The sequence below is a fragment of the Siniperca chuatsi genome, linkage group LG21, assembly GCF_020085105.1.
Source record: "Siniperca chuatsi isolate FFG_IHB_CAS linkage group LG21, ASM2008510v1, whole genome shotgun sequence".
Taxonomy (NCBI): Eukaryota; Metazoa; Chordata; class Actinopteri; order Centrarchiformes; family Sinipercidae; genus Siniperca; species Siniperca chuatsi.
In genome coordinates this window covers 12,216,866-12,339,638 of record NC_058062.1, presented here as the reverse complement: position 1 = coordinate 12,339,638, position 122,773 = coordinate 12,216,866, and the positions used below count along the sequence as shown (strand labels likewise).

General features: G+C 39.4%; 6 protein-coding genes, 1 long non-coding RNA gene and 1 pseudogene across 11 annotated transcripts; 5 read left to right on the top strand and 3 right to left on the bottom strand.

The window, feature by feature from the left end:
* The first annotated feature begins 1,812 nt into the window (after nt 1-1,812).
* Nucleotides 1,813-5,661, top strand: LOC122868388 (cytochrome P450 2K1-like). Its single transcript, XM_044180258.1, has 9 exons — nt 1,813-2,111; nt 2,255-2,417; nt 2,664-2,813; nt 3,133-3,293; nt 3,399-3,578; nt 3,681-3,822; nt 4,453-4,637; nt 4,723-4,864; nt 4,961-5,661. The coding sequence occupies exons 1-9, from the start codon at nt 1,902-1,904 to the stop codon at nt 5,143-5,145; spliced, it is 1,518 nt and encodes a 505-aa protein (XP_044036193.1). The 5' UTR covers nt 1,813-1,901; the 3' UTR covers nt 5,146-5,661.
* A 3,163-nt stretch (nt 5,662-8,824) lies between these two features.
* LOC122868688 (cytochrome P450 2K1-like) lies at nt 8,825-12,619 on the top strand. 3 transcript variants are annotated; one of them, XM_044180891.1, is made up of 9 exons: nt 8,825-9,129; nt 9,533-9,695; nt 9,776-9,925; nt 10,006-10,166; nt 10,832-11,011; nt 11,107-11,248; nt 11,351-11,535; nt 11,755-11,896; nt 12,006-12,619. In XM_044180891.1, the coding sequence occupies exons 1-9, from the start codon at nt 8,968-8,970 to the stop codon at nt 12,191-12,193; spliced, it is 1,473 nt and encodes a 490-aa protein (XP_044036826.1). In that variant the 5' UTR covers nt 8,825-8,967; the 3' UTR covers nt 12,194-12,619. The 3 variants fall into 3 exon arrangements, with proteins under 3 accessions (XP_044036826.1, XP_044036825.1, XP_044036828.1); XM_044180890.1 differs by having other exon boundaries at nt 8,825-9,165; XM_044180893.1 differs by having other exon boundaries at nt 8,924-9,115.
* LOC122868693 lies at nt 12,152-17,157 on the bottom strand. The gene is made up of 2 exons (XR_006376159.1): nt 15,123-17,157; nt 12,152-14,185 (listed from the first exon to the last, which is right to left on the bottom strand). It is a non-coding gene; the product is annotated as an uncharacterized LOC122868693 (long non-coding RNA).
* On the top strand, nt 14,104-26,801 carry LOC122868692 (annotated as a pseudogene).
* Nucleotides 26,802-26,944: 143 nt separating this feature from the next.
* On the bottom strand, nt 26,945-30,086 carry LOC122868687. The gene is made up of 4 exons (XM_044180889.1): nt 29,945-30,086; nt 28,689-29,356; nt 28,462-28,563; nt 26,945-28,138 (listed from the first exon to the last, which is right to left on the bottom strand). The coding sequence occupies exons 2-4, from the start codon at nt 29,310-29,312 to the stop codon at nt 27,182-27,184; spliced, it is 1,683 nt and encodes a 560-aa protein (XP_044036824.1). The 5' UTR covers nt 29,313-29,356; nt 29,945-30,086; the 3' UTR covers nt 26,945-27,181.
* Nucleotides 30,087-30,095: 9 nt separating this feature from the next.
* LOC122868690 (RNA-binding protein with serine-rich domain 1-like) lies at nt 30,096-34,000 on the top strand. Its single transcript, XM_044180896.1, has 7 exons — nt 30,096-30,219; nt 31,170-31,316; nt 31,416-31,601; nt 32,535-32,640; nt 32,991-33,144; nt 33,231-33,372; nt 33,547-34,000. Coding segments are annotated over exons 1-7 (843 nt in total). The 5' UTR covers nt 30,096-30,217; the 3' UTR covers nt 33,653-34,000.
* Nucleotides 34,001-35,130: 1,130 nt separating this feature from the next.
* On the top strand, nt 35,131-48,303 carry LOC122868689 (arf-GAP with dual PH domain-containing protein 1-like). 2 transcript variants are annotated; one of them, XM_044180894.1, is made up of 11 exons: nt 35,132-35,825; nt 38,602-38,732; nt 39,533-39,624; nt 40,680-40,762; nt 44,933-45,045; nt 45,321-45,467; nt 45,836-45,919; nt 46,432-46,494; nt 46,648-46,719; nt 47,110-47,338; nt 47,437-48,303. In XM_044180894.1, the coding sequence occupies exons 1-11, from the start codon at nt 35,735-35,737 to the stop codon at nt 47,463-47,465; spliced, it is 1,134 nt and encodes a 377-aa protein (XP_044036829.1). In that variant the 5' UTR covers nt 35,132-35,734; the 3' UTR covers nt 47,466-48,303. The 2 variants fall into 2 exon arrangements, with proteins under 2 accessions (XP_044036830.1, XP_044036829.1); XM_044180895.1 differs by lacking the exon at nt 45,836-45,919 and having other exon boundaries at nt 35,131-35,825.
* A 451-nt stretch (nt 48,304-48,754) lies between these two features.
* LOC122868691 (ras-related protein Rab-26-like) lies at nt 48,755-108,184 on the bottom strand. 2 transcript variants are annotated; one of them, XM_044180897.1, is made up of 9 exons: nt 107,504-108,184; nt 105,432-105,542; nt 83,670-83,711; nt 81,378-81,444; nt 74,203-74,255; nt 53,992-54,057; nt 52,467-52,523; nt 51,391-51,467; nt 48,755-50,514 (listed from the first exon to the last, which is right to left on the bottom strand). In XM_044180897.1, exons 1-9 carry the CDS (start codon nt 107,687-107,689, stop codon nt 50,415-50,417), a joined length of 759 nt encoding a protein of 252 aa, XP_044036832.1. In that variant the 5' UTR covers nt 107,690-108,184; the 3' UTR covers nt 48,755-50,414. The 2 variants fall into 2 exon arrangements, with proteins under 2 accessions (XP_044036832.1, XP_044036833.1); XM_044180898.1 differs by lacking the exon at nt 107,504-108,184 and adding an exon at nt 106,936-107,118.
* Nucleotides 108,185-122,773: the final 14,589 nt, after the last annotated feature.

The following is a 122,773-nucleotide window of genomic DNA, read 5'->3' as shown; positions in this document are numbered from 1 at the left end:
ATAAGGGATTGACAAAATTTAGTATATAAAAAAAATAGATTTAAAGACTAATGCACACTAAAACAATAAAAAACTAAAAGCTAAATTAATAAGACAACAATAAAAGATGTATAGTATAGTATAGTAGATGTATAGTAAGAAAATAAAACACAGCATCTCCAGATGTTTTTGTTCTGTTTTGTGGAACAGCTAAAAGAGAAGAACTGGAGGATCTGAGGGGCCTTTCTGGTTCATAAACTAAAAGCATTTCTGAGAGGTACTCTTGTGCAAGGCCATGTAGTGCCTCATAAATTAATAACAAATTTTAAAATCAATACGAAAACTAACAGGTAACCAGTGTAAAGACTTTAAAATAGGTGCTCTCCTTTTGGTCTTAGTCAGCACTTTTGTTCAGCAGAATTTTGAATTAATTGTAGCTGATTTATTGTATTCTTTGGTAGACCAGAAAGGAGAGTGTTACAATATCAGTCTCTCTGTGTTGCTCAGAGAGAGAAATGGCCTCACTTTGGAGATGTTCTTCAAATGCTAGGTTTCTAGCTTCATGGCTTGGGTTGAGTCCTATAGTTTGGAGGCCAATTTCTCTCTCTGAGCATTTGAACCATTGATCAGTACTTCTGTTTTTATCCTGGTTAAGCTGTAAAAAATTCTGTGACATCCAGGCCTTTATATCTAAAATACAGTTAAAAAGTGAGTCAATCATCCCAGTGTCATCAGGAGACAAGGCCACATAGAGCTGAGTGTCATCAGCATAGCTGTGGAAAGCGATGCCGTGCGTCCTGATGACGCTGCCCAGGGGTAGCATGTACAAATTCAAAAGTAACGGTCCTAAAATTGATCCTTGTGGTACCCCACAGGTAACTTCATAGTGTTTGGAGGAATGGTCATCTATCTATACAAAAATAAATTCTTCTGTAAAGATATGAGGTAAACCAGTTAAAACAATTCCAGACAGGCCAATATGTTTACTTAATCTATTTAAAAGAATCTGGTGGTCCACAGTATCAAAGACAACACTCAGGTCAAGTAGCACCAGAACTATCATTTACTCCTTTTAAAAAGGCTGTCTCTGTGCTGTGATGTGTCCTAAGACTTGATTGAAACATTTACAATTTAGTGTTTGAGTTTAAAAAAGGTACTTCTAAAAAAAACCTTCTAAAATTTAGCTTAAAAAAGTGAGATTTTAAATTGGTCTAAAGTTGCTGGATGTTAAAATATCCAGGTTCTCTTTCTTTAAAAGAGGTTTTACTAAAGCGGTTTTAAAAGACGCCAAGCTGTAGGGAGTGATTTATTATGGCAAGGATGTCTTCAGATACAGAATTAAAAATAGTTTTAAAAAGGGAGGCATGAATCGGGTCACAGGAACATGTGGAGGGCTTCAGTTCTGTTACTATTTTCCTGAGAGCTTCAGCATCAACCAGGCCAAAACGTTCCAACTTCACTCTGTACACAGGATATAGGTATAAGCTAAAGCTTGACACCAGATCTAATGTTAAGTACACCGAAAAGGCTCTGCAATATAACTTTGAACTGACATCTGTTAGGAATTTCTAACCCACAATACAGGTGACCTGAATTTACAATTACAATCTACAATTACATGTACCTGGAATGAGAGATGCTATGACGTAAATATCCTGTTATTCTATGAACCTGGTTATTTGAGAGTTTAGGTCTACCTGCCAAAATGTAGGATTAAACACTGGAAAAACAAGTCCTGTTTTAATTGTCTCACCTTTGAGATTTGTCACTCTCCTGTGCCAGCAGAGCCCTTAAGGGCGAGGAGATGATTAGTAACCCTACCCAATTACTTCAGGCACATTCCAGATACTGTTCATTTGTACATAAACAGCACTGTGTTTTAGCTGCAAGGCTTGGTCAGAGGAGTACTGTCAACAGCAGAAATGTCTCTTGTTGAAGATTTAGTTTTCTACCTCGTCTCTGGTCCCACCACTCTGCTGGGGGCTGTTGCTCTCCTGCTCGTCCTGTGTCTTGTCTTCGGTAGCTTCACTTTGCAGGAAATGGGGAAGGAGCCTCCAGGACCGAGACCGCTTCCCCTGCTTGGCAACCTGTTGCAGCTTGATCTCAAGAGACCCTACAGAACCCTGTGTGAGGTGAGTTTAGCACTCTTCTACCAAAACAAATCCATTTTGTAACACGTTGCAATTTATTTGAATGGCCTTTCATTTGCAATAATAAATGTCCTTACACTATCTCTGACACATTCAGCTAGGCCCTACATTATTTTTTTTTCCAGCTTTCAAAGAAATATGGGTCTGTATTTACGGTGTACTTAGGAACCAATAAAGTAGTGGTCCTGGCTGGATACAAGACAGTCAAAGAGGCTCTGGTCAGCTACGCAGAAGAGTTTGGAGACCGAGACATCTCCCCTATATTTTATGAAATGAATCAAGGTCATGGTATGTCCTTCCTTTACCACATCTTTAATATACAGTATGTTTACATATTAGCACAAAACCAAATAATATAAACAGTTATAGTAAAAGCAAAATAACAAATAAGTCATTTGTTTGAAAGAACACTGTTTTTATTATCTGTTGCAATGTTCAGTCTCTTTATTTCTAGTTTGTTTTATTTAGGCAAATCCCTGATGAGTATGCATGACTGGTACAGATTAATTTTAACTTGCAAGTCATGTTTAATAGGGATTCTGTTTGCAAATGGAGAATCATGGAAAGAATTGAGACGTTTTGCCCTCACCACCCTGAGAGACTTTGGGATGGGCAAGAGAGTAGCTGAGGATAAAATCTTGGAGGAATGCTGCCATCTGACCCAAATGTTTGAAGAGCATAAAGGTATGGAGTAAATATGTGTACGCAATAATACATGACAAGGTGTCCTGATGTACTAAAATAACAGATGATGTCAAGAAGGACTCATGTTAATGCTGAGGGACATTTCCTCCACATGGTGTTATTTTCCACATAAGGGCACCTCTAAGGGCATTATTATGCTTGCCACAGAAAATGATAAGCTGTCAAATCATCACCCATTTTAAGGTTTTTTGTGGCCAATTTAAGTCCGGGTGAGGTTTGTTTTAATAGTATAAGACTGCACTTTTTATGTTGTACTTCCGTCTTAATAATTCCATTCTTTCTGGCTACCATTTTACAGGGAAACCATTTGATACAACATGTCCGGTGAATTATGCAACATCAAATATTATCTCCTCTATTGTGTATGGAAGCAGGTTTGAATACAATGACCCCCTATTCAAAAACTTGGTGAGAAGAGCCAACGAGAACATACGCCTTACAGGCTCTGCATCAATCCACGTAAGTTTCATATTTATTTTTAAAATTAGAATAGAAACTGCAGCTATTTGATCATGGAAAATACATATTAATATAATCTCTTTTATTTTTGCTGTTATGTCACAGCTTTACAACATGTTTCCCAGGCTGGTCGGATGGATAAAAAACCGGCAGGTGATATCAGAAAATACTGAGATGACCATCAGAGATGTCAAAGATTTAATCAAACGTCTGAAAGAGACGCTGAACCCTCACATATGCAGGGGGCTTGTGGACTGTTTTCTGCTTCGGAAGCAGAAAGAAGACGTAAGACAACATCTCTGTGCTTTTCATGTAACAAAAAGAACAGCAATGTTGCACTTCTCTATTTTATAATATATGTAGGTATGTGGGTGTTCTTTCTCTTAGGACTCGTGTGTTATGGACACTCACTACAATGAGAAGAACTTGATATTTACAGTGACCAACCTGTTTGCAGCTGGTACTGATACCACGGCATCTACACTGAGATGGAGTCTGCTGCTTATGGCCAAATATCCACATATACAAGGTAAGGAGAGAGATGAGGCTTGTGAATCGTTCCTCCTAATGTGTGCATTTATATTTTTACCAGTGGGTGCCCTTAAATACTTGACAAAGACAAAAGGACCATATGTGCTAAGACAGTGCTAAAACAGTGTTGCCATAGGCTCTGAATAGCCGAAACATGTCAGCAATAATATTTTAAGAAAACATGAAGCTGTACTGTGGACTGCTTTGATGGTGTGCCACCTCTTTTTTACTTATACTTTTGTTTACAGATAGTGTTTTATAGTGGCTTGATTTTTATGCTAGTTTCAGGAAATATCCGTCTCAATTTCTTTTTTTTTATAGAAGAAAGAAATGTACAGCGGGTTAATAGTCATAATCATCAGTTTATTTTTATATGAATATTATAGACATGATTAATGATCTTTCTCAAAAACAAAAAAAACCCAACATTTAATGATTAAACTGTACTTTGTTAAACACTACACCTAGCCTTGTCATTGTGAACATGCTAGCATGCTAACGTTAGCATTTAACTCAAAGCACAACTACGCCAAAGTACAGCGTCACAGAGCCGCTAGCCTGGCTGTAGATTCTTTGTCTTGTTAAAATGAATGCAGGCAAAAAATATTAATTTATTTTGTGTGTTTAGAACAGGTCCAGGAGGAGCTGAACAGGGTGGTTGGAAGCCGTCAGGTCCGGGTAGATGACCGGAAAAACCTGCCGTACACTGACGCTGTCCTCCATGAGACACAGAGACTGGCCAACATTGTCCCCATGGCTATTCCTCACAAAACCAGCCAAGATGTCACCTTCCAGGGCTACTTTATCAAAGAGGTCAGTTGCTCACATCTGTTTCAGTACTTATCCACAAAAAAGTACTTTCTTCTGGATATGTGAAAACTTGCTTTCATTCCTACAGGGGACTATTGTGTTTCCTCTGCTTACTTCTGTTCTGTATGATGAGAGCGAATGGGAGAGCCCACACACTTTCAACCCTTCCCACTTCCTGGATGAGGAGGGTAAATTTATCAGGAGAGACGCCTTCATGCCCTTTTCTGCAGGTAAAACAACTTTGTGACTTTGGCTTTTGTATGGCTTTTGGCAGTTGCACAGACACGGCCCAGTTCAACTCTTTGCAAATCTCTTTGTTCTTCCAGGTCGCAGGATGTGTCTCGGAGAGAGTCTGGCTAAGATGGAGCTATTCCTCTTCTTCACCTCCCTACTCCTGCGCTTTCGTTTCACCCCTCCACCTGGAGTCACAGAGGATGAACTGGATCTGACACCAGCTGTGGGCTTTACGCTCACCCCTTCAGCTCATGAGCTGTGTGCCATCAGTCGCTAATGAGAGAGAGCATGGCATTATAACTGCCTGTGCCAATGGCATGAATATTACTCTCACACAGGGCCGTTTACCACTTTGATTTACATGCTGAGCAGCCAGCAGATGTCTCCACCCCTCAAGACCAGGAGAGAGACACAGTTAATTTCAGTCACTTAAGACAGCAAGTTACCTGAGATGGTATTGGGGAAAAATGAATGGTATCTTACACGGGCGGGGACACTGACGAGCCTAAATGTTTTTCTACACATTTGTTTAAATAATTTGTAGGGAATTAGGGTTTATAAGCATTTTTTAGAATGAGACTCCTACATTAACTACAGTATATATTCCTGTTAATCGGCCGCTGTGGATTGTTTGTAGGCCTACTTGGTTTTGTAGATTGTAATTTAATTTCTTATATTGCAGCCAACGGCAGAAATCACGTCAGTTAGTACTATAAATAAATTTGGACCTGCCTCTTCAAATAGCTGATTGCATGAATGTCTAAAATTAAACTACATTTATATACCAATCTTTTATTCTGGTCCCTGTGTTTTGTTTCCTTCTGGAGAAATATTTAATAAATGACAAACTCGACACACTCTTTTCTTCGACATTTTCTGATGGAAAAAGACGAAAAGTAAAAGTAGGCTAATACAACAGATTTAATAAAAGGAAAAAATATACTTAAACTGCTTTTTAATTCTGATTTGGTCAGTTCATGGGATTTTTTCTCATCAGTTGATTGTCAACCCTAATGCTTCTTCATGGTGCTTAGCTTCTTAACAACGGAGTCACATTGAACCTGCTCCTGACCAGGTTTGGCTGAAAACATCAGTCATGCAGCCTGGGCTGCGGTCGAAAAGTGTCTCCTATGTCTTTTCCTAAACATTTTTCCTTGACTTCAACGGAAAATATCATGAGGTCAAGGAAAGATGTCAATGAGAATTCATAGGGACTTAGGAATAGACAACCGCGGTGCTAAGAGACTAGGCTCGTTCGAAATGAGCCAGGCCTGCGCAGAATCGATCACCGTCGCAAAATGCATGCCAGTCAGATCTGTGTCCGACTTGATCCAAGTTTGTATCTCTGCAGACCGGAGACTTTGAGAGGGCATGGCAACTGTCAATCATTTTTTAATTTGGCTAATCAGTGGCTTACAATCCACTGCCAGTCAAAAACTAATTTCACCCAGCAAGTTGTAATTCCACGGTTTGATATGGTATGTAAAATTGGCTTCAAAGCGCACTTCCTGGGTGCTTGGCAGAGATAACTTCTGCCTGATCTTGTTCACTTTCTGGGCGAGGTGCAGTTCATCTCAAAGGAGCCTAATTTAAATGTGTGACGGCATTATCTCCTTCCCGTTTGTAAACGATGGTCCAGTGTATCCTTTGCTAAAGGAGATATGAAAGGAAGCATTGAAGCACCTTTCCTTATCATTTAGAAAATTTGACCAGCTCTTGTCATGGCTGCCACTTAAATACTTCCAGGTCATTTCACTCAGTTAGGAACCTTCCTAAGCAAAAAATATATTATTATTATTATTAGAATATTCGACTGCAACCCTGAACTACGAACGAGTTTAACCTACTCAGATTTAACTCAGGCTTATCAAGGGAAGCCATGGTTGAGAAACTCTGACTGCCTAGATTGGTGTTAAACGGTACTAAACGACACTGAATAAGATGTTTGGTTAGTTGAGTTGGTGTCAGCTTTATTGGAGTTTGTGCGGGTTTGCATAAAAGGGGCGTGTTTGGCAACACAGGCAGAGATTTTTCAATGGCACCCAGAAAAATGCACATTGATAATGTCAGGATATGAAGAGTTTAAAGAAACGTTAACAGCCAAATCTAACAAAATGGCGGCCAGAAAAGCCAGGGAGGCTTGTTGGCAGCGCAATGTCGACAGACTGAATTCTTAAGTAACATTACAGTATGGGAGATGGGTAAAAATCAGACACAAAACTCCCAATTTAATCTTTCCAAGATTAAAGTGGTACATTTACGAGAAAAAAAGCCACAAATATTCTCTGACATTATAGTCATAAATTTACTAGAGAGACACCCTGATAAATAGCGTTTTTTTTGTGAAGGAACCACATCACTTCACTACGTACACCTACTGATTGGGATGTTTTCAGGACTGCTACCAACAGTCTGGATGAATTCACAGAGGCTGTGACGGCCTACATTAGCTTCTGTGAAGACTGCTGTGTACCATCACGCACCAGGCTGAGTTACAACAACGACAAACCCTGGTTCACAGCTAAACTCAGTGAGCTAAGGTTGGAAAAGGAAGAGGCGTTCAGGAGTGCTGACAGGGACAGATTTAGGGAGTCAAAGTACAGTTTTAGCAAGGCAGTGAGAGAAGCTCAGCGACTGAACTCAGAGAGACTACAACACCAGTTCTCAGCCAACGACTCTACTTCTGTCTAGAGGGGGCTCAGTGCCAGCCTGCTTCAAATCCTCCACCATCATCCCAGTCCCCAAAAAACCAAGGACCATAGGACTTAACGACGGGTGGGCTCATCTCTGACGGGGATGAATCCGCCTACAGGTGGGAGATTGACCACTTGGTGACCTGGTGCAGCCAGGTCAATGTTCTTAAGACAGTGGAGATGGTTGTGGATTACAGAAAGATCCCAGCCCCACCAGCCTCCGGGACCCTGAGGCGTGGAGGAAAGATGGTGGCTGACCTCTTCCATCCCAGACAGAAACTGTTTCAGACACTCCCGTCCAGCAGGAGGCTGTGCTTCATCATGACCAAAACCTCACGCCACAGAACAGCTTCTTTCCGTCTGCAGCTGGCCTCATCAACAAGGCCCGGGACCCCCACTGACTCTCATAATATAAAAATATTCTCAATTGGTGTGTATTGATAGTGCTTATCATTAACACTGAGTACAGATGTGGTGTATAGCCTACACTTATAATGTCCTATTCATGTAGGCTATATAGGGTGACATAGAGTTAACCATGAAGAGATGCAGCAAAAATTGCCATGACAGGATACCTCGGGTAAATTTGTCCACCTTTCGTAGTTACTTGGATAATCCATTTACCTCGCTTCACAGTACAGGCCTTTGGACCTTGTCAAGAAACAAAGTAACGTCTATTCTGTGCGTATTAACAAAAGTTGTGTCGGTGCTTGCCAATGCACATTGGGATAGAATATGGAATTTAAATTGGCTGGGGTGATGTACAAAAGCTGCTAAACCAGTTTCTTTGATATCTCTTTTCACCTAAATGCACGCAAGGCAGAGATTAAATTTCTGTTATTGTTGTGCTGTTGAGAGGGTGGTGAAAAGGGGAGTGGCTGCTTAATCGAGGTCAGCAGTGCTTCTACTGCCACACAGGCCCCCGGCACAGATCCAGTTAGTCTGGTTCGAGCTGGGGTAAAATCTGAAAAAGCGTGAGATTGAATTTAGCCCTTCAGTTTTACATTGTCATAAATAGTGAACCTTTTGCATACCCCTGTTTTTCTCACTCCCTACTTGTAATGTCATGCCAGTATTTTCCAGGTTTTGCATTTGAATTGCTTAATCATGACTGACAGTATGATTAGATCTGTGACTGGCTGGCCCGACCTACTCATTCATGCCTACTGAATAGGCGAGATTGGTGCGGACTCTCTAAAAGAAGGTGGGGACTCTTGGTCTACAGCCCCACCCAGAGAGGTGGCTAGGGCAACATCTCTGTTGGAAGGACAAAACAGGAAGAAGGAAGAAGCTATAAGCCCTGGTTGTGACAACCCAACCTTTATCCCCTCATTTTTCTTTGAACAGCTGTTTAGAAAAAAGGTTTGTGTTCCTAAAAGGAGTCAGGTTCAGGAGACTGCAAAATCATGTTGGAAGATCTTTTCCAGTCCTTTACTTCAGTGTCCGTGTTGGGGACCATTGTGGGACTGCTGGTCCTCCACCTTTTTTACTCCAGCTTCAGCTCCCAAGATGGGAAGAAGGAGCCTCCAGGACCTAAACCTCTTCCCCTGCTTGGTAACTTACTTCAGGTGGATCTTAAGAGACTCGACAGCTCTCTTTTTGATGTGAGAAATGTGTTGTTTGTCTGAAACAATGTAATTCTTTCAATTGCTTTGATATAAGACAGTTTATTTTTATTTATATTACTTGCATATGCAAATATGTGTTCAGTATAAATCAGTAAATTACATTTCGTAGTTACTTGGATAAGCCAGTTACCTCTCCTCACAGTACAGGCCTTTGGACCTTGTCAAGGAACAAAGTAACATCTATTCCGTGTGTATTAACAAGAGTTGTGTTGGTGCTTGCCAATGCACATTGGGATAGAATATGGAATTTTAATTGGCTGGGGTGATGTACAAAAGCTGCTTAGCCAGTTTCTTTGATATCTAAATGCATGGACTCACTTTTACCTTCCTCTACCTTTTTTAGCTGTCCAAAAAATATGGACCAGTGTTCACAGTCCACTTTGGTTTTAAGAAGGTGGTAGTCCTGGCAGGATACAGGACAGTCAAACAGGCTCTAGTCAACCATGCTGAAGAGTTTGGAGACAGAGAGGTCACTCCCATATTCTATGATTTCAACAAAGGACATGGTAAGAGAATGTTTTGAGTTTTTCTTTTTAGTAAATTGCTTTTGTCCTTGTCTCAACAAGCCAACCACTTTTGTTTCTAGGCATACTATTTTCCAATGGCGACTCATGGAAAGAAATGAGGCGTTTTGCTTTAACTACACTGAAAGATTTTGGGATGGGCAAGAGGCTTAGTGAAGGGAAAATCATTGAGGAATGTCACTACCTGATTGAAGAATTCGAACAATATAAAGGTAACATCTCCTCTAAAAGCACTGCCCAGGTTTACACAGCAGTACCTCAAATACCTCACACTTTCTATCTGGTCTCTCAGGTAAAGCCTTCGACAACACCCAGGCAATTTGTTATGCGGCTTCAAATATCATCTCAGCTATCATGTTTGGAAAGAGGTTTGAATACAAAGACGCTGTCTTCCAAGCTATGGTGGAAAAAGACCACAAGTCCATCGTTCTGACAGGATCAGCTCCCATCCTGGTACTACAGAGAGACTTAATGATTACAAGAACATTTTACATTTTTATGCATATTAAAGACTTGTTGACCTAAGGCATAGAAGATCAATTATATTGCTGTAGTAATCCATAATGCGTAGTCCATGAAATATCTGGTAACACTTTGTTTTGCAGGTCTGTAATTTCCTAATAGTTTTCTAGGAATTTTGCTGGACTATAAGGGAAATATGAATTTCTTTGAAAGAATTGCTCATTTAAATCCAAGTAAAATGTGTTCATTATTTTTTGGAAACTTTATTCTGGTATATTATTATTCTTGTTCATTATTTATATTTGCCTGTAGACATATTTTACATTTTTGCATGCACAGCTGTGCTTTGACTAAAAGACTCTCTTGGTCACATTAGCAATCAGGAAGAATACATTTATTCAAAGGATACCAACTGAACACTACCCATCTTTTGTTACATTTTAATTTTACCTATATGTGCAATTAGTAACCTTCCTAGGATATTATCACAAAATTATTTGGAATTTACAACCATAAAATAAAGTGTCACCAAAGATTTTTCTAATTTACAACCAAATGAAAAATGAAAACATGGATAAAATAAAATCAGCTGGGACTTAACATACTTATCATCTCATGGCTTTCAATGAAATTGTTTGTATTGTGCTCCATTACAGATTTACAACATGTTTCCTTGGCTGGGCCCTTTTCTTAAAAGCTGGAGGGATTTGATGAAGAATGTGGAGGAAAACAAGGTGGAGACAAAAAGCATAATAGCGGATCTGAAGGAGACTCTGAACCCTGATATGTGCAGATGCTTTGTTGATGCATTCCTGACCCGTAAGCTAAATCTGGAGGTGAGGTGTCCAACTCCAGTGAATCCACTACTAGACTGATAAGATGGATCAATCAATCATCGAGTATAATCCCTCTTTTCTGTATGTTATATTAGGAGTCTGAAATCAAGGATTCACACTACCATGATGACAACCTGGTCTACAGTGTGATAAATTTGTTTGCAGCTGGAACTGATACCACAGGAAATACACTTCAGTGGTGTCTGCTTTTTATGGCCAAGTACCCTCGTATTCAAGGTGCAAAAACGCATCCACATGCTCATCTCAGGTAACACTGCTCGCATGAAATTTGGGCATCACATATTCATCAGATTAAATTCTTCTTTCACGTGCATCCAGGCCAGGTCCAGGAGGAGCTGAGCAGGGTGGTTGGAAGCCGTCAGGTCCGGGTAGATGACAGGAAGAGCCTGCCGTACACTGACGCTGTCCTCCATGAGACACAGAGACTGGCCAATATTGTCCCCATGGCTATTCCTCACAAAACCAGCCGAGACGTCACCTTCCAGGGCTACTTTATCAAAGAGGTCAGTTGCCCACATCAATCCAAATCCACACACACGTTTTTATTTAATTATTTTTTCAGGCTTTTGCCTTTATTAGACTAGCTGAAGAGAGACAGGCATGCAGCAAAGGGCCCGGCTGGAATCAAAAATCAGCACTTTTTTAATGTGTTCTTCTCTCAAAACAGTGTTTTGGTTCCAAGATTTTAAATGACACACCCCACTTTATTTCTTTGCCTACAGGGGACTATTGTGTTTCCTCTGCTTACTTCTGTTCTGTATGATGAGAGCGAATGGGAGAGCCCACACACTTTCAACCCTTCCCACTTCCTGGATGAGGAGGGTAAATTTATCAGGAGAGACGCCTTCATGCCCTTTTCTGCAGGTAAAACAACTTTGTGACTTTGGCTTTTGTATTTTAGCGAAGACAGATTTTTCACAGTTGTACAGACACGGTCCAGTTCAACTCTTTGCAAATCTCTTTGTTCTTCCAGGTCGCAGGATGTGTCTCGGAGAGAGTCTGGCCAGAATGGAGCTATTCCTCTTCTTCACCTCCCTCCTCCAGCGCTTTCGTTTCACTCCTCCACCTGGAATCACAGAGGATGAACTGGATCTCACACCAACTGTGGGCTTCATCCTCACCCCTTCAGCTCATGAGCTGTGTGCCGTCAGTCGCCAATGAGGAGGAGAGCTGGAACGTCTTGATTAATGTTTTTTTATGCCAAGGTGGGAGCGGGAACCGCCACTGTGCATGGACACTTGTCATTTTCTCATCCATGGTGTGGAAGGCATAGTGTCAGATTGCAACATTTACCAATTGGCAGCAATATATCTGTGTCTGACAATGACATTTTGAGAGGCTTTCCTCCTTTTAACAACTGAATATCATTACTGATTATGATAGATTTACTCACCTTTCTGTTTAATCATCTTGCTTTTGAATTGCTTAATCATGATTGACAGTTTGATTAGATCTGTTCCATCTCACCTCCTGAAGAGGTGAGATTGGTGAAATAGGTGTGATTCATTGTTTATTCAGTGTAAAAAAAGAATGCCAAATAAACAACAAATATTGTTTATCAATAAATAGCTGCTATTTGTAACTCCACCAAGCCTACAGCATGGACAGATTATGAGACAACAGGCCCCTGGGCAGTGACACAGACATGTAAAGGGCCCCTTCCTACATAGGAGCAAGACAAACGGACTGAAAGAGACACGTTGTTTTGCGTCTCTTTGGCCATTATTCAAATATGCCCTAACTCCTCCAAGTACACAGCTTATGCTAGGAAATTCCTGTGCTTTGTGTTTCATGAAAATTGAGCCCTTGTTCTAAGATAATCCCTTTTGATGGATGTAACAGTGCCCTGCCCTTTTGGACTCATGACAAACAGTGCACCACACATCTCTTATGCAATGCAGTGTTATCAGTTTTTTGGTTTTTACTTTTGTGCTACATTTGTGTGCATTTACAATTCCTCCATGTCAACATTAGTCTAACTTTGATCTCACATTGCCTGTAACTCTTAAATCTGTTCACATTTGTGTATTTATTTAATAGATAATTTCTATGAATTAACATAAAAATGCAATTAAATAAATACAAAGTGAACAAATAAAAATAAAGAAAGACAACTTACAGACACATAGGATACCGTAACAAATTAGAAAACTTGAAACCATAATCAACCATAGATTAAATTCCAGGTTAAATTCTCAGTAGCCATGGTATAATTCTCATTTAAATGTAAATACACCTGGAAAAGAACCCCATTGAAACTTTATGCTCCAAGAGTACATTAGATATAAATGAGAAAAACTGTACTTAGTTTCCTTAGTTTTGACCTATATGGGCATTGTTCTTCAGCTGGTCTGACATTTTTTTGTGTCCCCAAAGGCATTGAGATGAATCGGTGTTCAGTAATATGAATTTGGTGAGGTGCAATCATGTTTAGTGTTTCTGCAGAAATGGCAAGCTGAGCAGGGTGGTTGGAATCTTCACCTTTTATTAGAAAGGCGAAGATCTGACTGATTAAAACAAGTCTTCAAGTTCATGAACAATTATGAAACAAGATGCAACTGCATGCTTGATTCTAGAAAGCTGTTTAAAGATAGTAGTTTGTACTGCTCTTTAAAACATTTAGTATTAATAATCACACACCTTTAATCCTGCCCATTTGTTGTACAAGAATGGGAAGTTTGTCACGACTGTCCCGGCTTCCCTGCCGTGCCCCGGGCTGTGTACTCACACTTGCAGGGGTCATGGTTACCTGTGCAGGGGACAGCCAGGGAATATTGGATCTGAGCACATGCCAAAATGCCTCGACCTTCACTCAGTATTGTGCCTGAACCCATCCTGTGTGTAGAAAATGGACTGTATTAAAAGCTGCTTCTGTCAGTGTGCTGCTTTCGCTACGCAGACTGTGTAGACACTGTAGGCTCAGTCAAAGGAGTACCATCAAGAGCAGAAGAAATGTGTCTTATTGAAGATTTAGTTTTCTTGCTCTTTTTTAGTCCCACCACTCTGCTGGGGGCTGTTGCTCTCCTGCTCGTCCTCTATCTTGTCTCTCGTAGCTTCACTTCGAAGGAAATGGGGAAGGAGCCTCCAGGACCAAGACCGCTTCCACTGCTTGGCAACTTGTTGCAGCTTGATCTCAAGAGACACCACAAAACCCTGTTTGAGGTGAATTTAATACCAACAAGAGCATATGCCATCAGAAGAAGCAAGCAGTCCTTAACAAGAGACTGTCACCTCCGATTTCATTTACAATAGTCCTAATACCAGTGGTGGAAAGTACATTTAAGTAGGCTACATTTACGCCTACTCAAGTACTGTACTTAAGTACAATTTTGAGGTAGGCTACTACTTGAGTAATTACATTTCATGCTACTTTATTATTTTAATTCACTACATTTCAGAGGGAAATATTGTATTTTTTATTTCACCACCAACAGATAGCCTATAAGCCTAGTTACTTTTCAGATTAAGATTTTTAAAACATATGATACACTTATAAAATACAACACATTGTTAAAGTTTTTTTCATCGATTGTTTTGGCCTTTGACCCCTAACAAAAAGCAGTGTCTATTTGAGGCCCCTTGTCATGTTTCAGATGTTTCTGATTAGAGAAAAGGTCCAGAAAAGTCCCAAAAATTCATACAAATTTGGGTTGCAGAACAGTTTTTTCTTTTTTAACATCTCACAACCCCTCAGATTTATCTGGTGATCCTTTGGAAATGGCCTGACCACAAATTGGGAGCCAATGGATTAAAGTACTTTACTGTATATAATATGTAGTAGTTAAAACAGTGACACAGACATGTAAAGGGCCCCTTCCTACATAGGAGCAAGACAAATGGACGGAAAGAGACACGTCGTTTGAAGTTGTTTTGCATCTCTTTGTAGTTGTCTAATTGACTTTCCAACAAAAAATGGTAACAGTAACTTCATACGGAGGTTCTGAACTAAGGGCTCTGGGCCTGTACCTGCTGACCCTGTGTAGTAATCCATCCATGATACTAACAAGCCGACTACCTATCACCCTCTGACTTTGGTAAGGGGGGGCACCAGGGGTGGCCAATCAAATTTCATATTTAATATGGAGCGTACCTGGTTCTCTCCTATATGTCTCCAGCCGGGCAGGTCAAGAGAGGCTCCATTGCTCCCATTTAAATTTTTGAAGTAAATTCCTCATGTCATCAAGAACATTTAAACAGTAACAAGCAGGGAAGCAAAACAGCAAGTGACAAGACCAGGATCCTTGCACAATGTTGCTGAGTTATTACAGCATATTGCAAAGTATTCTAACAAGTAAATACAGCATAGTTCAACACATCATAAAATGTCAAGACAGAGTACTATCCTCCACACTGCAGCAAATTGCTGAATTTGACTGGCCATTATTCAAATATGCCCTAACTCCTCCAAGTACACAGCTTATGCTAGGAAATTTCAGTGCTTTGGGTTTCATGAAAATTGAGCCCTTGTTCTAAGATAATCCCTTTTGATGGATGTAACAGTGCCCTGCCCTTTTGGACTCATGACAAACAGTGCACCACACATCTCTTATGCAATGCAGTGTTATCAGTTTTTTGGTTTTTACTTTTGCGCTGCGTTTGTGTGCATTTACAATTCCTCTATGTCACCATTAGTCTAACTTTGATCTCACATTGCCTGTAATTCTTAAATCTGTTCACATTTGTGTATTTATTTAATAGATGATTCATATGAATTAGCATAAAAATGCAATTAAATAAATACAAAGTGAACAAATAAAGATAAAGAAAGACAACTTACAGACACATAGGATACCGTAACAAATTAGAAAACTTGAAACCATAATCAACCATAGATTAAATTCCAGGTTAAATTCTCAGTAGCCATGGTATAATTCTCATTTAAATGTAAATACACCTGGAAAAGAACCCCATTGAAACTTTATGCTCCAAGAGTACATTAGATATAAATGAGAAAAACTGTACTTAGTTTCCTTAGTTTTGACCTATATGGGCATTGTTCTTCAGCTGGTCTGACATTTTTTCTATCCCTAAAGGTATTATTCAGTAGTATGAATTTGGTGAGGTGCAATCATGTTTAGTGTTTCTGCAGAAATGGCAAGCTGAGCAGGTTGGTTGGAAGCCATCAGGTCCAGGTAGAGGACAGGAAGAACCTGCCGTACACTGACGCTGTCGTCCATGAGACACAGAGACTGGCCAGTATCTCTCCCAACGCTCTTCCACACATCACAAGCACAGATATGACTTTCCAGGGCTATTTTATTAGAAAGGTCTGATTAAAACAAGTCTTCAAGTAACGTACAGTAGTAGTAATGAACAATTATGAAACAAGAGGCAACTGCATGCTTGATTCTAGAAAGCTGTTTAAAGATAGTAGTTTGTACTGCTCTTTAAAGCATTTAGTATTAATAATCACACACCTTTAATCCTGCCCATTTGTTGTACAAGAATGGGAAGTTTGTCACGACTGTCCTGGCTGACCCCAAGTTGGGAGCCAATGGATTAAAGTACTTTACTGGATATAATATATAGTAGTTAAAACAGTAACATTCTGCTTACGCATTGATGCATCAATATTAATCTAATAAAGTCATATGCAATAATATATCACTGATGGGGATAATTTTTTGTGAAATAAGTACTTTTACTTTTGATACTTTAAGTACATTTCGCTGATAGTACTTCTGTACTTTTACACAAGTAAAATTTTGAATGCAGCACTTTTACTTGTAATTGAGTATTTTTAGATTGTTGTATTAGTATTTTTACTTAAATAAAGAATCAGAATGCTTCTTCCACCACTGCTTAATACTTTGTTTTATATTAACACAATTAAACACCACTTATGTGTATCTGGATACAGTATGTGTGATGTCAGAATTTTTGCATGGTTTGTACTACGAAATGTTCTGAGCTTCTTTCTCACATATTTATCTGTATAAATAACTTTTCCAGCTGTCAAAGGAACCAATAAAGTGGTGGTTCTGGCTGGATACAAGACAGTCAAAGAGGCTCTGGTCAGCTACGCAGAAGAGTTTGGAGACAGATATATCTCCCCTACTTCTTATGATGTCAATCAAGGACATGGTTTTATGTTCTTTCAAAAAGCCTTTTGCATATTTTTGGTGACACTTTAGATTAGAGCTTGCAAATTACAGAGTAATTATTTAGTACATAATAAAATACTTGGGTACCTAAATGTTAATACAAGGGGAGAAGACAAGAAGTTAGGTAATAAAGGATGAACAACTTTGTGTTTAAGAGGGACTTACAGTAATATTATTAGTTAGTTAAAATTATTAGTAATATTATTAGTTAAAAAGTGTTGAAGGAAATTGTGTTTAGTGCATAATCAATTTAAAACCTAGATGTGTTTCATTTTAATCAAAGAAAGTATTTAATTTATGATCAGAAAGCAACACATTGGTGGGAACCAAGGTCGTTTTGCTGGGTAGAGCCTGGGAAGTTCACAGGAGAGAGAGAGTAAAAATCCTTTTGCCAGGAATCATATCTATGTTGTGTCCCGGATCCTCCTGTTCCACAAGAGTCAAGGATAAAGTTCAGGCAGACAGGTGTGTCGCTTAGCAACGGCACATGAACCGTGCCTCTAAAATCTTACCCATCAGAAAGTTTCCTTGTGTAATAGCACCTTCTCGTGGGTAAAAGTGTAATGGTATACAATCCCGTTTTTAATTCAGACTTTCAGTGTTTTGATCATTGACCGACCAGAAACACCCCATCCCATCGGGAGGATATCGTCGTTGTTCTGCATTCTGAATCTACACCCTTCATAGTCCAGATTTGTATTGAACTTTACTATATAGAGAATACTGTGGCAAACTATTCATAAATAATCACATGTTAATTTTCTTCTTGCATCAGGAATTACAGCTGAGGTAATGGCCTGAAATTATGTAGTATTTACAGGGTAATTAAAAAAGTACTTCTAGGTCCCCCCTAAATGCACATTTGTTACCTACCTTATTTCCTGTACTCCTTTCCTTGTACCTATAGGTACCCAGTAAGTATTTAATTTCTACTTATGTACAACATATTAACACTGTAATTTGCAGGCTGTAATCTAAAGTGTTACCATTTCTTAAAAACATTTGTTATTACAAAAAGAAATAAAAGCAATGAACAATAACAGCAGCAAAATCATTAACAACACATTTCCTTTTCCGTTTGTTTGACATTCACTGATTTCATCAACATTTAGCTTGTTTCATTTCTGATGCATTTGATATGTAATCACACTAGCAGAGATCTCTATAATTGTAAGCTTGTAATATTTAATAGGAATTCTGTTTGCAAATGGAGAATCATGGAAAGAGATGAGGCGTTTTACCCTCAGAACCCTGAAAGAGTTTGGGATGGGCAAACGAGTAGCTGAGGAGAAAATCATTGAGGAATGCCATCATCTGATCAAAGTGTTTGAAGAGCACGAAGGTATGTATGTTAATATATATCAATATAACATACCCTTTATGTTTCTTTATTGGACTCTTTCAGTGTTTCTCGCTGCCTTTTTACAGGGAAACTATTTGATACAACATCTGAAGTGCATTACGCAGCATCCGATATTCTCTCCTCTATCATGTACGGTAAAAGATTTAAATACAGTGACCCCCGATTTATAAACATGGTGAGAAGAGCCAACAAGATGATACGCATTTCAGGTTCTGCATCAATCCAGGTAAAATCTGTGTTTTTTTGTTGACATGAAGCTGGTTTAAGGGGATGGTAACAAACTAATTTCAGCAGGCAGAGGTAATGGTATTGTCCTAAATTATCACTGTTGTTTTCACTGTTGTGTTACAGCTTTATAACACATTCCCCTGGCTGGGCAGATGGATAAAGAACCAGAGACTGATATTAAAAGATGCTGAGAATAATGTTAGAGATGTCAGAGATTAAATCAAGCATCTGAAAGCAACTCTGGATCCTCAGATATGCAGGGGACTTGTGGACTGTTTTCTGATCCATCAGAAGAATGAGGAGGTATGACAATAACTTTGGTGTTTTTCATCAACAAAAGGTACAACAATGGTGCACACTGGTCTGTGTGTTTTATAATAATATGTGGGTGTGCTTCCTCTTAGGACTCTCACTACAATGAGAAGAACTTGATATCTACAGTGACCAACCTCTCTGCTGCTGGTACTGATACCACAGCAAGTACACTGAGATGGAGTTTGCAGCTTATGGCTAAATATCCACAAATACAGGGTAAAGATAATAAAATAAAATAAAATAAAGGGTAGAGTTGAGGCAATTGTTGTTTGCTCTGTTATTTGTGGAGTGTTGACTGGCAGTAGAAGTGGTGAAATTGATGTTATGTCTAGGGTAATTGATTAACACTAAGCCTTATAGCCATACCTGCTACTTACAAGGCACAACATATACAGAGTGCCGTCAGTTGCTGAAGCCAAAGAAAGAATGCAGGCCATACCCGAACCCCTGGTTAGTCTGACTTGCTGCCCTGCAGTGTTTCTTCACTTGAGCTGGGTCCTTGAGCAAGACACTGAACTCATTCACTGTGTGTGAATGAGTGAATGAGAGGCAAATTGTAAAGGGCTTCGTCATTTAAGGTAGAAAAGCACTATATACTGTAAGCATATACAAGTACAATCTGCGATTGTGTTTCCTTCCTTCCTTCTCCCTGCACCTGTGCCTGACAGGCTTATATTAAATAAGAACTTCTCGACGTCCAGCAATGAATCAATAGGACAATGACAACCATGTGAACGTGATATGTCTAAACACATTTAACATTTATGAAATACAATTTACCTATTAGGTCCATGACCATAAAGCTAAAAAACTTCAAATGGAGTGGAACATATAAGAAACTTAAATCTGTAAATGAATCTGGTTAGAATGTAAAACATATTGATAAACACATTCAGATACTAGTTCTTAAGGAAACACATCATCATAGCAGGTATTTGAAGCTTTCATGCACCAGCAAAAAAGAGGCATAGAAGAGAAATAAGAGAGTAGTAGTAGTTTGCTCTTCATTTCAGTTGTTAGATCCTTAATCATTTCATACCCCACTTGTGATACACAATAGAATGCAATGTAATTCACTGTATGATGATGATGTTCTGGTTTATATGGAGGAGGGTCATTTGTTCCATCAGTATTTGAAGCAATATTGTAGACAGACATGAGAAGCAAAAGAAGTAAAATCTCAAATGGATGAACAACAAGTACAGACAAAGAACATTAATTCCTTATTTTGTTATCTCCAGACCAGGTACAGGAGGAGCTGAACAGGGTGATAGGAAGTCGTCAGGTCTGGATCGAGGACAGGAAGGACCTGCCGCACACTGATGCTGTTATCCATGAGACACAGAGACTGGCCAATGTTGTCCCACTTTCAGTTCCACACGCAACTAGCCAAGATGTCACCTTACAGGGTTTCTTCATCAGGAAGGTCAGATATGGTGAAACAGGATGATTGGCTAAAAAATACAGTACAAACATATTAATAACTAATCATAACTGAGACTTCAAATGAAAATATTTTTTTTTATATCTATACTGTTTTGAAATGTTTACATTTTTACACATATTTTTCTTTAATGTCCTAATGTGTAGATTTACCTCATATTATTCCCAAATTTGATGGCATGTATAGACAGCCGATTCTGAAGCATCGCCACAACTATTGCGGTGGCAGAGTTGAACTGAACACATTACAATGAAAGAACAGATGTTTGGGTTGTTTATTTGAATGGCATTCAAAGACTATTTTCAACATGTAAAAGGTTCAACAGGACAGATGGGACAGATTTCTTCTTTCTTCTTGATTTCTTCTTCTTTAGAAGTGCAATCCTCCACACACATTACATTATTACACTGTTAAGTCAAGTCAAGTCAGTTTTATTTATATAGCCCAATCTCACAAATCACAAACTCACCTCAAGGGGCACAGCATATGACACCCTCTATCCTTAGACCCTTGATTCGGATAAGGAAAAACTCCCCCCAAAAAACCCTTTTAACAGGGATAAAATGTTAATTTCTTGCCATAGTTTGAGATCTATATATTTTGACTGGTGTGACATCTGTATGCCTATATCTGTGTTGTCTCTCACAGGTCGCAGGGTGTGTCTGGGAGAGAGTCTGGCCAAGATGGAGCTCTTCCTCTTCTTCACTTCCCTCCTCCAGCGCATTCGTTTCACTCCTCCACCTGGGGTTGCAGAGGACGAACTGGATCTGACACCAGCTGTGGGCTCACCCTCAACCCTTCAGCTCATGAGCTGTGTGCCATCAGTTGAGCAGAATTTTAAAACTGTTGCTCTAGCCATCGTCACACATGCACAGCAGAATGGTTTAGCGATTGCAACACAATTGAAAAAGTAACGCAACTGTCCTCTTTTAAACTACTTTGTTCTAAAGTAAGGGTTTTGGCATGGTTTGTCACAGAGGGCTAACTTACAGCTGCACCAATCAAACTACTAGAAAAGCTGAATTTGACATTTTGACAATCTAACCAAAACATTAAAAGTATAGAAACACTGTAATCATAATTGACACATCTGACCAAGGTATTACTCACTGTTAATACAATACTGTGCAGTATTCCTTCTACCATCTACTTAAAGTGGGATCTGCTTGTATCCCATGTGGTACACTTTAATGTGTACCACATGGGATAAGAGTATTTAGCCAGTTTGATCAGTAATTATTGCGGAGGTAACACTTCCACTCTAAATTCTGCTGATTGAGGCGGCCAATAGGGACACTGACTCTGGTTAAAGAATCATCAGGCTAGAGGGAAAGGATATCATTTAAATGGTTTATTTCAATTTATGCCTAGCTCAGTCTGGTAGGTGTAGCCCGTGTGGGGCTTGCGTTGTAATTTAAGCCAAAACTATAATTTCTATAGAGAACTGTCACAGCCTGTCATGTCCTCACCAGCCGGTAATCACTCACACCTGTCATTAATCACACACCTGCATTTCATCAGCACTCCACTCCACTATAAAAACCTCAACCCACACCTCAGTCAGTGTCCGGTCTCATTGGAAATAGGACAGATCTTTGCATCCACCTTATTCAACGTCACAAGACTCCTACCTCGCTTCATCGAAACGTCCTCCCGGCCTCCGAGCTCCAGTCCCGAGTCCCGTGCTTCTCCAACCTCCAGATTTTTTTTTCTTTCAGCCTCAGATCTCCGGTTCAGTTACCCAAAGGACGGTATCAGTACCTATCCTACACTGTCAGTTTGCTTCGTGAATAATAAAACCTCCTGTCTCATCTTGGTGTCTCCGGTCTCCTCTGTCCGTAACAAGAACATAAGAATAACTAAGAAGTTACAGATTTGTATGATGCATAGTAGTAACAATTAGCAATGCAAAAACACTAATTAACTTTTGCATCTTGCCAATTTACACCACAAATGGCTAAAACTCAACAATGAGCTTACAGAAATTCAAACAGGAGATGTCTTTAACAGGTAAATAATCAATACTTACATAGTTTTATCAACACACAACAGTTAATCCGCAATTAATACTTATGGCACAATGGTATTTTTAATTCCTGTATCTACTGATACAACAGAGATGCATGTGAAAGTAATGGAATGTGTGAGTGTAAACCATATTGTTGCAATAAATAGATTGATTGTGGGTCTTGACCTTGCTGTGTTTACTTAAAGATGTTTTCCTTTAAAGGTGTTGAGTAGCTACCTGTATGATGTTATGGGGTTTCATGAGTTAATGTCACATTAAAGTCGTTAAGGTCATGGTAGCCATGAGAGTTGCATGAATGGAGTTTTGAAATGCTATAAAAACTATCAGAGAACCAATGTTAAATGATAAATACAGTATGTCCCTGCACAAATGTAGACATCTGTGTTGATTGTATTGTAAGAGTCCCTTAAAAGTCGTAAGAGTTTTAGTGATGCAGAAACTGTTGTACAAGCTTTTATCTCTTCACGCCTTGATTATTGTAACAGCCTGTTCACTTGTCTTTGACACGACTGCAGACTGTACAGAACTCAGCTGCTAGGCTGTTAACCAGGACCAAGAAGTGCGACCACATAACACCTGTTTCAGCCTCTTTACATTGGCTCCCTGTTTGTTTTAGGATTGATTTTAAGATCTTGTTGATTACTTTTAAGGCTCTTTATGGCCTGGCTCCAGACTATATTTTAGACCTTGTAATCCCTTATGAACCTTCACGTAGTTTGAGATCTTCAGGCAGGGGTCTCCTGTCTGTTCCTGAGTCCAGGATGAAAACTAAGGGGGACAGAGCTTTTGCGATCAGGGCCCCTAGGATCTGGAACAACTTGCCCGAAGAAATTAGGTTGCCTGAGTCAGTGTCTTCGTTTAAGTCTCTTCTCAAAACACATTTTTATCTGAAAGCATATCCTGATTTTACCTGAATTGGCTGTTTATTTTATTGCTTTTGTGTATTTTATGTATTTTATTTCTTTATATTTCGTCATTCACTGTGGCATTTTATTTCTCTTGTTGTGAAGCACTTTGTACTTTGTTTTGATAAGTGCTCTACAAATAAAGTTTGATTATTATTATTATTAAAAGAAACAGACACTTCAAAAGCAGAAAAAATGTCTCTTATTGAACATTTAATTGAATTCCTCTTCTGTAGTACTTCTGATACTCTTATACAACATGTCCAGTGAATTATGCAACATCCAACTTTTACTTTGGTCAACATCTTACTATCACTTCAATGAAGTTCATCAGCAGCAATTGCATAATGTGTACTTTTGTATGGGGTTGCTTAAAAGGAATAATCTGTTTCTGTGTAGAGGTTGGATTTTGTAAACTTAAAATTTGTTATGAAGTGGGTTTAGACATTTTACTGTGTGAGACCATATGTACTATACAGTTGTCAATGATAAACTAACACATTTATAAAAGTTGTGATCCACTAACAGGAACAATGTAACAGCAATTATGTTAAAAAATAATTACAATTAATTTTTGTACATTTAGAATCAAGTTGCGTAAATACTGCAGCACATTTGTATGGTCTAGTTTCTTTTTATTTTATTTGTGCAAATAAAAATGTATCTGTACATCAGATATCTTTGTGTGCCTGTCAACTATTTCACAGAATGTACAATTATGTGTAGCTGACCTGCTGTTTACTTTACAGTTAACAGTGTACTTTTGAAAAGTAAGTTTCAACCCAAATTTGCAAATATTTATAATAAGGAACACCCCATCCCAACTAAGATGTCCTTGCTCTGCAAAACAATCATAATCATAGAGGAAAGTCAACACCTGATTGATGTATTTAAAGACTGTATTTAAATTACTGTAAATTACTGTATCTATGGCAACACAGTTGAATATGATGATTCATATGATGATCCAAAGTTTTTAACTGTTACACCACTGAAACCACTAAACTTTTTCTCTTTTAGGTAAAGCCTTAGACGCCGCCCAGCCAGTAAACTATGCTGTCTCCAACATCATGTGTTATATTGTATATGGCAACAGATTTGATGACCCAGAGTTCAGATCTATGGTGGATCGAGCTAGTAAGAACACTCAACTCCTGGGCTCTGCTTCAATACAGGAATTATATTTGCCAATGGAGACTCGTGGAAAGAAATGGACTGGCTAACCTGAAATACTTTGGAATGGGGAAAAAAGCATACAAAGAGAAAATCATAGAGGACAATCAATGCCTTATTGATGTCTTTAAAGAAAAAGATGGTAACCAGATTTTGGCACATTAGGTTTGTTTGTCTCTGAAAAGTGCTTCATATTGTCATGATCTACTGACACAAACTATTGCTAACTCAGTTAACCTCGTATTATGACGTTCAAACAACAAACAAAAAACTAACACTTTAACTTAGGTTAATGTTGTTCTGTTCTGGGTGACCAGAGTGTACATGAGGACAGGGTAAACTGTGTCATAACAAGCTACAGTGCATTGAATGGGCATTGTGGTGGCTCAGTGGTTAGCACGTTCACCTCATAGCAGGACAGTTTCCTACAGTCCAATGACATTCAGGTTAGGTAAATTGGAAAGATGTAGATATGAGGGAATGTGTTTGTCTGCCAATATCTGTTAAAGCAGAAGTGTAGGTAGGGGGAAGAAACACTGATATGGATGACTATAATGTCATATAAATGATCGTTTATATTATCATTCAGATTAATGGACCAGGATGCAAGGAAAAGTGTCCCTTTGTGTGAACTTCATCAGCCACGTTGTCGACCACCAGTTCTGGCCAGCCAACATACAAGACCATCATTGGATCTGGACCTGCAGACTAAATGAGATGCCATTGGATCCTCAAGCTCAACGCCCCCCTGCTGGAGGGTCACCCACAACGCTGCCATCCAGAGGGTCCTCTGTGTTGCAACCACCACCAGCCAAAGGGTACTTGTTGTTGCCTAGGGTGTATCTATGGTATCACCACATCAGGCCTCAGCTCCAGTTTCGGTTTTACTGGCTGGGGTCTCGCCAGGATGTGGAGCTTTACGTCCATCAGTATGAGTTCTGCACTGTTGACCAAGGACCTCACAATAGAGCTGATGTTTAAGGTGAAATCTTCACTGTCTCCATTGAGTGCTTCCTACCTGAAACGCCTTACGCTTCAACAAAATCTGAGTTTTCATTTTCTCTTCAATGAATTGACTATAGCAGATGGCTCAAAATAAGAGGGTACGCAGTTGATAGGAAGCTCATGTCACAGCACCCCCTTATATGGCTGTATGCTAATCAGCTTTTTTCTCATTTTTAATCTCCCAGACCAGGTCCAGGAGGTGTTGAGCAGGGTTTCGGTTGAGCAAGACGTTTCGGCTCCCATCCCATGATTCTGAAAACAGTGTCCAGATGACTACGACTGAAACCTTTTCTACGATAGAACACTCCTGGACGAATGAGGGACCACACCGTCTTTATTTGGAGTGTTTTGGGGTGTAAAATGTCATTCACCAAATTCAAAAAGTTTAGCTATTAATATATTAGCTATTAATGTACAGTCTTCAGTGTTGCCTCACAGTAGTGACTGATATTTTTCAGAGGATGATGCTGGATTTGTTTTCTGGTGAAGCTGTGGTGTTAAAAATGAGCTGCATTATCATTTGCATTGCCATAAATTATATTTCCAGCCATCATAATACTGATAAAAAACATATACAACCTTAAAACGTGTTATCATCTCCAACCTGTTTTAGGGGACTCCTGTGCTGTCATCTGCTCTTCAAGATGAAGATGAATGGGAAAAGCCTTAAACTTTTAACCCAGCCTATTTCCTAGATAAGGAAGGGAATTTTAGAAAGAGAGATGCTTTTCTACCATTTTCTGTAGGTAACTGTGATTTTGTTGATTACCACCAAGAAATTTGAGGGAAAAAAATTACTTGAAGATATGACATTCCTTGATTTGTTTCAGGCTCAAGGGTTTGTGTAGGAGAGAGTTTGGCCAAGATGGAGCTGTTCCTCTTCTTGACCTCCCTCCTGTAGCACAGGAGTTACAGAGGATGAACTGGATTTGACACCAGCTTTGGGCTTCACCCTCACCCCTTCACCTCATGAGCTGTGTGCTATCAGAAGGGTCTGACAAACATTAACAACTGAACTGACACTGCTATCTTCCACTGAGAAATTTTACAATTAATCATTAAATATGAAGCTTAGAAATAATCGTAATATTCAGTTTATCTTGTTTAGTTTAGTTGTAGTAGTTCTGCTTATTGATTAAACTACAGCTCTTACATTTCATTCCTCCAGTGCAGGTCATGAGATGAACTGCACCTTTAGTAAGCTTCAGCTGTACACTGTCAACATGCTAATCTCACTGTTTAAGTTGTATACACAACTTTGTAGCACTAACTAAAACTTTTTATGATAAAGTATCATGGAACATGTTCATTTCTCACACGCTGGCTTACACATTGAAATGGGAATGTTCTTTGAACCATCTCTTTATTTTGTTAAGCAGCTAGCATAGTGGTATGAAAACTAACAGTTTGTAACACCAGTCCTAGTTATATGTACTTTGGAAATAAAATAAATCAATTTAAGAAATGCTACAGCATAGGTTCATTGTAAAAAAATGTGTGGCTTACATAAGTATTCTAAAGTGATTCTAAAAAAGCATATCCAAGCCCTTATAGTCCAAAAACACTGTGGCATCTGAAGCCCTCTAAGGTCCTTCCACTTTGATAATATTGATCTGTTGATCCTGTGAAGAGTGGTTAGAGTTCATCACCGTCTGGGTGGACACACCGCAGTCCTGGAGAGTCCTTGCTGGAAAGCTGCTTGGGAAATCAGATGTTTTATTCTCTGATCCTCTGAAATTCTGAGAATGTGAATGGCTGTAAGTAGGGACATAAGACTGTGTGTAGGGTGGCATGAGTGTTTGACTGTTTTGCTGTGGGTATGCAGCTGCATACGATTGTGTTTGAGGGGGAGTGTGAGTAAGTGGGAAGTTCTCAGCATTGCTACATGGTGGAAACCCATTCATGCTTGAAGGACTCAGTCCTGGCAGTTTAAAGGCCTCTACATTTTCTAAACTCTCTAAAGAGTTATAGCTTGGCTGGGTTTGGCTGCACTGAGTGTACGTGCCTTGACTGAAGTTGAAGGTGTCTTGGCTGAAGGAGGTAGATGCAGAAGGTGTTGGCAAATCAGAGGGTGATGGAGTTTTGTTGTGTTGCTGTTGAACACTGCGACAACATCGCAGTCTGGAGGCAAAACTCTGGAGAGTGCTGAGGATCTGCTTCTGAATGTGTGTCTGCTGCGCCTGCTCCCTTTCCAGGCGGCACTGCTGCTCCACCAGCATCTTCACTGCCAGACCCAAGCTGCGCACCTCAGAGCCCAGGGTCTGAATCTGATCCTGCAGACCACCTCTCCCTCCGGTGTCCTGGACTGCCTGCTGGGGGCTCGGGTTCCTGTCACTACGAGTGGTGCCCTGGCCTCCAGGAGTCTGTAGACGGATGGCGGCAACACCAGGAGCCGAGGATGTTAAAGGTGATGATGACCGGTTAGGAAGACGAATGCCAACCCGAGGGAGAGGGTGAAGGGAACGAACAGACAGACCTGGTCTCTGTGTAAGAAAATGCCTGGGGGCACCGCCTCCTCCAGGCTGACCTTCCATAACAGTCTGTGCAAAATAAAAAAAAATTGTGAAATAGTGAAAATCTATGAAAAAGTATAATAAAATCTTATTAACATAAAACTTAGAATAAATCTTAAATTGGTCAGACTCCCAGAATCAGGTGTAGACATATACTGGAATACTACCTGGTACCAGCTACTGGTGCAAAAGATGCATTATACAAACATAACCTTGGACTTAACAGGTATTGTGGCCCAGTCATAAGAGGTGACAGTCAGTCATTGATTGATAAAGTGCTGCACACACTTTCATTATGGTGAATAAAGGCGGAGATAATTTATGGCATTTGAGGTTTGCTCTTTTCTCACCTTTTCAGTGGTCAGATCATACGTTTCAGGTGGTTGTGGCATTGTACTTCTCAAATCAGCACCTTGGACACTCAAGTGATCTTTCCTCAACAATGATGCCACCTGGTGGAATGTGGAAAAGCAATGTATGCAAGTTAGACTGAAAAATTTGATTCTTATGGTATTTTTACACTGTTTTTGTGCTATTGTACACAATAATTACAAAGAATTTATGTATAAGTACGTGCCTTCATCCTGTGTGACAGTGCTTTATCCAAAAGCCTCTTTCGAGCAGCCAGCATTGAATTGGTGGCTGGAGAAGGTGTGACCCTCCTCCTCATGAATGCTCCAGAAGCTGTTAGTGTGGAAGACACAGTGCCTGTCTCTGCTCTTGTTACAGCTGACTGGGGACTTCTTTGTTGGATGTTCTGTGCGAGGGAGGTGACACTAACAATCTGGATGTCATTTTCTTCCTTATCTCCATCATGTTGCTGTTCTGGCCTGCTGCCTCCACTGGTCTCCCCAGACCCAGATGGCTTTGCACCAGTATCCCGATTTGTGGAAGTCTGTTTGGCAAAGTCGGCATGGTGAGATGCCTTCCGCAGAAGGTTTTGGAGATGAATGTTACTCCAGCTCTCTTGTATTGCCCCGGCTCGAGGCTGCACCTGTGCTGGTGATGTGCTGCTTCCAGCCTCCACAGGTCTGACCCTCCCTGGCGGCCTCCCTTGAAACTCCCTCAGGAACAGGTAGATAGCCTGGGCAGACACCTTGATGTTTTCCAGCTCCAGCACAGCTTTGATCTTACGGAAACTCAGACCAGCCTTCCGCAGCTCCACTACTTTGTGTTTGGCAGCATCATCCAGCCGGCCCATGGTCTTTCACTCCAGAGGAACTCTGTGAGTTTGGCTATTAATCTCTAGAAGATTTATACAATTAAAAAAACTGTAACTAACACTTGGTGTGTGTTTAATACTGAGAAATAAATGTAAACCATGTGAATCGTGCGTGACTATAGGTGCTGCCCCTGTGGACGTCTTCTAGTATGTGTAAACACCAGTAATGCAGCAGTGTATTGTTGCCACCATTACAAAAAGCAGCAGCAAATCAGCTCAATTTCTCAGGGGATACTTATTAGGTTATAACAATTTCTTTCATATTTTCCCGTTATAACATGAAACATTTCTCGTTATAACAACATATTACTTTATCATGTTATATCAAGAAGCAGAAGAATCTTATTGTTATTACACAGTAACAATGTATCTCAGTGGAACAAACCAATTATAAAATATATCTGATCCACACATCAAAAAACTAGATCTTAATAAATATTCTTTTGTTCAGATTAAAAAACAGTTATACAGGATTGATCGTCGTGGAGGGAGGAATACGCTGCAGTAACCTGGTATTAAGTTAACCTGTAACTACCAGATGTTAGCAGAGCTAGTTAGCTAACGACAACAGCTATAGCTAGCACAGCACCGCTATAAAGTGAAGCGCTCACCTTGCGAAACCTCTTCGACAAGAAGGAAGATCGATTGGTGTTTCCTATTCAGTTAAATCATTTCACGTACCATCACAATTATGAAACATTTCGTCATTGCATAGCTACAATGTAGTCATACACACATACACTCACATTTTATTGACTCAATAAATAAACAAATGAGTTGTAAGTGGCGCTCAGGTGGATACGTAACTTCCGCTTTGTCGTCATCATCGAGCGACGTTTTCTCAGGCCGCAAGTGGTGGAAACGAAATCACCTCGTTTGAAAATATGTGAGTTTAGACTTTTATTGGATTGCAATCAAGCTAGTACAGTTTCAAGTGTATATTTAATAATGTACAAACAATTGTGTCAAATTTTATAACCGTTTGTGAACATGAATAGAGTAGTGAGCGATAAAAAGCAGCCCCGGTCGCTACCTCCTCCTTGTTTTGAGTAACGTTAGTCGGTTGAAAATCAATGGCGGCGGATTTCTGTCCGAGAGCACAGTTGCTGGCAGTAAAATTTACTAGTCTGAGATGTTTCAGTGATAACGGTAGTAATATTAAATTATACATGCACTCCTGGTACAATAACATTAAAACCACCGAAATTTTTTAAAATGCAAATAACGTTAATCATGTAATCATGCATTCGTGGTTTGCCTCCGATTTGCTCAGTATGTGTTGCGGTCTGTGTTTAACGTTACTCTCAGCAAGAAGTTCACATAACTTAGTTTCTTCGATCACTTACTCCCTTTTGGTTGCAAGTGATACTTATTGCCACAAGCACATTGCTGGATCATGTTCATGTGTTGAAGAAACAACAGTTAACTACACTGGTTTTGTAACAATATTTGATTAACGTTAGTCAACAGAAAATTGGTGGCCAACAATTTTAAAAACTGAGTAATCGTTTTAATCACTTATCTGTTGTTGGTACCAACTTCTCAAAGGTTTTGCTTTTGTTTTCTGAAGCAAAGCCTCTTTTGTATCACAGTAGTTTGAAGATCTTTCCGTTTTGACCGTTGATTGGACACAAAAGCAATTTGAAGACATTATCTTGGGCTCTGGTGAATTGTGACATGCAATTTTATCTATTTTCTGATATGTTATAGACTAAATAATTAATCAGAAAAGTTATTGACAGATTGATTGACACTGAAAATAATTGTTAGTTGCAGCCCTACGCCATTCACAACATATATGATCTCAAAGTAACAGCAGCTTGCCTCTGGCTTTAGGGCACCATCACCCACAAAGCGGAAGGAGGAGGAAAAAACAAAAGACAGAGGGAAAGAAAAGACTGGTACCAAGGACGGAGACAAGGAGAGAGCACGGGATAAAGTAAGAAAACGCCGCAGTGCTTCTACTGGCAGCAGCAGCAGCAGGTTTGTTTTCTAAGTTACATCTTTATGTTATTATTTGTGTTCATTTTAGTGACAAAATCACTAAATGTCTTAAACATGTTTTTTCTTTGCTTTGACCAGGTCCAGATCTAGCTCTACTTCAAGCAGCAGCTCTGGTTCCAGCTCCGGTTCCTCAAGTGGATCCAGCTCATCTGGTTCCAGCCGCTCTGGTTCTTCAAGCTCTCGTTCCTCCTCCTCTTCCAGCTCCTCAGGGTCCCCCAGCCCCAGCCGTAGACGCCATGACAACCGCCGCCGGTCCCGCTCAGCGTAAGTCCCTTCATTTAATGCAGCCACTAGGGGTGTAATAGTACACAAAGTTCACGGTTCGGTACGTACCTTGGTTATTGGGTCACGGTTCGGTATGTTTTCGGTAAAGTAGGGAAAACAAAAAAAAATTGATTTTTGTCATTTGTTTAGAAAAATGTAAACATTAAACAGTGGCTCATTAGCCATAATTCTTACTGTAACAGTCATATTGTCAATAAGAAATAATAATAATCAGTAATGCTCCATCTCTAATTCCTGAACAACTGCAGCTTGCCCTCATTTATACAGGGCAGGCACAACGGACTGACTAAAATGCACACGTGAAGGCACATTGTAGCGGGGCTCAAGTATTTTCACTATATGCTTAAATTCTTTATTCTCTACGACTGAGTATGGTTGCACATCTGCAGCAATAAACATTAGTTATTGATTTGGCATGGTCTGAATCTGTAGTGAGAGGCTGCCTGGATGCTGTGGGGAGAAGGACTCGCCTTCCAGTCTGTTTTTGTCTCTATTTGACACATTTGGGTGATGCCGTTGTAAATGATGTGTTTCCACATACTCGACTTCAGTTGAACACTGTCGGCATACAGTTTGACACTCATAGTTACCCATCGTAACTAACTGGGAAACCGTACAGTGGATCTAAATGTCACGGGAGCTCTGGTCTCTCATTTGTGTTTACCGTTCAGAGGCATCGTCACTACAGGAGCTTGACTAACCTGGCTAACTGGGCTAAGCCGACTAGCATGCTACAGCGTACCGATCCGCGGAAGTCACGTATCGAACGCCCTGTACCGAACGGTTTGGGACGAATACACGTCGTGCTTACACCCCTAGCAGCCACACAATATTTATACACTCTGGTGTCTTATATTTTCACTTGTTTGAGTCAGGATGAAGTTAATCATTGTTTTGGTTGTGATTCTGCAGGTCCAAAACACAGAAGAGGGGAGATGATAAGGAGAGAAGGAAAAGAAGCCCAAGCCCCAAACCAACTAAAGTTCACTTAGGGCGGCTGACCAGGAATGTCACCAAGGTCAGTTGAGAAATTGTTAAACTTTTTATCGCAGAACACGTGAATATGATTTACCTTGATTTGAGATCATGGCACTAGCTCAGAAATGTCATGTTAGGTATAAGAACAACCACGTTCATAATCTCCAAAATGGAATTGTAGATGGTGAAAAAGAATGAAGGAAGAATTTTTGAGATGGTGTTATTATGTATATTCATTATGATTATGGTCCAGGCTTTTAATTTCCTTATTGTTATCAGCAGTCGATTTTATGTAGTAATAATTCAGATTATTTTGTACATCAGTAATAGCAACATTCCGTTTTGTTAACATGGTTCTGATAAGCATACTGTATGTCTTTTTTTGCATAGGATCACATCCAGGAGATCTTTTCCTCTTATGGAAAAATCAAAATGGTTGAAATGCCAATGGACAGGCACCACCCACACCTGTCCAGGGGCTATGCTTATGTGGAGTTTGAGACTCCTGACGAGGCCCAGAAAGCCCTCAAACACATGGACGGAGGTAGGCCAGAGTGTTTGTTTCAATGCCTCTGTATCGCAGGATTACTCGTGTTGGGTAACTTTCTGTGATGACTTTGTTAATGATAGGTCAGATTGACGGACAGGAAATCACTGCATCTGCCGTGCTGACTCAACGAGTCCGTCTTCCACCTCGTAGACCATCTCCCCCTCGTAGAATGCCCCCACCACCACCTATGTGGCGTCGCAGTCCACCACGCATGAGGAGAAGGTACATTTGAATGAGTTTCAATCAGTAACTATGTCCACCTGCATTTGATTTCACACTACTGCTGTGTATTATGTGAACATGTGTTTATGTTCCTTGGTTCAGACCATTAAGTGTGCTCATTCTTCCTGCCTTCCCACCACAAGAGATTTTTTATTTCTTTTTGTGTCCTTGCAGGTCCCGCTCCCCAAGGAGGCGGTCCCCAGCACGCCGCCGCTCTCGCTCCAGATCTCCTGGTCGCAGGCGCCACCGCTCTCGTTCCAGCTCTAACTCGTCCAGATAGATGAGTTTCCTGCCTCCTGATACCAAGTGATCTCTTAGATTCTCTGACTCCAGATCAGCTGGAGTTCCTGCTTTCCCAGACATTATGGACTCACCAGAAATAAAATCATCTGCGTTGTAGCCAACATAAACATCTGCCTGCATGTGGAAAGCGGAAGTGTTTTTTTATTTTATTTTTTTCTGCAAATGTGAGTTTCTTTTCATGTTTTGTTAAGTTGATTATGAAAATCTTCCTCAATATTTCTGTTTCAACCTGACTTTGGGCTCCACTGAGATCTACAAATGTTTCTTTTGTGTGACTTGTTTTTACCACTTTAGACATTTTGAAAAATAAAACCGCTGAAACATGTACAGTATATGAGTTCAGTTTGTAACAGTAAGGTTAAGATTCTGCAAGGCCTACGCTGTTAACCTTCTTGGCTCAGTGCCTGCCAGCTTGGTTTGCTCAATATAATCGTTGGAGAACATGTTAATGTTCAATGTGTCTGCCGTACATTCAAATGAATATGAACCAAAAAGATACAGTAATGTGCTCACAATTCAGCAATGACACTTAGTAATCACATTTGCTCCTTAATTCTCTAATGTGTGTGCTCTTACAGAAAGTAGGCTATGGTACAGGCTGCTGCCTTACTGCAGCTGTAACAGCAGGTTCCTCTTCCTAAGCATCATTTACTGTATAGAGACATGAGATCTCGGGAAATGGTACACATGTTTTTTCTAAGAGCATTAACTTCTATGAATGTTTTTGATTTGTGACAGGCAAGACTAAAGGAACATTTAGCACAAAAAACTCCAGCACCCCTTCTATCATACGTTTTAGAAGGGTAGCAAAAGCTGTAGATACATGCGTGTAATGTAAGTTATACTGTAAAATCACTGGGAAATGCTACCATTGGGTGGACACAATAACAGGAATACAATAAGTACATTATGCCCTCCTCCAGTGGCAGTATCAGGTTGTCTGAGGGGCAGGGGCAAAAGAAATAAAAAGGCCTCCCGCGCAGGGAATTGGGATTTATGGTGAAACAGTTGAAAACCCTTTTCTTGCATGTAAGCAGCCTATGACACCGCATCATGTTTTCTCCACTGGAGAGCACCCTAGAGGGCACTTTATCACGTTTTATCTACCATAGGGGCAGCCAAGAGGCCACTTTTGCTACATTTCACTGTCTAATGCTTGCCCCTACACCAGTGTTTTTCCTGCGATGTCATGTCAAAATGTCTACTGTGAAAAAAGTTTATGCCACCTTTTTTTAAAGGCCATGCAAGCCCAGTGTAAACCCGCACAGATAGACCTAATGGGTACGTGGAGTCTGGTGACCTCACATAAATCTCAACGTAGCTCCGCTCATCTTCAACCTGAGCACAGGTCTGATCAGCCACAAGTAAAAACTACTATATTTTTTTGGCAGAAATAAAAAATGTAATTAAAATGACAGGAATTTAGTAGCAACCTCCACCACAGTTACATAACCGGCAGAACATAATGTGTGAGTTTGGTGGTAGCTTGTCACATTTCTTGAGGTGGATGGGGTACTGCTGGGGCAATTTTTAGACTTAGTTATGACTTCAGTATAGGATAGAGGAGGATACATTGCAGTAAAGGGGGGTTAGTGTCTAAACGAAAAATCTTAAGGGAACAATTATACCCCAAATATAGGCTATTCCACAAAGATAAGGTAAAATATTAAGTATTAATAAAATATTTCCAGGTACAAAGTAGCGAAGGAGGCAATAAGATGGTAAATGTGGGTGTTTTCATGGTCTGTCGAGGAGTGTCGTGAGCGCGTTTCCGTACACCGTAAATGGCCGCTGGGGGTCTCACTCTAGAGAGAGACGGAGAAATGACTTCAATGCATTTATTGTTATATGTATCTATATGCGTTTTACAGCATCTACATTAGACTGACCGTGCTCCGCTATTCAGCCGCCCTCCACCCAATATTACATCCTTCTCATTAGTTGTTTAGGCGCGTTGCGACGCGTTTTCACAATTTCAGTCCCGCGCGCCCGGCGGCAGTCTTACTTTCGATGCATGAGAGTTTGAGGTTTTCAGCCGCTGAGCAGAATAATTTGCATTATGGCTTCGGATCAAGAAAATAACAGACAGCGTGTGAAACAGCTTCTGGGGAAACCTGGGAATGGAAACTGTGCCGACTGCGGAGCTGCAGGTAAGTTAGGAGGGGAGGGGAGTCTGGCAGATGCGGGACGCGTTTTAGTGACCTTTTCCTACATCAGTCTGTTTATACATTCTATGACTGTCCTACTTCTTTGTTATTCCCTTGGGTTATTAGCTACAAATAATTAACTGTACCACAAACACACACACAGCGTGTCTGCAGTTCTTTTTCGCGTGAGAGTACAAGGTCGTTTAGTTTCTCTTCTCAGATAGTCACAATGTGGTCTAGGCATGGTTATGAAATACAAAGCAGTTGCCTTAATGAAGATCCTCACACTGGCGAGCAATAGTGACGACTCTAATAAAAGACCAACTAAATAATGTACAAGCCTTTTAAAACCAACCTGTACTTTTGTGTTGGTTGAGGGGCCAAATGTGTATTCACATGTGGTCACACACCCTGATGGTCACACCTAGTTGGTAGGCATTTATCCAATCTGCAGTTCAGTATGTGGGCACACATGAAGGGAAAAAAAACCCACAGGCAAACAGGTGTGGTTTGCGAAATAAGGCTCATCTATAGCCTGAGTGAAAGTCACCAAAGTCTAGTCTAGTTTGTTGAATGTATTTTGTTAATACGTGGTGTTGCTCCTGGAAAAAATGAAAAACAATACCCACCCCAACTGCCCAGAGCCCAAGGTGGCGTCTTAAATGTCCTGTTTTGTTCAAACAAAGATTTTAGTTTAAAGTGAATTATGATAATGAAAAGCAGCATTTGGGAAGCTGAAACCAGATAATATTTGGATTTTTTAAAATTATTTTTGCTTGAAAAAAGACTGAAACGACTAATCAATTATCAAAATAGTTGCAGATTATTTTTCTGTTGATCGACTAATCGGTTAATCAACTGTACTGATTTTTAAGGTGCTTCATGCATTGTTATGTTGTGTGTTCTGTATGTTGTTGTATTTCTCCTGTTTTCACCTGCGATCTGTTAACTGGCAGTCTGACTTTGTTTGCATCCTATCTTTTTGGAGACTTCTCTGTTACACTGATTGATTGTCTCAACTACAACAGACCCACATAATACACAGATGATGGGAGGGGCTAACTAAACATCAGCCTCTTGTCTCTTGTGTACAGATGCACAGTCTTACATGTGTGCAGCTTTGTGATTATGCACAAGGAAGTCATGGAGTTTTTTTTTGTTCTCATGCTATTTTTGCAGTGTTTGTTCACTTAGTCTTCAATAGCAATGGTTGAAGGGCTGCAGCATGCTGATACAAACTACTTGACACTGCCCCAGTTCTCTGGCTCAGTTACAAAATAACCACCACGGCAACTGTAATCTCACCTTGCATAGATCAGAGTAATGATTCTGTAAATGAGATTTTGAAGTGTAGGAGGAGCTGTGTGTGTGTTGCCATTCACACATTTGCTGCATTTGTTCCGTGTCTGTTCACAGACGTGAATTTAAATGGATTAGTGTACTGTATCTGGTCATAACAAATTAATCTGTCTTGTTATTTACTCCTTGGCTTTAAAAAAGAAAAACAAACAAACAAGCCATGGATTATTGTGAAATTCTGTGAAATTTATGCTTTCCACGCTGCACACTCTTTCCACTTGTCTCCCATGTTTGCAAAAACTGTGTGATGTTCTGACCTTTCACTGAACTTTTTGCGAACAAGACAAAATGCCATGAGCGCTGAAGTATAACTGGGTGACATGTTACAAAAGGCAAAGTCAGTTAATGTTCGCTTTTTTGTCAGAGGTCCTCAGTACGTGTTTTTTTGGGTTCCAGAGGTGTGACTCGTATATTGAATAATGTGAGTGTAACATATAAATATAATGTGAGTGTGAATGACATGTTGCACAAACTCTATATTATATACACTATATATCACTATATATACCTGTGAATTTACAATATTCATAAAAATGTTCAGTTAAACCTTGTAGCTTGACGATTTTATACAGATTTGAACTTTTAACAGATATCAGTGTGATAGTTTAAATGCATACCATGTTAAAAACCATGATTTTTTTTTCTCAACAGCAACAATATAGTATGATATATGAATGTGCCTGCCTCTGAAAAAAGATCATATAAAACTTTATTCACTCCAAAGGAAATTTTTGAAGATAGCAAGTGTTGCTGAGTTGCAGTAACAAAATGCAGTAAATGTGGGCTGTTGTCTAAATACTGTATTAAGGGAGACATTTTGTAGTGTTTGTGTCTGTGGGTGTGAGAGCAGAAATAGCATCTACGAAACACTACTCTGCCAGGGTGATTCAATGTGAGCCATCACTGGTGCCGAGTTTATGCTCTCATTACTGCCACAACACTTAAAAATAGAGAAAACATCCAGTCTGCCCTCACGCACACCAGACCTTGAATGACATAATTTTCACCCAAGTATTGATCATCTGTGAAACTGGGGGAGGGTTTTATGATCACTCTGAGTTATTAAATCTAGGCAATTTGGGTGATCTGCTTCCTGTATGGGCTGATTTGAGCACACTTTGAAAATTTTTTTAGATGCAAAGACAGATTACCCTCTATCTTACTTGCCTTTACATCTTGTGTCAGAATTTATCCATACCACTTTTTGCTCTTTTCTTTCTCAGTGCGATAGTTCCTGCTGCCTGTATGTGTCAACCACTGTTTTGGTCATCTGCTGTTCACTATGGTCAACCTGCTTCAAGTATAACTGATCAGTGTCTGTTTATAAGGAAGTTCAGAAATGTGTCAATATGCTCAGTTATTTTGAATGCTTTAAATGTTTTTTGCGTGCATCTACACATGTCTTTATGCTGCGTTGCAGATCCAGAGTGGGCATCCTACACCCTGGGCGTGTTTGTGTGTCACAGCTGCTCAGGCCTCCATAGAAACATTGCTCAGATCAGCAAGGTGAAATCTATCCTGCTGGATCCCTGGAGCTCCTCTGAGTTGGAGGTGAGAACTCCTGTCTGTTGTGTATGTAAAGTGTCGAAGGATTTTATTTGTACAAATCCTCAACAAAGTAGAAAGCCCTGTGATTTGTAAGAGAAGACCAGCCATCGATTTATAGTCTGAAACTTGGCTTGAAGGAACGTCTGCAGCCTCTGGCCTCGCCCTCACCCAGCCCACCCTGCTCCACTGTGAGCAGCACTCTCTGCCTGCTGCTCCGCCCCTGCATCCCTGCTTGGAAGAATAAGACAAGAAGTCATCAGTCTCAATTCAGCATGGCCTGAAAGGCATGAGCCAGGAGCTGGCAGATACAACCAGTATCTTTGTGTGTGAGGGTGCTGGTGTGTGTGCTGAATCCTGGGACTCTCAGACCTTAAAACTCACTGCAAAAACAGGTCAATTTCACAGTGAAAATATCAAGAATGAGGTGATAAGAATAACATTGTTTTCATACATCTTGTCCAGTCAGATTAACCGTATCATGCTGCTGTCCAGTCCAGTGTGTGTGTGTTTGTGTGTGTGCATGTGTGATCTGTAGTTTCCTAGCTGTGTGCTAATGCATGCTGAGCAGTAAATACAGAGGCACAAAAGAAGAAGCAGCCATGGCAGAAGCACGGTCTCCTCTGGGCAAGGTGTCAGCCACACAGACACTGAGCTGCAAGAAATCTCATGTGTACTGTATATATCTGTATGTGTGTGTGTGTGTGTGAGTGAGAGTGCACCCCGCCCTCATCAACAAATACACACACAAATACATACAGATATCACTTGCAAATATCTGATGTTTCTCTTCCTCCCCTCTGCAGTTTATGGACTCTGTGGGTAACAATGCTGCCAAGGCCAAATTTGAACAGATAGTTCCTGCCTTCTACTACCGTCCCACACACAAAGACTGCACGTAAGTGATGTGTTTTCCTCCACCCTCCTTATCGTCTGATCCAGGTGTTTCTGCCATCTCTGTACCGGTGGTCACCTCTAAATGAAAGAGTGATTAGCACAGATGGATACTGTAGAAGCTTTTCTTTTCCTTCATCCTGGTTTTGTCCTGTTTTTGAACAGCCATGACTGTAAAAACCATGTTAGTTCAAATGTGACACTTCAGTAAAGTGGCAGCCACATGAAACTATACAAAATTTCAAAGCCAGATTCTATATTGGGATTTGACTTATTGCCAGTAATTTATACAGTAAAATATGCTGATGTTACCTACTTCATACCATCACAAATTGAATGCCACTCTGCATCAGTACTGAAGTTTTCGATCAACAGCAATGCAAACCTTTGCTGATATATATTGTGGTTATTGTGTGCAAATAGATAATAAAATATTATTGATAGCATCTAAGACTGCAATTATTGTTCCACAGATGGATGCATTCATTAACGTAGAGGCAACAAGTGATTTTGGTCGCCAGGCTGACATGCAGAAACTCCTCAGCGATGAGAATGGCAAGTTCCTGTAGTTTGAACAAGAAGCAACTATTCAGTACAAGTGTTTCTTCTTAACTGTCCAGTGGCATAAATACCAATACGAAACAACAAAACACTGAGCTGTGAAGTATATTTTGGAATGGACCTGCATTGTGTTTACGGAGGGTGATTGTTTAAGACAGTACAAAGGAAAGGATGATTGGAAAAGAAGAGAGAAAAAGGCAAATCCATTAAGTGTGAAGGGCTTTGAGCACTCGGGGAAGAGCTGTACAAATCCATTACATTAAATACTGTGATGCTGATTTGTTGAAAGCCACATAGCTGGCTAAGCATGGTGAAATAATGATTTGTCTTGCATGCTGAAGATGCATACACATGCAAGGCGTTTGTTTATGCATGATGCTTTGTGAATGTTACAGACAATTACTAAGGGAACAGAAAGAATCCAGAGAAATGAGTCTAAAGTAGTAAATTAGTAATAAAGATGGATAAAGTATAACATCAATACCAACTGTTCTGCAGGCTCCTGCGGGATCAATGGATCCGAGCCAAGTACGAGAGGAAGGAGTTTGTGTGTGTGGAGAGACAGGAGCCCTACTCGGCAGGTAAGATTTAAATGTGTCTCTGTACAGTTGCGCGTACCAACACATTACACTTCTTGCTTACTCAGGAAAACAAGTAATTGTCTGCGTCTCACACAGCACCACCTATTCAGCATTGAATGAGTACTCAGCAGGGAAACGGCATCATCCATTTATCATTACCAACATTCTTTGGTGAAACAGCTGATGAAATCCAACATAAAGAGTGAAAGGTGAAGGGAGGGCTCATCTCACACCCCACTTTGCTGCCTCCACTTAAAGGAGTAGATCAATATTTTGGGAAAAAATAGTTACAGTATAGTACATGTAACTACTCTGAAAACCTGAAATTTTTGTTTTTACATTTCTTTTTATGTACGGTTTAAACAAATGAGATACATCAGGTTTATAAGTAAGCCTTAAAGGTATCAGTAGACATATTTTTTCACCTTGAACAGAGCCAAGCTAGCTGTTTCCCATTACTTCCAGTCTTTATGGTAAGCTAAGATAACCACGTCCAGACTCCAGCTCCTTAGTGTACAGTTATTTTATCTGCATCCTGTTTTTACATGTGAAAAAAATGTATTTATCTGTTGGGGTTCGGTGTGTGTTGTAGGAAGTGCTATTTTGCCAGTTAATGGCATTACACTGTGAAAGGGTGTAATAATAAATAACCCATGGCCCAGTAGGCACCATTGCCCACTGCTCATTTACATACCCCAGCCCAATTAGCCCTGTAGTCTGATTGTCTGACGGCTCGTTATGTAGTTTGGCAGATAGACGGTGTGTCAGCATGGCTTATGTTGCAGTGACAATGAGGGCTGGTCATCAAGGGAAGAAGACTGCCCTTTAAAAATTTAAAACAGGCGTACACCATGGACTAAACATTCCACTTTCACTCCTATTTAGCATTTATAAGCAGTATAAAAACATTTAATAAATGCTTTATAACACACTATAATGTAGTTGTAAGGAGATATTAGGACGTTTTAAAGTGTTTATTAATGTACAGTATTTGTCTAACTTCTATGAAGATATATTTTATATTATCACAACATGGTGTTTTACTATATTGTCTTTCATCTGTTTAAACCTCAGCCCCCACTTATAGGTGCCCACAGAAGGAGTTCGACCAATACATCAATAAATATGGCTTACCTAGGACATCTAAATGTAACAGGGCCATCATTTAAGGATAGATACACTATTTTTTAGCCTGAACCTTATTAATATATTATTTCCCATAATTTATAATCATGCAGGGCACAACTTCTAAAGATACATTTTGGGAAACTCACTGTTCAGCTGCAGCTTCCCACAAGGCTTTAGCACAGTCGAAAACGGGAAGCTGTCAGTGTAGTCAGACATGTCTATATGCTCTGTATGTTGCTGCTGATTAAAAATACGCTTTCTATCAGGTTTTATTGACTATTTATCTTTGTGACTTCTGTGCCGGAAACAGGAAGTTGTGCAAAATAAAGTCAATTTAACCTGATAGAAGACATTGTTTGTGGCTATTTTTGGTAGAATATTTAAAGGTGTTACTCTTAACACTGTATTTGTAGGAGAGTAATGTCATTTTTATTGCCAGTGTCAAGTTCACACAAAAGCTTCATGTTCACAAGCTTTAGTCCCCATGATAAGGAAACAGATTTTGATGTCTAAAATCAGCACAGTTCCCCTTTAACTAAAGCCAGCTCTCACAGGGGTTACAACTGAGCAACCTCTTGCATTTGCAGTTAAAACATCATTGGGTAGTTTTAAGAAGTGACTTCACTGTGAACTGAAAAGCTAATATACAGCCTGAAATTTCTCAAACAGACTGGTGCTGTTTCAAAAATTAAAAGTGAAATCTCACTTTAAGGTAGACGAGATAAAGCACCATTATCGGAGTCTCATGACTGTCAAACTCTTGCTCTCTCTGTGTCTCCCACTCTGTCAATGGCCTCTTGTGTTGTGCTGTGCAGAGGTTTAGGAGCATCTGGCTGTGTGTCTGTGCCAGGGAGGAAGAATGGCCTCTTTTGTGTGCAAGTATTCTATATAATATTGTTCCTAGATTTCAGGCCAGGAGAAATTAGCAGTGATCTGTAGAGGACCTGAAGAAAGACAGACGCTGTGGTCCAAAACTTGTTTTGCTCTCCCAAGTGTTTGCAAATCTTTGACACCCTGTTGTAACAGTGAATGAATTCTCTTCTTCTCCTCTGCTGTGGCGTGTTCTTGTGAACAGTCTTACCCCCCTCCTCTCGCGCTGGAACAAAACTTTCTAACTCATGAATAATTGATGAAGCCATTGCTCAACCAGAAGTTTATTGCTGTCTGTGGCGACCATGACGACTTCATTGCTGTACAAAGAAGCAAGGAACCGAAGCAAGGGAAGGGACGAAGGGATGGATGGAGGGAAAGAGAATGGTGCAGATGGACCAGCCAAACCAGAACAAACATAAGTTTTTCTTAATTTCAGATCCATTTCCCAGAGGAAATTGGCAACTGAGATGTAATTTTCTCTCAAAATTTCTCGCTGTTCTTTGCTTTTTATTGCATTGCACTTTAGCTTATGCCATGCCAGCATTTGACTGAGGCACTTTACTGTCAGTGGAAATGCTTTTCTTGTACAGTTCCTTGCAGGGGAAATGGTTTATCAGTTGTCTCTAATGTAGTCTGCTATTTTGGAGATTTCCATGTAATCACAAGAAAACAGTAAAGTGCTATTTATGTAAGGCTGTGAGTCAGCATCACAGGGCTTTATTATTTTTATTATTATATTTATTACACCGTTTTATAAATGCCACCCAACTAAACTTAACTCTTAAATAAAAAAATCTAAAAAGATGCTAATTGCCTGAAAAACTAACTAAAATAAAAATTCAAAAAGAAAAAGCTGAAAACTGGTAAAAGTCGCTTAATACTAATAAAAATAATAAAGCACCTTGCAACAGTTTTCAGTTGTGGTTATGGACTGATATCACCTAATGAAGTGTTCTTCCTTAAAAAAACATAAAATTGTGGACCCCAAATTAAAGAAATATTACAGTTTTAGAAATCCAGTTCTCAGATATTTGGAGAACAATACTCAATTCAGGTCTTTTTCTGTTGTATATTGCTGATTTGTACAAGTGAGTTTACGCGTGTGTGTGTGTGTGTGTGTGTGTGTGTGTGTGTCGGCCGGATGTGCACAGGGCAATGACAATGCATTTCTTCCTGGAGTGCTGTTTCTGTTGGCTCATGCTGGGTATGGGCAGAGAGGCCAGTGTCAGGAACAGAGCCAACAAGATCTGTCAGTGTGTGTGTGTGTGTGTGTGTGTGTTAAAGAGGGAGAAAGAGACGGTTAGAAGAGAGCTTATTTCAGTGATGTCCAGGCTTGAAGTAGAAGCCATCAATTGAAGCTGAATTATTTATGTGTAGTAACAGCAGAGGTGCTTCCTCCCACCACTGCTGAACTGCTTAGAACTGTAACCACATAAGCTATAATTGTGCACACACACTACGTCACCAGAATGACATGTTTTTGTAATGTAGTATAATATGGTAATATTACATGGTTAAAGATCGCTCAAACTCATGGTGATCACAGTTGTAAAGTAATGCAAATAATAAAGTATGTATGTATGTAATGTATGTAAAAGCTACCTTCTACAAGAGGAAATGTGGAAATGTACGTTTCCACATTTCCTCTTGTAGAAGGTAGCTGTTTTCAGTAAAAAAGCCACCCACCAAACCTATTGTGGTAAACCAACTGTACGCTACCTGCCCAGCACCAAACAGCAGACAGACAAAGTTAGAAATAAGACTGATTATTGGACTTAAACTTTTCTAGTGGCCAGAAACACAAATCCAAATGAATGACAATGTTGCTCTGCATCTGCTGGATGTGTAAATAGGCAACTTGCTAATAGGTTTTCCATGTCAACTTTATGTGGTGATAATATGTCAATGTTGTGTTTACAGCTTCTTCTGTGCCCACAACTGGCAAAGAAATCAACTCATGCAGTTTATCTAAATAATAAACAAGTTTATCATAGCTTCATGTTCCCCTATAGTCACCAATTGTGAATTTCTCTACTGTAGGAGTGTTTGTCTTTTGGGGTATTGCATTGCGTCTGTTAAAAGTCTGTGTCTTCCTTCCTTCCCTTTTCTCTCTCTGTATTCCTGCTCTGTGTCAATGGAATGGGACCCTTGTGGCTCTCCTCCTGCCAGGTTACAGAGAGGGGTTTCTATGGAAACGAGGCAGAGACAATGGACAGTACCTCAGCCGAAAATTTATTCTGTCCGAACGGGAAGGTGTTTTGAAGTACTTCAACAAGCATGATGTGAGTGTTTTCTCCCTCTTTCTATATTTTTCTTAATCTGTATTTGATCTGCTATGTTAAAACTGCCTTTGTTTAGTAGTAGTGGTGAGGAAAAACAGTTGAATAGAGCTTTCATAGACCATAATGTCGCACTGTGTATCGTTAACTGATGTATGGTAAACTTCTGCATCATTTTCTATTTCATGTACTATTAGATAATTTTGAGAAGGATGTAAGGAGAGTCAAGACTATAACATTGTTTATCTCTCTTCTAAAAATGTCTTTCCTCTCTGCAGGCCAGAGAGCCCAAAGCAATAATGAAGATCAATACTGTGAATGCCACTTTCCAGCCAACAAAAATCGGCACTGCCCACGGCCTGCAGATAACCTATTTGAAGGACAACAGCACTAGGAATATCTTTGTTTACCATGAGGATGGAAAGGTGAGGTGCGGTGCGTCTCTTTTTCAGTATTTTAGGTGGGGGGACAAAAGAGCAGGAGTGTGTATGAGGATGCAGGAAAAGGCATGTGTGTCCCTCTGTTGGAAATGGTTTGTCATTACAAGTCAGTGTATAATTACTTGTATAATCCTTAATAAAAGCACAAAACTCACACAGCAGAAGAAATAGTACTGTGAGACATCTCCCTTGGGTTTAAAGCTTTTAAAATGGCATTTCCTGTACAAATGTCTATTAATAAGTGCTGTGCGTAGTGCTGGAGGTAATTAGGGACTGTCAGGGCTGATGACGTGGGGGAAGATGATATTGCGGTAAGAGTCAGACACCGAACTACCCGATGCCCTGTCTTGAAGGAAATGGTGGACTGGTTCAATGGCATCAGAGCAGCCAGGTTTCACTACCTGCAGGTGGCTTTTCCTGGAGCTCCCAACTCTGATGTGAGTACATGTAATCACGCACACATGTGCACATACATACAGGGCTGTAGCTACAATTGAGGACACTAACATCACGTTCTTTATATATTTTCTGGGGATTTGGGAGTTTTGGAAAACTGCGGGGACATTACATTCTACAATAAAAAAAGAAACAAGTATTTAATTGGCTGATTCAAGTATTTCCAGACTCAGTATATGTAATTTGATTAAGTATTAACTTTTAAGTATTAAAAGATACACACCAGAATTCCTAGCAATGTGGAAGAGGCTTTGAAACACCTTTAAGACCTAAATGTTGAAGGAAGGAAGAAAAACTTAGAGAAAGAATAACTGGAATAGTTTAAATAAAATGTGAAAAATCCAAATACTTAAAATAATCTAGAGACTTTCCTTTTGTCCACAGTATTTCTCAGATACTGGCTATAGGCCCCTGCGTTGCATGCATACATACATACATACATGCATAGACACAAAGTTTATCAGTGACTAAGTTGTGCTCTTTGTTTGTCAAGTTGTTACCAAAGCTAACCAGGAACTACATAAAGGAGGGTTTCATGGAGAAGACTGGTCCAAAGGTAATTTATTTTTTGTGTTGATACTTTTCCACAGCACAATTTATTTAGCTAAAATGCAAAGCCTATAACAGCGTCTCGCAGAATATGAAAGTCATTCATTTGACATTTGTTGCTCTGTGAATTGAGCTGCTGCCAAATGTTTCTGTCCCACAGCACACAGAGGGCTTCAAGAAGAGATGGTTCACGATGGATGACAGGAGGCTCATGTACTTCAAAGATCCACTGGTATGAAAGCTGCACGTCGTGAAGAAACTGCTGTAGTTACACACTGTGACCAGCAGATGTTGCTATGCCTTTTACTCTGTGTACAGCATATCACTCTGTCTATTTCGGAGGGACAGTGCTCTCAAAAACTCAATATAAAATATTTTCCCTTTTAGACAGCTATCCATCTAGATAGTTTGCATGCAATTTGTTAAAAGTGGAGACTGACAATTTGGTTTGTGGTGCTCAACGTGCCAAAACAGCGAGTTTCCTTTGAAATATGACATGGTTATTCCTAATCATTTAATTTAGAAGTGTGTGTTTTTGTTCCTTAATGAAACTACAACTCAGATACAGTTTAATCATTTTAGAATGATTGTTGTTGAATGCTATTTCCCCCTCTGCTTCCAGGACGCCTATGCACGAGGCGAGGTGTTCATTGGTGGTAAGGAAAACAGCTACACTGTGCTTCCTGGCCTCCCCCCGAATATTCAGGGCTACCATTGGCAGTTTGGAATCACCATAGTGACCCCAGACAGGAAGTTCCTATTTGCATGCGAGACTGAAGAGGATCAGAAAGACTGGATTGCTGCATTTCAGACTGTTATCAACAGACCAATGCTGCCTCAGGAGTATGCAGGTAAATCGAACACCCAACTAAGTTGTCATTATTTAGCTCTTTTTTCCCCCCCTCAATTTCAGAGTCTGATTACAATTATTTTTTTCTTTTCTCTGCAGTGGAGGCCTATTTTAAGCACAAACCATGACTGTCTTAGTGTTTGAAGAACAGTTAGTGCAGGATGAGGAGCAAAGACCGAAGGAAGAGAAGGACCTGAGATATGTACTTGATATCTCATAATGGGAGCCTTTATAAAAACTTAAGGGTGACAAAGACAAGGACTTAAAATGTGAGACAGTTTCGCCCACAGTTACCATTCCCACAATGACTCCTTTACTCTACCTGGTCTCCTGCTCAAACTCACCTACATTATGTGCCAGACCCATTTCAAAGGAGTCCTAAACTCATGAATGTTAGCCTAACTCACTCATCTGTTATGCGAGTTACATACTTGAAAGAGGTCAGTCATCCTGACCTGAATGTGCAGGAGTTATGTGCGTGACTTGTTTGTAGGAATCGGAATTGTTGCTGCTCAGGTGTCGAAAGATGTGGTTCTCTCTCTTCTCAGAAATATGGTATTATAAATATATAAACACTTAAATTACTCAGATGTTTAAAAGAACTGAATTAACCTTGCATTTCAGTGTGCAAACTGTGGCAGTTATGTGCAGACTAAAACAAACATAATCTGACACAGGACTATAATGTGTCAGTAAGAAGGAATAATACATACGTGGTCTGCAGATACTCACACACATACTCCATTTATTTCCAATGGTATTTATATTTTTAACTGTCTAATTTGCTATACACAGCTTATAATGTTATGCTAAGCGCTGCAGGTATAATATGATTTTAGCTTTTGTACATATTCAAGTAGCTGAATGTAAACTGCTTTGTGTGATGTTTATGAATTGGCGTGCATTCTTTTTCTCTCGTTTTTGTAAAACTGTATAAAAATTGATTAAATTTAGCATTTACCGTCATGTGGTACAATTATTTATCCAGCAGAGGGAGACAAAGAAAAGGTTTTAAATGTACTATCTCTCTCTCACTCACACTCTCTCTCTCTCTCTCTCTCTCTCACACACACACACACACACACACACACAAAAACTCCAGGGGTTCATTAACCTCATCAAACCAGTGACTGCAGGTGTGCACATTAAATTATTTAAGTGCTGAAGAGACATGAGGATGTTCTGGAGCAGTATTACGATGGGGCCGCGATCCCTTTGATCAAACACTTGAATAGCTGGGGTCAAGCAAACCACGCAAGCATGCATTTGCCCTGTTTAAGTGTCACAGAGGGAGACGTTAAATCGCCACCACACACATTGTTTTGTAACTCTTGCTATGAACTCACCGTGGAGTCGTGGAAGAGGAACATTTGTATAAGTGAATCTGAAATATGGTCACTATTAAAAGGGTAAAAGCCACATTACCTTCTGTTTTTATTGTAGTTAACTTTCAGTTACAAGAAAGAAGTTACACATTGAAAAGTTGTAAAATCAAAAATCAATACATTACTCTGAACATCAACATTGGAAAAACGTACAGTAAATACTGTACGGAGATACTCAGTTTCTATGACTAAGATGAAATCTACCAAAGCAACAGTCATATAAAAGGAGGCCTATGCTTCTTTTATGAAGAACAGGTTAAATACTGTTAACAGATTATAAGAAACGTACTGGTCAATGTTTTTAAGAAAACATGGCACTATATACCCCATTTATATATTCAATAATTGAAAAACAAAAGCAAAATAAAAAGCAGGAAATAAAGCAGTCTTGACTAAAAATAAAACACTCAAAATAAAAACTGATACACATCTGTGTGTCATATACAATACTCTAGTTAACAATGTCAACATACTGTAGGTCTTTATTTCCCCAAATCCTACTTGCGGTCTTATTTCCCATCTAAAGTGCTATTCTACTCAATCAAAACTTTTTTTTTTTACATGCAGAAAAAAAGTATTTACATCATGTTTGTCAAAACCTTAGTCTATATAGATTACATACAGCATTTTTGACAATCTGTTTTTAAATAAGTTTCAAAACAAAATAATATGTATATTATCAAGAAGAGAGGTTGCATTAGAGCTCTCCAAGACTCGACATTGATCCTCTAATATTGAAAAAAAATCCCCAAAATGTTTTAGGTTCTGTGACCCATGCACTGCCATGTTTCTGAAGGTTTGTTCAAACTACTACTACTTCATGTCTGCCTCTAGCATTAATTTAAATCTACTAAAATAATAATTTATTGTGGCTAATGATGCTATTCTGTACTTCATATCCTTGTATACAAAATAGCAACATCCATTTACTTTTATGTAGAAGAAGTAAAACATATTCCCAGATATCCACAGCTGAATCATGGAAATGCTTAGATTGAGTTTATGCTGGTGAGCTAAACTGGCTGCAAAGAGCCTGTTGAATTACTGACATGGACACTGAACCATGGACAGAAGACACTATACACCTATTATATGAACATTCATCCACACGCTGACCAAGAAGAGAACATTCAACCAAGCTGACATCTTAAATGAATGTGAGAAATGCATGACTTTAAAAGACATGTATCTTGTGTCTGCAAAAAGACCATAAATTAAATTTGATTAAATCCCTTTACAATAAAATAACCACGCAAGATAATGCAAAGCTATTTGCTAGGTGTCCGATTCAATGCCGGGGTTAAAATATTATCATGCAGCTACAGTTATGGAAGAAAATGTCCATTAATAGGTTAATAACTGAGGTGAACAGCGCCTATCTTTGTCTTGTGTAAACCATAACCTGGGGCTACATTCACAGCTGCAGAAGCAGGTGGGTGAGGAAAAGCAGGACATACAAGATGGAGTAGGGCAGAGAGAAGTGCGGGACGACAGATGGTCGAGAGGTTGTGTGGACGGAGATGGGAAAGTTTGAGAGTGGAGAAACAGAATGACAAAAAGGTTTATACCTCGCTGGAACTGACTCCTCATCTCTGATTGGGCCAGTTATGAACACCTACTGTATGAACATGAGTGATCCACACACACACACACACACACACACAGAGATCCAGAGAATGACAAGGGCAGGCTTTAAGACCCGCAGCAGCTTGTGCTCTTCATCTCCTTGTTTACGTACTCCTGCAGCTTAAACTTCTCACTGGGATCCTTCAGAGATCGGTGCTTCAGCTCCCTGAGAAAAAGGAAGAGGATAAGTTGAGGTTAAACAAAACAGAGCCAAGCACCATAAACTTTACAAATAATCAGTTTATGCCTTAAGTTGCTCCAAAAACTAATTTAGGAACGTGGAATGTAAGCACAAAGTTTATATCCTGTATTATTTTTGAAATAAAGAACATAGAGAGAGAGAGAGAGATAACTGATTACTGGTATGTCAGAAGTATTAAATGTATTATTTTAAAATAAAATCTTTAATCTTCCCTTCACTTACTATTGTGACTTTACTTGGAAGTTTGACCTTAACTGTGCAGAATGATGTATACGCAGAGTTTGAGACTTGAATACTGTTTTCACATTCATCTGCTGTGCTCATCTTAGATATCAGTTTCAGTAAGATTTGTTTGACATTATTACTAGTTTGGAGGCCAATCGTGATCCAACATGCAACTTACACAAGTGTGATGTGGAAACTTGCAACCTCCAGCGCACAAAGACTGAGAATGGACTTTACACTGAAGGAGGAGACATCTTGTGTCTAGTAGTTAAACTTTTGAAATGAAAAATTAATAGATTCTTTTCCAATGAGGGAGAAATATTAGTAAATGATAATTGTTATATATGATAATTTTTTGAGGAAAAAACATCTATCAGGCACAAGTTATTATTCCTAGCTGAGTATTTTTATGTCTGGAGGGGAAAAGCTAGCACGTTGACCTTGAGGTTTTGTTAAACTATTTTCAAGGTCAAAAATAAACTTTCACATTTAACTTTTCTGACAGTAAAGTGCTGTCACATCTTCATCTTTGTGGTTGTATGCCAATATTTAGTATATTAAAATGACAAACATCTCTTCTCAGTCCACAACTCTTGCAGAGAGAATAATACTCACTTAGCCACAGCGGTGAAAGCCAGCTCTACATTGAGACCTGACCTGGCACTGGTCTCCATGAAGGGAACTCCAAACTCCTGCAGAGTCAAAGCAATGACAGTTATTGGAGATGTTCACTCACTAAACACTTTTCAAGAGGCTGCTGCTTCTCTGATATGCTACAAAAAAAATAAAAAATCATGGCCGTTGAATAAAAATTATATGGAAGTTTACAGCAGAACTTCACAGCACAATAGAGAACGGGATAAATCCAGCTTGGATGTTATAAATTTGTCTCCCAGATTTTCCTCTTCAGGGGAATTAGTCTCAGTCAGCCCATAGTGATGATAACTGATGTGCTTTTTCCCCTCCCAGCCTGAGCCTTAAGTTACTTAGTGGCACTTTATTGCTCCTACTTCTGGAGAGAAACGCTTGGCTGTTTGCTATTTGTTTTGTGTGCCATGCTGTGAAGCAACAGTCAGGGAGATTGATAAAAAGAAATGTTTGCTCCTGGTTTCAGTGCTTAGTGGTTGTATTTGTAGCTGCGCTGAGATTTATCACAGAAACAAGGACTATGAAACTGATTATGACTGATGAATGTTCTGCAGAGGGTCATAAAACCTTTATAGATGATGACACACAAGGCAGGAATCTATACAATAAATATTCATCATCAAATGTTTATTATATCATTTATATCTACAGGAGAGTGATACATCTGAGGCCTTTCTTTGATCTATCTATCTTTATGGTTTGCATTTACATTTTCCTCACAGAGCAGAAAGAAATCTGTGAGATAAAGAGCAAGAGTGAAAATAAGAACTGATCTCTAGATAATCCCACCTTTCTGTAATATTCATAATCTTCTCATCTGCCATGGAAATTCAATCAGTCATACAAACACCTTTGAAAAATTACATGAAAGGAGAAATCGCTGCCTTCATTGTTCACAATCACATACGAGGCCTTGATTTCAACAGAATTAAAACGTGTTGAAAACTTTCTGGTTATGTAGGGTGCAGCTTCTCATTGTAGCAGCTGTGACATCTGGACGGTGAAAGTTTTGCCCATATTTGCGTAAATTCTCAACAATTCACCTTTGCAAGCCTCTCGCCATCTTCTCTCTTCACCACCCTCTCATGAGTGGCATCAGCCTGGTAAGACAGGAAAAACAAGGTCACACATGTGAGCATCGTGGACCAACATCAGTGCTAAAACCACAACATCCACCTACCCACTGTGGAGATCTGCTTGCATATTTGTCCACAATTTACATACAAGCCTTTCCTTGTATTCAGGCCTGATTGCAGCTAATGAGTCAAGATTGGCTCTCAGGGTGCTAATCAAGGGCTGATATGGAGTGTTGGGGACTGAAACTAGACAGAGCTCCAAAGCAGAGACATCTGTTCTGTGTTCAGAGGGAGGAATGTGAATGGCAATTATAGAAAAAATGTGTAACACTGGTATTTGCAAATTAGCAGGTTGAGATATTGTCAGATATGTGCTTGAAATAAACAAGCAGGCACATCACCAATGATCGACTGGCTTCAAATTGGCTTGGTTTCTTTTTTAAATGTAGTTGTGCTTGAACATATTCAGTGCAGGTGTGTATTAGAGCTGTGTATCGTTACTGATGCCAATAAAATGCATGAGCTTTGGTACAGACACCCAAACAATATTTTTTTCAATACCTCATTCAACATTGAGGACCATGAAAATGCTTTTCTATAAAAGGATAAGGCTGGTCATATTTTATATTTTTGTTATTGTCAACAAAACCCATGAAAAGACCAAAATCACCCGAGTTACAGTTAGTCTGTCTCTAAATACTTCCATTGGTTCCTGCTGAAGCCGTAAATCTTTAAAAACGGCCCACAAATATATACTTTCATTTAAAAATAGGCTAAATAAGTTCCTAAAACAGTGGGGCACTGTAGTTTTTAGCAAACGTTACTCAAGCAAGAGTTAATAGTGTATTTGTTGGGGGCTATTTTTAGCCGTGGATTAACACACATTTGATGCTCTAGTGAGTATTTACGGGAGCAGGACGGTGTGTGGCATTGCCTCAAATTGAACAGTGCCCACGCTTACTGTAATGAAGGAACATGTCACCCAGTGACACATTGATGTGTTTTTAATAGTTTTTGGACAACAATGGAGCTCTACAGCACAGCGGAATAAGCTATATCAGACTTTGGGTACACGGACAATAGGCTACTTTTTAGTAAGATCAATTCATTGTTGGTTTTGATCATTTCATGGGTTCTGTTAACAAAAAACCCAGAATATTGCCAGACTTAGCCCATAAATTACTCACTGTTTAATTTTGTCTAATTTAAAGCTGTCATACCAGAACTCTGCCTAAACAAATTAGTATAGAATTAGACATTTTTATTTAAGTCAGGAAATAGCTCATTGAAGAATAAGTAAACTAAAAATTAGACAAAGCATTCAATGGCAACATTTTTGATACTCTGTGCAAGACAGATTTCAGTTACTACCAAAAATATTGTATAGTATTGAAGTTTGATACAAAGCCCTAGATTGCATGTATCTTGAGTATCTTTTTTTCTTCCACTGTGTCTCTACCTAAAGTCACACATATTTCCCATAATGCCTTGCCTTGTTTCCAAGCAGCATGAGGACCACGTCCTGCTGGGCGTACTCATGGATCTCAGTCAGCCATGCCTGGTAACAATACAGGACAAAGAGACAAGAGAGAGGAGACAGTAGCTGTTAGACAAGCAGAAAGACATAATGAGTGTGAAAACCTAAAAAAAAAGTCACAACCTGAGTTAAGAGACAAGAAAGAGGAAATGAGTAGTACACATAAAAAGGGAACCTTGTCTGGGACCTGACAAGGACGAGTCTGAGCATTAAATCTAATAACATGAATAAAGGGGAGCAGGAAAGTGGGGGCGACTACGGCATTTAGAAGATGAATATGGGTAAAGGAAGAAAAAAAATTGCACAGACTAGACAGAGAAAAACTAAGGCAAGGACAAAGAGATAAAAGGGATAAAAGCAAGAAAGAGTATGTTAGAAAGAGAAATACTGAGAGAGAGAGTTACTGTAACAAAGCTTCATCATCATCAGTTAAATCAACTGTCTGCTCCATCCTGCTTTAACTACAGTATGTACACAGGAGAAAGATAAACCTTTACATTGGAACAAACAGCATTTCTGACTGTATGAGCTCCGACAGCACCTGAACCATCCATTCACTGTTAGTGAGCATTTAATCAGCTCAGACAGACACCTACAAACCCCTGCTGCTGAAATAATATCTCTCATCTCAGCACAAGGCTTAATTGTACCCACAGTGAATTACTCCACATTGGATTTCTGACTGGCCAGAGATCAATCTGCCTTTTTGTTAGTAGTCCTTCTCCAGAGCTGTTTCCCCTGTGACAGCTCCTCTGTAATTAATTCTGGTGATGACTCTGTGTTTGTAAAAGGATTTCACCAGGGTCACCTCCAGCCAAAGATCATGTTAAATAACAGGAGATGAGATAGGTAATGTGTTGACACTGCTGCCTGTGAATGTCAGAGTGTATGCATGTGGTTAAGTAAGACTATATGCATGTGCCATTAGGAATCTTTAGTATAAACAGTAGGTACTGTATGTGCTGATATGAAAATTTCCTATTATGATAACCTGGGTCAAAATGATCAAATTATTCTGATAAATACTGAAATAAGATGGACATTTTAAGCCAAGCTAGCGGCATGACAGTAGAGATGATAATGATGGTCTGTCAGTCGGTCACTTTGGTTCATACTGAAATACCTCAACAACTATTGGATGGATTTCCATGAAACTTTGTACAGATATTCATGGTCTGCAGAGGATGAATCCTACTGATTTTGGTGATCCCTTGATTTGACCTCTTATGCCACATGCAAAACTAAAGACAGCTGTACGTTGTGTTTTGCACTAATTAGCAAATGTTGCATGCTAACATGCTAAACTAAAATGGTGAACATGGTAAACAGTTTAGCTGCTAAACATTGGCATGTTAGCATTGTCACTGTGAGCATGTTTTCATTTAGCTCAAATACCTTCTGTGCCTAAATACAGCCTCATAGCGCCACCAGCAAGGCTGTCAACTTGTCTTGTTCAAAATGAATTAAAATGTAGGGCTGAAATGATTAGTTGAACAGTCGATAAGTCATTTAGTTGATCAACAAAAAAATGAGCAACAAATTAATCAGCAACATTTTGGACAATCAATAATTTTAAAATATATTTTCTACAGCTTCTGTAAATCTTCATTTCTTGGTTTTCTATCATATAATTCTATCAAACTGATACATATGCCAACTTTGTCTTTTTTAGACCAAATGCTTCATCAAAGAATAAGCGGCAGACTAACTGATAATGAAAATAAGTTAGTTGCAGCCCTGTGTACTTGAATGACAAATGTATCTCATTTGAAAATACATTTTAAATGAATCTGAACAAAAAAATAATTAAGAATATGAACTTTTTTCTGGAACCCTCCATTGTCCCTTTTGATGTCCACAGCATTTCTCACAAACCTTTTCTCAGCCTATCTTAGTCTTCAGCTATTGTCAAACTACCCCACATCCAAACTCTGGAACTCCAAGCCTTCACCCAGTCAACTCCACATCCAACAGAATGATGCATGGCCCTCGACAGGCTCACAGGATTAGCATTGCATGACCATGCTCAAACATGCAGGTGCTTATAAATAAAAGATCTACAATTCACTCAGCTACCATCACATCATACTGCAAACTCATGCAATAAGTCACTCACTTTCACAAAGGATGTTTAAATGGCTTTGTATTTTTCCCCTGGAATAAGCAAAATGTATCTCAGCTATCATCAGTAACCCTCTCTATAAAAATGCACATTCCCTTCATGTAATAGTTGGTTTATCTGAACAGCTTTTAAAAGGAAAGGAGACACAATCAATTTACAAACAGAAGAAGGTAAATAGTAGGAAATTTTTTACTAATGCAGGGTTTAATTTAAAGTGTACAACCCTGCTACAATTACATTTGCATCTGATTCATTATTATTATCATCATTTTGTACTACAGTTAGCTAAAGTATAATTGTTTTTGTGTGTGCACAGGTAAACTGAGTAATGAGCAGTTATGATTATCGACAGTTTTATATAAGAGCTATTTTAAACTATTTTAAATTTATTTGTTCACCTGTACTTTTATCTGTGTCTTTTGTCCTTTAACTAATCCTCTAGTTTATTGTGTTGACATCAATGCTGAATCACATTTGTGATTTGATGTGCTTTGGATTTAAAAAGGTCAGAGAGGTTTGGTGATTTGAGAAACCAGACAGTGGCTCGGAGGTTGTGGGGAGTGAAGGACCGATTTAGAGGAACATTTAAAGACATTCTGAGATAGCTGAAAAATGATTGGGTTGGGTTGTTTGAATTTGCATCGCCAGAGCTCTTCAACATAGTGCTGAAAGGGCAAAATGGTACTGAGGAACATTTTGCATGTGGATAATTACCTGCTTCATGCTTAGTTCAACTTTCAAGGTTTCCCATCATTCACATGTCGCTTAGCTTGGTCCACTGCTTGCCATTGTTGCTTCTCTTTGAAAACAGCACATCTTTGAATTATATGCATCCTTTAAAGATTGTCCGTGTCTGTATGAGGTAATCTGTAACAATCGAATTATACGTTATATATTGGCGTGTACATTTGGCCTTTGTAATAAAAGATTATTGTTCATTTATCCAACTTTGTAAACTTTCATCCTCCTACAACACATCTAAGAAAAACTCTCCTTTTAAGGATAAAAGTTGACAGCTTGCCTCTGAGTGATTCTCTCCATATGCTGCAATTACAGTTGACGAACCATAGTTTGTAATTAGATCATTCAGCTGTTTATAGCCATTCCCCCCACCCCATGGGTCATTTCACAGATACAATCATTGATTCCAGATGATGCCACTTGTCACCCCCATCCTGGAGAATTAAAGTCTCCAATTATCTTTTCATCGCAGGAGAGGAATGACGTATGCAGTGACTCGACTGGCAGCAAAAATGGATCAATGCAGTAAATGTGATTGAGACATTATCACATATTAGATTAGAGATGTAGAAGTGAGTGCATTTACATATCCTGAGGGAAGATTTTGACCATTTATTCATAAATAACACTTGATAACAGGATGTTTTTTTGTGCAAGTTTATGTTTATGAAAGACTGCAGAGAGAGGAGCATTTAACAACAGTGCGGATTATGACAAACCATACTGGACCTGTAATGACTTTGTCTCCACCAGCACACCCCTTCACAAAATGAATGCAACTGGAAACTAAAGAAAGCATTGCAGTTTACGAGAAAGAGTATGCTGAGAAAGACAATGGGAGAAAAAAAGAGGCTTCCTGAGTAAAAGCACAGATCTACGTGTGTGAAAGAGATCAGACTCCAGTCAAGAGTAAACAGGCCCACATAAATAAAGATACAATGCTGAACAGCCCACTATTGAGGGCCATTATATGTCTGTGAAAGGCTGAACAAACAGTGACACCATGTTGTCAATGTCTCATCTGTATACTGCAAACAAGGCTTGAAACATGGGGCGCTGGAGTGCTGTATTTTACAGTAATAAAAACCCTTCTTTAATATCTGAACCTGACTTTATTTCTCTCATCTTAATCACTCAATTCACATTTACTCTTGTACTCGATTCACATATCGCAATGTGGATTAAAGTTCGTATGGCATCTGTAGACTGTAGACACTAAAAGCAGTATCTCTCATAGCAACTTCTATTATTTGGCAGCTGAAACTCTGCTTTACTTGTAAAGATGTCTAACGTAAATAAGTTAATCTGAACAAAACCCAGGTGTTTTTTGAATATGATGGCTAGCTTGCTTACAAAATGCAATATGTAAAAAAGACCTTTGTGGAGCTGTTGGAAGATTTTTTATACAGGCTGGCAGTTTCCCCTTGCTTCCAGTGTTTGAGCTAATAGGCTTAACACGTCCTGGACCAATCACACAACTGAATGCACAGAGAATATTCCAACATTTTAGGCTGGAACATTTCTGTCTGCGTGAAGTTGCTGCAGTCCACATCAAAGCTCATTAGACTTTCTTTGATACCAAAAATATTGCATTTTAATAAACAACCCTGCAATAAAAACTACCTTTGTGAATGTTTTGTCCACCTTCATTTACAAATGGACAGAATATTAGAAACACTGCTGTTTCTTTTGATTGTTTTATTTTGAACACTTTTACTGCATGTCATGGGGCTAGGTGGCATTGACAGTTCACCTGAGTGTATTTAGAATTGTGAGTATTCACTGCCCTTCAGTGGTCACGGTAAGAAACTGCAACACTAGATTCAATTTATAACTAACAGCGTTAAATCAGTATAATCGTTATTAATATCAATATGTGCAACTCATTATTAGTGTGATTATTGCAAAAAACCCAACAACAACAGTAACAGTAGTTTTCTGCTCGGGAGACCAGTTGCTATAGATGTTTATACCAGCATCAAGGCAGACATGACAGCATAGCACTTCTAGTAAATAGACTTATTTAATAAATACAATTAAATAAATCCATTTATTTCTCTATCTATTTAGAACAACAGGGCTTCAAGCAGCTAAATACCAGGCTGCAAATAAGTCTAATTTCCTCAGTGGCCATGGCTGAAGGAACTGGGCTGGGTTCATCTTTTATTCAAGACTAATACCAGGATCTCTGGCCAAATGCTCAAGGAGCCAACTGTCAATGACAATGTGGACGGTGGCAGGGGCGGTAATAAATGTCTCTGCTCCTTGCCTTGGCAATGTCAAGTCCCCAAATAGTGTGGCAAATCAAATGCAGCTGGAAGTTTATTTTGTTTGTAAGGGCCAAAAAACCTTTAACAAACCCAGTGGAATTCAGCTGCTTGATTACTATTTTTTGTACACCACCTATGATTTCTGTTCTCAGTAGTCTACAAGCTCTGACGAATTAAAATGTCAGTTTGAAAGTAAACCTTTCAGTCAATATTAACAAAATCTGAAGTAATTAGTTGCTATTTGCTCCAATATATTACATTTCATGAAGCTAAAATGCCAAACGCACTGCTGAAACCCACGCTTACTTCTGCTCAACTGCAGAAGTAAGAGACGATAACCATGGCAGAGAGAGTGGTGTGACTGAAGGAGAGACAGAGGCAGAGATGTGACAGAGAGACAGAGAGGGTGCCAAAAGGCAGCAAGATGGAGAGACAGACAGTGACAGTGAAAGACAAGACAAAGACCAAAGGATTTGTATCAGAGAGGAAGGAAGATAAAAGCCAGGCAGACAGCTGCTGGCGGCTGCATCGTGACATTGGCGAGACAAGTTGTCACTGGCGGAGGTATGTGAGGGTACTTCTGATGTTGCTTTGTCTCTGTTTTCCTGTTGTTGTCACTGAGATGAAAAAGCAAGGCTGTGTCCTACTTCAGATCAGCTGATGTTGTGGGAATACAGTTAAATTTTTTCTTCCAAATGACAGTGACGATTAAAATTATGGAAGGGGTGGAAGTAACAAATTACATTTACTCTCTTTACTGTAACTGCACAGCTATCCAAAACTGTAGTACCAAGTACCAAAACCCAGCATCATGTCTGTTCAGATCTGTAGTGTTACTTACTATTTGTTCCAGATTTAAATCAAAATGTTGCATTTAACATTCAACATATACATAACTTAACTTGTTAAGTTATGTATATGTTGTTATATGTTGTTACAAAACAACTTAACTTGTTAAAAGAATAGTTTTGTAGAAAATGATGTTTCCTATGTACCTAAATACATACACAGTACCTAAACCTAAGTTTTGTATCGGTACTAGTTTTAAATAAAAAAAAATAAAAATGATACCCAGACCGAGTTATATTGTGAAATTTTTGCATCAGGACACCTTGTTGTTGTGTTATCGTTTACCTATACAGATGAAATCCAGTGATAACACCATCTTTGTTGTTATATTTCCCTCAAAACAATGAAAAAAAAAAATCAGAAAATCTGAATGATTTGTCCTTGAATTACCTAATATGTTCTAGTCACTGACAAAAAAATATGCTTCCCTTATACTGTATACAGAATCTGTTTGCATCCTATTAAAACTCAGGTCATACTCTGCTGAGTACAATAATGAACGTGACTTAAATTCCTCAAGGAGCCTCGGAGTGTCGTTCCACGTGACCCAACTTTCCCTCTGTTGCACTTTTGTCTATGCTGATTTGCTATGGGTGACAATGCTATTCTTGCCAAGCTTTGATCACAGAATTACACCAACAGACAGAGTGGAGAAGTCTGCTCCCAACAACAGGCAGAGTCAGACTGAGCCAACCCAGAGGAGCGCAGGGAGAAAGTAGGACTTCTCCCCTGAGAGAAGGTTTAAGCTGAACGAGGCAGGTGAGCTAAACGGAGTGACACTTTGTCACTGTCTGACACACAAGGAAGACACAGAGAAATCCTGTCGTACTCGGGGCTGTGTGCATTCACACATTCATGCAGGTACCAGAAACAAATCAATAAGCTATATTTGAAAACCGGGCTTTATAATGTTGGCATTTTAAAATCTGCTTGTTGACATTTGTGGAAGTACTTTATGCATGTTGTTTTCTGCAGATTTTATAGGCAATATCTCTAATAAAAGAAACATCAGTAATCAAGTCCCTTCTGTGTTATAAAACTTCACATCATAAACCCCCCCCAAAAAATAACACTGAAAACAACAGCCTTGTATGTTGATTTCTGTGGCCTGACAGGGAAAAGAAAGGCTTTTATGTTATAAAAGAGCAGCTGACGCATCTATCTGCCAACAAACATGGGTGTGAGACATGTCTGGATGACTGATGTGCTTTGAAAAGCCGCAGTCATAGAGTGAGTATGAGCACCAGTGAGAGCGAGATGTGTATAGAGGAGCTATCCTCACTCCACGCTCTCCACCAATTAGTTTTTGTGCTGTTGAAGCTGAACATAAGCACTGGCCCTAAACCTGCTCATCTCTTTCAGTCAGTGATAAGTTTACACAGTTTTGAACAGCGTTATATAAACCTGATAAAAGGCTTTACATGTGGATTCTTTGCTAAGCAGAAAGTGGCAGTGTCTGTTGTCAGAAGTAATTCATGTATGAGTGAGAAACCAACCCTGTGGCTAAAAAGACTTGTAACTAAAGGCAAATATTTTCCATTTTGTCATTGTAATAAAAAAGAACATTCTGATAAAAGAGATGCAAAGAGAGAAAAGTAAATAAAATGATTGTTTTGCTTCAAGGAAAACTTCCCCTTGTTCTTTCTCTGTTTAAGTCCCTTCTTTATAGATGTTAATATGATTCAGTTTGGCCCGCTGAGCAAATAGCACGTTGCCTAAGGAAGAAAAATTACTGATGAGCTGAGGATGAAACAAGGTCAGCTCACAGCATTTGCAGATGAAGGTCTTTTATTTGGAGAAAAAACAAGCTAAAAGAAAATATTGCAACTATGCCTGGGTTTTGCTGTAAAACTCCAAGTAAGCATACAAGCATTTGTGACTCTTCTTTTTCAAGTTAACAAAGTATTAATTAACCAGCTCTAGGTTACATATCTCCATGTACATACATGACAAAAAGATTTTTACAGTCCTATACTATACTGTAACAAACAATAACTGCAGGAAATATAGACTTGGAGAATACCCTTTTCATAAAACCTGACTCATTGTTTGCATCTTATAGGATCTGAAGATAGCTATGTCTTAGCCCATGCCTAATTATGTATACTTTCCACAGTTTTAATATCTCAGTTTCACAAACATACATACATTTCTTCTGTAATTTTGCAAAACCTAATCATTTTATATTCATATGTATATTATAGGCTTTTTGAAATACATGGAAAGGGTAACAATCACTAATAAAGTTTTCTCTCCAGTTTCTCATTTCTTTAAGATAAAATTTATGTATTTCTTAGTAATAAGCTGATGTAAGCATCGCTCTATGCATTTTTTCTTATTCAGACTGGTAAGAATATACTTGGTATTTTAGAAATTCTTAATAAATGGTCTTCTTTCCTTTCAGTACCTGCATTTGTGCATAAAGTAAAACAGATTTTCTGCACTTAACAGCTACCCTGCTTTTTTTCTGTGCGTTACTACTGAGCTGTTTAGGAAGCCTACTTTTTCCACTGTGTCTTGGTGGATATTAGAAAATGAAACTTCAATTGTCTACTGTAATGTACTTACGTGATTTAATATGTAAATTTAGTATGACCTGTTCTTACCTACCTTCTTACCTTAACTCCTTACCTAATCACAAGATCTTCGTAGATCTTGTGTGTCAAAATGACGTGTAACAGTGAGAAAAGCAGAGGTGAAATACCAATTATGTGTTTCATTAGTAGCAAGTGGTCAAGTCAAGAGGTAAATGCAATCAGTTCACAAACCCTGCCAGTGCAAGCCAGGATGTCAACCTTGCAAATGGATTTCTGTTTCTCTGACTTATGAATATAAAAGAGTAATTCAATAATTTAAGGTTTTCAATATGTTATGAAGGTAAAGAATGGAGTGGGAAAAATTCCAAGTGCCAGCAAAAATGGAGATTCAGTGTGAGCATTCTGTAAGGTCTCAAAGCTGCAGAGACAAAGAACAGAAGTCATTAAACTGCAAACGTGTCACTTTGCTACATTTTCATTATAATTAATTGATCCACGTACCATTTAACCTCATGGCAGAAATTTAGATGCAGAAGTTCCCGTTAGTTGTGTGCCAGTTTCTGAGATTGTGCGCACATACACAGTCCTCATTATCATGATCTCTGTGACATCTGTGCCAATTGTTTCCAGAGACATGTACTGTGTGTTAGAGGTGGGTGTGGGGCTCTGTGCTATTCTGTCAATCAAACTGATACCTTGTCAGTTCTCATGTCAGTCCTTGTAACACGGTTCCTCTCTTTAAAATGTGCTTTTTTTTTGGCCTAAAGGAGCATCTATTTTTGGGTGAAGAAAAAAAATCCTCCTCTCTGTTCATTTCAAGCACATTCATCGTATCTAGACAAATATTATTTTAAATTTCATTTAAGTTGATAGGCCATGATAAAAGAAAGAAGAAGAAAACAAGTGTGGAAAAGCTCAGAAAACACCTAAAGCCATATAGAGAGTTTACTGACTTTGATACAGTCACACTGTGTGGGAGGTGGGTGACCTCTGCTGAGATACCTCTACTTTGATCCATTGTTTTTTCTTCTGCTGTTATGAACCCAACATCATCTTAGACCCAGCGCTAATGTCTTGACATGCTCCAGGCTTATTAACACTACAGACACCAAATGACAACAAGTTGTGTTGTGCAAACACATAGGCACCAAACTTTTACAGCACTCTTGCAGTGATGCACTTAACTGTTCTGGTTCTGTCAAGGAAACCCTCAACAGGTACTTACTTGCAGATGTGCACCCATTCTCCCTTTGTCTTTTGGTGGATAAGTTATAAAAAAGCTAAAGAAATTACATGAATATGTTGGTCATGGCTATAGTATTTTTGCCTGTTTTCCTTACTCCTTACCAACTATTAGGACATTCATGTTTAGTTAACAAATTATTCAAAGTAATAGTGTGCGAAAGTATGCTTTCTAGCAATTAAATCTGCAATAACTACTGGCTATTTGGGGGTAGCAGAAGCAGGTTGTGAACACAACATTGATATGTATCATCATCTTTTCTGTTGATATGGCAAACTTGTTAGTAAACAATTGCTTATATATACATCCTGCATAAATTACATTATCCTTCATCTGAAGTTGTGGGTTTCTGGCCAACTGATGACTGTAAGTCCAATATTCACACTTCACTCTATTTTCGGTCTCTACCAACTCCTGAGAAATATATTTGACTCTTTAGCTGCTAAATGCTCCACTATGTTCACCTGCTAGTCTCTAACTGTCTGTCTGTGGTTTGATGTTGAGCAGGTAGTGTACAGTGGGTTTTTAGAGCTTTTTCGCTGAGAAAATAGCTGCCTGCTGAAGCCAAAAACGATGCTATGAGAGCGGTGAGAGTGAATTTAAACAGTAAAGTTGTGGGTAAACAATGAGTTGAAACTCACTATAAAGCTCCATAAAGCCGAGGGGAGCTGCAGATTCAGGTGATAATTCTCTGTAGGTTCATCACTACGAGCGACCTCTTTCACATTGTCATTTGACACATTGTTATTGAAAAAATAGGACTTGTGAAGGACAGATAAAATTCAAGACAAAGAGTCTACAGCCATGCTAGTGGCTCTGCAAGACTGTATGTAGGCACAGTTAATGTCAGAATGCTAACATGCTGACAGTGGCAATGCTAATATGTTGATACTAAGCAGGTATGTTCCATCCTAGTTTAGCATGTTAGCATGCAAACATTTGCTAATTAGCACTAAACACAAAGTACAGCTGAGGCTCATGGGAATGTCATTTTGCAGATATCTGGTCATAAACCAAAGTATTGGACAAATTCAAATTTTTACCTGATGATGGCGCTAGATGAAAAGTCAAAGGAAGTGATTAAAATTCATCCTGAGGGGACCAAAGTGGTGGGTCCTACACTTCTCATAATGCAACTTGACAGCAACTTTTGTTAGATCCTCTCTGCCTGTTAAATGCCCACTTCTTCATCCCTGCAGTTTGAAAGGTAGGCTTTCTGTTAAGAAGTCCAAGCTGAGATAACCACTGATGACATAATCATTACTATATTCGTTGCAGTTGTAACTTAATTTGTGATGTTTACTTCCAAATAAAGGATACAGTCAGTTTACCCTCAATTTTTACCCCCAAATTTTCCACTTCATTGGTCATGCAGTTTTGGTTTTCATTGCAGAGGTTTTGGGAGATCAGCTGCTGAGACTTCTGCACCATCTCAATACATTTATTTCTTTTGTGTTACATTTGGAAAACTCAGGAGCAACGTGCTGTTCCACAAACAATGTCATAATGTCACAAAGATTACTGGATAATCAACAGAAGTTGCTGTGCAGTTTTGGGTTGCTATTTTTCAATAACATTCAATTTGTTTTTGTCATTAGACAAAATGAATATAGTTTTGTTCAAATTTTACTTCATCATGCATTTATGCAAAAGCCATCTACACTTTTTAGAAGCCACTTACTATTCTGCTCATAAATATAATTGAAATACATTTTCACACTCTTTCTATTTCAAATAAAAGCTATAAGGTACTTCTGTCTGTCTAAAAGGATTGCAGGATTGTGATAAAAATCCAGAGTAACCACAATCAAAATAATGAAGCCTCTGCATTTATTCGTGCCAGTTAGAGAAAAAACACTTCAAACAAGACAAAAAGAGATAGGAGAGTGACTGAAAAACAGTTTTTTTGTGTATGTGCTGGATTTTGTGTGAGTCTTTCTGTGAAAGATAAACAATATTTGTTTTTGGCCAATTGTTTAACTTATGACAAAGAGAAAAACAACATCTCAGTGCACAAAAGTACAACTGGGAAGAGAAAGGGAGCAGTAATATCTGCAAACAGAGGGAAACAAGAAGGTTTTAGAGCGATCACATATTTTCCCTGAAACTGTTGTGTCAATAGTTGCTGTGACTAACAGGAAAAATGATACAGAAACAGACAAATAATGTAGACAATGATTGGATAACTCATTTTGTGCCAACCTTTCTGAAGTCACACAGTGCAGGACACCTGGCTCCCAGGTTATCTGATAAATCTGTATCAAGTTAGAAAGGTTATTGGGAATAATGACAACATAAAAGTGACTAAAGAACCCTGAGGTTCTTGGAAATTTCTCAAAAAACGTGTGTTCTCTTTTGTTGGCCGTGAGACAGACCACTTCTAAAAATGTTTTTTATTTGACAGCTTATTTATGCAGCATACTGTATTTATTTTTATGGACTATAGATCCAAAACTCTGTACCCACGCTATCCCAAAACAACATTTTGCTTCAAACTAGCTTCATAAATGGTTTCCAAACTGTCTAGCCTTGAATATTTCTTCTTTTCATACATCAAAACACCATCAGTTAATAAAATATTTTTGTGTAATGGGAGTGCAAACGATACATGCCTGTCCTTCTTGGATACTTTGATATAATAAAGTTGTAGACTTGCGGTTCAAAAAGCTGAAGAGGTGGTTGAACACTTTAATTTATGACAAAGCTATCTTTGATTTTTCTAAATAGTTCATGGTGCTCTTTGATACTGAAAGAAGAGATAGAAAAGTCAACAAATCATATTTTTGTTCTGCGAGTGTCTGAACGGCTCTGACCTTTGTCAGCCCCCTCACAGGTAAAGAGCTTCCTTCTGCAGATTTGCAACAAACTCAGAGGAACATTAAAGGCACTGGTGAGCAGGAGGAAAAGAGGTGTTATGTAACAAAGAGTAGTGAGATGATGGAGAAGAGATGGCTATAAAAGTGAAAGAAAAAATGTGCAACAAGAATGAAGAAGGGATTCAACCCCCCCCTTTATTCTGAAGTTATTTCCATAGGGGCACCACAAAGACAGAATTGCTCCAACAACAACAAAAAGCAGGAAGCTTATAGGATATCTTCATTCATCTTGCTGTGTTTGAGTGCATGTTTGTGTGCACATAAGCGTCCCATCTGTTTTGTCACTTTGCAGCTGACATCAAAGTAAATGGAAATGTCCTCAGAAAGTAGCTGAACACTGATGGATCATTTTCCCTCTGACACTTTGCTTCTGCAGAGCTACGCTCCACTGGCTGCATCATATATAACTACAGTCAAGGACAGGCAATGATTTACTGAAGCACTGGAGCTGACACACTAATAATGTTCCATGCAGGAGACTAAATTACAGGTGATGTGCGAGTGACAAGATAATGAATGAGGATTACTGCATGTCGTGCCCTCACTAACTTGTATAGAACCTGATGGTGCAGAATAATCCATGATGTGTTTCTTCATACAACACTTGTCTAAAACGATCCACTTCTAAAATCCCAGTGTCCACTGATTATAAATGAATGGTATTTGAATTCATATCACTGCATTATTTAATGACAGTTTCTCTCATCACCATCTGGTGCGGTGGTGCCATGACATTTAACAGCTATGTGCTAGGCAGGCGGCCATTTCATTTGAAGCCAGACCATGCCCCGGGGACAGACAGAGAGAGATGAATGAAGGCACACAGATGAAGGTTTCATCATTTTCCTCATTGCCTTTATTGGGTTTCTACACAGACACGCAAGCATGATCAAGCATTCGGGCATCAGCATGTGCAAACACACACAGAAGTAGAGCAAGTGCAGCTACAAAGTAATACATCATTTGACAATCAGCATCAAAGCCAGACTGTTCAATGAGAAACATTTTACTATATTTATAGATAATGTATTCTAATCCAGGTTTGTTTCATATTGACTTTGCAGATCAATATGAAACAGAGTTTGTTTCTTATGAGACTGCTTCACTTGGATCAGTGCCTGAGCGCTGATCAATTCTAATATTATGAGAACGCTGTGGAGATTTTTTTCTGTTTGTGTGCAATCCAAAGTGCAGGTCCAGCTACAAAACAGCACGACTGGAGCTGGTGTCTTTCTTGACGACACATCAGCAAATCCTACAAACGGCAAAATATGTTGTTTGTCAGTGCCTTCCAAAATCATTACAAAAATTGTACATATGACAGTTTTCTGCCAGCGCTATGGTTAAAGCTTCTATAATCAATATTTTTCCATTAACAATAAATTAAATGTGTAATTTGAAGGGGATCACTCGCAGTGACGAACCCACTGAAAATCATTACCTGACTGTGTAGTTCCTGTTCAGCTCTACAGAGCAATTTAGCATCTTTCAGCTCATTGTTTTGGTTATATGCAACTTTACTGTTTTTATTCAGTCACACTGCGCTCATCAGCGTCGTTCCAGCCACAGGGGGCAGCTGTTTTCAACAAAAAAACTCTGGTAAACCCCTCTGTATGCTACCTGCTCAGGACCAAAAGCTGACAGACAAAGTTAGCGACTACCTGGTGAACATAGTGGAGCATTTAGCAGCTAAAGAGCCAGAAATTTCCCTCAGGAGTTGGTGGAGAGTTTGTTTTATTCAGTGTGTTTACAGTTTGTTGCACTACTCCAAAGTGGCCAAAATATCGGTAAATGTAAGTTTAAGATTTGGTTAGGTTGAGGCACAAAATGTACTTGGTTAAGGTTAGATTGTTGTCATAGCAAACAGTGGTGTCCTGTGTCAAAGTCACATGCTTTGCCGACCCATCAGCCCTGACCTCTTCCCTAAGGGATTTTGTGGTGGTATAACAACGTCACGCTACTTCCACCTTTGCTTCTGACAGGAAACAGTTATCATTCACACGGCTAAAAAAAGGTCCTTGTCAGGCAAACATAGGTCTTTTCTGCCATTTGAACAAACGGCCAGATGTTTTTCTGGTGAGGACAGTCTCTTGCCAACATAGGAAGCTTAGACCAAGATCCTAAAGCTGATCAAGCAATCTCTCTAATCACCAGAGCAGTCCGCTGCCCTTTCTAAATGGTGCGTTTGAGGAACTGCAGGTTAATTGACAGACAGAGAGCACTGAATCATTCTGGTTTGACAATCTTTCTGACTTCCATCAACAGCACACAATCTTAGCGTTGAATGATAGCACCACAGGAGCCAGGCTGCTTTTTAACCGAGTAACCCAGACAAATGATTTGCAGCAGAGGCCAAAATGGATTCTTATTGTCTCCCTGAAGCACTACTTCTGACAAGAAGACATTCATCACATTACTAAATGGCTTGTGTATTTCTGCAACAATGGCTTACACCAACAAATACTTGCCACTGTGTATCATACAAACAAAAGATTGATTCACTGACCATAATGAACTACATGAAACACCTGAGTAACTAACAGTCTCTGATGTAAGCTGGAGCTTGAAATACAGGTGCACAAACAAGAAGGAAAATCATACTCATCTGTAGATTTAAAGAAATTACACTTTTATCTTCAGACCTCTTAAGACACAACTATACTATCCAAATGAAAGCAGCTGATATTTCTGATGTAGCATGTTAGTGCATAAGATGAATTGTTTTGACAGAGTCTCTCTTGCCCTAAATGTTAAGTCTTTCTCCCTCAGATGACAGACAGCTCCTATGACGTTAATGCGTTGCTTGCCTAAATGTCTCCTAGCTGGGGAGACAATAATACACTGCAGAAAGGAGCGGCTCTGAGAACGATTTGCCCCTCTCATTTCTCACTCTCCTTCAGAGTGGCATTCATCACCATTAGTGTTCATTAACATGAGTTAATGCTCGTTAGGCAGCGGTGTGCCAGCAGGCATCTGTAGCTTGCCGCCAGTATATCTCCTTGCTGTAATAGACATTGACTGAATGTGATAGAGGTCGAGGGATGTGGAGATGAGAAAGGAAGGACATACAGGAGGGCGGGGCTAGTCTGAATTGTAAATTAGCCACTGTTGCCACTGAGAGCAGGGTGCATTGTTTCGTTTGTTGTTTTGGACTGTGTAACAACTTGGAAAATTTTGAGAGGATGTTGCATCACGTGGCTGATACAGAGTCCAGTCCTGTGGCTACAGGTACAAATCTGTGACCATCCCAGGCAAGGAAAACAGAACCAACTCAACATCCTCATGTGAAACACAGAGGGCCAGGCTCTAAAGATGTGGGCATGTTAGAGGAAAACATGGCCTAACACTTTGTATTTTTATCATTTCTGTAGTGTTCTGTATGTTGTTAAATGGCAGACAATAATCTCATGACTACAACACATTAAAGGGATAATATGTAACATTTCCGCATTAAAATGTCTAAATATGACTAAACCTATGTTATATATTTTGTTGAGTTGTGTATTTACGTTATCCCAAGTGTTTCCAACAATGTCACCTGTCAATGGCGTCATATCCCCTTTAACCCCTCTAGTTGCTATAACTTCCAGGGAAACACGAGAAACACAGATGATACTTCAGAGAGGGAAGGAAGGAAGTCAGTGAACTAGCCACTCTATTGTTTGTATTGCACGATTATTCATTGCCGTTTGCTGTGCGTTCTGTCGCCAAAGCTGTCTCCGTAAAACTTTAAGACATTACCTTGTCTGTGCCACATTTGTGACAATATATAGACTAAACAATGAATAGACCATATTATTAAATAGATTATATGGTTATAGATTAATTGATAATGAAAGCAAATGTTAGTTGCAGCCCTACACTGGATTGAATTAAACAGAGGGCATATTCACATCGATGACAAACTTTTAACACTATTTAAGTGCATACTTATAGTGCTGACATTCCTAATGTAACATATACAGTAAACCGTGAAAGCTCATACATTGAATAATCCAGGGCACAACAGTGTGAAGGACAGTTTGTGTAGAAGTGCAGGTACTCTGCATCAGCGTCCTCCCAGCTGGCTGAGATGGAGGCTTTTGGACAAAAACCATGGACCATGAAGAGATAAGACAAAGGCCTCTGTAGCACCAGCTTGCCAGTGCTGGAGACTTACTCGTCCTCCCTTCTGTTACTGTCTGCCCAACCTTCCTGTCCACATTCTTCTCTCTCTCTCTCTCTCTCTCTCTCTCTGTTCACATCTGTAGCTAAAGAAGCACCTTTTTCTGCTTTAATGATCTCTCAGGTCATATGGGCACATCATATTTCTCTGGCAGAGACTGGTGACAAACACCCTCTCCTTCTCTTAACAGCCCCTTTGCTGCTCTGAAAGAGACGTTTTTTCTGATGGCCAGTGTCAATTAAAGCTGTTGAAAATTGCCACCCCTCCTGTTGCCAGGTACATTTACTACTCAGAGGGAAACAGCAGGTATGATGACACAGTGACACCAGCTGGCACGACCTTCAGTTCCTCTGACAGCAGCGGCACTATGAAGGAGGGTAATGGAGGAATAGATGTTTCTGAAAAGCTGCCATTTTGTGGTCCTTAATACCATTGACTTTTATATGTTTATGTTTATATAGGATATTCATAAAATAAAAAAGCTTGTTTTTCCCAATAGAAAGTGTTTTCTTTTCAACACAGTAGGACACATTATTTTCATTATTAAGATATGAATTATTTGTTGTATTGACTGGAAGAATGATCTCACAGTTTGACTTCTCCTCTGTATCCTTTCAAATCCTCGCTCCCTGTGTTACTAATATTTCTTTTTATTTCCTCTCGTGCTTGTATGTATATATGTATGTGTTATATGAGTAAAAATGAAAATGAAATGCAATAATCCAATTTTCATTTTCGCATACTTATATGGGCATTTAATTTTCAAAATTGTAACCTGATGTACAGTGGGCAATATTCAAATGTTAATTCAAATTTGAAAATGAAAATAAATATAAACAATGTAACCTGCTGCATTTGCTCATGTGTGTAGTCAGCTTGTGGCAGAAAGGCGAGAAGGGACCGGGCCTCACTGACTACTGCATTACTGTACAAAAACACAACTATATAACTGTATTCACTGATTTTGGTGAAACTACTCATATGGGGCACTGAATTTGATGAATTTACTGTTTATCAGACCACAAATGAGACAAGAATTAGGTTTGAAAAAACGATAGACGTCGCAGCATTTCTGGGGGCCGAGCCTCACAGATTACTGTAGAAAAACACACAACTTTTATAACTTTATTAACTGATGATGATACTTTATTGTCAGATTGAGTCTGAAATGTTTATTGCATCACAGCAGCTCCGAGCATTTCCAACATCGCAGAGATCATATTTTAAGGAGAAAATATTTTCTGGTTTTCCCTCCAATGTCCTCCGGCTGCTTTGCCTCAACTCTCTGTGATTTATGGAGTTTACTGATGGACAGATAGCTTTAGGTGTTGCTAAAGCAACCGCTAACTGCTGCTTAACTAGTCAGCAGTCATATTAACTGGTCATATTAACAGTTAATATGACCAGCACAGCACAGGAGCTTTGGACCACTGACAGGAGGAGGTTTTCAGGGCCGACATTGAATACAGTGCTGTGGTGATTTACAGCGGCTCTGACTTGGACTCAGACGATGAAGACACAGTAACGTTACTGAGGTGCTTTTCAAACAGTAGATAGCCCGCCTGAACCCACGGTGTCGGAGCCACTGTAAGTCACCAGTATATGCTTCCAGGTATGTTTTGTTTTGTTTGTTTCTATACTTTCACAGCTCGCTTTAGCATATTTGTGGATGCAAATAAAAATTTATCAAATGTAGAACAGAAAGTTTCTTAAGTGATACAGCTCAGTGGCAAACTTACCACAAACCAACTCACTTATTTGAATAAAATACAACAAAAAGGCATTATAGCGGCAAATGTTTTCTGTGTATATGCACGTAGTTACTATATGACAAAAATATAATCTATGGGATTCCTTGTGTCAGTTTGGCTATCTGCCCTCATGTACTGAATTTTCATTTTCTTTTATTTAGCTGAATTAATAAAAGGGAATATGTCTTGAGGCCCAATACTAGATTGTGATTTGATTTGTAAACTTCTGTGCTCTGCAGGACAGACTGCATCAACAACCTTTTTTAAATACAGCTTTTAACTTATGAAGCTGTATGTCTATGTGGTCACGGAGGAAATACAATCCTCTGTACTAATGAATGCTTTACTTTGCATGAGTGCTCAGGTAATTCTTATCAGTTTCATCCTTCATCATCGAACCTGTTTTCAGTGTTCCTGTTGTCAGAGTGCATACAGCCACAACATTTAAAGAGTCTGTGCCAACAAGCAGGACAGGCGCCACAGTGGTCAGCACTGCGGTGCTGAATGGAACTTTTCTGTGTTGAGTTTACATGTTCTCCCCATGATGGTTTCCTCTCATACTCCAACGACATACATCTTAAATAAAAAAGACCTTTCAGGAATACTATTATTGACCAAGACACTGGCCCCAAAACTGGAGACAGTCTCTGGGTGCTTAATTGTGGCTGCCCACTGCTCCTTAATAGCTGGATGGGTCAAATGCAGAAGACGCATTTCCCTGCAGAGGCTAATAAAATATAACTTAACTCAACTAAATAGCTTAATAAAAGCCATTCCTTTTCAGTTTGATAAACTTGGAGGTAAGGTGCGCTGGGGAAAACAAGAGCAAAGGAGGGACAGCTTCTGAGAAGGCAGATATAAGTCATCGACTCAATTTGGTTGCCATCTAGGATTTGTTTCTGGCTCTGACTGCCAATATTTGATTCTAAGAAGAGCAGCAACGCCAAGTCGAGATCACATATTCGTCCCCTCGGTGTAGGCATTAGAGTCCAGTGGAGAGAGATAGAGAGGGATGAAGAAAGAAACTGGAAGTCTGCCAGATGAATGGACAGTTGAATAGCCCCTCGGGTCCAACTTTTGACTGAATGTGATTTAGTGAGGGATAGCATGGTCAGCTTTTAATCTCCCCCATTCCTCCCCCTCCTGTTCCTGTTTGTTCTGCTGTTTTTCTCTCCCCCTTTTTCTTTTCTTTGGTCCTCATTTCAGTGAGAGAACTCCAGATCACTCTCTGCTTGTCCAACTGTCTGTCACATGGACTGACTATGCTAAAAACGTGTGTTAATGATGTTGCCAAAAATGACACTGACAATGAAGCTCAGCGTTTTGTCATTAGAATGCTGTATCATCCATCCATTCATTGATGTATCAGATGTTACGGAGCCTTTTGTGACAACACTCGTGGTGTAGCCACAGCCTTTCAATCTACAAAATTAATCTGATGGGCCAAGATAACGTTAATTATAATTATGTCAGGCATGACATTTGGTGCACATGTTTATGAAAGAATGAAAGTATGAAAAAGAAGGTGCTGAATCTAACACAAAACTTTCAGAGGTTTCTAAGTAGTTATAACAACTAGACAATTATTTAATTGATACAAAAATTAACCTACCTGTATGTTGTCAAAGGATGTTTTGTTGGTGACGTCATACAGCAAAAGCAAAGCTACAGAGAAACAGAAAAAAGTTGAAGTGTATCGTCTCAAAATTCATGAATACAAATAATTTTATATTGTAAAATGGTTTGGTGAAAACAATTCACAGTGAATGTTTAACATAATTTCACTTCGATGTCTCAACTTCCTTTCATATTAAATTATGAAAGAGTTCATTTTCATTTTGGGCCCAAGAGTTCTCTCTCTTGTCCTGACAAAGTCCTGCATCACAATTAGACTCAGACAGACCAGAGTTAAGACTTTAGGTGGGGAATTTACTATTTACTGTACGTAGCATGCCACAGCGTGGACAAGTTGCTGCAAAACATAGACAGTGGTTAAATTTGATGAAACTCAATCTGAAGAAATATTACAAATTGAGCACTGGCTTGGTTTTCCGCAATAAATAGTACTGCTGTTAACATGGCTGCTCTAACAGGACTCAAATTCTGACACTGTCAGTCAGACGCATCCTGAGTGGAAGCTGTAAACTTTACTAACACAGCAGCAGCATGTTGACATGCTTAGAGTTTGTCCTTCATTTGTACAACTTGTTTTGAGCCCTGTTGAAGTGACCTTGACATGACACTGACTCAGTAATTTCCAGCTATTCTTTAGGTATCTCTGTGCCATAAATGAATGTGAATACCAAGATAATGACAATAGCGCTATTATGGCATTTGCATAGTCTACAGTAGCCAAACTTCCCCGATAACAAGTTCAGAAGTTGTTTAACGGTTGAGCTAATGTCAGGGACAATGAACATTACTGTAATAAATCCAACAATATGTTTCACAACTGCCCACAAGAGCAAGATTGTTTTTCACCAGCATCAGCCATGCCTCTCAGTATTTAGATGCCTAACTGACTTTTGTCCATTTCTTTACACTGATGTTTGTTGAAATGGACAGAATCAAAACACAGGAAGCACTACATGAGTACACTACTACATGAGATATTATTTGAAATATTTTATAAATAACCCAGCAGTGTTTTTCCCCATTATGTTACTCTTATTATGACCTTAAGTAAAATAAAATAACATGCTAAAGTCACTTAAATAACAGATACATTAATCTGAGTACTGCCTTAATATGGCAAACAAACACACATACAGTATATAACACTACATATGTAATTTTGTCATGTATTCAACTTCATAATATGAATGATACAAACATGAGAAAATATGAGTGAAAGAGCCTTTTAAACTGCAGCGATGCCTCAGTCCATGTCCCGCTATCTGTTTATGGAGCAGTTCACCCAGGGAGTGCAGGTATTTGAGAGGCAGCGAAGGACTGTGCAGCAGAGAAAGGAGGCGGCCCAGGAGAGATGAGCATGATGCAGACAGCTGTGTAATAAAGCTGAGTTCTGGTAGACTTACCCCGGAGGTGTCTCTCACTCTTTTGCTATCTGTTATCATTCAATAGTTAAAGTCAGGACACAGAAAACCATAAACTGCTGCCACTGAATGCCTTTCTGCCAGCTTGTATTAAACATCCTTTCCAAAAGCTGTTTTCTATAATGTTCCAGTGTCTATAAAGGTCAGCCTCAATTGTTATTTGTGAAAAAAAAAGTTAAAAATCAGTCATTTGCAGTTGTGAGAAGAGGTTCTGTATATTATATGAGTTTGATGATATGAGTATTATATGAGTTTTCTTTTGAGCCCTGGAAACAATGGACTCAATCAAAAAGTCTCATTATATGCAAGATTTACTGGAAAATGGTGAAATTGAGGTTTGAAGGAAGAGATGAACAGATTTTGCAAGAACAATAGAGAAAGACTTGATGAAAAAAGGAAGAACAGAAGCTGGAATGAAACGCAATAAACAAAGGAGAGAAACCTAAATTAGCGAGACACTTTGAAGGAGAAAACAATGACAGGAATGAAGAGGAAAGATAAAAACAAAGATGGAAGGACAGCAATGGGAATTGGAGAAAACTTTGAGTGTTTACTTTTCATTCACACACACACACTCACACAAACGCTTTCATTTATATAATTTGAAAAGTTTTAATTTGTTCCTATTTTCCCTTGTGCATCCTGGATTGTATGAATCTTTATTTTTATAATTATAATTTAATTTTCAATTTGAGCTTTAATGCTTTTCAATAAATTGTACAGTGCATTATGAAGCAGAACATAATTACAAGGTTAGTATATCATCAAGCATTACGGTGAAATTAAGCCTTTCTTAGCGAGTTTAGGAAAAGTTGCCAGACACGCAAATAATAGTTTTTGTAAATCAGCTTTAATTAAAACACAAATGTGCTATTTGTTAAAAGACAACAGAATAGTTACTTTTACAACATTACAAAACGTGATGATTACTCAGTTTACCATTTCCAACAGTATCATCTGTTAGGCTGTAACCATGCACACTGCTAGAGCTTGATGTAATACATGTTTGACCAACAGTAATGGGCACAACCAAAACAGATGAGTAAAATGGATTCAGTGAATTACACCTACTACAAAATGGTGAAATTGATAAAAAAATAATTTCACTAGATTTCCAAACTTTAGTAGGGGAGCCTGTTAACTGGATTATCTTTAGTTTATAGATGAGTTTTTGTATTCTAAATAGTTTCTTTCCCCATATTTCATCAGGTGCTCCAGCATTTAGGTGCTGCTGGCCGAAGTCTTTCAAATGACTAGTTTCTAAAAAGACTGCACAGTGGGAATCTGAATTAAATTTAATTTGGACTTGAGCTGAGCAAAAGAAGGAAATCTCCGATCTGTATGGAGATCGCCAATGTAACATAGGTCCCTTTGTCCATGAGCAGTGAGCCCCTATCAATCTGGGATGGGACAAATAAATGGTTGTGCAAAATGACCGTGTGAAAGGAGACTTACAGGCATATTGTGGGAATATAAACAGTCTACCATCACGTTGTTTATTTTTAACTCAGGAAACTGGATGCATTTGTTGAGGTGAAATGTTTTGCAGAATTATTTTTTATCCAACAACCTCTCAGAGCAAACCTGTAATTTACATTTATTCTCTGTGTTTTGTTTGTTTCTTTTTGTTATAATTTTTTTCACTGTGGTTTTCTGTTTCATCACAGTATACACAAACAAGCTAGACCAAGATAAGCATATAAACGGTAAAAAAAAAACATGCTGAAAACTGAAACTAAATAATCACTGAATTTTCACACAAAAATGAGCTGAAAAATATCTGATGGCTGTTCTTACGGCTATACCTGTTCTCCCACACAGCGGATACACCATCTAAAATAATCCTCCCTACATGCCTCTCTCTCTCTCCCTCTCTGTCCTCTTTCAGAGCCTCTCCTAACTCGCAGAGTCCCTCTACCCTCCCACACTCATCCTCTCTCTGAATGCACCAGCGCTTTAGCTCTGGATGTTCTCCCCCTGCAGCTTTGCTCCGACCCCAAAAAGTTATGGCAGCAACATTTAGCTCGATTCATCATCAACTTGGCTTCATGGAGGGGTGTCAAACATTCTGTGTGTAAATGGGTTTATGGTCATGAAAGTACTGCTGGCACTCTTGTGCTATCTGTAAATCTTTTAGTGTGTCATAATGTGACTGGCTGAAACATTAACCTTGTTGCATATAAATATAAACAGTAATAAACCATAAAACAGTTACAGTAACCCATGGCTGACCAAAGTCTTGGCAGAATTTAATTTGTGGCCTTTACCATTAAACATAGTACAGCTTCCTGACCTGTTATCTCGAGCAAACCAAGAGTTTGTTTTTGTGTAGTAGAGGTCAAACCAGCCAATCAGTGATCACTTTGGTAAAAGAGCGAGAATCAACAAGATTAACCATTAAAGTACTAATGTAGTGCTGTTAGTTAACACGTCACAAATGGGAGTTAATATGGTGGTACAATAGATTTTTGTAAAAGAAGAGACTACAGGCTAGAATGACAGTAAGAAAATCTGCAATTAAACCTGCAATAACTGATTTTTTTGGCCACTTGGGGGCAGCGGAAATGTTGTGAATACAACACTCACATATCATCACCTTCTAAGTTGATATGGTGAAAGTGTTAGCAAACATTTGCTTATTTACACATCCAGCAGTTATGGAGCAATTATCATTCATTTGGACTCGTGTTTCTGGCCACCCAGCCAGTGCAAATCCAATATCCACTCTCTTTTAGCTCTGTTTTTGGTCTTGGTGAGGGAAATCTGGCTCTAAATACTCTATTATCGTGTTCATAAGCTAGTTGCTTATTTTGTCTGCCATTTAGTGCTGGGCAGGTAGTAAACAGCAGATTTTGAGAGCTTTTTTGTGGAAAACAGCTGCCCGCTTTGGCCAAAAACCATGCTATGTGAACAGTAAACCAAAACAGTAAAGTTGTGGGCCGGAGAGCAAAACAATGACCTAAAACTACAAACCTCTGTAAAGCCAAGGGGCGATTCAGGTGCTAATTTTCTGTAGGTTCATCACTGAGAGCGAACCCTTTCATATTGTCACATTGTTTTCACATTATCATTGATACGTTGTTTCGATATCGATATACAGCCGCTTTAAATATTTAAAAAATCTGAAGAGAATATACTTGGTTGAGAAAGCTCCTTTAAGTAGCTGGTTTGATCAATGACCTTCAATTACATTATGGTCATTAAGAATTAAGTGCAGTGGGACATAAAAATATTACTTATTGCACCTTTAATCATCCTGGATACAGCTTGGGTGTATAATTTTCAAATTCTACAGAAAAATGACAAAAAAGAGAATGTTCTTTCTTTACCTTCTGCCACACAGCAGTTAAAGATTCATACACAATTCAAGGCGCAACGCTGCCCAAGGTCAACTGGCATTTCACAGAGATACTTTGATGTAGACAGATATAGAGTACAGCTTAAAACAGGCAAAAGTCACCAGGGCTTACCCTAAAACCTGAAACAACTGCCTGTGTTACATGATCAGTTCACTGTGGGGATACAGGGAAGGACAAAAGTACACTTTGCAGAAAGAAACTAGTTTTCAGAGTTTATGGGAACCACACAGAGACTGACAGTCTAGAGTTTACACACAGTATGAAGATAAGCAGGCAGATCAAAATCTACACGCTTTTGTTTAAACAAAACACTGAAAGCTGGGCAAACCACAGTCGCAGACCCTTTTGTACAACACTTCAGAGACTTCAAAAGCTCTCTGACAGTCTGTTGCTGAAACAGGAGTTTGTTCAGGTTAGATAAAGTTGCAGTGAAACAGTCAGCAACATTTATAGGCTTGGTATCTACATGGGTGGAGTGATGAGTGGAGTACTTTTTACTGTGGTATTGCCACACAGGCACAAAATATCTATGATTTACATGAGCCTGTCAAGCCCTCATAAATCCTACAAGGGCCACAGATAAAAGTTGATGTTCAGATCCTATCCTAATATTTTTTTCTCCAGAAATACCAGAGGCTATTTCGTAATTATTTTCTCACTCAAGCTTCTAGAACAGACAGGTGAGAGGGTGATCAGCATTTAAAAAGGTCACATCTCTGATGATGTGTGATGTAATACTGTGCTCCTGTGATATGCTTCATGGTAGAAATGGAAAAGTAATTGAAAATCCTGACACTGAGATGTCTAAGGCTACACTCCAAAGATGTGTGATGTGGTTTTGAGAGGAAGATATGTTCCTGGGTGTCATGCCTGAAACTGGACCTGCTAAAAGTTCTCCGGGGTCTCCTTCCTCCAGGAGACAGAGACAAATAAATCATGCTATGATTATGCAGGCTAACCACCAAACCATAGATAATGAGGATAATACACAGACAAAGATCATTTATACTTCCACACACACACGATCCGTCCCTACTTAAGTTGCGTAAACTTAAATTGATTGTACAGACACACAGATCCAGACGGTAAAACATCCCTTTGATCACACAGGGATTCCTGACTGCCCAGAGATTGAAAGACCAAACGAGGTGATGCATTCTTCATACATATGAGGGGGACAAAATGACAAACACATACTGCAACACTGTGTGAATATCAAGTGCCAAAAAAAGGAGCAGAGCTGCCATTTGGCCTCCTCAGAGAAAAGTTAGTCCTGCTTGGAAAGATGTTCTCTGTGTGTAAAGGTGAAATCCTTCAGTTCTTGCAGGCACATTTCATGTCATTTCAAGCTGTTCTTCGGTTAATCGCTTACTGTTTGTTATTTGGCAGTGTGTGTGATTGGGGAATAACACCATCACAAAATTGTTTTTACACTCTGCGGTGCACCTGGTCCTGTATAATAGCTTCATAGTCCATTTCTTTTACATTACAATACCCACCAATTGTTGGACTCCCGGGCTGTGGCTGTCTACATATCAACCACCATGATTAACTGTTGATAACAGACATTGTATGTGTGAGTTACACTTGTATGTGTGCTTTTTCCTAACATTAACTCACCTGAATGGTTAAAAAAAGATGAAAGATGACTAATCAGATGTTAATATGTTTTTGTATTGCTCAGGGTCTTGTGCGTCAGACACCAGGTTATGTGGATTTGATTCAAGCTATTTACTAAAAGCAGCTCTGCCTTGATTACCAGCTTTGTGAGAAAACAATGGAGTGTTGCCACTAAGAGCTTTCTAAATGAACTCGCATGGCTAATAATGACATCATGATGAATAAAAAGTAGACGTACACACATGCAGACTCACACAAACACACACCCATCAGTGATGACTGATTACAGTCCCATGAATCCTGAATGTGTTGTCCTCCCATCCCAGGAAAAGAGCTATAAAACCTCAGCTCTTGATAATACTGCACAATACAATTCACACTATCATGGCTGTGAATTAGAACTGGTATAAAAACTTTTTCATGGCAATACGGCGGGTCTAAACAAGAATTCTCCAAAACCTCCATTTCATTGTACAATAATGCACAGGAAGAGTGTTCAATGTATAAAAGTGTATATATTTTAGGAATTCCTCTCCACCTGCCACAAAACACTCATGGTGGTAAAAGAACACCGTAACACTGCACTGTGGCATAATCTGAATTTCTGAATATTAGGACACCGGCTGAATATTAGGACACCGGCCTGAGTTGCAAGTTTAATAGCAAACAGAGATTGCTATTTAACTCAGAAGTAAATCCCCAGTAGTACAAGAATCTCTATACAAGTGTGTATATGTGTGGGTGTGTCTCACCATGGGCGTCACGGTAATAGGCATGAGTGACACTGCGGAACCGCTCCTGTCCAGCTGTGTCCCAGATCTGCAGAAAATCAGAGGGGAAGGTAATCACTGAATAGAGAAAGAAGTTTCTATCTTATTAGTCCTCTGTTTGCTCAGGCATCCTGCTGGAGATCATTGTGAAACCCTCCATTCAATTTACACCTGTGATACTGGATAAGTCTGGAATATGGAAATGAGATATACAGGATACTACTGAACAGTCCATTATCTTATAAATTCAGCACTGAAAAAGATCTGTACTTAAAGCTGCGTTCATAATTTTTTTTGGCCACTTGGGGGCAGCGCAGCAAGCTGTAAACACAGCATTGACATATTAGTCCAGTATTTTCTCTTTTTAGCTCTGTCCGGGTCTCCACCAATTCCTGAGGGAAATATGTGGCTCTTTAAGCTGCTAAATGCTCCACTATGTTCACCAGATACTCGCTAATTTTGTCTTACTGCCATTTGGTGCTGAGCAGGGAGCATACAGTGGGTTTATCAGAGCTTTTTTCTGTTGTTGCTGAAAACAGCTTGCTGCTGCTGCTGGAAACAAGGTTGATTAGAGTGATAAGAGTGAACCAAAACACTAAAGTTACAGGCTGTAAAATCAAAACAGTGAGCTGAAACACTCTGTGGAGCTGAGTGGAACAAGTGGGTTATTACTACAAGCAAACCCTTTTACATTACACATAGTAATTTGATCCATTGTTAATATAAAAAAATATTGATTAGTGCAGATTTAAGGTCACAGCAGAGTCATGATATTGAATATGAATCAGCTGTGGTCGATGCCATTCGTCCCATTGTCCAACCTTAGTGGAATAAGGCTAATTAAGTCCTTCTTTTTCCCATCAGACATCTCTGTCTCTCAACACAATTTGGGTCCAATGGCAATTACATTTGGTTCTCTCTCTAGACCATTCTTTCTCAACCACTGGGCCCATGAGCGCGCTCTAGAGGGCCCCGAAATGTTTTTAAGTTGAAGCTAGTGGGCCGCTCACATCATCAATTTGAGATGCTCAGTTTGTTGACAGGTAAGCTAACTGGTAGGCTGTGTCAGTGCCGAATCCGTACCGGCAGCCTGATCCGTTTTGCACATGCGCAAAAGTTGTCCTGTCAGTCAGCGGAGGTTACCGCAAATATGCCTGTTCAAAATTACTCGTTATGTGAATGACTGATCGTAAAACAATCCTACTCACTCTCAAGATAAAATGATATTTAACTATTCGAAATGTAATAGTTCGGTCTGTGTATCATCGGATAATCTGTACTTCATTTGTAATAAAAACAAAACAAAACGTAATTCTGTTTTGTTTTAATTTGGTGTTCATTCAATACAATTCAATTTAATTTATGATTTAATGGGCCCTGGCCCATTACAAGTATGAATAGGTGGGCCTTGAAACAGAAAAGGTTGAGAACCCCTGCTCTAGAGCAGACCTGTGCAGGTTGACTGCACCCCTCTCTTGATTTTTGTATGAACAACATTCCCCAGACTTTTTCAGCATTTGTTCTGGTCTCTCTCTCTCTCTCTCTCTCTCTCTCTCTCTCTCTCTCTCTCTGTTCTGATGCTGGCTCTGCCTCCTGATTGCCCCCTGGGGCAACCATCCCCCCAGGATCCAAGTCGCAGTAATGACGAATGTCAATTAAAGGAGAAAAAATAACTCTCTCTTGCTGTGTGTAGGCTACAGGCTGCTCTGCAAACTGACGTTGAGCCAATTAACCCCAAATGAATACATCACAGAGCAAAGGCCCACTCAACCAGCCTCCGTCAAACCCCAGTTAGGGGTTAGTTCACATAATTACTTGCTCTGTTTGACAGAAATATCAAACATACAACAATGCTGAGGTGTTCGCAGTATGGGCGTCAGTTCTCAAAATAGTGAATGAAGTGTGGAGTAGGGAAGAAAACGCAAAGCCATGGAAAGTATTAATGGAGATAGATGAACCATAATTATCTTTTACGGGCTTTTTGTATCAAGATCATTGATTGTCCTCACAAAATAAGGCCACGACAGATCTTTACCTCATCTTGTGCAATTAGGCACATGCATCAGCTAGCTAAAGTAAATAGTCTAAAGCTAAAATGGGTTTTATCTTGGAGACAGGTGGGGTTGGAAACAGGATGTGACAGGTGGCTACAATGCCACGGGGGTTGGAGCCTGGTTCTTATTTGGATGACAACTTTCTCTTGACAACAACTCTGATAGAAATTGGGCTAGAAACAGTTGTTTGGTGATTGTCTGGATACATTTAAGTTCTTACCTGGAGCTTCACCTTGACTCCATCAATGTTCAGGACTTTATTCTGGAAATGAAAGCAAGAAATCATAAGTGACAGTACCTACATTTAAACATCTTTTCCAACTAGCAACAACTTTTTCAGTGCAGGAAAGAAGCAACTTCAGGTGTGAGTGTGTGTCAGTTTGTGGTCAGACACTTGTCTCTTCCTCTCATCTACCAGCCAACACTCTCCTCTTCTCTCTCCATCAATATTGCATGTCCACCTCACTTTGGCCCCTTTTGATGAAGCCTCGCCTCTTTCCTCCAGAGGATTAACCCCTGCAGCTCTCCTCCTCTCCCTCCGTCTCTCCATCTTAGGGAGGCATTCCTCTGATTGCTGCTTTGATCTGCTCCAGCACACAGCAGAGTGTAGCTCAACCAAATGGATGTGCAGTTTCCTGGGTCAGAGGTTGACTCTATCTTGATGGCTGGATGTGCAAAGGTTAAACAACCTGCCATCAAATTCAGGCTAAATGATGACAGGAGTTGGTTCAAGTTAAAAATAACGTGACTAAATGTAAAGTAGAGCTGCTCTTAAAGGCACGAAAAAATGTGCCGTATGCCCATTGGGTTCTTTTTTAGTATCAGTTGTAAGAACAAACAACTAAACAACTAACAACTAATTTGACTTTAAAAATGATTGCTATTTACAAAACATTACAGTACATATCAGCGCGACTTTGTCCCTGTAGCGCATTTGCACACCTGACCTGTGACAAGAAGTGACTCAGACAGATAAATCAGTTTTGAGGTGTGGACCTGCCTTGTGCCCTCTGCCCTTATTGATCAACATCACTTTTGTTCCAACAACTGCAGGAGCATTACATCTTATTGATCTATACAAAAAGACCAATGCTACCCTTCCACAGCTTCCCCTGTTTGTGGAGGAAATTAGGGCTGCAACTAATGATTATTTTTACTATCAAATAATCAGCAGATTATTTCCTTGGTTAATTGATTAATCATTTTGTTTATAGAATATCAGAAAATAGTGAAAATGCCTATTTTAATTTTCCTGAGCCTGATGTGTCTTCGAATTCCTTGCTTTATCCAAACATCAGTCCAAAACCCAAAATATAGTTTGAAATTTTTGCTTCAACTAGACCAAAAGTCTACAGCCATGCTAGCAGCTCTGTGCTTTGAGCTAAATGCTAACATGCTCACAAAGACAATGCTAACATGTAAAATGTTTACCATGTTTGCTATATAAGTTTAGCATGCTAACATTTGCTAATTAGCACTTAACGTAAAGCATAGCTGAGGCTGTAGGGAATGTCATTAGTTTTGCAGGTACTTGGTCATAAACTAAAATATTGGATGAATAAAAGCTTGGATCCGATGATGGTGCTATGTGATGGCCACCTGATGGAGAACTTGAATGTCTGTACCAAATCTCATAGCAATCCAATATTTGTTGAGACATGACGCTCAAAACCACAAATGTCAACCTGAACATGAATGTCAATCCATCTGCTTGATGTTGAGATATTTCACACAGGTGAAAACTTTGATCTGTTAGTGGCGCTACATGAATAGTAATCCTCATCATCTGAGCACTATGGATATCTGTACCAAATTTCATTGCAATCCATCCCATAGTTGTTTCACTAAAAACCAAAAATGTCAACCTCATGGTGACTGCAAAGGAAAAGTCAGGGGATCATCAAAGTCTGCAGGATTCATCCTCAGGGGATTGTGGAATATACAACATTTTGTTTGTACAAACATTTAAAGGCAATCCATCCAATAGATATTTCAGTCTGGACCGACCCACAGACCGACATTGCTGTCCGCTAGTGTGGCTAAAAATGACTGGAACGACTAATCGATTATCGATTCGATATTGATTATTAATTGTTGCCTTAATTTTCTGTCAGTGGACTATTGGATTAATCAACTAATCATTTGAGGAAAAGCTTATAAAACTCGAGGAAAAGCTTATAAAACTCGAAGGGCCAATAGTCCAGTCTATGATAATTGTAACCACTATACTGTATATGTCTGGATATGGGCATGCGCCACAAATGCAGTTCATTTTGCCATAGACACCAGTGTTACAATTGATCTATCTCCCAATGTTAACGAAAGTGAAAAATAATTTGTGTATCTGCCCCGTGACACGGATCTGCTCCAAAATTGAATGGGTTTTTCCTTGGTCCATGCTACACCCTTCCACCAAGTTTCATGAAAACCGGGCCAGTAGTTTTTCCGTAATCCTGCTGATAGACAAACAAACAAACGGCACCATAAACATAACCTCCTTGGTGGAGGTAATGAATGACTGCCCTGAAGAAAAAAAAATAAAAAACCCAGTGCATATTGAATATGTGTGTATCAACATGAACTAAGGAAGCTTTTTATATTTATATATCTATATTTCCTGGACAATCACATCAACACATCTATTTCACCACATGCATTCCCATTTTCAGTGAGCAAGCAGCTGGAGTAGAAAAGAGGTGGTCAAGATGTTCTTCAGTGACCCACATGCAGGCCCTCCCGGTACTCTAATGTGGATTTCATCACCTGGTGCCATGACAACGCTCAAAAGCCTCCCCCCCATCATCATCCCTTGTTGGTCCTGAGAGCTGCTGTTAACCTTCTACCTTCCCCGAACCCCGAGGAGAGACAGAAGATATTCAACCCCGACAAGATGATTGAGGTGCTGCTAATCTGCCAGCAGAGCACTTAGAAACAGATACTGTCTTTGTTGACATGTTCGGATGATTTACCTCCCAGAGAGTCACAAAGGAGGAATCTCATACATATTCACGGGCAAGTCGAGCTGCAAGCTAGTTTGTAAGGGTGCTCTGATAGGAATCAGAGTCTCAAAAGATTTACTCCCTGTTGTTGTTATCAAAAACAAACAACCCACAATGTGCTTGGAGGCTTCATAAATATTTAGTGACCCAGAAAAAGAAGCTCATGATAGCACTGCGGTGAGGATTTTGGGTGGTGAGTCAGGATTGATTGCACTGATAATTATGTTGGATTTGTAAGAGGAAATACTTGAAATCAGCCAGAACAGTACATAATAAGCCAGATTTTATGAGTATGGAGAGCGTGGACTGAGCAGGATAAAAAGTATCTGAGGAACTTATATGACTAAGTCTACTGTGGTAAAACGGGAAAATAAGGTATTGTAGATTACACACCGTATTCACACTTTCATGAACACTGTGTCCACTTTGCTTTCAAAACTTACTCAAGCTTCAACATCTTACAAGCTGACACAGCTCTGCTCTGTGTAGTTTACTTAAAATTTACGGGGGACGAGGGACGGCTGAGAAGCTTGCACCACTTTCAGGTCAGTTTCATTCCCTGAGATCCAAACACCCTCCAAACAGAACACATCTTCAAATACAAACTGCTCTACTTACCAGCCAGACACTGGATGTTAACCATTTAATCCCCCCACCCAAAGGTACAGTCGGTACAGAATGACTAACAGCACTTCACAGGGATCATAAATTACAAATGCACGAGGAGCTTTCAGAGGGGCCTGTGAAGTGTGAGCCAATAAAACATTAATGGCAGCTGCGTTAGGAAAAGAGGAGTATGATGGCCACAAAAAGGTTGTGTATGAGAAAAAGGTACTGATAAAAATAATGAGAAAGAGGCTATATGGCGGCGTTCCTCAATGTCTCTTCTTTTGCTCTGAGAGCTCACTGGTGCATACTGCTGGCCTCAACACACACGTCAGAAATCAAAGCAAAGGGGGAAATAAGCTAAAGGGGGACAGGCATATACAGAGAGGTACTCTGCAGTCAACCCAACTCCCAGCTGTCAAGTTTTCTAAGTCATGCTGACACAGACATATGCACACACTTGCACATACTTTACCCACAAACACACTCAACCACAACCCCTCCTTCCTGCCTACAGAAAGGCACTCATTTTCTCAGCTTCTGAAAGAAGTTTGGTGATGGTTATGATAGAAGATTTCCCCCTTCAGACTAAGTGGTGGGCGTTATGGATACAATTGCAATATTGATATGCATTTCATGATATAGAACATTTTCTTGAAACTCAATTGGAAAATATTATCTACAAATGTCTTTGTAGATAAAATATGAGAATTTGTTCCTCTGCATACTGTACATGGTATAATAATATACACGTCTTACGGTATACATTGTCATATTGCCCAAAACTATTTCACACCTATTAAAAATCATTACCAATCCTCTTTATCCCTTCTCATTCCCTTCTTCTCTCTTACTTTTTCATAAGTCTTTGGCTATTTTCTGCAAAAAGGATCTTTTTTCCTGGCACAGAGCCATTCAAAACAGCTTTGCTTCTATAATCTTCAGCCAAATTCAGATCATAATTGGCCCACTACTGAATAGTCATGCCTCAACATCAAGTGAACATACAATGGCGTTGAACAAGGCTAAAAAAGATCCTCTCAAGTACTGTATTTACCAGAGGGGTGATAGCCTGCAGCTTATGGCCATGTGTGTAATTATGTTACTGTTAAAAAGTTATTATAATTATGGTTCATAATGTGTTGACAATGAGTAAATAAAGCAGACACTTCCACCAGACATTTCCTTTTCTATAGGAATTGGTAGTTAATCATCCTGTGATAAATATAAATATATAATATAAAAAACAATAAAATATGGCCCCTTCTCTTCCCTGCTGAAGATCCTGGATACAGCTTTGTCAGCATTTTCAAACCACAAGGCACTCTTTTACAAATACTTTCAATTAAGATACACTGTATATTCTCCTGGAGACAGAGATAGCACCATAAATCACATTACACCAGACACACACATAATGCAACCTATAGACACTATGAGATTCATTCATTGACGGGTTTTACTTGCTGACCCTTACTCGTGGTAACAATGATTTTGACTCGAGATAACTGGGTGGCAATAGGGTGGAAAGCTGGGAAATTATAAAAACAAATAAATGAAAATACATTTAATGAAATACTTATTAGTGTAATGTTTTTACTTGTATTGTTACTTTCATTTGTTTAGCTTTAATTGTTTGGTTTTTATGATGCAAACTTGGCACGCTAAAAAGAGAGCTCCATGTTCGTCAGTGTGTTTTAAAATAGAAGCTATATTATATTATCTTATAATATCATAGCACTATAATTGAATTTTAATTGAGAAACCTTATTCCAGGAATTCTGGGAAGATATAAGGGGCTAACAATGAAGGTTTTGTGCTTGCTTTTTCATTCAGAGCTGTGACTGACAAAGTCTGCTTCCCCAAAGCACTTCTGACTGTGCCATCAGCGTAATAGTCGGAACCTTCCTGTTACTGACTTGCTCACTTGGGTGACCTGGTAAAGTTGAAAACAGAGACTAATTGAAAGAACAGTGGGCCTAAGGGTCCTTTCACAACGACAACTGCAAAAACACAGGCTTCCTCATCTATTTCAATGAACCTCCAGCACTGGTAAAACAGGAAAGCTGCTGCAAAAAAACACAAAACAACACTTGGGGTGTTGCCAAAAATTGGTCCTAGTTCTTCTTTACATTGCAACATCATCTTGCACCACATAGCATTGGTTAATATGAACGAACATACAAGCGTACAATCCAGGTAGAACACCTTGTGCTGTGTACTAAAAGGCAAGGTTACTGATATATGTGGATCACTTTGCTTTTTTTTTTTTTTTTTTTTACATCAGTTCATGTTTCAGATTAAAGCTGCTTCTTGGAAAAAGCCACTGGTTTGTATTTGATCTTTTACCTGTAACCTGTAGCACACTGACGCAGACACTTGCTGTGATCCAAACGCGGCCTTAGGCAGTAAATACACACATAGCATTTTGTGATGCTGTATCACAGATCCATTATTCAGCTGAATTCTGTGAGGGGGAGCCTTGACCTCTCTGAAGCTCTATCCTAGGATCTTTTCACACACTGGCATGATACAAATCAAATAGCAACACAACAGTATATGGTTGTGTATGGTTACTGTGACCATGTGTAGTGGTGAATAATCTCCTGTGGCTGAATCACAGGACAGAGCAAGCTGTAGGGCAAGCTGTTGACTGGAACTCCAACAATTCTTTTCTGTCCTTCAAATTTCATGAAACTCTTTTCTTCAGTTTTTCTCCCCTGGCATTCAGGCAGGAATATATGAACACACATGCAGTATACAACACATTTCACACTGTAAAGTAAACACACATAAAGGCTACACACACTCATTTTTCTCAGAGAAGCACTTTTATTTATTTTGGTCCAGTATCATCACAGACTTCTCCAAAGAATATCTGCCAACGCATATGTTGCTCAGATTGATTACAGTTTTTCTCAACTGCTGAGACACATTTCCTGAAATCATGCACTGCTTTCTCAAAACTATAAACAAAAAAAACCCATACTGACCTGAAACCTCAAACTTAACAAACGCTAACACTCTGTCCAAAAGCATGATGTCTTCCATCTAAATCAAATGTTGCCCTCAGATGGCACACAAAATCCATCAAGTACACAGACCGTATAGACTGCGAAGGGTGACATTGATTCATGACACTAAAAAACTGCAATTAATGGCAATCTGTATAATCTGTATATACAGTATACAGAAAAACATATAATTAACAGTGTGCAGGTGCACAAATATAAAGCAAAACACTGTAAAAATACATTAAAAATACAAGTACAAGAACAGAACTGTAAACAACAAAGAAAGGTGCATTCAAGAAAAACAAACCACTTCATCTTCATCAAATTCAAATCTTTTGGGTCAGGCCACAGAGGTCTGTCTACATCACATGTGACAATAGTTTTGGCCAGGCAGCAAGGGAATGCGTCCCGGGCTAGACTTCACTGTAATGTCCCTACATGCATTACAACTGGAGTGTTAATTGAATTCAGGTTGTGATGATTGTACTGACAACTGCTAATGTTTAGTTAGTTTGTCTTGTGGACACGCACAAATAAACACTGTGAGTAAAAGTAAGACGGTGTAGTCCCTAATTCGTCCAGGAGTGTTCTATCGTAGTAAAGGTTTCAGTCGTAGTCATCTGGACAGTGTTTTCAGAATCAAGACGTTTCGGCTCCCATCTGGAAGTCATTCTCAATTGTGAAAAATTGTCCGGGCTTAAATTTAGCTTAAATTTCAAATAGCTTTAAAAATAGCTTAAATTTCCCGGACCATTTTTCACAATTGAGAATGACTTCCGGATGGGAGCCGAAACGTCTTGATTCTGAAAACAGTGTCCAGATGACTACGACTGAAACCTTTTCTACGACTGTGAGTAAAACTGAATGTAAACATAACCTTTGTTTGTTTGCAAGAAAACGCCACATGGCACCTTTAACAAGCACGTTGTGCAACCTGTGATGTACGACGGGATTTGCACACAAAAATGTTAAACAAAAACACCTGCATTATACTGTATGCGAAAATGGGTAAATTGTGTTTCTAGTTTGGAGAAATTTGTCTTTTGTTTGGTAGCTGATTAAATGGTTTGAGAGTTTATGTTTACATAATCAGTTTTACAAGAAATTCTCTTCATTTTTGTCTGCTTGTTTATTATTGACTAGTATTACTATTATTACTATCAATAATTTAGTTATTATTATTATTATTATTATTATTATTATTATTATTATTATTACTTTTACATTTGCAGCTGTGAAATTAGATCCTAAGATGATATTGCAACAAATAACTTAGATATAAAAAGATATAAAAATTGTAAATGGCACACATTATCTGCTTCATAAGATCAACTAACAGAACCAGCCTTTCGGTAGTCCAAATCTATGGGCTATTTATCATCCACCTGTTACCTTTCTCCTCTCCCTCAGGTATCTCCCATCTCCCCTCTCTTTATGTTTCTTTACCATTTCCATCCCTCATCAGCTTCGTCCAGAGTTGCACCCATATTCGAACAAGTCACTTCCCACCTCTTTCATGCCATGGTTAAATATTCATGGTGCTCCTCGGGGCTCGCCTCTCTAGATCCCAGTGACATTAGGGCAGCAGGTGGCAAAGCTGCTTTTCCTTAATTACAAACACCTCCCTAGGCAGAGGTGAACACCCACCCAATGTACACAAACACAGTCACAAGTTTACATGTGCATGTACACACATTCACAGCCACTTGGACAAGCAGTCATTCAAGTGCAGCTGAATGCTTGACAACTTTTAATTTAGTAAGAGGCTTGTATAGCAACACAGCTCACCCCTAATAATAGAACCAGACACACAAAACCAATTACTGACAAGCCAGCAAAATGGCTTTAAGGTTAAGGTCACACATACATATAAATACAAATGTGTGCCTGTTTTTGTGTGTCCAACTGTGCTCACTGTAGCTCCTACTTCATCTTAGTTCAATTCATTTTTCAAGCAGAAAAACCATCACTGGCACTTGATGGCATGATCAGGCCTGGCACTTTAATTGCACCCACTCAGAGAAGGCAGGCGGGCAGACAGGCTGGCAGGCGGGAGAGTGGATAATGGAGAAATCAGTCAGCCATCCCTCCGCTAACTATTACTATAAAAACAACAACAACAACAACCAAAAAAAAAAAAAAAAAAAAAAATAGAAGATGGAAACAAGTGAATGGCAGATGTATAAAGACCGTCATGAGTGAGGCACTGGACTGTCAGTGACATGCACAATGAAAGAGGAAGTATCAAAGAGGAGCGGAAGGTTTCAGAGAAGAAGATGTAATCTTTAAGTCACAGCTTGATTTTTATGATGGGTCCGTTATCGTCCTCTCACATGCCAGAGCTGCCTCTCTCCCTGCTGTCTGATTTTCCATCTCTTTTCTTCACTTACTCTCTAAAGTGTGCATAACAGACACTTACAGACTCATATAATGGTATCTGCAGTTTTCTCAAATCCTTCCTAGAACCAAATTTAAAGACTTAAATAAAGTGGAGTCAATTTTTACTGTCCCATGAGAAATTAGCAAAGGTTTAAAAAGTGGACAACAGGAACTTTGGTGTTAGGGGTTAGGGTTTCTGATATATTCTACCCAGTGTATTAATTTTAAAGTCAACATGTAGTGTTGGTTAGATATGGATAACTTGTTTTGAAGACATTCACTTTAAAGCCTTAAAATGTCTGAAATCTACAGGAAGACTACAGGCACAATATCTAAAGGCAAATGCAGAAATGTTCAGTCACACCTCTTCTGTGTCCTCAGCATCAGAAACACACATCTCTAATATAAAATAAGTAATGAATTATTAGACCAGCCTTTTGTCAGTAGTTGGAGGGACTCAAACACAACTCCAACAGCATCCTTCAACTTGTCAAAGCAACAACTTTGACCTCTGTGCCACTGTCATCTGCTTCATTTTGACTCCTGCTGATCTACAATGTCAATACAAAAAGCTGCACAATCAAGTTTATTTTTGTACAAAAGGTAAATCAACCGCTGAACAATACTGAAGCAAAATTAAAATATGCAATAATTAAGTATGCAAATATACTCATACCAAAGTGCATGTAGTTATTGCCTCCAACTGAGTCGCAGTAATTACGCAATGACTAACATGCACTTTTTGCATGAGTCACTCTCTCAAAACATGTTGTCTGAAGAAGATGACCTTATGTTCCTCTGAACAAAGAGATTTTCAGCCATTAAACGGACACTTCAAAATGCAGAGTAAAATAATGTGCTCTAAAAAGTATCCAAAATCAACGTCAGCCATGATGTTAGTGTACTGAAGACAGAAGTCAATAGCAACCCACAGTGAGTGTTTGGGGGTATATAATGCACACACACACACACACACACACAGACACACACACACTGTCTTTTCCAGTCAGAGATGAAAGTGAAAGTGATTCATATCACGCTTTCCCTAATTTAATCTATTTCAGAGTGCCATTGCTAAGGATGGACTGGCTCATGAGTCAGTGGTGCAAAGTGTGATGCCTTACTCAGCCTGCATGAGTGTGTCTGTGTATGCATGTTGTGTACTGTGTGTGTGTCTGAGTCGTATCTGGTGAGCTCCACACACTTATCAATTAATCTGACGATTATTTTCGCGATTAATTGTTTGGTCTTGAAAACATCAGAAAACAGTGAAGATTTTGACCCAAAGTCCAAAACCCCAAAACCCAAAATATTCAATTTAACAGTAGTGGAAGAAGTAGTTTAGATCATTTGTTATAAAAAAGTAGCAATAGCACAGTTTAAAAATACTCCATTACAAGTAAAAGTCCTGTAAGTACGTATTATCAATAAAATGTACTTAAAAACATCAAAAGTAAAAGAACTTATGTAGAATGGCCCCTGCCAGTGTTATTATTACTGATGAATTAATGTACAAGCATCATTTTAATGTTGTAGTTGGTCAGAGTGGAGCTAATTTATATGTTAGATAGTTTAATCTGTAACACATTTTTTACAAACTAATCATCTGGATTTTATGAAAAATCTGCAAAGTAACTACTAAATATACAGTAGTTGTCAGATGAATGTGAGTAAAAAGTACAATATTTCATCCCGAAATGTAGTGGAGTAGTATATATGGAAATACTGAAGTAAAGTACAAGAGCCTCAAAATTGTAAGTAAAGTACTTGAGTACATTTACTTATTTACTTTCCACCACTGCAATTTGCTATAATGCTATATTTGCTACATTTGAGAACTTGGAACCATCAATTGTTTGGAAATTTGCTTGAAAAATTACCAAACGATTCATCTGTTGCAAAATAGTTGCCAATTAATTTTCTTTCAATTGACTAATCGTTGCAGCTCTATTCCACACATGAATACACCTCAGTTAACAGTGTGCACTCAATTATCAGCATGTTTCTCCTTTGCAGCTTATTTTTTAATCCCCTTTTCTCACTGTATATATTGTAGCAAATAACTTCTGAGCTTTACAGAGAAGCTGCCTGCATTCGAACACATCGCCTGCATCCCAAAACATGGTGACCAATCAGCAGACAGTGCCAGTTTTCACCAACATTATTTGCCAACAGTGATGTAAGAGAGACAGCTAACAATGTCTGGCTGCAGTCAGAAGAGAGAGACAGAGATGCATAACAAGAGCTGCCTGACTGGATCTCCCCTGGTTTATTAACAGTTGCCACATCTGTTGAGCATTGTTATCAGTGTGAGTTTGTATATTGTGTGTACATATAGTATATGTGTGTGTGTGTGTGTGTGTGTCTTTGACAGCCACTAAATGTGCCGCTGAATGTGCGACTGAATGGAATTGAACAGAATCCGCACCAGTATCTCACTTAATGATTTAACACAAGCGAGACAGACAGCCATCTGCCATCAATAATCTATTGATGGCGAGATTCATATTTCATAAGAGGCTTTTAACGTTTAATGTCCTTATATAGCAAATATACTTTTACAAACAAACTGGACTCACTTTCCACAATAACCTCATCTTCCTGTAAAGGTAATCAAAATGAAATATCTCTCTCTTCCTCATCCATGTCTGACTGTGGGCTCATCTGAGATCAGTGAATTGACTATCTAACACATTTTCAGCCCATGTAGCCACTAAGCTGCTATCAACGCTATTGACCACACAACGAGGGCTCAATCACTGCTCACCAGAGATTGACCAAACCACAAAATACAATCTTCCCGATGAATCGCATGTCTAGGTGGTATGATTGGCTCTGCATTATGGGGGTCAGAGGTCTGGCAAAATAAATCAATGTTTACAGCTTCAATTTCAGGTGGTATGACAAAGAACATCAACAATCTTGGAGCAATAAGATTCGAACACAGACATTTGTTGCCTCCTTGAACATTAAATCACGTCCTTTATAGATTTTCCCAAGGAAATGGAAACTTCTTTATAAGTGTGTAAAACTGCAAATTTAAAAGCATTCATGAACTGGGTATTAAAGCCCTACCAATACTGGATGTTAGAGGCCAATACCAATATTGATATTTATTTTGTGATATATAATGTCTATACATTAAACATAAACACATAAAATAAACAAACCTTTTTGACAAGGATCCCTTACATTTGGTTATTAAAGAGTTGTGACCAAGATATATAGCGGGAAATTTGTATAAATAACACCACAAACAAAAATTAAATGAGCTCTCAAAATTTTAAATACTCCTAGGAGAAGGAGACAGGGCAGATCTTGCTGCCCAATATATATCAACAGGCCACAACCTGAGGGACAGTGAATGATCTACACACACACACACACACACACAAAAATGTTGCAATGTTTAGTTTTCACTTTTTGTATTTGTATTTTAACTGCAAGTCTACAGTTTATTATTATCCTATCTTATTTATCTGTATATATTTTAATATCACAATTCTTCTGTTTATGTACAGTATGTTTTGGCAATGTTAACATCTGTTTATCATGCCAATAAAGCACAAATAAATTGAATTTTGAGAGAGACAGACACACACACACAGAGAGAGAGAGAGAGAGAGAGAGAGAGAGAGAGAGAGAGAGAGAGAGAGAGAAATTAGAAGAATTAATCAACTAATCAAGAAAATAATCGGCAGATGAATCAATAATGAAAATAATTGTTAGTTGCAGTCCTGATACATCTGTGATGAGCTAAAATCTGGCAATAATATTGGCCCTGCACGTGTATCGATCAGGGTATACTGGGTATATATACTGTGGGTTGAATTACTAGTGTCTAACATCAGCCACAGACCTTTATTTGAAGAAAGAGTGGAGGCTTCATAGTCACCCCAACGTGTCATTAGATGAGGGAGTCTAGGTATCTTTTCCCCCGTACCTCCACTGTGGTGATGGATCCAAGCAAACTCATAGCTAAATTAAAATCTCAAATAAATGAGATGCATGGAAAAAGCCTGCTACCTTCTTCCATCATATACCCTTTAAGGGGACTGGGTTCATCATTATAGCACAATATATGCAGGAATATTCTTAACACCTTCAATTCCTCATTATATTTCCAAAGACATGTATGTATGTGTGTATTGGTGAGTGTTTTTCATGTGCCAACTTCATGGTCTCCTACTCTGGTTATTAGACTATAAGAATTACAGCGGCTTCGGCCCCTCTGTGACTCGTTTAACCCTTCCTGCCACCTCTCTGCTGCTGCCTCTGTTTCATTTCCTTGCTCTCTGCTCTGGCAGGTGGAACACATCCTCACTGCCATGGAGATGCACACACACTTACACATGCACAAGATAATCTTGAGCATTGCCTGTATAATAAGACTATACTTATTTGAATAATTTAAAAGTATATTCTGTTCATAGATAGATGGATAAATTATAAACCAGTCATTGCTGATGGCTGATATAACAAACTGCATTGGGCAGTTCAACCAAGACAATGAAGGTCATTGGACACATATGCAACAATAATGCTTCTGTAGTTGCTGTATCAGCTTTAGTGTAGAATTAAATGGAGATTCATGCATCATTACTGTACAAAAATACATCATATCTGAATTCAGAGCAGGTGTTCTCTTCTTGTAAAGGGAAATCATCCTATCAGTGTTATTTGGCTTTGAACCCAGTTAATTAGGATTAAAGTGAGCATGTTGCCCATGTTATCTTGCTCAGGGTAGCGGAGGGTGAAGGTCGAAGAGTTTTACATTTATTTTCAATGCCTCTTTCAGGCTAATAGCTGTAATGTTCTTAAATGCAGGAGCACAGTGCCGAAATGCATCCCCACTTCAAGTTCTTAAAATCAGACAATTTTGCAGTTGCCTGATTCATAGCCCCCACGCCCACATACATACTAAGTACACCCAAAAATAACATCAGAGGAAAGAGAAATCTGAATCAACGGGGCCGTCTGTTATGAGTGAAACTCTCTTGCTGTGCTTCAAAATGGAAACTTGATTACATGCTTCAACTCCATCAGCGAGGTGTGAAACTTCTGGTCCAACTTGTGATACACAGGGGTCAGTGTCATGAGGGGTGACCTCTCTGGGAAAGCAGAGAGGAGAGTGGAGGGGGGTATTACAGAGCATGTGTATAGATTAGATTAGATAGATAGATGGATAGATAGATAGATGCTTTGAACTAAATTCTAACATCAGCACGCTAACATGCTAACCAAGACAATGCTATGGTGCATGGTGATGTTAAGAGAGAACTGTATAATGTTTACCATGTACCTGTCTTAATTTAGCATGTTAACATTTGCTTATTAGCAGGCTGATGGGAAGCACAGTTGCTCTCAGATTTGCTTCTATCACGCATTATTCAGTGATGACCTCAAGCCCATCCATTGTAGCTGTCGCTCACAAAAGACGCCTTCCCTAAAAGTAGCACTGCAAAGGTAAATCATTAAGATAAAGATCTTGTGTACAATACAGACTACAAACAGGGTGAGATGAATTAGTATGCCAGGTGTGATCCATGTCTCTTAAACCTGTCAGGGACATTTTATGGACCACTCCTAGATAGAGTGCTCAAAGTAAATCATTGGAGAAGGGAGGCAGTGTTGTGATGTTTCATCTGTTCTGGACTGTATAGTGTGGTCTGTGGTAACTGACTTTATCCCCATAATGTAAGATATAACTATCTGTTCATCCTCAGGGGATACATTATCTGTGACTAGCTCATTGGGAACATTTTAATATTATGGTGGACATCACATGCCAATATGAGTTGAGCTATTTTGAGCACATTTTGTTCACACATCAGGCAGGAGCAGGAGAGCAACTGTCACTGAGGTCAAGGGGGGTCATCATCTCAATCAGAGAGGGTGTCACGTAAATTCACACACATGGTCAAGCACTAATGTGCAGAATAGCACAAAGGGACAAAAGAAAAGCTGTTTTCCTGCTTGAACTGACAGTAATAAGCAGGCTGAGTAGTAAAGTAGAGACATAGTAACAATGAAAGTCTCTCGAAAACCTTGGGCAGTTGCCAATAAGATTGAGATTACAGCTGAGGACAATAAGAAAGTCAATAGTTTAGCAGGTATTTGGTCATAAACCAAAGTATTGGACACATTGGAACATGAATGTCTGTACTAAATTTCATAACAATCCATCCAATAGTTGTCGAGACATTTAACTCAAAACCACAAATGTCAACCTCTTGGTGGTACTAGAAGAAAAGTCCGGGGATCACCAAATTCATTGTGATGCATCGTCTGGGAACCATGAATGTCTGTACAAACTTTTGTGCCAGACCATCTTGTAGATGTTGAGATATTTCATAGGATATATGAAAACAGTGACCTGCTGGTGGTGCTAGAGGAAAGCTCCAAGGATCAGAGACTGTAGGATTCATCCTCTTGGGAACATGACTGTCTGTATAAAATTTCATGGCAATCCATCCAATAGTTGGATGCCATCCGTAGAGGCTAAAAAGCCCAGTCTGATGTTCTACCCTCACAGGCATCATTCAAGATCTGTCTTCCCGAGTCAAACACGGCATGGTTTTTAGGGTGCAGAGAGGTGAAATCTGTGGTTGCATAAGAGGTCGCAGCAGACATAACTGACAGCTGGGAGCAGCTCCCTTGTCTCTCAGTAGGGGTGAGAAGTGCTGCTCTTCTCCCCACCACTGCATTTACGTCAACTGAGGGATTGAAGGATTACTTCCATCCGGTGCCATGAGGTGAGGTAGATTGTGAAGAGGGAAAGAGGAAGAAAGGTTGTTTTTCTGCCACACTAGAAATGAGAGGAAGGCTTGTTGAGGTAATGTTGTTAGTAGGCTTCCCCTCTGAGCAATCTTTGCTTTTCTATTTCTCCCTGGTATGATTTCCTTCCCTAACGTCCTGCTCTTGCTTTCTCTCCCACTTAATAGTCCTCTTTTCGATTCTCGAAAAAATTGCTCATCAAGCTTTGTTTTTCAAATGAAGACATTTTGTCCCCAGTAATGGAGAAAGAATCCTCTCTGAAGCTGACAATATTGTTTTTCAGTAAATAACATTTGGGACTCATTATGTTTACAGCTAAGATAAATTAACCAACTTCCCTGCCGCTATTTGTTACTGTGGGATTTAGTTGAAAGTGAGAAATTGTTTTTTTTTGCCTTCAGGCTACAACGTTTAAAAGAATAAACAACACATTCAGTGAGAATATGCACTAAATACCAAATAGCATGCTGAGGAGGAAAGTGACAAAAAAATTAAGCAAAGTGAAAGTATGATGGATTTAGACAATTACAGAATGGAAAATTGATATTGGTCCCTCAATGTGTGAAAATCTGATTGCAGCAGATTAACACAGACTGGCTGACATGTCAAATATTTTGAGAGTTTGGTCATAGATTGGTAGATTTGGTAGCCGTAAGCTGCGTTTCCACCCAAAGTACCCGGAACTTTCATTCTCAAGAACTACTTCTCAGGGAACTTTTCAAAGGTTCTTTCAGAACATTGTCTGGGTTTCCACTGCAGTCTAATGACCCACGAAGATTAGGCAAATTACACTCATTAGGTTACACCCATCACACAGCTGCATAACTCTATTGTTTTAATTTATTAAACACATCACCTGCAGTTCAGCATAAGACCTTTGCTCATTTTAACCTATGCACTCTCACCTGTTTTAAATACTGAGCATATAACAGTGAAATTGACAGCCACTACTTCCTCAGAGCATTGTAAATATTAGAATACGGTAACACAAGCATAAGCAAAATGTGTCTTTTACATATATAGTAGTATATACTTGTTTCCAGATCCAAGAACAGCCACTATACACACATTTGGTTCCACAACTATTTATTTATCTTCAGAAATATAAATGTGCAAAATACAACGTTTGTGTGCTTCAGCTGGAGACATGGGACGAGGGCTGCTGTTGGTCGCAGGAGTAAACACACTGGTCTCTGCAGCCTGCAGTCCAGTGTGCCCATCTGTTCCATCTGGAAACCACATTGAAAAATAAACGTTGTGTCTCACTGCGACGACAAGATATCTTTTTGTACGATCGATTTAGCCAACCCTTGTCTTAACCAACACCACGATTCTACACCATACACCATACATACAGTAGTGTACATACTGTACACTACTTATTAAAGGGTGAGTCAAGTTCTATATTTTCATTTTGTCAGCAAATCCAATCAACAGATCAAAACCAACAATGAATAGTATTACTTCATTATGATGAACATGGGCACTGTAGTTTTTGAGTCAATTCCACACACACACACACACACACACACACACACACCGTAATGCTGCTGTGAATACTCACTTGAACAAAGTGTGTATTAATCATCAGTTGAAAATAGTCCCCAACAATACTATTTACTCCTGTTAAAGTAAAGTTACGTAGCTAAAACCTACAAAATCCAGCTGCTTTAGGAAATGACTGAGCCTTTAAAAAATAAATAAATAAATAAATAAATCAAACCATAAATTTGTGACCCATTTTTAAAGATTTACAATATATCTTCAGTATGAATCAGTGGGCTTGGGCCTGAGTGCCACAGACAAGGTGGGAAAGTTGGAAAGTATTGAGAGAATAAGTATTGCATTGTTGGTTTTAGTATTTTTGTGGGATTTATTGACAGTAGGGAAAATATTGAGTAATGCATCTTAATAATGATCCTAGACCCACCAAAGCATGACGTTAATATTCAGCTAAAAAAGGACATTACAGTTCCATCCTCCAGTCAGACTAATGGGTAAACTAATGAATCTAACATGACTGCCTGATACCAACAAAAAGCTCAGGCCTAATATCTTATACCTGTACACTGTATGTCTTTATTATTTGCAGCAACTGTGGAGGAGTTTTGATGCGACAAGGAAAAAATATCAAGTCATCACTAGTATTAAGCTGTTCAGATTGGAAAGATTTCTCCTATAGCTCCATATCGTCACTGACTTATACAGCTTTATACATATTAATATCTAATTCAATTTTAAATGACATTGCTTCTCATATTTTAAATGAGTTTAATTTATCTGATGTGGCTTATGTCTAATTAATTAATTAACTAAATTAAATTCAATGACTAAGTGTAAGAAAAAAATATCCTGAGCAATGACTAAATATGCAGTTTGCCTCTATGCAGTCTGTCTTTTTATCTGTGTTAGAGAGATGAATCATCATGATAAAAAGACAAGCTAATAGGTAATTGCTGATTCCCATTTAGAGAGTCCTGCAGAGCTATTCTTGATTCATTTTTATAAAAAGAGACTACAGTCGTCTTCCACAGACAGGGCATGAACCTAACCCGGGATCCCTTGGAGCTCAAAGAAGTACAAGTGGCATAAGGTGATTAGATGTATTATAGCGCAGAGAGAAATGGAGAAAATAGAGAAGAAAATGTCCTCAGGACATTCAAGTGTCAGATGATTTGTATGCTTGTGTGTGTCTATGCGTGTTCCAAATCCAAATTTCACGTAAACATTAAACATCGGGCTGGAGTGTGGAGGTCGTTTTCACTCAGAGGGAAAAAAGCAAAATTTTGCCTGAGCAGCAGGAATCATTTACACCCACCTAGTGCCCTTCACATACTGCCTATGACCTCATGATGGAAGCAAAAAAAGAAAATCACCAGCACTCTGACTCCCACAATCAAGCTCAAAGACAAGCTCTGCCCTCAGGTCAATCCCAGTCACCTGCCCATCGGTTAGCACCTGCATTACCATGGCAACTGATGACCTGGACATGCTGCATCGTAGGTGTGTGCAAATGAACTGTATTCTCTGGATCTCTCTGGCTAAATTTGGTTTGAGTAAAAACTTGAACGTGATGACTTTTACCACTTTTATGCAAAGTTGAGCAGTTTTTTAATACAAGGATAAGAAGTTGTGTCGCTGTGAAAATTGACCTTAACTTATAAAAGGTTTACAATTATTTGCAGGTTCTAATAATCCTTTACATATGCAACAAAGTGATGTGGAAGTAGAGATTTATTAGGATGATAAGACCACACATTTTTTGAGAAGTGATGATAATAATTGTAGTATAAGCAGTGCTTCTTGTGTATGTTTGATTCACTAGGGAGCTATAGAGATGAAATCACATCCAAGTAACCTGATTTGGTATCCATGTCATATGCCATAAATGCGACACATGGTCATATATAATCAGTTAATTTTCCTATTGGTGTTTAGCAGTAATTATTTTTCAAAATGACATTGAGAAACAAATTATAAAACAAGGGAAGATCTACATGGAATTAATAGGATTAGGTACTGTCTTGTTTTTCACTCTTTGTCTATGAATTTATCGCTCTTTATAATCCCTTTATAGGGAGATTTTATAATCAAATGAGCAGAGTTGTATTTCTTATTCTGACTCCCTATATTTTAAGGCCAACAAGGCACCAGAGCAGCTCTGTAATCCTGAGAACATGCTGAGGCTTAAATGAGATGAGAATACAATAAACAAGAGGGGGAAGAAAACACAGCATCTCTCTGCAGCTTTGAAGTGGGAACCGGATCAAATCCCCATACGAAGCAAATTGCCTTTCTTTCCCACCAACTAAAAAGGATCAAAACTGTCTTTTCCTAAAAATAACAATCACTCCCTGTCTCCCTGTCTCTCTCTGTGTATCCTCTATGGGAAGACAAACACCAAGGACCTTCATGTTTTCCTACACAACAAAGTCCTGGTCTCTCAAGATTTGCGCAGTCACATAAACTAACGTGTGTATTCAAAAACTGTGTGTTAAGTCTGTTTCTAAGAGTTCGCTCATGACAACTTGGTTCATTGTATTTGTGAACATTGTGAATATATGTAAAATAAAAGTACTAAAACTAGAAAACTATGCAATTAACCCTGAATTCTAGTTAACATACCTAAAAAACATATCACATCAATACTGACCAACAGTATGACTCAGGAAGGATCCTCGTGAGTCGAAGTCTATTTCACTTGTACCGGAAAACTGAACCATTTAACAAGAAACCATGCAGAAAAGAATGGGAGCCTTGAGGATAATAATGAAATTATTCATGTCACACAGCTCTGTGCAACACTGCAATTAAATAATAAGTCAATATGACAAAAGAGCAGACTAAGCACTAAACTTTATGAATTTTGTACTTTTCCCTCCATTAGTAGTAAATGCGGCGGGCATAGATAGCTGATGAAGGCTTCTGCTTTGCTTAGATAGGCCTAAATGTACACGGGACTACAGACAGTGTTATGAGAGACGTTACATAAGTAAATAAATCAACTGCTCATCCACCCACAAACTCATCCAACCCACACACACAGGGCTATACAATGGTTAGATACTTTAGTTTAACACACACACACACAGGGAGCCTGTGCGAGTATGCCTTCCAAGAGTATAAAGAATCTAATGTTACACTTACACTTTATGTGATGGTGTTAACTTTGGAACTTTAAACAGCATTTTTAAATAAGTTAATTTACTATGATAGGAGGAGGAGATGCGTGGAGGAACAAGTCAGCAACTGACAGGCACTAACTAAAAGTGATGAGGGAGGGTAAGCAGTAAAATGCATCCTTTTAATGAGTGACTGCATCAGTGAGCAGCTCATCACTCTTAAAACTGTAAATATGGTAGTTGAACATTGACTACTCCCATCAACATCAACAACTGAAATTTCTGAGGGGCCAAAAAATCTTTGAACTCTGATTACAACAAAACCACAAACTGTGGCACTCAAAAATGACCACAGAGGTAAGTTAAAGAGAAACTACATTGATTTTTCACATCAAAGTCTCTATAAAAAAGTTGTATAAAGCCTTTTGTGGCTTCAGAGGGAGCTGCACAAAGTCTGTAAAATTGCCTCAAGTGATGTCAGCGTCACTTGGGGCTGAAGACTACGAGTGTTAAAATGATAAAAATCTGGGGGTGTGGAGTTAGAAAGAAGTGAGCTTACCAGGCCTCTGTAGCCTGCTCCTCATCTCTGCATGAGGCCAACGGCTCAAGGCTACTTTAGCTGCTACTAGCATAACACAGCCGAACCTCCGACCGAATGTCGGTGATCGAGTTGCATTGTGGGTAATGTAGGCACCAGGTTTTGACAATATGAGTGCGTGGAATAAAAAGACAATATCTGATCATCTATTAGCTTTTATTTTTAAACTGTCCGTTGTGAGTCCGACAATGTTACAGGAGTGCAATGCTAAATCAGCAGCACTCATAATACCTCTCAGACAAAGTGCCATTAAAAACTGAATATAATAAACTTCATAAAAGTAGGGTTTTCTGCAGGGTTCTTGTACTAGACCATATTGTACAATATATCAGATAAGACAGATAATAAATACAATAACTACAACGTACATGTGCCAGTCAGTGTAACATTTAACTTAATTTAACCTGTAAGAAAAGACAATGAATGAGAGATAGAAATTGGCCAATAGATGAAATTGCCCAGAAAAAGCCTATAGTGATTAAAAGTAGTAGTTCCATGAGCACCCAGGGCTGTTACAGTAGCTGATGTGATCCTGTGTATGAGGTCACTGTAGAGTCAGAGGGAGCTGTCTCTTTTTGCCGCCCTGGGTCTTAGTGTTGCTCTAAGTGGTCGCCTGTCTCGGTCTGTTGGACAGACAGACACACCTGAGTGGGATCATTAGAAAAGATGGGAGAGTTCTTTCTTGGCTGCCCGTGTGGGACCACAAAACCGGCACATGAGAGACACGATTATCACCCAGGGAGACTAAAAAATGAAAGCATGTCAAACTAATTTAAGAAATCAATATCCTATCTTGTGAGACTTCTAACACAGGAAATACCCATAGCTCTGGGGCATATAAAAGCACTAAATAGCTTTGAAAAAATCCCATTAGTACATATGGCCCCATTTTACAAAAGGTACTAAACCTGAAAGTGTGTTTGCGTGTGCATGTATGTGAGGGATTTATCGTTTTTTTGGTTTTTGGTTCCATTGATTTAAACTCACCCTAAAGTCAATGCCCACAGTGGAGATGAAGCTGCCAGCCAGGAACGCTCCGTCTTTAAAACGGACCAGTAGACATGTTTTCCCCACACCAGAGTCACCAACCAGCATCACCTGCACGGGAAACCAAGAGGGAAAAACTCAGCCAGGAATGGCTGGAAGGCTTAAACTAAGAAGCACAAAAATTTATAACCAGAGGTGTGACGGATAAAACTTCAGACTCTCTGACTGATCGATAAAGGTAAATGTCAGACAGAACTGACAGAACTAGCAAAAAATAAATAAATAAATAACACGTAGGAGCATGAACAAGACGGAGCTGTTGGTCATATGTTTAATTTTATATCAGTTTCTGTTTGTATGTTTGTCCTCAAGAAAAAAACAGAACATTTGAATCATTCAGCTAAATTAGTCATGATATTTTGGTGCTTGGCCAGTGAAGATGGTGTATGTGAATGAGTGCGTGATTGCTCATCATGGCCACCAGTGGATATCCTTAGATCCTTTCTGTAAGTGTGTGAATGTATACAAAAACATACTTGGGCTTCATTCCTGCTGAACACAAAGTCTTTTTCTTCTGAGCTGTGATGAAGTTAAAGGTTTGATGTGATTACTGTTATCAGGTTAGCTGAGGGACTGTGAGCCCCTTGACCATGGAAATCAAAAGTGCCTCTTGGGTGCACAGAGGAAACAGAGAGGAGATGAAAGACAGAGGAAGAAGAATGAAAGGTGTAACAGGGTCACTGAACAGACACAAAATGTGGCAAGGGGTAATATGTCTGAAGATCTCACCCTCTGTTTCCATATGCTCCCTATTTCTACTTAAAATGTTTCTTTTTTATTATCTCTATCTTTTCTTTTCTTCTCTCGTGTCTTCTCCCTTAAACAGCTCTACAGGAGCTAAATGTTTGCAGGAGTGTGCAGGAGAAGGCACCTGGTCTCTCCCTGCTCCCTGGTTTTTTATAAATAAAATGCAATCAATTTCCTCAATGCAGAATAACGACCAGAGGAAACAGTCAATGTTGAAAAAATTACATGCTCTTACATTTATCTGCACTATACAGTGTAGGCTAATCGCTATAGGTTAAATAATTTGAAGGGAATAATATTAGATTTCTGCCTGAACATGTAAATGCTGTTTGTCAGATGGCAGTATCTTGATTCAGCATGGTAGAAACTGGAGCATGTGGCTTTTTCGCCAATTGTTAATTTATTGGCTGCAAGAATGTGTACTGTAGAAATGGTAGTCCACCCAACAAATAACCATTAATGAATTAAGAACATCTACAGTACACAGAGTGAAGTGGCTTGGATGGAACCAACAATTAAATTGTTCTGCAGAAACAGCAACACGAAGCCATCTGCACTCACATCAAACAGCTGCTTCAAAAACATGGAGTACTGTAAGTGGCACAAGTCCCTTGAAGCCATGTTGGAAGTACACGCTGAGAATCTGTGGGTGTGAATCTGCGTTTGTGTTGTGGTGAAGTGACAGTTCTCTACTCACACAAGTGCTCGCATTGTGGTTAGGTAAAGCACGCCAATTGCTCGCTGTAAATGCAAACCCAGTAACCTGCGCTGCTGAGACAAACACGCATTCAACCAGTTGCGCGGCACGAGCAAATGATTTGTTTGTTGGCTGTTGCAGGGCGGTGTGCGCCTTTCCAGGTTATCGATCGTCTATTGACACAGCTGGTGTCAGGAGCTCGCTGCTGTTAAATGAATAGAGGCGGTTGTAAAGCGAAAGACAATGAAAGCTAAACAGGAAAACAACACTGGCAAAGAATAAAGTAGACCTCAATCAGGTTTACTGTGTGTATTTTTTGGTCTCTCCCTAATATAGTCTCGCCCTAAAGGGAAACAAAAAGTGTCCATATGACCTCGTGTGTTGAATAATTTACTCTGTGTTTAGTTTATTGTGACCTCTATGGCATTGTTGTATATCAATTTGTACGTCGCATTTATTATTTCTGTGATATATTTTGGTGTTAAATAGTAAAATACAGCCCACTTTTAAGTGAGTTGCGGTTTGTTATGGTGCATTTACTGAACAACCATCGCAGCAGGCATCCTACCTTGAAAGCGATGTCATAAAACTCGCTGCTGTTGCTGATGGAGGGTCTGCTGGGATGGACCACACCGTTCATCTGAACAATGCCCGGGCTGCTCCTCGCAGCTTTCCCGGTCCCTTTCCCGGTGGGGCTGCCTGCAGACGGGCTGCTGGTTGCGGCTTTGCCTTTGACAGCCTTCTTGCGAGACATTTCTCAAGATTTCAAAACTATCTTTATGAATCCGAGGTAAAGCAAACAACAACAACAAAATCTTGCCCGAATCTGCACGAGGTATAGGGCTGAAAAGTTGCAGCAGCTTAAATTAGCAGATTTTTCACCTGCACGTTGAACGCATGTTCCTCTCCACACAAAGTAGGGGTGAAATTGTCCCGAAATGCAAAACGCTCTCGCTTCCGCTGTTGTTCAGCCGCTTCCTTCTCCTGACAGCTTGCTCTTTCCAGGACACCAGCCTCAGCACTGCGCGCTGTAGCGGCAGCAATTAGATGTGATGTGGCACAAAACTCCACCTTGAGCGCAAAACCAAAAGGACGCAGGGGCGCTGCACTTTGCTCGAAGGCGCCTTTTAATAAAAGCCTCAGCCCTTTATCTTCACATCAAACTCACTGTAGTCCTAAAGAGTAATATTATGGATCTATTGTTGAGACTGTGGTAACTTTTAAGGGGCCAAACATAAGCGTATCACCACGTGACTTAACGTTAACTGTTGACAAGGTAACTGGATGACCTGTATACTACAACAGGACTATCGCTGATGATTATGAGGCGATAGGAGCGCAGGACGCTGTCCGTGGTGCTGAAAAACAGCTGCAACTGTGCAAAAACTGTATCTGGCTAATTCTAAAAAATGAAGTTTGGGATTTAATGAACTCCTCGTGGGTGCAAGACTTTACAGGTTAGGTTTTTTTGTCAGGATATTTTTCTTGATGATTGATGCCATACAATCGCCACTTTTGCGCATATTCATGATGACACGACCTATTTTTTTTCTCTAATTCATTCATGGCTTTCATTTGAGATTATTTTATGCATGCATGAGGCGTAGCTGAAGCCCAGGACTAACTAGAAGAAAGCAAACTTAGAATATAATGTGAAGTGCAGTCCATTAACTTCCAATGTGAAGCCAAGATATTGCCAAATAGATGTAACTGGTTAATGTAAGCGATCAGAGTAATCCTCATGAGCATTACTATACCAGCCACCTGTGGAGCATGTTGGAGATGTGATTTCAATAATACACCACAAGAGGGCGATATAAGAACATACGATAGAAAGTCATAGATGAAACATGACAGAACAGCAGAGTAAAGTTCAAGTTAGTCTCAGTGTCGACGATCTTTGTCCTTCAAAATAATTACAACTGATTATTATACAATTATTAGAAATGGCCACTGCTTTAAACAGAAAAGAACTGTTCAGTGTAGGGGAAGCTAGCTGGAGTCCTGAGGTAAAGTGCAACAACAACAAAATATGTCACATTTACCTAGTTATATGAGATGCATACAACGTTTTTGATTTGATAATCATATACAGTAGGTCTTTATTATTAGTGCTGGCTCTCTGTACAGGCTACAGTTGTTTTTCAGCTTCCTCCAGCCTCCATCAACAAGCTGGTTGTGATCAGAGCAGACTAGTCAAAAAGATGGTCACTGGCCTCTCTGTGACTCTTGCCCACACCCGATATAATTCACAACATAATTTAAACGTCTCTCTGTAACATGGAGGATGTCACTCTGTAGGGGGCTCCACATATTGTCTACATTTGCAACAAAGAACAGCAGCATATTCTGATTAGACCCTGATCCTCTGCGGCCAGTAATGAGATGCTGTTGTTCCACCCCTCTGTAATCAGGTTTGTTATGCAATATGAAATTTGTGTATGATATAACTGCCTTTCTGATCAAGTGCCAGGCTGTCCGGGTTTATTAGAATATGCTCAAAGATCATAGCCCAGAGACCTTGTTTGCTCCCCACAACAGAAGACTGAAGTGAGCTTGTATTACCTCTGACCTTTACAATGTGTAGCATGGATAATACCAGGCAGCTCTGTTTAATATATACAAGTTACAGGCAGATTGAAAACCAACCCAGAAAGAAACACAAGGGTAATAAACAGGTTGTGAGTCATGTTTAAGGAAGTTTCTGTGCAGTGGATGAAATTTGACAGTATGTTCACCTCTTACTGGACTTGGCATTGGCAGAGTCATAATTTTTCAACTGATCCTTATGTGGTAAATATTCATTGTGGTGAAAGTTTGATGTAAAAATAAGATTTTAGCTTCATTATAGCTAACATCAAAGTACCAAGCATATGCTATTCCTCTTTTATTTTCCAACTGCCAAACATTTTAGTTTGCACAGCAAGCAAGAAGAAATTATTGTACTTAGACTTTTGGGGGGATGTTACTTATTTGACCCCAGAGCTCCCCAGTTCAGAGGTACTGGGCAGTTTGGTTGTAAACACTCAGACAGCTGTAGCCTCTGGTTTCTGTCCCTAAATCTGCAGTCTGTCAGCATTTTTCCACACTCCACCCAACTCAGTGCTGAGTAGGGAGTGGCGTGTCATTGGTTTGAGGGAATACAAACCCCCAAATCCACCAACCCCCTTGCACAACTCCCCTCGACAGCTGAGATTCATTCTACCCCTAAAGCAGCTGTCTACTGTGGCAACAGCTGGGCATTTTGGAGGGAATAGGCGACGTGGATAGAGAGGGTCGTTGGAATCCGTCCCTAGTTTCATAGAAATTAACAGCCTTGTCAAGATGAGTTTAATAAGTAGAACGGCTGTACTGTACATTGCGAGGCTATAATATGTACTTGTGTACCATATGCCTGTGTGTGTGTTTGTGCCAGCGTACATATATGGCAGCACAGGCACAGAAAAAGATCTATGAATACAAACTGTGGAGGCAGTTGAGAGAAATCTAATCAAGCAAATGTACATTTTCTTTGCTAAAACTAACAAGGTGATCAAATTAAAGCTTTTTTCCAGTGTCGTGCACTGTAAAGCAACTGTGTGATTCAGCTATCAAGAATGCATTGGATCACATCATGTCAACATGTTAATTAGGAGCAAATTACAATACTCTTTCCTGGGTGCAAGTATCCTTAGAGCTGTGCCATTTCCATGACAATGAGTCTGAAAAGTGTGGGTGAGCGCAATGTCAGGTGCTTGAAAAACATTGTGACTGGGAACATAAGGAAGATAGAGGGTGGCATGCATGCGTTTGTGCCCAGTGCACTAAGGGCATAACGCCCTCAGGGTCACATCACGCTGCAGGCACACCCAGAGGCCAGGCATTTGTCAGTTTACCCAGGGTCAGGTGCCCTGAACCAGGGCTGGGTGGCGTGCAGCAGCCTGGCCAGTCGCTCAACCAACGTCACAGCAACTGTTGAGCTGTTGGCCACCCTTTCTCTCAGCTGCGTGCGGCCCAAGTCCTGCAAGGAGGGGCAGGGGGCATCCTGCCAGCCGGCATCCCTGTTTGTCAGGCCTTGGCGAGAGGAACCATCACTGGTACTGCCTGGCACTTATTCGCTCCCTGATGCATCTTAAATGAGAGAAATGAGAGTGTGTGTGTGAGAAAGAGAGGAAAATGGGTGGCATGGGTGTTGCTTGTTTATAGTGTGCTGTAAAAAAGTTATGGCAAAAAAAGTTATGACATGTTTTAATTAATGAGAAATCCTTTACAATATAACTTATAACTGTGTTTATCTTGACCTAAAATACTTATGCTTTGTGGAAGGCAGTTATTCAGTTTGAAGTATTCCTTAATTTGACTTAATTCCATAATCCTGATTATGAAAAAATCCTACTTTTGACTCCACACTCAACAGTTATATTAATTAGTTATAAAAATATTAATGAAAAACATGATGCATATTAAGTCTGTTATGAGTCAAAGGAAGACAGTAGTACGTACATGTAGACTATGCCAAAAATATCAGAATAAACATCATTGCACCATTAATTACTTTAACCACTGAATGGTGTTTATTGTAATACAGTAAATTAAGTAATTAAAAACTAGCTGGTGAACATAATGGAGCATTTAGCAGCTAAAGAGCCAGCTATTTCCCTCAGGAGTTGGTGGAGACCAAAAAGAGCTAAGGAGAGAATATTACACATACATTCATCAGGTGGCCAGAAACACAAGTCCAAATGAATGATAATGTTGCTCCGTAACTGCTGAATGCGCAAATAAGTAGTAGCCACATAAACTTAAAAGGTGATGATAAGTCAATGTTCTGTTCATAAATTGTTTCCGCTGCCCCCAAGTGGCCAAAAATCAATTATTGCGGGTTTAAAATGCAACCCCTTGTCATTTGTTTATTTATTTGTCTGTTACCAGCACTATAGCTACTCTCCATGGGGTCCATGGGAAAAAGAGTCAAAACAATTTTGTGTGATTATGTAAATCAAAAGTAAGTTAAAATAATATTACATACATATGCATATACATATGTTCATATATAAATACATATATTTACATATGAAACAGGAATAACATAATCAGCAGTACTGCAGCATACACACTGCAATCAAATGTCCATAATTGCCCAGTCAAAAAATACAATACAGAACAATGCACTTCCCATTATATTCGTCATAAAGTCCCTGCTGTAATACGTCAAAAATGTAACATGTCATGTCATTAAACTGTGAGGATGAATTAGATCAAAATAACATACTGTTTTTATCAGGCTTATTTGATATAAAGTACTTTCATTTCAGTTAATTTTTAAAAGCAGTTTCATTGCTGCTGTTGTAAGTGTACCAACTCAAACTTGGTTTTTATTTTAATTTGATATAATTTGTCAACTTTTCTCTGCCTCTGAATTTCATCCTGAGAGACAAAAGGTGCATTCATTTTGAAAAAATTTTTTGAATTTCCTCACTGTGCTGTGTATGCAAGAGCTTGATACCTGTACTGCAGCTTATAGAAGTACAAGAGAAAATTGAGAGAAATTGCAAAAACAATGTGTTCTGGTGGCTTGAAATTGCTTTGGCATGATCATTTCGCTCAGTCTTGCCATATTTTAATGTGCTAAACCAATGAAGCCAAGCCCTGACTTCAAATCTGTCATCATACAACATTTTTAATTCTCTTTCCTCTACATCGTAAAAAAGGTGACACCGTTAATTATTACCTTTCCAAAAGACGTCATCACAGCATCTCAGTGTCACGCCTGCAATTTCCACCTCTGTTATAACACTATTTTCACAGTCACGGCTTTTATTTTTTTTCATTTTTAATTTCGCTGTAACCCAGCAGGGGGTCTGTATTAGTAAGGCCTCAGAGAGCTGTAGCAGGGTTTAATCTGAAGTGTTGAAAATAATACATGCTCAACCCTCCCAGGACCCTTTAAAAGATCCAGACATAAGACTCTGAGCCAGGGTACCAGGATGGAAAAACTCAACGAGGGTAATAATCACTGCCAGGGGCCCAATTTTCCCCTAATATCTACTCCTTATTTCAGTCCCCTTATTTATTTGGATATAGGCCCTTTAAGTTAAATTTAATTTGAATCTGCACTGTGTTTCTATGGATTGAGTTATGGTGCACACAAGGTGGACACTTTTGTTTCCACTTGCAAAGATGCCAGTCTGTCATCTTAAGAAAGAATGTACTGGTTGCATTCACAAGGGATGGGTGTGTTATCCAAGGCCCAACCATAAATCCTCGCTAATCCAGGGTGCTTCCTGCAAGCACCAGTGTCACTGTATTCTGTTGCTGTGGTGATCAGATTTATGACCTCACACATGGTGTTGCTGTCAAACAGGAAGAATTTGACGTTAAGTCCACTGACACGCTTATACACACCAAAACATGTAGAATAAGCACAGTAAGCACACACTGATCATGAGATTCAATGGCCTAACATTAGGCCAGTCAAGACAGTTGGAGCAAAGAGTAAAGGGGAGTAAAGCAGAGAAAAAGCAGAGATTCACTATAAGGCGTTCCTAAATTGCCCACTGCCATTTCAATCCTCTCTCTGCTCTCAGACGCAGAACAGATTGAGTTTTAGGTGGCCGTAATTTTTCACAGCTTAGAGGAGGCCAGAACATGACTCGCTGTCCACTTTCTCTCTCATGCAGCAGGACCAGAGGTCGGCACTGCATGTCAGTTCAGCTGGAACCACGACAATAAAAGATGATGACACACACACACACACACACACACACACACATTACATACAAGCTGTAGCAGAGAGTGGGCACACAAGCACCAACTGGAGAGAGCCATGGTGAGCGGGAAAAGGTGTGAGCAGGAAAAGTGGTGTGTGTGTGTGTGGGTGAGTGTGAATATGCAAGAGTGCGCGTGTGTATTTGTAGAGTTTTTGCAGTTGTGACAGCTGGGATGAGGGAGTGGAGGCGGTGTGTGTGATTGGAGGAGGTGCCAACAGAGCAAGTGTCTCTTTATTTTCATCACACACAAGTGTGTCTGTGTGTGGATATATGTTCATGAACACTATATACATCTGTGGCAATTTAGTCTGTATGTAACAGTCTGATCTTTTGTTTGACATGAGTGCAATATGGAGCCCTCACACAATGTATACAGAATGTAAATTAGTCTCATGTTTACATGATACATCCACGTTTTGTTGTAGTTGCTCTTGTTTATGCAGTTAAAGGGTCAATACATCCAAATCACAAAGAAAAAAAAATGTCCTCACTTACTGTTAGTTTTCATCTATGCATTATAGTTTTGGTATCATTTGCAATAGTTTTGGGCAACCCTATGCCAGACACGAATGTTATTGGACAATTCTGCAAAACGGCAGATTACGTCCAATGAAATTCTTGCTTTCTATAATATCTGCATGTGGCAGCTACAGTATGGCTAAGGTTATAGTAAAAGATTGTAGTTACGGAAAATAAATTATAGGAAAAGGGTAGCCACTTGGCTTACTTCAGGCACACTTGCACCAAGCCAAGGATGTAGTTAAAATGCCTTTATTGATTAGGGCATGTCAGAGTATCAAAATATCACAGAAAATACATTATGACTGAGGTATGGTTAGGGTTAGGCAAGAAACAAAAATGAAAAGAAAAACAAAACTTGGTTATGTTAGGGAAAGATCATGTTTGTGGTTAATAAAGTCGCAGACATTAATTGCAGGTCTGTGACATGATGTGAACTCTGTCTCCATGAAAAATCTATCTACCACCCCAATCTTCACACCACTACCTTTCAGCTCACTACATATAGGGCACACTGCTTTCTGTGTTGACACTGAACATTAGCTTTGGGCGTAAATCATGATGTGCAGAATCATCTAATATTGACATAATTCCTAGGGATACAGGGCTGGTTTTGAGATTTCCACCTCTGCAACTACTGTACCCCTGGCACCCCAATACAATGTTGAATTAAATTTAGATCATCAAAGCATTGCAAAATAACTTTTGAAAAATTCAATAGCAAAGTGTCTCCCCAGAAACAATGACCTGGTTAGTCTGGACAATCCACAGACCTCGCTGTGGACAGTTTTCACTGGGACAGTTTCTTTTGTTGACAGTAGCTCCAATCAAAACTGCCCACAGCAAGGTCTGGAAAGACACATTGCTGTTAAAGTTTAAAAAGTCATTTTTCCAATGCTTCCAAAAATTCCATTTACCTCTAATGTATTGAGGTGGAGGCAGAAATCTCAGCATATAACACTAAAACTATCTGCATGGCCAGAAACAGGTCAGGCCAATACAAAAATGTTGCAATTTGGGTGAACTTACTGCTTACTTTGCATGTGATTATGTGTGTGTGTGTAGGTGAGGTCACTCCGTTGCTGTTGCAGTACCGAGCCATGGCAGCAGCTGCAGGGAGGCAGGCAGGCAGGCAATGATGAGGTCATTCAGCAGGCAGGATTAAGGCTGTGACAACTGGCGCTGTGGCCAGTGCTGACCGGGGCAGTTGTGCAGTGGACATAGTGCAACGGTCCCAGCTCCACACCAGCATTACCCCACTGTTGTTTTTTCATCAGCTTGGTACTGGCCCAGGGCACTGTGCGGCTTGCCAGGCCCACAGCGTGAAGCCACAGTTGTTGCAGGGCTTTAGGGCCTTCACACTCTGTCTCTCTCTCTTTCTTCGTCTCTGTCTGTGGTCACACACTGTGACCGCGGTCCTCGCAGGGAATAAATGATCAGGTTACGTACCAACACACTCGTTAACTCAATTATGCAAGCCTTTAACGCTTTGATGTGTAGCGATAAGGCTAGGATTATAGAAGGGACAGTTGCCACCTGACCACAGCAGAGCTTTTATGCCACATGCCTCAGTTACAGTCGATGAAAGATGGACAAAATGGACTGGTGACGGTCAGGAGAAGGACATTTGCAACCTCAAAGGGTTGAAAGACAGGGGCAGACATGGAAGATATCAAAATGGATGAAAGCATTTTACTGATCTTCAAATGTGAGCTTGACATTTCTAGTGTGAAAACCGAAAATAGCTTGTTATGGATGAAACCGTTCCAAATTCACTTAACCAACATCTGTTTAATACATGAAGGAGTAACAAGATTCGTTTGGCTTTAAATTAGGTGATTTCAGTCTCCATTTTCAATTTTCTACACTTTAAATTATCCTTACTCTCTTGCAAAATGATGAAAATGCATAAAACACAGCAGCTAGCCCTTCATTGGTTCCCACTTATTTTTCAGTGGAGCTTGGACATAAACCTAAAACCATTAGCAGCACCACTGAGACCAATTAGCAAAATGTGGCCAAACAAACCTTGCCTTTCTTTTACAGCGTGTTCTCTCATTTTACCCTCCCTCCTTCCATTCCTTCCATTTGCTCTCTCTCCCTTTGTGACAGACTGAGACAGTTTTTAAGTGTCTTTGGCCTCTTATGAGCTGCTGATAAGTGATTTATTTATTATTAGCGTTCTTGATATATTGCAATTGCAGGGATGCTCTCTTATGGCCTGAAGGACTGACATATTGATGTCTATCTCCCACATAAGCTCCAGATGTGAACTCACTGGCTTGATGTTTGGTTGGAGGAACTCAGCTGGAAAACTTCGCAGTCGCCGGTCAGGCTGTTGTTGCAGACCAACGGCCTGACCTGGAATAGCCAATGAACAAAGAGATTATGGTGAGAGACACCCTATTTGTTCTGGGCTCAGTTATATATTTCTCACTGCTTTCTTTCAGATATTCCAAGTTTTTATAGAACATACTCTGTTTACTGACATTCATTTAAACTACAGCAGTCTGAGGACAGTAAACCTCCTCTCCCACTAGGTGGCAATGCAGTTGAAGACTCACATTATAGAGGGGAGAAAAACACCTGTGAGATCGCAACATCTCACTTCACGCTCTCTCCCTGCTGTCCTCTTCCATGTCCCAAGTCTTTTAGAATGTGTTATTTTGCCATTTAGAAAACAAAGAAGAGGATTCACTTTTATCAAACTATTTGATTTCTCTGCTAAAGACACAAGGGATATGGTAAGGAAGATGACTTTTAAATCTAATTTTGTTCAATATTTCAGTTAATTTGCAAAATGTATGCAACTGAAACTGCAAAAATGACTTAAAGATCACAGATTCTTTGTAATTATGTTCACATTTGATGTTAGGTTTGATAATTTTACAGGACAACTAGCTTCTACAGAATTGCCTGCATTTGAGTCCAGTCTAATTGTTATATTTAATTGTTATATAGAGAGTATTTTATTAAAACTGTCTCAGATTTTGCGGACTAATCTAATATGAATCCCATTCCAATGCCAGCCCTCTTTAAGTCTGATCTCTTTAATTCTTTTTAAAATACTAAAAAACAGTTAGGCCAAGATGGCTCAAAGTATAATTTATTGTTTGCAAAAAAAAAACCATAAAAAGACATTCAAGACATATAGCCCAGTACAATTACATTAGAAAACCTGTAAAACCTGAAATAACAATTAAAATACCTAAGTAAGACGTGAAAAGTGCTATGGATTAGTTGTTATACATTTTCATTCCTTAAAACCTTTAGATGAAAAACATTATATACATATAAACTTTACAGATTTATATTTTCACTTTATATGAACCTCATTAGCATGTTTACAAAAGAACAAGAATATGAAGAATCAAACTTGACTGATAGAAATTAACAAACTTTTTATTTTTACTGTGATTTGAAATTCTTATAATTTGTAACTATAATTAGGATGCTCAAAGCTGCTTTGTGTAAACATGGCATTGCTGTCTAGCACCTGCAGCTGAGTGACACATATGCAGAGACCAAAAGACCAAAATGTGGACGATAATGGCTGCAACACTGACTAGCAGCAATAAACCACCTGTTCTGCCTCCATCATTAAATCCAATGGAAAGTGTGACCATGTTCATGATGTTGTGTGCTCATGTTACCATGTTACAGAAAACATGGATAAGCACTGAAACCCCACGAGAGGTACAGTTTTTCTCCTCTTGCACAATGCTTTTGTTAACAGCTACAATTAACAACCAATGGCTGAGCAGTTAGCAAAGGTTCTTCATGACCTTCTCACCTTTTTTTGGTTTGGGTTCCTGGTCTTAAACTACAGCCAGAACAACAACAAAAACAGTGTTTGATGTTGTTAGCGAGGTCTCCTTCTCTGTCTGTCTGGAAGTCCCCTTCTCTTCCTAACTACCACCAAATGGTGTCCTGTAATTCACAATGTGCATGTACATCATTTGAGAGCAGACTAAACCCAGAAGCCTGGCGTTGGGATTCTCGGCCACATGAAATGACTGCCATTTTTAATGTAAACAAATGGCCAATAATATAACAATAACACAAATAAACAAGTCAGTGTCCGAAATGAATAAAACGAAGACTATAAATCAAGGGTCTTGTTAGTCCTTGGAGTGTAATCGTCTGGGATCTGGGACGTTGCGGTTTGCCATAGTCCGCAGTGTTTACTTACATCTCACAGGGGCACAGTAAAGACGACGAAAGAAGAAAGGAATTATGTCAAAATAGGATAAAGTGGGTGCTGAGTGAAGAGAGAGGATGGGAAATGGAAGAGACACAAAGGAGGATTAAAAAAAAGTGAGCATGAGGAGAGATGAGCCTGGAATCAATAATCTGGTTTCTCTTGTCGGGCCGAGGAGGGGAGAGCGAGTGAGCGGCGCCTGAGGACAACAGACCGCATCCTTCCTTCCTGCGAGGCAACGTGGGGACAGGAAGGGCCACCAGGGGAGGTCACTTGGCCAGCGATTCACTTCCTGTCAGGGTTGCTGGGGATCAAGGGATAAGTACACCCGGGTCGCAGGAAGAACCACCTGTCTGTGACTGTCTCCCTCTGCGTTTGACCCCCCTGATGTTAACCTCAATGGCAGCCAGGTGGGGAATAGATACGGGGAGAGAGGGGGATGGGTGCGGGAGCAGGAGGGAGTCAAGGCCTGAGGGGTGAAGTGGCATCATTCTGTGTCCTCCCTTCACCAGCTAGGAGTCCTGAGTCAGATGTAGACAAATGAGTCTGGGGGTTAGGTAAAAACACCGGCAACAATTTAACTTCAGACAAAAAGGGAAAAAATGATATCTTTACTCATCATGCTGCTCATTTAAACAAGAAAATAATAAGACAAATTAGTTCTTCTGCAAGAAAAAGGCAGAGTGACAAAATGGGGTGATTTTTTTTACTGAAATTTTCATCAATTCATGCAATCTTTAGACTTGCTTTACAAATGACCACCTTAATCTTGAAAGATGGATTTTTGAAAGTTGACAGAGCATTGTTAGCATTGACTCCTGGAAGGAATTTTTATCTCAACAAGTTAAGGCCAGCTTGGTAACAAAATTATCATTCAAACCTGCCTTAGGAAGCATATAGGGGGTTTCCAGAGTGGGAATATATTGTTGACATTGAGACAAAGGGGTTATACACTTAAAGAATGTGTGCTAGATGGAAATGCAAAGGATTGTGAGACTGAGGGCTAGAAAACTGCAAACTTTGCCACTGTGACAGGGAGAAGGTAGGTGGGTAAGTAGGGGGACTTAAGCCAGCTGAGGAGCATGTGTGTGTGTGTGTGTGTGTGTGTTTGTGTGTGTGCGTGCGTGTACGTGTGTGCGTGCGTGTACGTGTGTGAGTGTTTGTGTGAGAGTGTGCCAAGCCGACCAGAAAACGCTGGCAATTTCATTGAGATGCAGAGCTTCACCGCACTCCCCAGGGGAAGGCCAAATAAACCTCAGATGTGCAGCAGGATCTGCCCCCCCCTTTGTCTCCCCCCTCCACCTCCAAAGACTACAGAAACACATTAGAGTGAAGAAGAAGAGGGGGATAAGAGGACAGGGAAGGGGCAAGGGAGGTAGAGAGGAAAGAGGAGATTTCTGCTGTTTAATTTTTTTTTTAAAAACTCCTTCACTGTAAGTTGTCATCGTAGTCAGCTCCGGGGAGGTTCGCAGATGTTTATCATGTACAAGAGGGAAGAAAAAAGAAATCATAAATTGTTCCATGATGCATTCAAGGTCAAAAGTTCAGGCCCATAAAGTACACTGATAACCCTGCAGAGCATAATTATGGAAGTAAACTTCCATGTTGTAGGCTGTGAGATTTAACCCCACAAACCTGTCTAAATCATTTTGGAAGAGAGGCTGGAGATGGCTGTGTGATGTATGGACATGAGTGCACATACACACACACATTGTAAGGCCAAAACAGTCATCTGGCTACACTGAGCACATTTTAAAGATAGCAAATTGTGCCGGGAACAAAAACCATTTATGGAACAAGCGTGCCTGAAACTTGCAACCACATTGTAATCATGTTTGCGTAAATGGCCGTCCCAACCAATGTTGGTCTTTCTTATCTCACTCATGTAGTGTAATTTGACTATCTGGAATAGATCAGTGAATATTATCTGAGTAACACAACCAATTTTAATTTAACTGATCTGGAAATTATGTTTTTAAAGCACGTAAAGAGAAACGTGTAATGTGATCTCTCTTAAAACACCTGTAGTTATCAGTAAAAGCTTTGCCAGCAGTTAAGAGTCATTTTCCTTATATTAATAAGGGGCCTCTGTCACACCCAGTTGCTAACCACAATGTGTGCTCTTTAAGGACTCTGGAAACCCACCACACCGCACACATAGACGCATATACACACCTCTAACACCCCACCCGGTCCGGAAGAGTCCCCTGGCAATATATATGTGTCAACACACACTGCGGGTAAACAAATACACACGCCACCAGGGCGCTTACCTGTTTACCCACTTCCCATTACCCTACCCCCATCCTATGAGGGTTATCTGATTGCGTTGCTTCACAGCTGAAAGCTTTTGCATTCCTCTACTTAAATTAGTATTAATGTAAGTATTAATGTAAGTATTAGTGTTAGTAGTGATTTTTATATATATATATATATATATATATATATATATATATATATATATATATATATATATATATATATATATATATATATATATATATATATATATATATATATATATATATATATATATATATATATATATATATATATCAGATAATAAACTGAATTAAAAACAGATAGTGGGCCATAATGAAAATATCACTATTACATGCAGAACAATAAGGGAGATATTATGCGTAACTAAAGAAGCACATACAGTAGGCTACATGAAACACACTGATGCACAAAATGCACAAATGTGTATTGTATTTACATCAACGAGTCTGCAAATACCATATACTGCATATAGACATCATGTGGGTTGCAGATGAAAGCTATAAATATTGTTCCAAGATGGAGGGAATCATTCCAAGACCGACAGTACACAGTATGTACAGAAAAATGGCAGTGTGGAAAACACATATGGATCATCATCTGTTTACAATATTGCTGTATTGTCAGAACATGCTGATGTGAAATCTGTCATGTGTGTTGTCACATGTCCAGAGATTTGCAGAACAGCTTCATTCTGCATGTTGTCCACAATCTAGGACTAGTAATAATGGATAATCAGGCTGAATTGTGATATGTTGCTGAAATAATTGGAGATATGGGCAATGATTCAGAGGTCTGGATTCAGGCTAAAGTTTGTACAGTCAGCCAACTACAGTGTCTTTTTGTCTTTGCACCTTTATAGTTGTTGAATAAAGATAAAATCTACAGTATGGATCCAGGCACAAAACAGCATCCACAACCAAGAAACATCTCTACGGTAAGCAGCAAATGAAGATGCACTGAGGGCGCACTGAGGGCGCAGAGACTATAGCTGCCATTTCTAACTTCCTATAATGCTTTTGGGCCTTTAAGAATACATCATCAATGTCCTTTTGTTTGCTCAAGACATCAGTTTGTAGTGTTGGCTCTGCTGCCGCCTCCATGGTTTCCAAGCTCAGCCTTCTAATACTGCCAACCCTTTTCAGCAATTTGATCCTCCTCCTGCATTCCCAGCCTTTGGCCAACACTGGTCGATATACTGTAAAAATTGAGCTCCCTCATTATACTCCCTTGCATCCATGTAAGTCCAGAAAGTCCAGTTTGTTACTGAGGTGATTATTAAATGGCACTCCTATAAACACGTATCCTGAAACATCATGCACTAGCCTGAGCTACAGGAGACTAAACAGGCTTCCCACAGATCCCAAAACCAACTTACAAAACCACAGCAGCACCTCAACCCCACTGGCGTTACCTTTATTTTCCCGTTTCAACTTTTTCTGTTTTCGCAATCATCATTTAACGAGTCTATAAGCTGCAGCAACAGCCAGGCTTGTGGCTAGATATCAGCTTGTGATGGACGTGGGGTTACTCTTGCCATACCCAGACTACTGGGCTCACAGTGGGGAAGTATCCGTTTACTTGGGTCTCCCCTGCTCATTCTCACTCTGGAAGGATGCCTATAAAGCCAGGAGGGGGGTGGGTGGTTGGGGGGTGTAGTAGTAGTGTATGTGTTTCCATTACGACTACTACGCCCCTGAAACACTAGAAGTCTCATTTTGGGAATCCAATTTTATTAAATCAACTGTGTGACAACGTTGGGCTCTTTCCACAACATGAGCAGGTATGGTGGGTGTGAGGTACACTGACAAAGTGCTCTTTGAGTGCTGTGGTCAGGCGCTTTGCCAGACACCTTTCCACACCTAGCACTTGGGGAGCCTAATTGAGAGTATGGGCTGAGCCTGTTGTTGCCTTTACCATTATTGCACTCAACACATGGCCAAGAGGCTCTGATAGCTGTAACACTGTTGCTACCAAGGACTCATTTCGTGTGTGTGCATGTGTGTGTGTGTGTGTGTGTGTGTTTATAGGTAGGCTGGTTGACTGTTTTTGCTTCTGTCGGTGCTGGTGAGCAGGAATGGCGGACCTT

Bases quoted from the DNA above. Each gene is read 5' to 3' on its own strand.
- LOC122868688 (XM_044180890.1), top strand. From the start codon at position 8,968: ATGTTGGAAGATCTTTTCCAGTCCTTTACTTCAGTGTCCGTGTTGGGG. The intron at 9,926-10,005 runs GTAACATCTCCT...CTGGTCTCTCAG, and splicing joins AGAATTCGAACAATATAAAG to GTAAAGCCTTCGACAACACC. The intron at 10,167-10,831 runs GTACTACAGAGA...GCTCCATTACAG, and splicing joins CAGGATCAGCTCCCATCCTG to ATTTACAACATGTTTCCTTG.
- LOC122868690 (XM_044180896.1), top strand. The intron at 32,641-32,990 runs GTCAGTTGAGAA...TTTTTTGCATAG, and splicing joins TGACCAGGAATGTCACCAAG to GATCACATCCAGGAGATCTT. The intron at 33,373-33,546 runs GTACATTTGAAT...GTGTCCTTGCAG, and splicing joins CCACCACGCATGAGGAGAAG to GTCCCGCTCCCCAAGGAGGC.
- LOC122868388 (XM_044180258.1), top strand. From the start codon at position 1,902: ATGTCTCTTGTTGAAGATTTAGTTTTCTACCTCGTCTCTGGTCCCACC. The intron at 2,418-2,663 runs GTATGTCCTTCC...CATGTTTAATAG, and splicing joins TGAAATGAATCAAGGTCATG to GGATTCTGTTTGCAAATGGA. The intron at 4,638-4,722 runs GTCAGTTGCTCA...TCATTCCTACAG, and splicing joins AGGGCTACTTTATCAAAGAG to GGGACTATTGTGTTTCCTCT.
- LOC122868687 (XM_044180889.1), bottom strand. From the start codon at position 29,312: ATGGGCCGGCTGGATGATGCTGCCAAACACAAAGTAGTGGAGCTGCGG. The intron at 28,564-28,688 runs GCACGTACTTAT...ACATTCCACCAG, and splicing joins CACTGTCACACAGGATGAAG to GTGGCATCATTGTTGAGGAA. The intron at 28,139-28,461 runs GTGAGAAAAGAG...TATTTTGCACAG, and splicing joins ATGATCTGACCACTGAAAAG to ACTGTTATGGAAGGTCAGCC.
- LOC122868691 (XM_044180897.1), bottom strand. From the start codon at position 107,689: ATGTCTCGCAAGAAGGCTGTCAAAGGCAAAGCCGCAACCAGCAGCCCG. The intron at 54,058-74,202 runs GTAGGTTAATTT...TATTGTTACCAG, and splicing joins CATCCTTTGACAACATACAG to GCATGGCTGACTGAGATCCA. The intron at 52,524-53,991 runs GCAAGGCATTAT...CTGTCTTACCAG, and splicing joins TCATGCTGCTTGGAAACAAG to GCTGATGCCACTCATGAGAG.
- LOC122868689 (XM_044180894.1), top strand. From the start codon at position 35,735: ATGGCTTCGGATCAAGAAAATAACAGACAGCGTGTGAAACAGCTTCTG. The intron at 45,468-45,835 runs GTGAGGTGCGGT...CCTGTCTTGAAG, and splicing joins TTTACCATGAGGATGGAAAG to GAAATGGTGGACTGGTTCAA. The intron at 46,720-47,109 runs GTATGAAAGCTG...CTCTGCTTCCAG, and splicing joins TGTACTTCAAAGATCCACTG to GACGCCTATGCACGAGGCGA.